The sequence below is a fragment of the Chenopodium album genome, chromosome 17 (genome assembly GCF_948465745.1).
Source record: "Chenopodium album chromosome 17, dcCheAlbu1.1, whole genome shotgun sequence".
NCBI lineage: Eukaryota > Viridiplantae > Streptophyta > Magnoliopsida > Caryophyllales > Amaranthaceae > Chenopodium > Chenopodium album.
This window is the reverse complement of record NC_137850.1, coordinates 44889349-45002417: the sequence shown is the minus strand read 5'-3', so window position 1 is coordinate 45002417 and position 113069 is coordinate 44889349. Positions and strand designations below refer to the sequence as shown.

At 33.8% G+C, this 113069-nt stretch overlaps 12 protein-coding genes and 3 pseudogenes across 15 annotated transcripts; 11 read left to right on the top strand and 4 right to left on the bottom strand.

The window, feature by feature from the left end:
• The first annotated feature begins 10061 nt into the window (after positions 1 to 10061).
• On the top strand, positions 10062 to 11315 carry LOC145589125 (protein SHI RELATED SEQUENCE 1 pseudogene; annotated as a pseudogene).
• Positions 11316 to 19159: 7844 nt separating this feature from the next.
• On the top strand, positions 19160 to 24957 carry LOC145589871 (DNA replication licensing factor MCM4-like). Of its 2 annotated transcripts, none has more exons than XM_081646565.1 (18): positions 19160 to 19278; positions 19374 to 20042; positions 20155 to 20283; positions 20381 to 20462; positions 21073 to 21205; positions 21290 to 21361; positions 21447 to 21572; positions 21659 to 21772; positions 21859 to 22071; positions 22174 to 22272; positions 22517 to 22677; positions 22993 to 23089; positions 23175 to 23336; positions 23441 to 23521; positions 23615 to 23693; positions 24283 to 24419; positions 24507 to 24537; positions 24642 to 24957. In XM_081646565.1, the coding sequence occupies exons 1-18, from the start codon at positions 19242 to 19244 to the stop codon at positions 24695 to 24697; spliced, it is 2478 nt and encodes an 825-aa protein (XP_081502691.1). In that variant the 5' UTR covers positions 19160 to 19241; the 3' UTR covers positions 24698 to 24957. The 2 variants fall into 2 exon arrangements, with proteins under 2 accessions (XP_081502691.1, XP_081502690.1); XM_081646564.1 differs by having other exon boundaries at positions 24507 to 24560.
• Positions 24958 to 25130: 173 nt separating this feature from the next.
• On the bottom strand, positions 25131 to 27170 carry LOC145589872 (pentatricopeptide repeat-containing protein At4g21065 pseudogene; annotated as a pseudogene).
• A 2210-nt stretch (positions 27171 to 29380) lies between these two features.
• LOC145589123 (uncharacterized) lies at positions 29381 to 31282 on the top strand. The gene is made up of 3 exons (XM_081645684.1): positions 29381 to 29914; positions 30004 to 30358; positions 30444 to 31282. The coding sequence occupies exons 1-3, from the start codon at positions 29381 to 29383 to the stop codon at positions 31280 to 31282; spliced, it is 1728 nt and encodes a 575-aa protein (XP_081501810.1).
• A 3697-nt stretch (positions 31283 to 34979) lies between these two features.
• Positions 34980 to 45653, top strand: LOC145589869 (V-type proton ATPase subunit a3-like). Its single transcript, XM_081646563.1, has 18 exons — positions 34980 to 35256; positions 36463 to 36507; positions 37355 to 37477; positions 37608 to 37715; positions 38091 to 38198; positions 38293 to 38466; positions 39462 to 39599; positions 40323 to 40430; positions 40583 to 40690; positions 40797 to 40945; positions 41646 to 41799; positions 42688 to 42848; positions 42947 to 43153; positions 43380 to 43563; positions 43669 to 43752; positions 43838 to 44031; positions 44766 to 44825; positions 45033 to 45653. Exons 1-18 carry the CDS (start codon positions 35122 to 35124, stop codon positions 45235 to 45237), a joined length of 2445 nt encoding a protein of 814 aa, XP_081502689.1. The 5' UTR covers positions 34980 to 35121; the 3' UTR covers positions 45238 to 45653.
• A 542-nt stretch (positions 45654 to 46195) lies between these two features.
• On the bottom strand, positions 46196 to 49271 carry LOC145588166 (putative cysteine protease RD19B). Its single transcript, XM_081644810.1, has 4 exons — positions 48809 to 49271; positions 47430 to 47549; positions 47017 to 47263; positions 46196 to 46807 (listed from the first exon to the last, which is right to left on the bottom strand). The coding sequence occupies exons 1-4, from the start codon at positions 49259 to 49261 to the stop codon at positions 46530 to 46532; spliced, it is 1098 nt and encodes a 365-aa protein (XP_081500936.1). The 5' UTR covers positions 49262 to 49271; the 3' UTR covers positions 46196 to 46529.
• A 4543-nt stretch (positions 49272 to 53814) lies between these two features.
• LOC145588165 (ABC transporter E family member 2-like) lies at positions 53815 to 59745 on the top strand. 2 transcript variants are annotated; one of them, XM_081644809.1, is made up of 13 exons: positions 53815 to 53916; positions 54887 to 55041; positions 55501 to 55586; positions 55732 to 55829; positions 55914 to 56031; positions 56114 to 56203; positions 56418 to 56722; positions 56839 to 57034; positions 57113 to 57298; positions 57467 to 57736; positions 57998 to 58243; positions 58469 to 58604; positions 59406 to 59745. In XM_081644809.1, exons 2-12 carry the CDS (start codon positions 54939 to 54941, stop codon positions 58586 to 58588), a joined length of 1818 nt encoding a protein of 605 aa, XP_081500935.1. In that variant the 5' UTR covers positions 53815 to 53916; positions 54887 to 54938; the 3' UTR covers positions 58589 to 58604; positions 59406 to 59745. The 2 variants fall into 2 exon arrangements, with proteins under 2 accessions (XP_081500935.1, XP_081500934.1); XM_081644808.1 differs by having other exon boundaries at positions 53816 to 53952.
• A 926-nt stretch (positions 59746 to 60671) lies between these two features.
• On the top strand, positions 60672 to 63065 carry LOC145588164 (purple acid phosphatase 2-like). The gene is made up of 8 exons (XM_081644807.1): positions 60672 to 60950; positions 61065 to 61265; positions 61372 to 61483; positions 61597 to 61826; positions 61936 to 62074; positions 62164 to 62384; positions 62488 to 62609; positions 62714 to 63065. The coding sequence occupies exons 1-8, from the start codon at positions 60747 to 60749 to the stop codon at positions 62904 to 62906; spliced, it is 1422 nt and encodes a 473-aa protein (XP_081500933.1). The 5' UTR covers positions 60672 to 60746; the 3' UTR covers positions 62907 to 63065.
• Positions 63066 to 64026: 961 nt separating this feature from the next.
• LOC145588163 (sugar carrier protein C-like) lies at positions 64027 to 66162 on the bottom strand (annotated as a pseudogene).
• A 2141-nt stretch (positions 66163 to 68303) lies between these two features.
• Positions 68304 to 71838, top strand: LOC145588162 (purple acid phosphatase 2-like). 2 transcript variants are annotated; one of them, XM_081644804.1, is made up of 8 exons: positions 68304 to 68668; positions 68978 to 69178; positions 69499 to 69610; positions 69764 to 69993; positions 70166 to 70328; positions 70692 to 70912; positions 71178 to 71299; positions 71402 to 71838. In XM_081644804.1, the coding sequence occupies exons 1-8, from the start codon at positions 68471 to 68473 to the stop codon at positions 71598 to 71600; spliced, it is 1446 nt and encodes a 481-aa protein (XP_081500930.1). In that variant the 5' UTR covers positions 68304 to 68470; the 3' UTR covers positions 71601 to 71838. The 2 variants fall into 2 exon arrangements, with proteins under 2 accessions (XP_081500930.1, XP_081500931.1); XM_081644805.1 differs by having other exon boundaries at positions 68306 to 68668; positions 70166 to 70304.
• Positions 71839 to 74471: 2633 nt separating this feature from the next.
• LOC145589122 (uncharacterized) lies at positions 74472 to 76131 on the bottom strand. The gene is made up of 2 exons (XM_081645683.1): positions 75414 to 76131; positions 74472 to 75244 (listed from the first exon to the last, which is right to left on the bottom strand). The coding sequence occupies exons 1-2, from the start codon at positions 76129 to 76131 to the stop codon at positions 74472 to 74474; spliced, it is 1491 nt and encodes a 496-aa protein (XP_081501809.1).
• A 2018-nt stretch (positions 76132 to 78149) lies between these two features.
• LOC145588160 (protein disulfide-isomerase SCO2-like) lies at positions 78150 to 81132 on the top strand. Its single transcript, XM_081644803.1, has 3 exons — positions 78150 to 78809; positions 79653 to 79776; positions 80903 to 81132. The coding sequence occupies exons 1-3, from the start codon at positions 78390 to 78392 to the stop codon at positions 80953 to 80955; spliced, it is 597 nt and encodes a 198-aa protein (XP_081500929.1). The 5' UTR covers positions 78150 to 78389; the 3' UTR covers positions 80956 to 81132.
• Positions 81133 to 83939: 2807 nt separating this feature from the next.
• Positions 83940 to 89027, top strand: LOC145588159 (uncharacterized). Its single transcript, XM_081644802.1, has 12 exons — positions 83940 to 84419; positions 84782 to 84891; positions 85076 to 85145; positions 85813 to 85960; positions 86041 to 86178; positions 86591 to 86730; positions 87000 to 87047; positions 87219 to 87329; positions 87419 to 87600; positions 87689 to 87810; positions 88338 to 88414; positions 88491 to 89027. The coding sequence occupies exons 1-12, from the start codon at positions 84171 to 84173 to the stop codon at positions 88599 to 88601; spliced, it is 1506 nt and encodes a 501-aa protein (XP_081500928.1). The 5' UTR covers positions 83940 to 84170; the 3' UTR covers positions 88602 to 89027.
• An 11907-nt stretch (positions 89028 to 100934) lies between these two features.
• Positions 100935 to 101990, top strand: LOC145589121 (F-box/LRR-repeat protein At3g26922-like). Its single transcript, XM_081645682.1, has one exon. The coding sequence runs from the start codon at positions 100935 to 100937 to the stop codon at positions 101988 to 101990; it is 1056 nt and encodes a 351-aa protein (XP_081501808.1).
• A 1360-nt stretch (positions 101991 to 103350) lies between these two features.
• On the top strand, positions 103351 to 104748 carry LOC145589120 (F-box/FBD/LRR-repeat protein At1g78750-like). The gene has a single exon (XM_081645681.1). It carries the CDS (start codon positions 103351 to 103353, stop codon positions 104746 to 104748), a length of 1398 nt encoding a protein of 465 aa, XP_081501807.1.
• The last annotated feature ends 8321 nt before the right edge of the window (positions 104749 to 113069 follow it).

Sequence of the window (113069 nt, the reverse complement as noted above, 5' to 3'; positions counted from 1 at the left end):
GATGATCAAATATTTGATTGAAAATAGTGTAAAAGATAAACATGTGCAACGTCTAAAAACGAGTAGATTAGTATGCTATGGGCTGCATATTGCACGAAATAGAGTAGTTAATGTTTTGCCCTTGTTTTTTTTTTTTTTTTTTTTTTTTTTTTTGACAAAATTGTTTTGCAATTTGCTCAAAGTAGGGTGGTTTCGTGAAAGGAACGAGTTGATCATTGCTTACATTAAATTCTGCAGAATATGCAAGTGTACAACATGTTGTACTTCATACGCAATTGTTATTAATTTCTCGTGTTATTATTGCTAGATTAGTGTAAAAGATTGAAGGTTCTACCATTCAAATTAAGTTACTCCGTATAAAAGGAATTAAAGGAGGAGGAACACGATTACAGCTAATGGGTATTGTACGGTAATACGAGTAAATCTCTAATCCCAATTGTATTAAGTTTAGTCGGCTTAACTAGAAATGAACAACCGGTTTTTGAAATGATCGAGAATACATCAATACAGAGAGATATGGCTCATACGAGTCCATAACGGTCAAAACTAAGATAGTTCAGGTTATTTAACTAATTTTAGTAAATACTTGCCCTTCTTACATAAAGTTAATAAACGCTATAAAATGTTAGATAAGAAAATTAAAAGTGACTACACTAGGAAAAAAAAAAACACTAATTATATTGATCGACATGTAATTTTGGCATGCATTTCCATCTTAATATTATTTTTAGGTTATATACTTCATATTAATTAGTTATTTAGTGCTGCTGGGGTGCTCGTTAGCAAGACCCATTATAATTCTATGTAACAGCTTATAGCTATGTATATATATAGCAAGTTTGATAATACAAATAACAAAATTAGAAATAATAAGCATTAATGACACTGTTAGACACATGATTACATTATTACTTTTACACTTCTATGAAGAACCATTTGAAGATAATAGTATAATATACAAGTACTTAGGGCCTGTTCTGATTTGCTGAAATGATTAGAGCTGAACTGAACTGAATTGAAGTGAATTGTTTATGAGAGAAGAAAATTAGGAATTGAATTGGAATGAAATTAAGCTGAAAAAAACAGGCCCTTAATGGAAAGAGTTACGTATAATACCGTGCATATCATGAATCTCTACCTAATGGTTAAAGTTGAGATATTGAGTGGGAATGTAATATACTTATCTCGTGGTTAATACTTCATTAATCCTCCCTTTCACCTAATTACGTCAACTATTGGCCAGTAGGAAACTTTAATTTAGTTGAGCCATCATCAAATATCTATATATGTACGTAAGTCACATTCTAAGTGATGTACAATAGATGGACACCTAACCATTATATATGAATAATATGATTACCTACCTACCTGGATACCTTGTTGCAAGTTTGATGGCCAGGGTGAACAATAATTAACCATTAAATATGATTAATATGATTAACCATATTATTGTTGTTCTAGAGTGTGATTTATATTAGCTTTATTCTTTTTGGTCATGAAATTGAGTGGTATAGTGTTTTTCCTTCTAGGGCTAAGACGTTATATGATGAAATGAAGAGCTCATCAATGACAAAATACTCTAGAAATGGAGGGGTGGAGTCATGGCATATTTCTTGCATTCGTTATAACATAAGGCGTCACTCATGTTTCCTCCTCACGACTTTACCTAGTCATGTAGTTGAAATGCCCCATATTGCCCCCTTTAAACCCCTTATAATTAGTGGCTAAAACGAGTGGTTAGACAAAATAAAATCATTGACATTTCGTGGTATGGCATATCTCATCCCACCAAATCCTTGGTGTGTGGCCTTTGGAAGAGAAAAAGTTAAATGAAAATGACCTCTTATTTTGGACTCCACATTTACTTGGAGATCTGATATGATGTTTTACACTGTTACCTTCTTAAAAACACCCTTTTGGAGATGATTTCATGGCCAACATTGATAATAATTGTATTTTGATATAAATTGTTAGTGGGTTTTTTTTTGTATGATAAGACATTTTTAGCAATATGCTAGTTAATAGTACCATGTTATAGTGTCCCAGTGGCCCATTAGCATGTGTTATTTGTCTTTTGCAATCAGCCCATTTGCTATTTGTAACTTGAATTTTAATGTTAGATTCAATTGTTGCCTGGTTCTTTTCAACAAACTTTTTCATGAACAGAGTCAACTGTTGCTGGTCAAGATTAGTCCTATTTTTTTTTTACTACGGAGTAATTGTACTGAATTTTGGCAAATTAATGAAATTGTGTTTTTGTTGCTATTTTCCAAGTAATTTTTGAAAAGGGTAAAGGCTACAAGCACTCCCAAAGCGTCGGATAAGAAAACTAAAAGTGGAAATATTAAAGTAAAATTAACATTGATTACACCGATTGACATGTGATTTTATTACACATTCCTAACTTAAATTATTTTAAGTAATATATTAATTAACTATCTAACACCCTGAGACACTAGTTAGCAAGATCTAATTAAAAAAAAAATATATATATATATATTGTGATACTAACTTAGTATTATAATTATTTTTCTTATTATAGCGCAGTCAAATGCTTTGTACCTTCCATTTAATTTTAGATGAAATTTAGTAAAATAATTTACATGGTAGCTAGGTGAAGAACTAAATGGCCATTCAAATGCACAATCTTAAGAATGTCAGTAAGGTTGTTGGTAAGGTTTCCTTCTTATGCCAAGAATGTAGAGTGGGCCGGACCAGGGCCATTAAAACCCTGTTGAACCAAGCCTCATTGTTAGTTAGTCAGTGCTTTAAACTCACCAAATTCACTGCAATCAAAATCTAGTACAGAGTAATTGTTTTTATGAGGTGACCAATTGGATTTTATTTTATTTTATTTTATTTTATTTTTTTTTAACACAGGATTAATTTGCATATATTAAAAGAGTTTAAGCTACAATGACAAGAACTAGGCCTATTAAGACCTTTACTATAACAAAGCTAAGAGCAACACTTGCTCTTATGAACAGAAGATAACAAACCAATTGAGGATTTGATAATGGATAGATATCAAGTTTATTTCCTTGATTTACATATAAGTATACAAGTGATAACCTGGTGATAAAAACGAAAATATACATTCAATAATCTACATTCTACCTAAATTGTATAATGTTTTAGGAAAAAAAAATGGATACAACATGATTTAAACATAAACTGTGTAATACATACAAATAAAGTGTTAGCTCACTTGGTAAGACTCTTACCTCAAATTCTAACGGTTTGGGGTTTGAATTTTACTAAGTGAGGGTAATTGGGGGTAAGAATTCTCTTACCACCCCTTTTAAGCCCAAGTACCTGGCTTATAAATAGTGAACCAAAAATTTGTGAGGGTCAAGGTAGGTCTAATCAGATTCTCCTTACCAATTAAAAAAAAAAAAATAAAAATTGTACTACACAATTGATGGAAAAAAAAAAGAAAAAGAACACAATCAAACTAATGTGACTATGCATTTATGTGCAATTAAAAAAAATTATGCATTTATGTGCAATAAAAATTAAATAAATTAAATAAATAAATAAATAAATAAATAAATAAATAAATAAATAAATAAATAAAAACCTTGACATATCCTTGGAAGTTTGTCAAAGAGATGAATTGAGCTTGATCGACTTTGTTATAGTGCGTTTTAGTAGTTAAAATATACATCGTACACATTTATTAATCTTAAAATGTCTTTTATTAGGATATGAAAAATTATTTGGATGAGATTCAATATCAACTTTGTAGTATAACTCTTTAGACTATAACCAATCAAGATAGTTAACATCCACAGTTGAGCAACATTATTTTCACCACATTTACTTGCGAGTTAAGAAACATAATTTTTTAGGCTTAGGAAGAGCTGCAAAACGTATTGATATAAAGTATCACCCTAAGACTTTAACCAACTATTTTGTGTTAACATCTAGTAAACATGTTGTATATACGACCCCACATATCAATTAAACATTATTACACCAATTTCATTTTTTATTTTCTTCCTTAAATGTTAAACACGGGTCTGGCCGCATCCGTCACGGGAGAGTGCAAGTCCACCACTTTACAGGACCAAAGAGGTTCCACATCAAAACCATATGGCAATGAGGGGAGTAACCCATTAGCCTTATATAGTGGTGGTAACTCTTGAAGTCTTTCAATGTGGGAGATTCCATTACTACTACACTCCCCCTTTAATCTTTCAGCGTGGGACAAGAGAATGTTCACATGTGGGTTGTTCCTAGGCTCAACATTCAATATATAGAGTCGAGCAATTTATGTTGTTTGATTAGATAACTCATTACAACTCCACGGTTTAATGGTAAAACTATACTATTCTATGTTACAACCAAAATGCACCATTGAAGTTGTCGTTAATTATAATAAATTAATAACTAATACTCTCTGTAATTCTGTAAATAAGGCAAAATTCCTTTTTTTTTTTTTTTAAAATGAAAATCTTGTAAACAAAAGTGACATGAACACATACATGACACCCTTTTTTTAACCCAAGTTTTTTGATATGATTTTCACGTTGAGGTTATTATATCGAATGATCGGTTAGTACGAGTAGTAGAATTACAAATGGTTGAATCTTCGTATACACGAAATCAGGGACAGTCCGCCGAAAGTGAACGTGTACTCGATGTACCTAGATACTGCTATTTAGGACATTTATACAACTAATTATTCCTACAAATATCTCATTAATTTTTTTTTTTTAAAGACAATATCTCATTAATTATTGGTCCTTAAGCTTATATTATCATTATTTTTGCTCCTTAAGACCATAAACAACATTTTTTTTTTTTTTTACGAATTTAAGTTGTTTTCTATATATCCAAAATACTCTTCTCTTACCCGTCAAAAAAAAAAAAAAAAAAAAAAAAAAAAAAAAAACCTTTTAGCATTACAAGTCCATGGGTAATTTTTGAGGGAAATTTATTTTTTGATATTTGTTTCATGAAATGGCAATACATAGTACGGGGTACAAAACATGCGAACAGCGAATTAGCAAGCAAGAGCGCACGTTATGTGGTGAAGTTTGTAATTTGTATACAAGTTTAATTTTATTTTTCTAAGAGTGATTACCTTACACGATGTCTAAATAAGCTAAGATCCTATAATCGATTCTCATTACCTACCCTTGTGGCACTCTAAACAAAAAAATTAAAAAAATAAAAAATAATAATAATAATAAAATAAAAAATAAAAATGCCGATACACATGAAGAATTGGTGAGAATAAAACTCCATTTTTTTTAATCATAGATTACATTGTACGAGTAGTAATTAAGTTAATTGTATTAGCAATTCATTTATATACTAATAATTTAAAGTATTATGAAGTACTGTATGCCTGTATATACTACTCCTTCCGTCCCCAAAACTTCGACCTTTTTAGCCTAATTTTAGTCCCAAAATGATCAACTCATTTACATTAAAATACCCACCAATTTACAACAATATTTGTGCAAAATTAGCTTCCCCATATAAAATATTATTTTTTCATGTATTTTTAATACTTTATCTTTCTACTTTTTTACAAATCCCATCTAAATTTATCTTTCCAATATGTTTTTATTTCTTTTTATTTAAGTTTCTTAATAACCTCGAAATCAACCCAAAAAGATCGAAGTTTTAGAGACGGAAGGAATAATGATTTAATGTCAACTAATTAAATGTCCCTTAAAAAAATAAATAAATAAATGTCTAAATGAATGGACAAGCTTAGTCAGCGACTCAGCAATATTAGAAGGTTAAGAATCAAACAATAGTTGTATTCATGCATGTTTCCGATTTTTTTTGGTAAACCACTCTAAACTTTCTGACATTCATTCTATTACTGTTAATTAAATTACGTTTATCATTTTTAGTGATGATTTAATGTATATAAAGGTGCAAACATATTTGACAAAATTGTATGGCATATGTTACCCTAGTCAGTAGGAGAAAAGCTGCTGGTTCCAAAATAAGAGACAACTTAATATTAAGAAATCAAGGACTCAAGGTATTATCTCCCATTAAAAGTGCATGAAAGTAACACTACTAGTCTAATACTATTACTAATACATCCGCGTGAAATCATAATCTACTCTTTTACATGTCTCTGTCTTTGTACCTCACAACTTTAGCCTTTTTTTTTATTTTTTATTTTTATATATATACAAATCAAGTTTATTAATATATACGACTACACTAATACACGTTGATTCTATCTACAGTGTAATTTAATTTTCTTAATTAATCATTATGTACCTTTAGTACTTTATTAATTTATTGTTTCAATGTTAAGAAAAATAAAGAATTTGGAGGCTTCGAAGAACAAGCTAAAGAAAGTGCGCAGTTTACAAGAAGTGAGTAGTAGAAAGTATATGGTTCCGTTCTTCACATGCTGTGCATCGCAGATAACTTTGTCATGGTTCAATATTATGCCAAGTGCCACCTTTTGAATGGTTGTCATTCTTAAGGTTTAGAATATTTGACTAAGTTTTTTTTTTTTTTTTTTTTTTTTTTTTTTTTTTTTTTTTTTTTTTTTTTAAATGTCAAGTTTACTTGCCAATAGAGAAAGGCATTTGAATTAAGTAAGAGATCAATGTAGTAAATCTATCAATCTCACCTCTTTTAAGCTCATGATTATTGAGTAATGTGGTAAATTTCAATGTAAAATGTCCAATTACCATTTCTTAGAAATTAAGTGTAACACGATCATTCGTTTTTCTTAGTATATGTTGGTTTGGCTCAACAAATAAAGTACTCCATATTAGTTAGTTCAAGTGCCCTTGAATATTCATTTCTTGTACATGAAGTGTACCAATTAGTTTGGTTTTTTAATTGAATATTTAGGCTATATTCTCATCAGATTATTTTCAGTTCAGTTCAGTTCACCTCCTAATTTTCTTCTCTAATAAAATATTCAGTTCAGTTCAACTCTAATAAGTTCAGTTCAGTTCATTTCAGTCAATGAGAACAGACCCTTAAATTCTTATGGAAACGCATACTTAAGGCCACAGGGTTTAGGCCATGATCAAATTTCTTATTTTGTGAAATTGAAACAAACTTTTCTATAAAATACAACTTTCTATGATTTTGTCAACCAAACAACTTCTTATGCTTCTATTCCATATATCACTTTCAACTTGAATAGCCGCAACAAAATTTAGCTCAAGGATGAAGTTTTATTACATTTGTCCTTTTTCGGTCATGGTAAGGATTATTTTTTCACCAGTCATGCTAATAATATGATCTACATGTATCTTTTTATTCCACCATATACAAGTACATAGTTCCTTGTTCCAAACACACGCACTCTAAGATCCTGTTCTCATTAGATTATTTTCAGTTCAGTTCAGTTCAGCTTTAATAAGTTCAGTTCAGTTCAATTCAGCTCTTAATTTCCTTCTCTCATAAAATATTCAGTTCAGTTCACTTCAGCTCTAATAAGTTCAATTCAGTTTATTTCAGGCAATGAGAGTATGCCCTAATTCTTCACTTACGATTTGTAACAATGATATTGAGTGAATAGGGTATACTACGTATATCATAACATTTCCCAAACGGTGTAAATTTCTAAGTGAAATAACAAATGAACATAATACAATTACTACGTAACATTTTCTAAGTTGTAAATTTCTAAGTAAAATAACAAATGAAGGAACGTTAAGAGTACGTTGATTCCTTGAGAATTAAATAAAATTTAAGTTTAGAAATTAGTCAGGAATGTTTTTTCTTTTAAAAATCCACCTCTGCAGCACGTATAGTCGTATACCCTGAATGTAGCTTAAATTAGTGGAAAATCTACTCTATACTCTAGAAATTGTTGTCGTTTTTGTTGTCTTTACCATTTTATTTTTTTTCATGTAAAGGTGGCACGATATTATTGGCTAATGGGGCCTTTGAGACCGCCTTTTTTAAGGGGAAAAAGAGATGTAGTTAAACTTAAAACTGTTAAAAGTAGAAAGGTTGAACTTGACTTGCCATTAAAACTGGTGTACCTCTTTTATCTACTTTTGTTCAGCTTAAACTATGAGCATATTTGTACTCAATTCTACTGTTCTTGCTTAGGGAATCACCCAACCAACACTTGTGGTTAGGAAGTTTTGTTATTTGTTGGAAGATATTATTCTATACGGAGTATAATTAATGGGGTTACGTTAATGAAATTCTTATCTTTATGACTTATTTGGTAAATGGAACGTATTCAGTTATAACATATGTTTAAACTTATAATTGGATATAGAAAATCTTTTGAATGTCATGTGATGTTGTATTTAAATTGAAGTTAATTAATTAATTTTAATTAGGGCAATGCTATATGCAGTCCCTATATTAGGGGTGCATATAAGCATTTAATATACTTTATTTTTTAGTTTTAAATTGGAAATTTATTAACAATTCACGAGCAAATCAGTGTAAGAAATGTTTATTTATTGTCAATTCTTTTTCTTATTAGGGCTGCATAGATTTTTTTCCTTTCAATTTATACGTTGTGTCAACTTTTGTGTTTGAAAATATGTGAAGACTCACATATAAATGAAAACTAGGGCTTACAGCTACCCATTTAAAAATCCATGATAATTCATAACACTAAAAGATTACGGTGGTCAGGGTATTGGAGTTGAGAGAGTTTCAAGCATAACTCAAATAAAATACTTAGATACGATACATTATGTACATTTTGCTTATAAGAGAACAAAATTTAATCTTATGTGCATAAAATTTGATTGATAACAAAAAAAGTACTATGTATTTGTTTGATTTGTAAGATGAGGAATAGGGTTAAACAAAAGATAGGAATGCAGTGAGGAATCTGAGGATTGTGGAGAGGAAAATGACACGAAAAAAAATAAATTCCTACCTAGTCGGCTAGTCCTAAATAGCTAAACAAACCCTGGTCAAAATGAAAAAAAAAAAAAGCACGCAAGAGAATTCAAAGTTTAATTTCAATTCTCCTCCCTTTTTAAAATCAAGGAGGAATAGGAGGGATATAACACTCATCAATAGGAATTTTTTTACCGTATCACAAGATTCTTTTCTAAAATAAACCCTCATACATACCTTCACAGGTACATCTGTAAAAATTACAACCTTTATAAATAATAAACGGTTAAATTTGTCGATTTCAAACATTCAAAAAGCTACATTATCACCACCTATCCTAACACATAGGGTAAAAACTAAATAGGGTTATTTATAATAGAGTTGGGGAAGAACAATTTCAATTTGAAACACTCACTAGCTTATTTTGTTCACCCCCTCGTCTCTACGTAGGGTCAAGCAAAAGGAAAAAAACACACAGACTTTTTCCGGAAAAACAGGACAAAACAAAACAAAGCAAAAATCATCTTAAACAAAGCAAAAAAAAAAAAAAGAAATTAAAAAGAGCAAATTAAGCCAAAAGCTAGCAACCTGAGTTTTTATGCTACTGTTCTAAAAGAGTAAGTACTATTTGTTCTGCTTCTCTTTGGAGACTGTGACTATGTTTATCTTCTTCCATTTTCTCTCTCCTCTATCTTAAAACCTTAACCATGATAATAATATTGATCATCACTTTTTATTACTATTATCATTATTATTTCAGTCACTGTTAATTTAGATTATGATTGAAATTTTGATAGATTTCCTATGTTCCCCACATAAAATAAATCCCACAATTATATCAACATACTTCAATTCTTACACAGTATAATTTAGATCAATTCAACTTTTTTTTTTTTTTTGAATAACAATTTCACCAAAGTTAAATTGAAAGAGGAAAAAAAGAAAAATAAATAAATTACCCACAAACCTTATCTTCAAAATAAGCTACAATAGTAAGTCTTAGATCTTATATTATCTCACCACTCCAATGATTCACCACGCGTTATCTGTCTCCATATTTGTGTCTGTATCCGTTGTTGTTATTATTATTATATAAAAATGCACGAATAGAATCGTGACATATATATATATATATATATATAGCTAGAATGGCGGGTTAGTTCATTCGATCGATGCTAGTAATAATAGTAGTAGTAATAGCTGCAAAGTAGAGCAAAATTTAAAGAAAAAGTAATAAATTGTGGATGATGAGATCCTCAAGTGGAGGAAGTAGTAGTACAAATACAAGTTGTCAAGATTGTGGAAACAAAGCAAAGAGAGATTGTGAACATATGAGGTGCAGAACTTGTTGTAAGAGTAGAGGTTTTCAATGTGCTACTCATGTTAAAAGCACTTGGGTTCCGGTCGCTCGAAGGCGTCAAAAACAACAACAACATCATCATCAACACGGCCGCCTCGCCTCGTCCAATACTGTGGATCATTATAATCAATACCTTCCTTTACCTCTTTCTCTTTCAAACATTCATCATCATAGCCCTACTTCTGCTGGTAATAAATTATTTTTCACATTTTTTTTTTTGTCATTTTTGAAAATTTTATTTTATTTTTTGGTTTTTTGGGAGTTTTTGTTTTTTTGGTGTGTGATATAGCTAGGTCAAGATTAGTCCTTTTCTTCAGTTTTAGCTTTTTTTTTTTATTTTTATTTTAGTAGCTTTGTAGCTATGTTATGATTCTTTACAAGAAGTACTATTCATGAGTAAACCCTAATTATTGTACCTCCTTTCTCTATCTTTCCCTTTCTTTCTTTGAAATTTCTTTTGTTCTTTTTGACAAAATTATTACACTTAATTTTATTTTATTTTTCCTTCTTTTGTAACAACGCTAAATTATTTAGATCTAGCTTCATGTTACATTTATATAGTAAGTAGTACATCTTATTATACAATTTTTGGAAGCTTATTAATTAATAAGTTGTTTTTATTCCAATTTTATTTATTCATTCACTATTCCCACAAAACCCTAATAATAATATTGAATTTTATAGATAATACTATTGTTGATTATATTTTTTTTGTTAGTTTCATGACTTAAAATTATCTAGGTTTATTTGTGGAAGTGTTTTGATTTTGTTGATAATTGTTGCAGGGCTAGAAGGGGGGAATTTTCCGGTAGAAGTGAATTCCTCGGCGACTTTTCGATGCATTCGGGTTAGCTCAGAGGATAATGTGGTGGATCAATATGCTTATCAAACCTCAATTACCATAGGAGGGCATGTTTTCAAAGGGGTACTCTATGATCAAGGCCCCACCACCGCAAGACGCGGTGGTGAGGCCTCATCAATCGCCACAAGCGATCATCTCCCGTTCAATATCACGGGTACCGCCACCTCCATGGCGGGTGGTGCAAATATATACCACCCTCCATCCCTGTATTCTGCTCCTAGCTTCAATGCTTTCTTGCCTGGTATGCAGTTCTTCCCCCATCCAAGGCCTAATTAATTAATTAAATTAGTGTAATTAAGATTAAAATTAGTCAATCTTGTTTTTTTTGTTAAATTGATTTTTCTCCTCTTGCCAAATAATTAATAACAATTAATCTTATTATATTATGTTTATGTTGTCTTTAAGCTGGAGCATATAAGACAATTTAAGGACAGATGAGAGACATTACCCAATTTGTTAATAATTCCAATGGCCAAATTATTTGATCTTGTCTATCTAATGTCTTAAACTTTATTAATTTTCAATTCTATTTAATAAAAATGTTAGTTCTCTTTTGTTGGGGATCTGTTGTATATTATGTGTGTTTATGTTTTAATTAATATGTCCTTTGAATATAATATATGATCTTGTTAGCTTTGTTGATAGATTTTGCAGTGTTTGTCTTCAGTTGTTTAATTTAATTAAGGGTGCTTTCTTTCTTGTGATGAGCTCAATGTCAATCTTTAATTTGCTAATGAATTGATTATGTTTTGTTAATCTTCTCCTAAGCATACTTTTTGCCCCTTCTTATCTGTTTCGTTGGCGGGATTAGAATAATGCAATTGTAGTTTAAATTAATTAGTACATTTATTATTGTATAATTAGATTTAGGCTTAGATTACTGGCTTTTGTTTATTTGTCCTTCATGCATGCATTTCCACCTGATCATATTGGTAAAGCAAGCATCATTTCGAAGAACCTCTTCTTTTCATACACATGTAAGAGAACAATAATCGTGCTTAATTAACTAGTACGATTTCATTTCTTAATAAGACTTAGGATATAGAGGTCTTCCTAGAAGCTAAGCTAAGGTTGTTCACCTAAGGATTTTCGAGGGTATGTCTTAGTGAGTTGTGATTATTATTGAGATTTGGAGTAATTTGTGTTTGCAATTTGCTCAACTAGGATAGAACTTGATATGATTAAGAAATAAAAGTACTTGGGTAGCTATATAATATAAAGAAGTTTTAGCTAAAATAGTCAAATGCGAATGTACATATATATAGTTAATAACCTGAGATTAGTTTTCTTTCGTGATTAGCTAATTTATTAGAAGTACTAGCTAGTGTAATCAATAATAATCATGTATAGGCTCACAAGTTCAGATTTTTGTACAAAAGAAAGAATACTACTGTTAGAATTAGACTTGTACAAGTACAAGGTAAGATTCAAGTAGATACTCATCATAATTAATCAATCCCTCCTCCATAACTTCACCTAACATCGAGAGATATTCTTCTCTAATGCTATGTCACTCAGACTCGGCTACAAATATTAAACATGGTCATGTTTAAGTCTATTTTATGAAGATGCCTAGGTTTTTTGAAATAAAGATGATCTTTTTTTTTTTTCCTTTTTACTAAGAGGCTGTCTTACAGTGTGGTTGTTTCTGAAATGCCTCCATTTTAGAATCCATGCTTATGGTTTTTTGCATAATGCATCAGTTATTTAACTAACTACTTATCTATATCACACTAGAGATCATAATCATCATTTTTCTAAGTTCTTTCTTTTATGTTAGTGTGTCTGAATCTGCCTTTCTCTTGATACACATCTAGCACCTAGAATTTAGTTCACACTTCTTTGTCATGACTTGAATTACGCTATCAATGTGACTATTAGGGGTTGTATATTATAAGGGGAGATCGGTAATATGAAACCTATCATGTTGCAAGTCTCACATAGTGTGAAGGGATGTCTCACATATTTTTGGCCATATTTGAAATAGCTCAAACATGACAAGATGAGTATTGTTTTATGTCCCCCCAACTAAGTCCTTAATTTCTTTTATGTTAGGCAACTTTCATGAAACCGGGCCATAATATAACTTTATTTAAACTACAGATGCTGAAAGTTAGCAAGGAATAATTGCATTTCTTTTAGGTATCACCCTTAAAGTTTTGGACATATTTTTGTGACTTAGCTAAAATTCTCAAAAATAAGCAAGAATAAGTGGGCATCTAGTAACTTTGTTGGGTAGTACAAAGACTTTTTAAAATAAACCCTAGATTAAGAATTCTCTTTCAATAAAGAGACTTTACATTACACTCAATTATGAAAATAAAAAGATTGATACCCTTAAGTGACACAAAATACCTTTAAAGGAATATATCCTTTGTACTTAAGATGGAAAAAATTCTTGCATTTTCGAATATCGACTCACCTAATTATTATTATTAATCTTAAGCTTACCTTAGTGACCTTTACTTGTTGATTAAAGTTTACAAATCCCTTTTCCTTATTAGGAAAAAGGTTGTGGGATCGATTGAAGAACGTCGTTATTAGTTTAATTAGATTATGGCGATTGTGGACATGATTAAGCTTTCCTAATTAGTTGTTAATTATAGATGATGATGTTTTATGATGCATTTAAAGCACCTGATCTTCGCAAAACAATGTGCTTAATGCTTTCTTAAAAGGAGGATATCACTAACTCAATGAGTTGTACTATGTCTTTTGATAGATAAATCCTCTTTTTCTTGCATTTCCACCATACTTCCTCTACTAAAGACTAAAGAGCCTTCTTGGAGCTTTCTCTTAAAAAGATGTGCATTAATGTAACTCTTCACTTTAGTTGACATTTTCTTAATCTTTGATTAATTACTCATATTATGGAATGTGGAATAAATGTATAATTGCTTTTGTTTTTAACGTTTGTTCTAGAGATTTTACACCAAAGTGTAGAATTGAGGCTCATGTCGAAAAATGATTCGTTATTTCATGCAATGTATTGATGCATTACTTTGTTGCTTCTATTCTAGGCTTTTAGTCAAGACTTTGACTATTAATTAATAAAAACTCATGTGTCTTTTGGATTGTACTTAGTTTAATATATACTTGTAGGAACATAATTTGGAAAATTCGGTTTTCCGGCCTAATAATATGATATAATTGTTTACTTAGCTAGCTAATAACCAATGTTGTTAAGTTGTAGTGAACCACATAAAAAGTTATGGTTTTACCGTACCACTTATTAAATTTTATAAAATACCAATTTCTTATGCTTACGCCTTATATATTTGTTTTTTTTTTCAATATATATTACCTCTGTTTCATATTATTTGCAACGATTTGGCATAAAATAGAGAGGAAAAATGTCTAATCGTTGCAAATAATATGAAACGGGGGTAGTATGTATTATTGTATGTATTAGTATGTATTACTTTTTAAAGTATATTATGTGTTGGCTAAGTGAAATCTGCTGTAAATAAATCTGTATTATGTTGCTATGCCACTTTCTTATACTCATAAAAAAAAAAAAAAGAAAAAGAAAGAAAAAAAAGAGCTTATTTTGGTGTTAAGCCGCAAACTAGGGGGAAAAGGCAAACAAACCTATTTATGAACACTACAACTCTACAGTACTGTATCAATTTCTCAGATTTTGATGATGAATGATGATGTTACCGGACATTAAGCTGCATACTGTTTGTTCATTGGCTCAAACATTTTGAATGTCATTCATAGGAATATTGATTTATTGGGTATTATCTACTGATTTAGTAGTTAAAATTTTGTGTTATTCTATTACACTGTGTGTTATTACGTCATGCATATAATGTAATCATATCACTTCCACATTTTATGGAATTGGTATGTGGAGTGCATGAAATCATGGGTACTGAAAATGTTGAATTGATAGAATTTTGGATGTTAGTTTGTACTAGTATAATTTTAGGTCCCTTACTCCCTTGGGTAACTTTGTGATTATTCCATGATTGCATTAATCCTATATCTTGTGGATCATTAGTACCGTATTTAAGTTATCGTGTGGCAAAGTTTTAAGAGGTACTCCGTAGTATCCATGACTTTGGGTTTAATTTGTTGCCGTTTGTAATCTTTGTATCATAGCTTGTGTAGCCAAATAGCAAATCTTGATTAGTACGGAGTAGAAGTCTTGTTATATGTAGTTTCTTAAATTGCTATATGACGGATGATTATACAATTAACGGATCATAAGAAAAAATTACAAAAAAAAAAAGCTTTTTTTTAGATGATTATTAATCCCTTCAACACATACCGTGCTCAAGTATGTAATGAGATGTAGCAAATAACTTTATGCAAGTATGGAGGGAAACTTACTTATAGATACTAATAGAGATCATAAGATAACCAATGAAGTACTAGTAAATAACTATACATGGGACAAAGGTAATGATAAAGTGTCTTATATAATCAAGCATGATTGTTATGTTAACATATGTTGTCTACTTTCCAATTTTGGATAGCAAATGGACAACTAAGGGCAAACATGTATATAGATAGGTTTTGATTCCAAAAATCAGGTATCAAAGGATTCACATTTTACGATTTTAAAGACGTCGGGTCATTACCATGTAAATTATAGGATAAAATAAGGTAATTTTTATTATGTTAGGGCTATTAACTAAAGCTACTATTAGTCTTTTAAATTTGATTAGATGGAAATACTAATAAAAACCTCTATCTAGTTTTATTTTCGGAGGAACATTCTTGTATAAGTTCACTCTTCTAATGTTAAAATCGATGGCGTATTATATAAATACTGGACCTCTATGTCTCTTCATTGTATATGTTAGTTTCAAAGGCACAAATAATGCAAAACCTCCAAAAGTACTACGGAGTACGTAGCATTGAAGCACCATTTCATCCCTATTTCTCCCCCTTTTTTGTACAAAACAAAATGTTCCTTTAACTTATAAACTTTATTAGGCTGCATTACAAAACAATTAAAAGTTTATACTCCCTCCGTCCCATAATATAATTCTTGTTTGTGTTTTTTCACGATATTTAAGAAATAGGAGGAGAAAATGGATAAAGTACATTAATAAAAGTGAAAAGTACATCATAAACAAAAGTTAGAGAGAGAGTGAAAAAAAAGTACAAGACATGTGCAAAATTTAAAGGTAAATTAGGAAGTATAATAAATAAAGTTAAATAAGTGAGGGTATAACGGTTTTTATATACTATCTAAAAATAGAAAAAGGAACAATATTTTAATTCTCCAAAATAGAAAAATAGGTACTATATTATAGGACGGTACAACATAATGCTCCATTTTTCATACGTTAAATTGACTTATTAAACATAATTGTATTAGTGTCATGGAGCATGGGACCTATTTTACATCAACTTTATTGAGCAACAAATTAAAGCGTGCAAGTATCCTTAAAACAAGGGTCTAGTTCCTGTGTTTTGAGGCAATCACTTTAATGAGAATTCTGCAAGATCAAATTATCTTCGATCAACTCGAAAATAGAGAGGCAAACAAATACTGTTATAGACTATGAAACAAAGTGCAAAAAAGCAAGGTCGTTTTAGCCCTAAATCTAAACTGTATTAAGTTAGAGAAATGAGCTGAACTGAACTAAAATAAATATATTAAAAATAATAGGGCAATAGGCTTTATTTGTTTTGATAAAGAACGTTTTATTTTTCATTGTTTGGTATCATGTAAAGGATGGAAAACAATTTCTTCATCTTTTCTTAGCGGTTTAGCAATAATAAATCATTTGCTTAGCATTCTGTCTTGTGTGTGGCTGGGCACACCATGTGACCAATTATAAAAGAACAAAATAATTCTTATAACACTAACTGAGTCACCCCTATAATATTGCCCGAGTAACCCCTGTAACACTAATACTGACCAAGTAATCTTATAACACAGACGAAGTAACCCCTTTAATACTGACCAAGTAACCCTATTACACTATAGAAGTAACCCTAATAATTGATTGGCCACACGGTGTGCATGGCCAACCACATATAAAAATTTATGTTTGCATAGAAAGTGTCAAGAGACCGCGTACCTTCAAATGAAGAAGTTATACTTCCTCCGTTTTTATTTAGTTGTAACATATCCCTTCCACACACATTTTAAAAAAAAATTTACTAGGTAATTGGATAAATTAATTTACGAAATTTTACCACCTATAAGAAGAAGGGATAAGTTGCTACGGTTTGAATTCCATAACTTAATTCATTCGTTTACTTAGTTTAATCACCTTCTCGAAATCGTAATAAAAGATATGTTGCAAGTATAAAAAAACAGAGTAAGTATATGATAAAATGGTAATTATAAGAAGTCAGGGAAAAAAGATATCTTAGCTTGAAACTATTGATGGATTGGTGCCTTAAAAATAGGGGCCAGTAAAAACAAAAGAGGAAGCAAGTGTAATTATTATGAAAATCTGTAAATTCAAAGGTTTATTCATTCTGCTGTTCAAATACAGTTGAATTCTTATTCCATGAAGGTAGGGGCCTTAACAAGGAGTTACACCAATCGATCTTCCCTAAATCTTTTCATCTTTTTCACTGCAAAATTTTTAATGAAAAGCCATGGAATGCGCAGATTGCAATTTAACAGTCATCATGATTGTGTATGTAAAGCACTAAAGCCAATGATATCAATGTTGATTTACTTGCTCAAAAAATACTATGTGGTACGAAAAATGAGACATGCAATTGTAATAAAAGGTTCCTATAAGTTAAAAATCAATTTCGATCTTAGCTATACTAATATTTGTGATGATTACCTACAAAGGTAACAATAACGAAGATGATTAAGCAAGTAAGAAAGGTTCGCCGTGGGAATAATTTGAATGTTGGGAGATACCCACTAATCCTCTAACGAACAATTTCAAAATGGATGTGGATGATGAATTAAAAGTTTTTCAATATCCTGAAGAATTGCAAAGCAAATCAGCTATACCTATAGATGTCATTTGTAGGAATGTCACATTAAACTCTTTCTTTGTAAGACGGGTGTGAAATTAGACACTATGTAATTAATGGTATTGTTGTGTTACCCAAATCATAACACTAGTCAACAATAGAAATTATGAAGAGAATGTAATACTAAAGAGGAACATAGGACATAAATACTTATATGACTTGGGGCAGGACATAAATACTTATATGACTTGGGGCATGTTCACATTTACTGAACTGAGTGAACTGAATTGAACTGAACTGAATTGAATTGATTCGAGCTGAACTGAACTAAGTTGAAATGAATATTTTATGAGAGAAGGAAATTAGGAGCTAAATTGAATTGAACTGAACTAAACTGAACTGATTGGATCTGAACTGAACTAAACTGGACTGAAATTAAGCTGAAGTGAACAGGCCCTTGGTTGATCAAACATAGTTTATAGGTTGCAAATATGAGAGCTTATCGTAACCATCAATAGAACAAAGGTTGATCAGTTTCTCTTTATAAAATAAGGAAACCCTTAATTTAGTTCCCAAGAAATAATCCGATAGTTGTGACAAGCAATAAAAAAGTCGTAACAGAGACCACAAAATCGTACGATTTATTGATCTATCTTTTGTGTTGCTTAAGATGCGGAAATTTTGCTCATATACACAAGTGAAAATTTTATTTCGCTCTTTCACTTAATTATTTAATTCAACATGTACACAATAAGCACACTCACTTACATATATGAGCACAGCAATGCAAATGAGCAAAATTAATTTCAAATGCACAAACTCGATAATTGGTTGTACTTTACAAGATACAACGAGCATAATTCACAAGAGAGACGGTAACTTAGAACAAAGTTTGAAAAAAATAAGGCATTAACCAAGCTAAAAGTCTAAAACCTAATTAACTTTTAATATTAGTCTTGACTCTTGAATGTTGGCATTTGGACCTAAAAGTTCTAAACGGCTAAATCCCTTAAAATAAACTCTAGCCCAAAAAAAAAAGGCTAAAAAGTATTATTAGCCCATCAATTTCAGTACCACAAAGCCCATACAATACAAAGCCCAAATTAACCAGCCCATAAAAATCAGCCACTCACATATTCCGATTTAACCTAAACCCACTAACCAATTCTGGCGGGAACTACACTCATTTCCCGCCAAATCAACGCCAAAAAACAACACTCTTTCACTCAATTTCCCCAATTTCTCCCAAACAAAACCCCAAAACCTCATTTTCTCTCTCCTAAACCCTCATCAATGGCGTCCGATTCTTCTCCCGGCAACATCAATGGAGGTAACCCTCTCTTTCTCTCTCCTCTTTCTCAAAAACCCATTTCATAGATTCAATTCAATTTCAATTTAACCCAATTTTTTCCACATTTTTTGCAGGTCCTTCTTCCCCAGATGATTTCGCATCTAGTCCAATCGGAAACACTTTCTCTTCTCCCGGCGACGGCGGCGGAAGCGGCGGAGGTCGGCAAACTCGCCGGAGTCAAAGACCCACTTCGTCGAACACCTCAACTCCACTTCGGTCAAGGCTAAACCCTTCAAATGAGGCTAGAACCCCTTCTTCTACTGGGTCTCGCCGAAGGGGTGGACCGCGGCGAGACCCAACTCCTTCGACACCCGTTGCCCCCACGCCGACTTCGTCGGAAGCCGGGGAGGGGTTTGATGGTGATGATGCTCCTCCAATGTATGTTTGGGGGACTAATATTAGTGTTCAAGATGTTAATGGTGCAATTCTTAGGTTTTTGAGGAATTTTAGGGATGAATCTATTGATTTTGAGAGTGGTGAGTTGGAAGGAAAGTATATGAGATCGATTCGACGAGTGATTGAGATTGAAGGTGATTGGCTTGATGTTGATGCACACCATGTGTTTGATTATGATCCTGATTTGTATAATAAGATGGTGAGGTATCCTCTTGAAGTTTTGGCGATTTTTGATATCGTTTTGATGGATATTGTTGCCAAGATTAAGCCCCTTTTTGAGAAGCATGTTCAAGCTAGGATCTTTAATCTTAAAGTTTCTAGTTGTATGAGGAATTTGAATCCCTCTGGTAAACTTTTTGTTCTCTCTAATATTAGCTGTAATTATGTTCTTTTGATGTTAGCCATTGTTTAATTGAGAATGATTGTGAAATGGGTGTATTTATTTTTGATATATGATAGATATTGAGAAGATGGTATCTTTGAAGGGGATGGTTATTAGATGCAGTTCAGTTATACCCGATATTCGAGAAGCGGTTTTCAGGTGTCTTGTATGTGGATATTTCACTGACTCCCTTGTTGTAGACCGAGGTAAATCTTCTTAATTTGCTCATTTTGTTGTATTTATGCAAGTGTTAAGTTGAGGCTTTTTTGCTGAAGTGCTTTTAATTATTTGCAACGTTAACAGGAAGAGTTAGTGAGCCTCCAGCCTGTTTTAGGGAAGAATGCAAGGCAAAGAACTCTATGTCACTTGTTCACAATAGATGCAGGTATATCAATCTAACTCTTTGCTAAACTGTGTAATGTTGCTTAGTTCTGATATTTTGTACTTCATTATATGTATAATTTCCCTAAATATAGTTCCAATGCCATTACAATGATGATTATAGAGCTTAAGGAAATGTGGTGGTTATCAGAACTAGTGTCAAAGGAGGATTTCTGTTTAGCTGTTGATGCTTGAACCTTTTTTTGCTAACCGTGTATCATATATTAAGATTTCCAACATATTCCATCCTTGAGTTTTGACCATGTCTTTCAGACAAAGTTTGAGGGTCCAATGCTATCTTGATATTTGAGTTAGACAAATGGATTAAATTCAATGTGGAAGAGCAGAGGTAGCATAGTTTTGAATCTCTTCTTTCAGGAACTCAGGAAGAATGTTGTCTTTAGTAATTAATTATGTTAAGAATGTGTTGAAGGGCATGTGAATAGATGCTCCATTATACAATTCAATTTTAGCTTAACAATAGTGTTGTGCTGGTATTTGTTTTTAAGAAAGGGTGGAAATAGAAACCAATCAGTCAAGAGTGCAGAGCTAGCTCTAGCAATTTATATAATGCATCTTCTGCTAAGACTAGGCTGACTGTGATTATCCATCAGGTTTGCTGATAAGCAGATTGTGCGGCTCCAAGAGACACCGGATGAGATTCCTGACGGAGGGACACCTCACACAGTGAGCTTGTTGTTGCACGATAAATTGGTGGATTCAGCAAAGCCAGGTGACCGGGTTGAGGTGAGCACTGAGCAGTTATATCAGTGGGTGACTTTACTTTCAAACTCTTATCACATGTTAAATTGTGGTCTTTGTGTCTTCTAGGTCACTGGAATTTACAGGGCAATGAGTGTCAGAGTTGGACCTACACAAAGAAATGTGAAGTCATTGTTCAAGGCATGTATCTAGCCCTTGCATCCTTGTATTATTTGAGACACAAAGAGGCTATCTCTTAACTTGATGGTACCTATTTTTTTGGCAGACTTATATTGATTGTCTCCACATAAAGAAAACCGACAAGTCAAGGATGCAGAATGAAGACCCCATGGAGATAGATATGGGCTCAAGCAATAACGAAGAAGATATGAATGTTGACTATCAAAAGAAGGTAACTGAAAAGTTACTGTCTCTCAAACCTCATATCAATTTCAATTTATTGGAGTTTTTTGGTTGAAATGCACTTCCTGTCTTTAGGTGGAGAAATTGAAGGAGCTGTCAAAACTGCCTGACATATACGATCGGCTAACAAGGTCATTGGCACCAAATATTTGGGAGCTTGATGATGTCAAGAAAGGCCTTCTTTGTCAGGTATACAGAATTACTCATCCAATCAAACTGAATAGTTGAATTCTTAGTGGATTGATGCTAATGCTGCTATATTTTCCAATCTGTAGCTGTTTGGTGGTAGTCACTTGAAGCTGGCAGCTGGAGCTAATTTCCGTGGTGACATCAACATTCTTCTTGTTGGTGATCCTGGAACAAGCAAGTCACAACTGCTTCAGTATATCCATAAGCTGTCTCCTCGTGGGATATATACAAGTGGTAGAGGAAGTTCAGCTGTTGGATTGACTGCTTATGTTGCCAAAGATCCTGAAACAGGGGAAACCGTAAGATAGTACTTATTTTATGATTGTTTTGAATCAGCGGTTCCATTCATTCCATACAGGTTATATAACATATACTTCATGTGATATGTTTTGTAAATTCAGGTTTTGGAGAGTGGAGCCCTTGTTCTAAGTGATAGAGGCATATGTTGCATTGATGAATTTGACAAAATGTCTGAAAGTGCACGAAGTATGTTACACGAGGTAAGAGTTCATCACCATTCATGCTGCTTTGAGATCATCTTGCAGTAGTTGGTCAATTTTACATCATGCCAAGCTTTTGATATAATCCAAAAGAAGCTCCCAGCTCAATTTTACATCATGCCAAGCTTTTGATATAATCCAAAAGAAGCTCCCAGCTCCCACATTTAGTCTTCCATTTGCATTAGTTAATTCTAGTGCGATATTGTGATCCCTAACTTTTGGTTCTGAATTCAACACAACTTAGGTGATGGAACAACAAACAGTTTCAATCGCAAAGGCTGGAATCATTGCTTCCCTTAATGCTAGAACCTCAGTACTGGCTTGTGCAAATCCCAGTGGTTCACGTTACAATCCTCGTTTGTCTGTTATTGACAACATACACCTTCCCCCTACGTTACTGTCAAGGTAATTATACATACCTGCATAACATGCATCATGTTTACTAATATAATATCAACCTTACAACTATGCTCCTATTATTCATTATTTTTTAACTACTTAAGGTGATAATACATGCAATCCTGCATACCAACTTGAGTAGATGGGCATTAACATGCCCAAATGTGGTCTATCTGCCTATCATACGTTATAGTAGTTAACTATGTTACGTTGCACTGTGAATGCTTAGAAGGTTTTCTTAAGAATAATGTAGAATCCCCATATTTTTGTGTCTCAATTCAAATTTATTTTTATTTATATATTTATTTATTATTTTTACAGGTTTGATTTGATATATTTGATACTTGACAAAGCTGATGAACAGACTGACAGGCGCCTTGCAAAGCATATAGTTGCTCTTCACTTTGAAGACCCAGAGGTATGATCAAGTTCTGTTTTTTGTTGCAAGAGAACAATCTCTTGCATTCAGCATGTGTCTGAATGTCTTCTATTACAATATGCAGAGCATACAGCAGGATTTTCTAGACCTTCAGACATTAACTACTTACGTGAGTTATGCAAGAAAAAATATTCATCCGCGGCTTTCTGATGAAGCTTCTGAAGAACTTATCCGTGGATATGTTGAGATGAGAAAGAAAGGAAACTTTCCGGGAAGTAGTAAGAAGGTATAGTAAAATCCGCTGCAGCTTTTAAAGATTCTTCCAGCTTCATGGGAGCCTAAAAGTGGTTTTATCTGATCCGTGATTTATCTAATTTCAATAATGATCAGGTTATAACTGCAACCCCTAGGCAACTTGAGAGTTTAATACGACTTGGTGAAGCATTGGCTCGGATGCGTTTTTCTGAATGGGTGAGTGAATATTAAGTCTATCATGAATGGAGAATTGGAGATAGCATGATATTAGTGGAGGGGGACTTGTATTTAATATCTTGGTACATGCAGGTTGAGAAGCAAGATGTGACTGAAGCTATTCGGCTACTAGAAGTTGCAATGCAACAATCAGCAACTGATCATTCTACAGGTAAATGCACATTCAATTGTATATTTAACTTATACAGAACAGCAAGGATGACAGCAGATACTTGTTGTCAACCGCAATATCTATCCTTTAGTTAGAGTCTAGCTTCTAAAATGCACCATTTTTCATGACTATTGATTACCAACAATACATGAGTATAAGATACTTAAATCTTCAAGTTCTTTCCTTGTAAGTTGGTATGTGTGTCATCATTGGTGGAGAAATAGACCATTTCACACATAAACCTGTTAATATCTGTTAGTTGCCTTGTTGTCCCAACTCCCAAACCTCTCTCAATTATGAACAATACATGACTATACCCAAAAGCATTGCCATTTTAAGTAGTTGCAGTATTTCTATCCTTAAGTATTTAATTTCAGATGGAGTACTTTTCTCGATCTATATCCTACAATAAATGGACTCTTGTGGCAATAGATAAAACATGAACAGCTATTGTGTTGAACTATGTATAGCAATTAATAAACTCATTTTTGTTGTTCTGTCTTAGTTCTATATTAGTTCCTATACGTTTTCCAGCATTAAATGTTGCTGTGAGTACTTGAATCTCACATTTTGGATTTCTTTCTCTCAGGAACCATAGATATGGATCTAATTACAACTGGAGTATCAGCAAGTGAAAGGATAAGACGTGAACAAGTGTTGTCTGCAACCCGCAATGTAATTATGGACAAAATGCAACTTGGCGGACCATCAATACGCACATTAGAGGTAACAAGTTATATTTTGAGTCCATGAAGAGTCTGTGTATCAAATTTGTGATGTCTGATTCTGATATTTGATATATTCACCTGGCAGCTGCTTGAAGAGCTGAAGAAGCAGAGTTCTGGTGCTGAATTCCACCTTAATGATGTAAGTTATAGCATCTATCTGTTTTTATTTGTTTGTTTATTATTTGATTGATATTGACTTGTTTGCTCTCCAATGTAACAGGTTCGGAATGCATTATCAACTCTAGCAAGCGAGGGATTTGTATCTGTTCATGGTGATAGTGTAAAGAGAATATAGAAGAGGAATGCAGCAAACCTCAGAATCAGAAGAATATTCATCAAGGAAACAGTCCAACTGTATCACCCTAAAACTTGGCATGTACAAGTTTCATGAAGTTTGGTGACAATAGTTCATTGTAAAAAGACCGCTCTGTAAGGTTCCAGCAAAATCTGTTGTAGTGTTATTATTATATGAATGCCATGATCTTAGACAATTTTTTGTGATTTGAGTTCTTCAGTTCTTGTCATTAGATAGTTGGTCCTTGTGTTAGAAATGCTGGTTGAAAGTATCAAAAGAAAAATTCCCATAAAACCTGAAAGTCGGGAACGAGCAACGGTAATAAAGAATCAAGCAGTTGGAGATATGAAACGAGAGGTGTCTTGTAAAGATTTGTTGTTTTAGTGTTTAATAGACAGGCCTGCTTTCCTGTAAATATGGTGGATTATGATGAGCTCTTTAGACTTGCCTCCACTTTGTCTCAACTTAATTACAAATTGTGTAATGCCTAACAAAGACCTAGCACGTTCATTCCATGAACAAAAAGAAGTGGAGAGGGGGTAGCTGGAGATAGGTTCACCAGTAATCTCCACAGGAGCAGACCCCATTCCTAAAATGATGGAAACGAATGCGATCCCTAACTATTATTTCCCTTTCATATACCATAGAAATCAATTTCATAAAAGAATGGCAATCTTCACAAGATCGCAAATTCTTTACGATTCTAATTTGGGAACCTGGTTTCATCTTCATCAGTCCAAAGGCAACAGCAAGTTTCTCACTATGATGAAGCAATTGTGTAGCCTTCTCTTCATCATCAACTTCTAGCATGACCTCTGAAAGTTCAGGTTTATATCCTTCTTCTCTTAACCTCTCGTATATCTCTTCCAACTTCTTATAAATATTACGTGCTTCAATGTGACTCGAATCCCCTGCAGTGAAATCATGAACACTACCATCAACCTCAATCTTACTTGAGCCTGGTGTTTTCACAAGCCCTTGTCTGCTCATTGTTTCCCTACAGATAGCCTTATCATGCCATTTTCCGGCAGAGGCGTAAATATTACTGAGAAGTACATAACTCCCACAGTCATCAAAATATACGTTCATTTCCTTTATCAAACGCTCTGCACGATCATTATCTCCATGAATTTTACACGCCCATATGACAGTTCTCCACAGCACTGCATCAGGCCGAATCAGCATCTTCCTAATAAAATCTTCAGCCTCATCCAACTGTCCTGATCGCGCATAAAGGTCCACTATACATCCATGATGTTGAAGGTTAGGTTTGATTCCATATTTCTTTTTCATGTCTTCAAAGTAACAATAAGCTTCAGTCACCCAGCCCGCGTTCCTACATGCTGCTAGCACAGCAGTCATGGTCTGCTCATCAGGCATTACACCTGATTTTTTCATTTCTTCAAAAGAATCAATAGCTTCCTTAATCATACCGTGACTAGCAAGGCCATGAATCATGGCAGTCCAAGCACACACATCCTTATCCAAAACCTTGTCGAATACTTCTCTAGCACTATCAATACACCCACATTTACAATACATATCAATCAAAGCAGTATTAACATTAGCCTTCAAACCAATCCCCTGTTCATCTACAATCCTATGAGCCCTTCTCCCAACCTTGAACGCCCCAGCCTCAGCACAACCCCTCAAAACCGACACAATAGTCGCATCATTAGGCTCCACACCACACTCCACCATCTCCTCAAACAACCTAATCGCTTCGACAGCTCTACCATTATCAACTAACCCATCAATCACAGAAGTCCAAGCAACAACATCTCTCTCATGCATATTATCAAACACCTTACGTGCACACCCCAAATCACTGCATTTCCCATACATATGAATCAAAGAATTACAAACATATTTATCAGACTCAAACCCCATTTTACAGATCAAACAATGAACCTGTTTCCCCAACTGGGTATCCCTCAATCTACCACAAGCCTTCAAAACAAAAGGGTAAGTAAATTTATCTGGTTTCGGCACGAAACCATGAGATTGATCACTATGCATTGCAAGAAAAAGAAAGATTGATTGATAAGGGTCTGAGCTTTCGCAGTAAGCTCGAATCATGGTGTTCCAGTAATAAGAATTTGGGGTTGGAAGACAATCGAGAATAAGGCGCGCATAATTGAGGTCACCTGAAGGGGAAAGAGCAGAGAAAGTGAAGAGCTTGCTGTAATTTTGATGGTGGGGTTGTGCGCCTGATTTGAGTGCTTGAGCATGGAGTTGCATAGCCTGAGACATGGTGGTTACCTCCATTGATGAATAGCTTGAAGACAAATAACTTGAGTTTTCTACAGTGAATACATCTTATCTGTAGAGTATACTCGTGGAAGGTGATGAGTTCAGTTCATTTTGGTCCCCTGTTTTGTGTTTCAAGTTTTTTTTTCAAGTCTTCATTGTGGAGAAAATCGGGTTGGCAAATTGGCATTATTGCCCCGGTGAATAAACCGGACCAAAGGGACGTGTGAAAAATACTTTTGATGCACCTTGTATCTGAGTGTATATAAATATTTTTATTTTTTGTCGGACTAAAAAGTTTGGCTTAAATGATTATATTGGGTCAGATTTGTGGCGTATCTTGTATGGTTTTCGAGTTAGATTCAAGTCAGCCTTTTAGCCTTTAGGTAAATACTCCGCTCAATCTAAATCTAGAAACATTTTTGGGAAATTCCCACTGGTACCACTAAGGAATTGACTTTTCTCAGTGGCACCACTAATTTTTTTTGACTTCTTTGTGGTACACCTCAGTTTATTACTTGTTAACTCACGTGATTAGTCCGTTAATCAATCGTTAATAACTTAGTAATTTTAGGTTAAAAGCTGAGATTAGGTTAATAAAGTAGGAAAAGACAAAAATGCCCCCTTTTAATCCTTCCCTCCATCACCCATAATTAAACCCCTTCCCCTTCCATTTATGTCGATTTGACATAAAACAAACTCTCTTTCAAATTTCATCTCTCTCTCCTCTGCTCTCTGGTGCAATCACGACGAAGTCCAAGGGTTTTGCAAGGGAAATTCGCTGATCTTTTTGGTATACACAACCATTTGAGGATAATCTTGCATAATTCAGGTACATTAGCACTACTACTGTTCATTTTTGCATGATTTGGTGAAGATGTGATGTTCTGTTTTTTCGTTTCGAATTTAGGTTAAATTCATGATGTAAATGTTCTGTATTTTTGCGAATTTAGGGTTTTTTCAGGTGTATTAAGTGCGTGATATTGTGTGTGCAATTATTTATGTAGAGTATGTATTTAATTTGGATGAAATCGCATGATCCTGTTTCATTGATTGTATGTTACTTGAATTGGAATGTAGTTGCTTATTTGATTGATTGTTGGATACCTGTTTTGGGATTTTTGTGCATGTTATAGTTAGTAGGATACCTGATTTGGAATGTATATGCATGTTGTGGTTTGTTGGATATGATTTGGAATTTATATTATGTTGTAAGTGTGTATAGTGTTTACCTTCTTTTGCAGAATGGGTGAGGTTGTGTTAAGGTTTCATTACTTTGACAAGCATGTTGATCTCAATGTTGACTTAGATAGATGTAATTTGCTTGATTTGGTTATGGAGTTTGAGGACACTGCTGCAGTAGACTCTGAGTTTCCCATAGTCAACCCATCATTTGGTTATGGTTTTAATGAAAAGAATCACCCTTTACTAGATGATGCTGATCTTTTTAAGATGATTCACACCCTAGGTGACTGTGAGGTTTATCACATTTGGGTAGGTTTTGTTAAGAAACCAACTGTTTTGAATAGAATGACCAATAGGCTAAGGATGAAGTCCAAATCTGCACAACCATTTCCTGCACCTTCCCAATCTGAACAACCCCATGTTGATCAACCTTCTCATAATGCACCCTTAAATGAACAACCCCTTGAAATTGAATCAGATCAACTTGTTCCTGAAACTGAAGCTCCCATTCCTGACCCTTCTCAAACTGATGCTCCCATTTCTGACCCTTCTGAAAATGAACCTCCCCTGTCTGACCCTTCCCAAACTGAACATCCCCTTTCTATTGAAGAGATAAACCTTAATAATGAGGCCTCTCCACCAAGGTATAATGAGGGTTATGAGTCACCCCAAGAAGAAAGAAATCAGTCTGCTGCTGAGTATACCAAGGGTAGAAAAGAGTTTGAGAAAAGTATGGAGAAGATAGAGAAGTCTAGGAAAGGCAAGGGTGCAGCAAAGGGTAAGAAGAAAGCTACCACTAAAACAGCACCAATGCAACCACCATCTCCCAAGTCTCCAAACACAGTCTTCAAGGGTTTAGCACTTAGAAGGAGTCCTAGATTTTCACCTTTGACAGTGACTGACACACCTTCTGCTTCTGCTAATGACACATCGACAAATGCTTCCCAAACAACTGTGTTTAGGAAAAAGGTACCTAGATCAACAGCTATAAGAAAGGGGTTAGGGAAAGGATCAACTGTTACTGAGAGAAGGATGCTAGGTGTTGGTGATAGAGTGAGTCAGCTAGAAGGATCAGCTTCTAGGGTTAATGCAAATATGAGTGAGGGTAGTAGTGCTGGTGAAAATGTGGGTGAGAGGCAATCAAGAAAATATGGCCCAATATACACACTTGCAGGGGCTTAGAGACTTACAACCCCATATGCAATGTGAAGTGGGCATCTCAGAAAGTCATGGAAGACATCAGGGCTAACCCAGACATTCCTGGGAAAGCACTCAATGAACTCCTTTTTCAAAGATATGGCATCTACATGAGGCAGTCAACCTTGTACAGGTTAAAGAGCTATGTCATTGAGCAGTTGTTTGGAGGGCATGATGAGTCATATAGACTACTGCCAATGTATGCTAAGATGTGCATAGAAACAAACCCAGAGACCAAGGCTTTTTGTGCATGGAATGAAACAGAGTCAATCCCTAAAGAGCTTCAATTTTCAAGGATTTTCATATCATTCACTGGACAGTGGAAAGGTCTTTTAAGGGGTGTTAGACCATTAATTGGTGTAGATGGAACCCACCTCAAGGGAAACTATGGGGGGGTATTGCTCTCTGCTGTGGGAATAGATGGAAATAATGAGATCTTCCCCATAGCATATGCTGTAGTTGGCCAAGAAGACAAGCAGTCCTGGACCTACTTCTTTTGGCATTTGCTGAACATTGTAAAAGATTCATCAAGAGAGCATTGGACCATTATTTCTGATAGGCAAAAGGCAAGTATTTGTTGTTTTTGTCAAGCTTTCACTCTCTTTTTTATTATATGCAAACATACAAATGATGACAGCCTGTAATCTTTTTTCAGGGAGTTGAACTTGCACTAGAACAAGTGTGGCCACAAGCTGACAGGAGGTTCTGCTGTAGGCATCTAAGTAGAAACTACAAGAGGCTATTTCCAGGCCCTATGATGTATGTTCTGTTCTGGAGAGCATGCAATGCTTCTTCAGCTTTCACATTCAGGAAAGCTATGGAGAAGTTGCAAAAAGCAGGAGGAGATGATGTCATGACTTGGTTTGCAGAGTTGGGTGAGAAGTCTAAGTGGAGTAAGCATGCATTTGACCCAAATGTTTGCAATGACTCCAATACATCCAATTTTGTAGAGAGCTTCAACTCTACTCTAGGGGTGAATAGGTGTAGGCCTATTTTGACTTTGCTAGAAGGTATTAACCAAGCTTTCACTGTCTTAACATTGCTATTTTATTCTGATTTTGTCTTTTTTTTTCTAAGTAAGATAATGTTGTGCAGGAATAAGGAGGGTATGTATGGTGAGAATTGCAACAAGAATGGAGAATGCAAGATCTTGGAATGATGAAGACATAACTCCAAAAGTTGTGAAGCTAGTGAAAGAAATAGGAAAAGCTAGCTCAAAATGCAGAGTATTCAAGTCCAGCCCAGGTGAATATGAAATTCATGAGGGAAGATCACAATTTCCACTCAGCTTAAACAAGAAAGTTTGTTCTTGTGGGGCATGGCAACTGACAGGTGTGCCTTGTAGGCATGCCATTAGGGCTTGCATTGATGCCAAGTTGGACCCACATGACTTTGTCAGTTCCTGGTACTCTGTCAAGACTTACAAGCAAGCTTACAGTGTCTGCATCAATCCAATTCCTGACACAGAACAATGGCCTGCAGATGAGTCAGGTAGAATCATCATGCCTCCTAAGATGAAGAGGGGAATTGGAAGACCAAGCAGGAACAGGAAGAGAGAAGAAGGTGAGGAGCAACCTGGAAAAAGGTCCAAAACAGTGAAATGCAGCAAATGTGGTTGCTTTGGGCATAATAAGACAACCTGCAAGGGAGGCTTAACAGGAAAAGAATTGAAGTCAAATGATGTTGTTGTCATCAAGAACCCTAGGGTCAGAGACCAAAGTAATGCAGCTAAGGCAGCCAAGGCAGCAAAGCAATTTGAAGCACTTGGATCTCAGTCTGCAGCAACTCAACCTTCAGCATCTCAAGCAGCAGCTTCAACCAAAATAGCTAAGGGAAAGAAGGGAAGACCCTCAGCTGAGCAACAAACAGTGCTGACAGCCTCACAGTTGCCTAGCCAACCAATCCACATGTCTCAAGGAAACTCTCAAAGCTAGCAAGTATTCTGTTTTCACTAGCAGTAGCCTATGCTTTTTTTAGTAATTTTGATAGAAAGTCAAACTTTGTAGTCAACTCTTTATTTTTTGGGTTTTTTTTGCTGAACTTACATGGTATGTTGAACAATTATGCCATTTTGTCTATATTAAGACTTGGATCTGAGTTTGACTTTAATGAATGTTGGCAAATGATGCCATTTTGCTCAGCTTGTTAATATTAGTTAAAACAGAATGCAAATTATTTTTCCATTTTCAATCATAACTAAGAAAATCACTAGTACACTTAGTCCCTGAAGTACATGGCACAATGCTCATTTCAGGCTTACAAACAACAAAATAAGATACATCACTAGAGCAATTCTAACAACCATATAAACATAGTTTGCAAACTCATATGCTTTGTCTGTGAACTCAATAAATTCCTCTCTTAATACTCTCAAATTCGATGATTCTTCATGATTGCCTATAATCTGATCTTCAGGAACCCACATGAACAAACCACAATGCCTGCACTTGTAATATGACCTCCCTGGATTCGAAATTGAGTCAGAAACCCTAATATCAGCAAGTCTTGGTGGATTACAATTGCATTGAATTCGTCTCACCCACATGGACCTCCCAAATCTGCTCCCAGAAGAGGAACCACTTCCTGCAGAACCAGCCATGTCAGACCAGCATGGACAAACAGAAACAAAAAGAAAAGGAGAAGAGGTGAGATCGAAAAAATGGAGGGGAAATTTTAGGAAAAATACAGAGGGAAAGTGGGGTTTTATAGGGAGAGACTAAGGGTTGGGAAGTTGGAGGGAAATAAAGCAAAATTAAGGGGGAAATTTTTGGAGGGAAATGATTAAAAAATGGGGGTACATAAGTCATTTCATCTATTACTAAGCCTAAAATGTCAATAAACAAAGTTATTAACGTCTGATTAACAGACTTAATCACGTCAATTATAAAGTCAAAAACTCAAGTGTATCAGCAGGAAGTCAAAAAAAAAAGGTGGTACCGCTGAGAAAAGTCAATACCTGGAGTGTATCAATGGGAATTTCCCAACATTTTTTTTATCAATTCTGTTAATTAAACGTCTTGGGATGAAATGTTAGATTTAGTTTGTCTTGGTTGGGAAACTGACTGATTAATTGCATTGGTAAAGCTGCCATTGAACGTTATTATAGAATTATGATGAGTCGATAATAGCATGTATGCAACTTTCAAACTTGCACCTTATGGCATATCAACTTTACAAATTGTGCGCTATTTAAAATTTGAGTCAAATTGTAGTTTTTTTAAACTTAATACTTCCATTACCTTGTCTGCTATCGATCTTACTGAATGGTAACAATTAATAAATAGTGTACGTACTAAATAATTGTACAAGAAAGGTACATGAGTGATCAAATTTGATGTTTTTTGAGCTTAAACTTTCACCTATAATATAAATTGGATAAAGTTTACACATAAGCTGTTTACTTTCTTCTCTCCTCCATCATATAATTGTTAAGGATGACTCGATTTTATTTTCTCCTCGGTGACCCAACTTTTTTCAAATTAGTGAAATATTTAAATAACGCAAGCAATAGCTACTACCAAATACATACTCCGTAATATTGTTATGATCTGTGTATAAATCTTGGGCACAAGACATGTACTTCCTCCGTTACGAATTACTCGCAACAATTACTAAAAATGGTCGGTACACATTACTTGCAACAAACTTTTTTCTTTTCTTTTTTAGTAAGTTTATTTGTGTGATTTTACAAAATTACCCTTACTTTTTTTTTTAACACCCTAATTAAACTACTGATTTTATCTTATTAACTTAAACCCTACATTGATTAACTTAACCATTTTCACCAAAATCATTCCCCTCCCAATAAAATTCATCGTCACCTTCAATTGCCAACCACCACCACCACCACCACCATCACCACCGCTACCACCACCACCGAATTTTTCATGTACCCGGAATTTCTCTCTCTTTCTTCACCGATCTCCCCTCAATTCGACCACAACACCTCGCCAGAAGTCACGCCGCTGTCCCCTCGCTTATCGCCGCCTCCGTTGTCTCTTAACTTCTTTCTTTTCTTGTTGTTTCGTCATTGTCGCTTTTATGGACAAATTTAACCATTAAACCTCTAGATCTAGAGTTTTGATGGTTAAATTTGACCAATTAAAGCTTTAATTGGTGATAGAGAAGGGTTTGTGGGTTCGTGGTTCGTGTTTGATTGGTGAGTTGGTGGTGCTGGGTTTGTGGGTTCGTTCGTGATTTGTGGGTTCATGGGTTCGTTCGTGGTTTGATTGGTGAGTTGGTGGTGCTGGTTTCGTTCGTGGTTTGTGGTGTTGGGTTTGTTCGTTCGTGGTTTGTGGTGCTGGGTTCGTTCGTTTGTGGTTCGTGATTTGTGGGTGGTGGTTCGAAGTTTGTGGGTGCTGGGTTTGATTCTGGTGTTACTGGGTGGTGGTACGGAGCTGGGTGGTGGAGCTGCTAGGTGGTGGTGGGGCTGCTAGGTGGTGGTGGTGGTGGTGGTTTGTGTATTCATGTTGCTGGGAGTATGAACTTTGATTTAATTTTATTTTTTTTGTTGGATTAATACTTAATTGTATACCCTTATTTTCATTAATCAAGCTTTCAATATTTTGCCTAGAAGTCTGCAAACTCCCTCTTTGTTGCAAGTAACTCGTAACGGAGGGAGTATATAACAAGCGGTTTTTGGCTAAATATATGTCTCAACTTAACATATGTAGTCATTAGTCCTTAACTTTTTTTACCTACTTCAAACAAATCCTTATGGTTATTATTCTTCTCAAAAAATTTACTAGCAAAAAAAATAAAAATGAAAATTTATGGTTATTACTCTTCTCAAAAAATTTACTAGCAAAAAAAATAAAAATAAAAATAAAAATAATAATTCATATAAGTTTTAAACAACTTCAATCAACTGAAACAAGTTCAAGTAAATTGAAATAAGTTAAGCTTAACACATCTCTAATATATTTTGGGCATAATTATACAAATTAACATGGCACCAAACATGTTGACATTTATTTAAGTGCTCAGTGGTTTAACCTAAATATAATTCCATCTTATCGTATTTCTCAAGATAACTATAAAAGTGAAGATATCTTTTATCTTTTATATTCCAAACATTGTAGCTCATGGTTAAGAAGTGGCTATTCACTAAAATCGAAATTTATTACTTCGCATAAAATTAAGATCTGATATCGAGCTAAATTTTGGATACCAAATCATCAACTCAAAACCCCAAGTCACATATAGAGATGTTAATTCGGATGTTCGGATCGAGTCTGATGAGGTCTGGTCGGGTTAATTTTTAAAGTTGAGTCATACCAAATTATTATGTCCACGTAAGTCGAATTTTGAATCGAGTCGGTTTCGAATCGGGTGTGGTGTTGACACCTCTAGTCACATAGGTAAAGATTATATGTAGTCGACAATCCTCATCAGATCAAAAAACATTTACTAGCCGCTTAACACTTCTTAATCATTGCCCATAAACATTTTACAGTGACAGTAATCCTTAATTAATGAGGGATCTAAACAAGAAGAAGGTAAAGAAACATAAAACCAGGTTATAGCTGTCAGACGAACGTGGTAGAAGATTAATCAATCGAATCATTATTATTAATATAATAAATAATATTATAATAATAAAACCACAAAAATTTCACAGTTTCTCTCTCCTGTTTCCGTGACACTGTCATCATCTCAAATCATACCCATATCATCTTAGCCAAAGACAAACAGAGGAAACATCACAAATACCAGAGAGAGGAGGAGAGAGAAAGCAATCTCATCGAGGAGAGAGAAAGTGAACGCAGCAACAATGGTGGGATGTTGTCCTCCCATGGATCTGATGCGGTCCGAAGAGATGCAATTGGTGCAGCTCATCATTCCGCTTGAGTCTTCTCATCTCACTGTCTCTTATCTCGGTGACCTCGGCCTTCTCCAATTCAAAGATGTTCGTCCTTCTTTTCAAATTCATTCATTCATTGATTTTATTGCTTAATTGTTCATCGGAATTTCTTATTATTGATTGTTTGGGTGTTGAATTTTGATTGGAAATTTGGTATCTGATTGATGATTGGATCATATTTTGTCTTTTTCTGGAATTTTGATGATTAGGGTTTTTGTGGTTATTTTGATGATCGTTTGTTGCTGCTCTGAATTTTGCTACTTTTTGTTGCGGAATTGTTTCTGGAGTTTTTATTTTTTGTGGATTGTGATGATTTTGTGATTTAAAGTTTTAACTTTTAAGTCTTTAGGTTTTTGAAGTTTTCCGAAGTCAACGGAGTGAAGCTGAGTTTGATTAATGCAATGTGTTGCGTTGATGAGATTGATACTTTGACATGGAATGATTCTTGAAAGAAAGGTTTTTTGTGTGTAAAGTTGATAACTTGTTTGCTGCGAAAGGTGCTTTGAGTGCTTTGGTATGCCGAGGTTCGAGGTTATGTGATTAGTGCTTGGTAGATGAAAGCTTTTTGAGGTGTTGTGGTGGTGAAGGGAAGAGTTTGATGTATGGTGGAGTATATGGACTGATGTGCTGGCTATTTTAAAGTATTTAGGTTTTTGATGATTTAGAAAGGCAATAGATTGAAGTTGGCTTTGACAATGCATTGTGTCGCATTGTTGAGATTTGATACTTATAATATGAATTTATCCATGAAAGAAGGATTTTTTGTAAATAGAGTAGCTTACCTGTCGGCTGCGAAGGTACTTTGGGTGCTGAGGTATGTTGAGGTTATGTGCTTGGCACTTGTGAGATGATAGCCTCTTAAGGTGTTGTAAAGCTTTTGATATTGAAGGGAAGAGTTTAATGTGTGGAGAAATTATATGGATTGATGTGCCAGTATCTTTGACCTTGTAATAATGGAAAGAGATTGTGATGTATGGTCGATGTAGTAACAGCTACTGCCTTGAACATCATGGCTTCATGGCACTTGTACACTTGAAATTAAGAGCTAATGTACCTAGCTTGTAGAAATGTGTTGGTAATAATTTTTAGGCTTGTGATGTTCGTTCAACATCATGTTTGTCTAATTGTGCTGTTTTTCTATTTGTTATTCTCTCCAAACTTTTCTGCTTTCACCTTGTTTGTAAGAGGCATCGTGTGATTGTCACTGGGTGATATATACTTTTCTGACATCCTTTTTTTTCTTTTTTCCAGTTGAATTCAGATAAGAGCCCTTTCCAGCGAACTTATGCAAATCAGGTATGTTGAAATTTTCATCACGCCATTTATTTATCTTCAATTTGGCCTCTAAGTATTCAAAATGTCTTTCTAGGCCCTACTTCGTTCATCCTTAATCATGTTGCAAACTTGCGTTGTAGTGTTTATTGGTTGAACATATCCCACTTCATCATTCACCTCAACAGATTGGATACACTTTAAATATTTGACAGCTTGCATCTGTTTAGTACTTAAATAAGTTAATCTCAGCATTACAAGTCCTCCTTGGCTCTTTATGCCTCACCAATCTCAATTTTCAGTTTGTTGACTGTGGATTTGGATCCTTTTGTTCAATGAGGCATATCAGCTGATTAGCGACTAGTCCTTGTAACATTTAATTGATGAAGGCTTACTTGTTGACCCTTTTCATACATGGACTTGTGATTACCATATTTTGACATCTTGTAGCTTAAGTAAAAGGACAGCCTCGAACTATTGGTCTATACTTCTTAAAATAATCTTAGTACAATGCATTTCCTGTGGTATTCCTTGGTTTGACTGATATTAAAGTAAAACATTCTCCTTCTAAAGTAATCCCCGAACAGAGCTTAAGACGTGATTTGTTCATAGCCTCACTTGTGCGATGCATTGAAGCTCTTTTAGCCTTACCTCTACAGTTGTAAAAATATTTGTCTTTGGTAAGGTCCAAAAGACAACTGATTGATCTAATACTTCCCAGAAAAATAATTCAAGGACGTCTAAGTGAGCAGTTGATTTTGTCCATTGTATTCAAAGTTTAAAAAATTACTAAATTAGAAAGTCTCAAGTGTGCTTTATTCAATATATTTTTTGCAATTTAGTTGACTTGGTTTTGTAATTCTCCCTGAAGATTAAAAAATGTGGAGAGATGGCACGTAGATTGCGATATTTCAGGGAACAAATGGCCAATGCTGGCATTTCAACTCCACCGAAGTCTTTCTCGACGAATGATATCAAAGTGGATGATTTGGAGGTATGTTTCTCCTTTTTCATTTTGCTTGTCATTATTCACATCCAGATTCTGTATAAATTTTGTGTTTGAAGGGAATTAAAATTAAAAATGGTTTACTGACTTAGTGACATGCGGTTTCGTGTTTATTCAGGTGAAACTTGGAGAGCTGGAAGCTGAGCTTATTGAGATGAATGCAAACAATGGAAAGTTACAGCGGACTTATAATGAACTTGTTGAGTATAAACTTGTTCTACAGAAGGTATGCTATTCATTCTTCTTTGAAGCTCTTCATTATTGAACCTGTCCATATTAGCCCCGCTTCATATTAAATATATAATCATCCAACATGGTGAAGCAGTTGAATACTAAGACTTTTTGTATTAGGGTGTTGATTTAGCTATAGCTGAACAACCTCAGGCACCCATCCCATATTCCTGTAGCTCTGAAAGAAGTAGTTGGGTGGCAAAAACTAATTTTAGTGTCTCATTCTTTCTTACATTGGAGTGCATAATCTTTAGGAATGTATTTCAAAGACCTAGTTGCAATATCAAGATACATAGTGTAATTAATTATGCATGAATTATCTCGATTGGTCAGATCATATTGAAAATGGCTTTCTTTTATTTCTCTTCAGGCCGATGAATTCTTCCATTCAGCTCAAAGAACCGCAGCTGCTCAGCAGAGAGAATTAGAAGCACAGCAAACTGAAGAGTCCTTGGACACACCTTTACTGATGGATCAAGTAAACTTGATTTGATCATCTGTTTTGATTGTATTTATCCTATTTACCTGCTTTTATTTCCTTAAGAATAATTTTTTGATGGACTTGTGTTCAGGACAAATCGGGTGATCCATCAAAGCAGGTGCAGCTGGGGTTCTTTACTGGCCTTGTACCCAGGGAGAAATCTATGCCATTTGAAAGGATCTTGTTTCGTGCTACTAGGGGCAATGTTTTCGTTAGGCAGACTACAGTAGAGAATCCAGTGATTGATCCTGCTTCTGGAGAGAAGGTTCAACTATTATCCTTTCCATGCATTATTTTTAATGCTTTGGAAGAATTTTTTTTCCTTATCAAGTTTAATTTTGAACCAGTCCTTTATCATTCACCCCTTCTTTCTTTCTTCCACGTTGCATCTTTTCAGTTCTACCTCCTAGTGTTGACAGGTGTATAAATTTGAACTTATAACCGATGTGGTTTTGGATTGAAAAGGAAATATTGTTTATGTATACATTATTTTTGTAGTTCTCTCAGCTGATGACTGGTTTTCTTGCTCATTGTTTCCTCTTAAATACCTGAGTTTTATATGCAGAGTAGTATCAAGGTTAATCCTTTGATACTCTCAATGGCCGTGGGTCATAGGTAATGTGTGCAAAGTTGCATGTATTCCCAAACTAATCTGGAATAAATTATTAAATTAACTTTTCTCTGAAGATGACTTTGTTACCTGGACTCTTCCATCTTAAATGCAGCATATAGCTTTTCAGCCAAGAGTCTGTAACCTGGTATTAGTTTAATTCCTTCATACTAGTGGCTAGGACTGTTTACTTTGCCAAACCAGTAAGTCCGGCACTGTATTTCTAGGGTGAGTGTGCTTGAATAGCAAGAGATAAAGCTTTCTGTAACATTTTAAATTTTATTTTTGTAAAGATCTTGAAGTCTTAAAATAGTAATTATCTGCGGTACCTTTTCTACTAGGATTATAATTGTATTTTATTCTTACTTATGGCTTAAAGGGCTTGATGAGGAATTTGTCAATAGTAATTTACTGAAATATATGAGAAACTGAAAAACTAGAATTACCCATTTTGTCTACAATTTACTCCAGTACTTCAGCATGTGGGTGATAGAAGGTGGATTGTATTGTAATTCAATGTCCATTGCCAAAATTTTCATGCAGTTTCTATTTGTAGGTTGGATTTTTTGTTTGTGTGGAACCATTTCAGGTTTCGACCATAGTGATTATTAGTCTGGTGCTTTTACTAATTTTTGGATTCTAATTTTCAGGTTGAGAAAAATGTCTTTGTAATATTCTATTCTGGAGAAAGAGCAAAAAACAAAATTCTTAAGATATGTGAAGCATTTGGAGCTAATCGTTATCCTTTCAGTGATGACTTTGGCAAACAAGCTCAAATGTTGAAAGAGGTGTGCTTTATGGAGTTTGTCTACCATTTACGTACTTTTTTTGCCTCTTCTCTGGTTATTTTCTTGTATCTACCTTTGATAAGATGATGAATTTTTATTACTATCCACATCCACTGCACAATTCTTCATTCTCCAGTAAAAAAAAATTAAAAAAAAAAAAAAACCTCCTGATACAGTGGAAAAATTGAAGCATGCTGAGGAAGTGGGAAGTGGACAGTTTTAATAAACATGTCATCTATTCTGCAGATCTATTATCTCTCAAATTTACAAGCTATATTTTCTTTGAAAAGTTTTTCTTAGCATCATTTATAAGCTTTGCTTGTGCCTTTTTTACTGTAAAAGTATATTCCTTGATTTGTGAACTTAACTACTTCCATTTCTTAGCAATTCCTCTCCTTTTGGTCTAATTGTTTAGCTTGACTGTCTTAATTGCTCATTTGCCTCACTGTGAATTTACATTTACATCCCCAATTTTCTCAATATTTGTGAATGTCAACAAACACAAACACCATTAAACCTAGAGATTAATGGATTACTATACCTTAAAGCAGCAGCGTTGATAAATTCACTTCCTTGGCTTCTGTTTAGTTTTCCATTGAGTAGAGTGGATATCTTTTGCTTGTACAACTTTTTCTTTTTGTGAAACTTTCTTACCTTTGACTTCAAAGCCCCTCTTTTTCCATGGAAAATGCGAAATTCTGACCTTGCATGGTTGGATTTTAGGTTTCTGGTAGACTTTCTGAGCTGAGGACTACAATTGATGCTGGACTTCTGCATCGTGGAAACTTATTGCAGACTATCGGTGATCAGTTTGAGCAATGGAACATTCTGGTCTGTTAGAAATCCTCAATTCAATTCAGCATTTTGTTTGTGTTATTAATTGAAACTTTGAAAGCGCTTAGTAAATTTTCTTGCTCAGCATTTCCAATGATTTGTGGTCAAAATTTGAAATTTTGGATTTTTTTTTCCTTCTTATTTTGAAGGTGAGAAAGGAGAAATCCATTTACCACACATTAAACATGCTCAGCATGGATGTAACGAAAAAATGTCTTGTGGCTGAAGGGTGGTGTCCAGTTTTTGCCACAAAACAGGTGAACTTCTAATATTAACTATCTGAAGTGTAAATTTTTGGTTAATTGTGCATGCAAATAGTTTTTGATGAAGCGTTGAAACTGAAGTAATGCTTTATCTATACAGATCCAGGATTTGTTGCACAGGGCAACGCTGGACTCAAATTCTCAAGTTGAAGCTATATTTCAGGTCCTATATACAAGGGAGTCACCACCAACTTATTTCAGGACAAACAAATTTACTTCTGCTTTTCAGGAGATTGTTGATTCATATGGGTAAGTTATCTTAACTTTGACGGTTAACTGTGCTGTTCTATGAATGATATGTCTTTATCACAAATATATTATCCAAGCCCGAAAGCAGCAAATAGCTATAATCAATATTGAAATTAACCTTATAATTGTAGCAAATAAACTCTATACCTTGAAACAACAGTGCCTCCAAACCCCATCTTTAACTCTGGTAAATTTCTCACGGGTTGTAAGATGACATGATAACGTACTTATGGATTTGATCTATGTTCTTGTGTACTGTAATTGCAAACAAGAGGGTAGATATCATATCCTCTCTTCTACACTGTTTTCCCTTTTTAATGTTACTCATTCCATCTTCAACTTTTCTTACCTTTTTATATTATCCTTAGCAGCATGTGTAATTTGAAGAAGACATGGTGTATGCTTGTGTGTAATTCCCGTATAAAACCTCCCCACCTCCTCCCAAAGGAGAATTTAGCTTGTATATAGTTCTCTGAGGTTTCACTTGCTACTATTTGTATGCCTTTTACATTGAATATGTTCAAATCAGTAAGAAAATGGTGCCTGCTTTGCTTTCTGAATAATTGAACTTGAGTGGCTAATGTCCTTAAAAGCTTAATCAGCTCATGAGTTTTTAAAAATTGTCGACTATATGGTGGTGCAGCTTCTTTATCTGCCCACATATGCATCATTGGTAAAGTAATTAATGTCATATCTGCAGGATTGCTCGGTATCGAGAAGCAAATCCAACTGTATACACAGTTGTTACTTTCCCATTCTTGTTTGCAGTCATGTTTGGTGATTGGGGGCATGGTTTATGTGTGTTACTTGCAACTTTATACCTGGTAGCCAGGGAGAAGAAGCTTGGGAGTCAGGTGATTCTCTTAAACTTAATGTAACAATCAAGTATCTCTGCAGTTGTTAACATGAGTTTTGTGAATTAACTTCATGCTCAAATAGTGTTTAGTCTGCTTCCTTCCTACTTTGTTTACTGACCTGAAAGTTATCTATTTATGTTTTGGGCTCGCAAATCTTCTGACATACTGCATATGCAGAATGGAGTAAAAGATTATCTAAATGAAAAAAATGGGAGAGCATTTTATTTAAAATTTGCAGCCATCTGTACAAAGCTCTTTCCAGAAGAAAGCACATGTGGAGGAGCATATGCTCACAATATTCTCCTCCTATGTCCAGGTGTAATGTAATAACATAGTTTATGACTAAATTATCATACTGGATTAGGGATCAAGAACAATAAATAATATTATGCTGAGGAAAGTCCTCACTTTCACATGTTTGAGGAACACAAATCATTTGAACTTCTGCTGGATAGGAGAACTGACACTAGAAGCTAAACCTGGAACTCGTTGCTGGACGATGCCAAACCTAGATTTTAAAGACAATGTTACAAATTAATAGAAGTTCTGTTATTCATATGAATGAACATTTTTATTTAACAGAGATATTTGCTTATAAAGCCCTTGTGCTTTAATATGATTTGATATTTGTCACCAAGATTCAAATATTACTGCGATATATTCTAGGTGTGGTGCACAAATATATACAAAGTTTATAAATTTCTCATTTTTAGAGTGCCATATATAAGCCATAAGGTGGTGTTTTCTGAAATACGGAGATTACTAAGACTGTATTCTGTTGGTCAATTCTCAATTGTTATAGATTTTGGCTTTGTAATTTTGGTCTAGGCTTGATTGTTGCTCAATATTTTATTTTATCTTATAAACATTTATTTATTTTTGCAGAAACTTGGAGACATCATGGAGATGATGTTTGGAGGTCGATATGTTATTTTGATGATGGCAATCTTTTCAATTTACACAGGCTTCATCTATAACGAATTCTTTTCAGTCCCATTTGAATTATTTGGAAAGTCAGCCTATGCATGCCGTGATCCTTCCTGCAAGTATATACAAAACTATTGCTTATTGTGGTCTTTGTTTTTTTTATTGTACTTTTCATAGTATTGTTTTGTTTATCTGTGGTTATGCAATTGCATTTCAGGGATGCAACGACTGATGGTTTGATTAAAGTGAGAGATGCATACCCGTTTGGATTAGATCCTGTATGGCATGGTTCTCGAAGCGAATTACCTTTCCTTAACTCCCTGAAGATGAAAATGTCAATTCTTCTTGGTGTTGCCCAAATGAATTTGGGGATCATGATGAGTTTCTTTAATGCTAAGTTCTTCAGAAGTTGTGTGGATATATGGTATGTATTAAAAAGTCTGACTCAGTTCTAGTGCTTATGATTTTGGACAATAAATGACAGCATTTGCAATATCACTAGGCTATCAGCTACAATGATTTTGTCCCTCTTTGCTTCTTGATTTTAGATTTATACTTAAATCTTATTCTTATAGCGAAATGCAACATGGTTTCCTGTAGCAACAGTTTTGCACTGGCTTTGCCACTGACCTTTAAATTGTTTGCTGCAGGTTCCAATTTGTTCCACAAATGATTTTTTTGAATAGCTTGTTTGGATACCTCTCCTTTCTTATTGTATTGAAGTGGTGCACTGGCTCTAAAGCTGATTTATATCACATAATGATCTACATGTTTTTGAGCCCTACTGATGAATTGGGTGAAAATCAGCTTTTCTCTGGCCAGAAGATGACTCAGGTTTTTATCTTTTTTAACACCTGTTTGAGATTAAACTTTTAATTCTCACATATTTGTATCCTTGGTTATCTTACTATTTGCACTTACTTTCTCCCTGTGTTTCAGATTGTTCTGTTGCTGCTAGCCCTTGTGGCTGTACCTTGGATGCTGCTTCCAAAGCCTTTTATCATGAAAAGCCAGCATCAAAGTGTAAATTTCTAAGACATTTGTTGAACTTATTAGTTGATCAAGTGTAGGTTGTATGCCTCATTGCCCAAATTTAACTTTCTTGCAGAGGCACCAGGGTGAGTCATACATTCCCCTTCACGCAGAAGAAAGCCTTCAAGTGGAACCTACAAACGGAGGTCATGGAGATCATGAGGAATTTGAATTCAGTGAAGTCCTGGTGCATCAGCTCATTCATACTATAGAGTTCGTGCTCGGAGCAGTTTCAAATACCGCGTCATACCTTCGTTTATGGGCGTTAAGGTATTTGTTGCTAAATGCTGCCAATCTTAAGAGACTATTAATGCTGAACAACACATAATTAGCAATCCTGCTGTTGTTAATAGTAGTATTGAGCCTGAATTATAATTGGACAATCACTGAAATAATTGGCCGGATAATTTCAATCCATCAGATGACCGGATGCTAACAATTGCATTTTGAAAACCCCTTGGTACTAGCAACACTAGGTTCATATTGCACTCAACGCATGCCTGTCTTTGTCTTTCAGAGCATATTGGTATGCACAATTTAATTTGATGCAAGAGCATCATTGAGTCTGAGTAAGATATATCGCTTACATACTACACAAAATGCGTCAAACTTAAAGGATTTTGGTAAAAAGTAATGTATAATGTATGACAAATTTAAAGCACCTTCATGATAGAATTGACCCATGAGAACACTTTTAAAGGTCTATGTACACCGTCAGGTTATCTAAAATATGGACTTTTATGATACAAGTTAATGTAGTATATTGGTTTGGCATTTAAATTCTTTAAATGACTATAAAACCTCAAATATAATCAAAACATGATTAAACAATCTATGTAAGCTAAACAAATAGAATTTTTTATAAATGTTAGAAATTAGTATTAAAGATAGTTCGACATCATGGGTATTAGTGTGGATAAATTGATGAGATAAATAATACCGTAATTTTGTCAGCAATGGCTAATGGTTTCTGTGATTTTTTTTTTTTGTTTTTTTTGATGCAGTTTGGCTCACTCAGAGTTGTCTACAGTGTTTTATGACAAGGTTTTGATGCTTGCATGGGGGTATGTCCAAACAAATTTCCTCTTTGTTGTTTGTTACATTTTGAAAAATTAGATTTTAACCTTGAGAGAATGCTAGTCTACTTCTATTAAAGGAAAGTGCAGCGTTTCCACTCATCCACTCGAATTGTGCAAATCAAAGAGGTTATGAGTTTTGTTATATGAGCAACAGCTTGGTTGAATATCCTAATTTTTTCCTTGTCATTGCAGGTACAACAATGTCATTATTCTTATAGTAGGTATTATTGTCTTCATCTTTGCTACTGTCGGTGTGTTGCTAGTTATGGAAACCCTTAGTGCATTTCTACATGCATTGCGTCTCCATTGGGTGGAATTCCAGAACAAGTTTTACTTTGGAGATGGTTACAAGTTCCTCCCCTTCTCATTTTCTTTGATTGGCGAAGAAGAAGAGTGAATGTTTCAGATATAGCTTAGCCATTTCGCTAGGAAGTTGCGAGTTGTTGATATTTGATTCCTTAATTTATCTAGCTTCCTGGAGACGGAAGTTGGGAAACGCCCCTTTGAGGGACATCTGCGAGAATTAATTTTGCACAGTGAAGAGTTTCAGACCTTCCAATTGTTTATTTGTACTTGGAAGAAATAAAAGGCCTCAGAGAGAAGTTACTGGCCATGTATCATAACAAATCAGCTGTTTGTGTGTTTATGTACAATAAGTTATTCCTTTGAACATCATTGTTCATGATGATTAAACACCAAAATGCAAGTAATTATTGTAGCTTTTATCAGAATAATGTCAAATTAGACATTTTGCGTGATCATTATCTGTTGATCTAATGACATTCTTTAGCCGAATATGGCTTTTTTTTTTCTTCTTTCATTCAGCACAATCATCTTAGGTCCTTATCCAAGGAAACACTACAATCCACTATTATTAGGCTGTTGATGCAGTTGTACGGGTTTATTTTAATCATTTCACAGTTTAAAAAATTGAACGCTTTAGTTCGGTTTCCTTTAGTTTGTCAGGGATGCGCGAAATTCGATCACAAAATTCACAACAAATTGTTTCTATACATCGTCTGGGATTTCAGGAACGTCAAATGATTGCCTCTTTAGTTATAATTCTCAAAACCAGTGTTGTCCAGTGTCCACTGCATAGATCAAGGTGGTTTTTCTCAATATGTCGCTCAAGTAGATCGTCTTTTACGGGTTTTTTAAATTATTGAACTTAAATTCGATTTATCGGACAAAACGTGTTAAGGCAGCATAATTAATTCATTAGCTTATGTAACAACAAAAACATTCTCACATGTCAAATTAATGTATGTCCCAATGTCTTATGGCTCAAAAGGTGCCAATGTGCCATACTTTAGGCCTCCTCACTAATAGACTTTATTTAGTCTAGATGGTTAAAATAGAAAAAGAGACAATTGATTTCCAAAACTATAACATATAAGCAACCAACAATTTGGAGCGATAGTCTAACTGGAGATACACTGATACAGTCATACAGTAACAGTACAGATCCTGTGATAATAGCACATACTAGAGACACTGATTTTCATTTTTATGCTCTTTCAATGTGACATCCTTCCCCTCCAAAGACTTACAACATCGTAACGATGGAAGAGAGGAAGCCTTGAATACAGAGTTTCTTGTTTCAGGCTAACTCCTTTTACATTAAATGTACAGTAATGTATGCTGGTAGCATGGGTATATGGTTACTGCAATCATAATACCCTTACTGACTTACTGAGAGGTAGCAGGAGCTGCGGCAACAGTTGAGACCAAAGTGTTGACGCCACAAAGATCATAGCCCCTACATAATCTGTAATACCCATTCTCTCCCCAGTATTCACCCCACGAGTTCTTAATGATCCAGTATGGCTTCTCTTCCTTACGCATATCAGAGTAACCAGAAGAACCAAAGCCAACCAATAGCACTCCGTGCTCTAAATCAGCTGAGCATGTCAATGGGCATGAAACTCCACCTCTGTAGCTTGACATATAACGAGCATTGATGCCCACTGCAATCAAGATGAGCTTAAATTAACTAACTGCAGATGCACTTCAGTAAACCAGAAGAAGAGAGACAAGTAGATAGGCTTCTTTTACAAACTAAAAATGAACATCAAATCGATTTGTATTTTAAATATATTCAAAAGGGTCATAAACATCCAAAAGAAAGAGCATATGCATATGGAATACCGTAAACTGATAAGATAGAAAGGCTTACCAGCAAGAGGTCCATTTTTCACAAGATTTGCAGCAATCTGGCCTTCATCAACAGGGACAACGCTGAAGTTTGCTACCTTAGCTGCTATCTTGCTCTTGTCAAATTTGCAGCGACCATTTCTAGCAGTGTATGGATAGTCCTCCTCTCGCATCAAGCCACCAGCTTTTAGAAGATATTCAAAGGCATTGTTCATCAACCCACCTTGGCAACCAAGGTCACAGTCATCTGGTTCCCCCTCTGGATCACACTATCAAATGACAACTAATTACATCAGAGAGCATTTAATATTGCAGGCCAAACATAGACTACATGAATCTCATCTTTCAATTATCTACAACTTCTTACAACAATAAGAGATGTCCCAATATATTAAAACTATATAGTGATGTTTAAAATTTTGTATTGGTGCAAACCTCACGATCACAATCCAGAAGCTGTTGCTCACTAAGGCTCTCAAGTTTCCCTGTCGCGATAAAGTGTGCACCTTCCATGGCTCCAGTGGTACTAAAGGACCAGCAGGAACCACATCCACCCTGAATATTGCACACCAAACCACCACATTAGAACACAATTGCGGTTCCGATTTAAAAATTAAGAATTATTAATTCCCATAATTGTAAGCTCAAAAGTCAAAGAATGTTAACCACAAGAATGTACAACACAGTAGCAAAGTCAAATATCAGATTAAGCATCAAATCACAAATTTAGAAAGTTCCTAGATATTTCTCAAAGTTGCAGTTACAAAATCTAACAATATATATGAAGCTTGGAAAGGCAACTTTCTACAGCAGCATTCACAGCTCAGATGCAAAGTCAAAAAAATATCCAAAGTTCCAAAAAGTTCGAAAGGAAAAAAAAAAAAAAAAAAAAAAAAAAAAAAGCCAACTGCAACAATCTTACATGCAGCCCAAAACATATCATAAAGACAACATTTTTATTACTGTATCTGATTGTTATCAAATTCGCTCCCCATTCTCAAACCGAAATACGCAAATTATACTAGCAAATTGATAGATTTTGGTCCAATTTCACAAGTTAAAAGAGGAATTGCAAAACCTCAGTAATAAGGTAACAATGACATAGCTTATAAGTAGGATCCACAAAACATAATCCAAATTCACCTGTTTCAAACAACAATCAATAGTAAGGTGTTGTTTGGTTGCACAAAAGAAATGGAGGAAATAGAAAATCATGGAAATTTATATAGTGGGGTTTTGTTTGGTTGACCACAAAACATAAATATATGGGAATTTCAAATTAATGTCCCACAAAACATGGGAATTAAATTACCAAGTGCCCCCTTAATAAGTTGAAATTTCCATGATTTGCAAATTCCTCCCTGAATAACAAACAACTTTCAACAATTCTTAGGATTTCTAATGTGGGAAGTTAATTCCCATAATTTGTCAATTCCTATAGGAAATTATTTTCCTTGTCAACCAAAAAACCCCTAAAACTACGCAGTATGAAGCTAAAGTTTGATCACTAATTCACATCTATCTTTAACTAATACTTGACATATAACCTTTTCTTGACACATTGTAGTATAACAGCTAAAATTTTAGCATATCCTAAATAAAAAATTGAAAATAATCTTTAAAAACATATCAATTTCACTTTTCCAACTATGGAGTAATATTTTTAACATAAAGTATTCTTTCGGACCAAAACTCCTCACAGGTCAACTCTGACCAACATAACACGAATATTAATTGAACAACATAACATGATCATAAAAAATTCATAAAAATAACAAAAAATAAATAAATAAATAAATAAATAAATTATAGACCTGATCTTTAGGAGGAGTAACAGCACCAAGTTTCCTCCAATCAAAATCAAGAGGAAGATCATCAGTAGGCAAAATGGGAGCCTTATTAGCATGAGAAGGATACTTCAACCCATTCTTCAAACCAAGAAACTGATTCCTAAACTCAGACTCACTCAAATCGGAAAACCGGGTCACCCCATGAACCGCACTCGGGTCAAGAGCTTGATTAACCTTAGCTTGGCGCAAGTTAGCCTTAAAGATCTCGAACCGGTAATCGTGCTCTTCTTGAGTGGCGTATGATTTTCCGAAACGTTTCTTGAAGAGAGAGAAATGGTGGTGGGGTTGTGATAAGTCTAGTGAGTTGGCATCGTCATCGACGACTTGGCGGATGAGGGAGTCGTCGGAAAATTCGCCGGAGACGGCGGTGGTGAGGATGAGGAGAGAGAAAGTGAGGAGAGAGAAAATATGAGCCATGCTTTTCACGTTTGAGTAGATGAGTGTTAGTGAGGATTGGTTGTATTTTATAGTGAGGGTGGGATAGGTTGTTGAAAAGGCAGGAGCGTGGGCGAATTGTGTTATGAAACGTGGGGAAATTGTACTGAAAATTATGCTGAGTTTTAAAATTTTTATTTTTTAATGTTCTCGTGATTATTATTATTAATGATGATTGTCTGAATTTAAAAATGGTACTGTACTAGTATTAGTAGTGATTGTCTGAAAACTGATAATTGCACAAAGCGGTGGAAAATATCATGAATTATATGTACATAATTCAATTAGGGCATAAAATAAATTTATTTGGAGATAAATGGTGTAGTTACATAAACATATTTAACCCGACCTGTTATTAACCTGACCTGAATTCAATTCGACCCGAATTTAACCCGGCTTATGACTAACTCAACTCGAAATTCAACCCGACCTGTTACAAACCCGATCCGAAATCAACCCGACTTGTTATTGACCCGACCCAAATTCAACCTGACTTGTTATTGACCCGACCCGAATTTTACATGACCTATTACTAACCCGACCTAAAATTCAACCCGATCTGTTACTAACCCGACCCGAAATCAACAAGACTTGTTATTGACCCGACCTAAATTCAACACAAATTGTTCCTTACCCGATTTTAAATCACCTTAAATTCAATTTAGACCACCTTATTATTATTATTGATCAAAGCATTTTGTTTAGGAAGACCAAGTCGGTCCAGGCCAGCGAAAGAAAGAAACATCATCCCCAATTTTAAGAGTTAAATCTAACCTAATCTAATCTAATATATTATATAAATAAAGTAGGCATTTTTCGGGGGTATTCGGCGCAATTATTTTAATGGATAATAATAAAGTAGACATTTTTCGGGAGTATTTGGCGTGCCACATAAGAAAAGGTATTATTTCGACCAATAAGAAATTAGAATTCTATTTTATTTTTAGAATTAAAAAATTCATTCGCCACCTAAGAAAAAGTGGCGAATTAGATTTGATTTATGTCCAATTTTAATGCCGCGTAGATTAAAATCCAAGTAAGCTAAGGTACTATTTTAACCAATAATCCATGAATTAAATTATTTTAATAGATGATACAAAAGATAAGGATTGAATGATTATATACAACATTGACGCATAATGATCGTACAAAAAAAGTTCTATCTTTTGATATCTATTTAGTATAGTGTTTGATAATCAATATCGTACAAAAAAAAGGTTCTATCTTTTGATATCTATTTAGTATAGTGTTTGATAATCAATATTAGGTTTTGATATAATGATCGTACAAAAAGAAAAGAAAAGGGAGTGTATAGTGTACTATACCCAATAACCTCTACCAGTATTTACTACGAGTAATAAATAGAAATAGCTATTTAGTAGTGTTTTTGATATCTATTAAGTATAGTGTTTGATAATCAATATTAGGATTCGATAATTGTAACTATAGGTTTTATTTATTGATAAGTATTTTTAATAATAATCCAATAGGATAAATTAATTTACTTATAATCATATCACAAAACATACCTATCATCATAAGTTAAATTAAAGTGACGAATTAGATTTGATATACGTCCAAGTTTAATACCACGCACATAGATCAAAATCCACGTAAGCTAATTTATAAGTGCACAAATTTATAAGATAAAATTTGATAACAGCGTTTATGATATGATTAAATTAAAATTAAAATTTAATTTAATTTAATTTAAAGCCAAATTTGTTTTACACTTTCGTCTAAAATTACAGATAAGTCAACTTTATTTAACACTTCGTCCAAAATTACAAATTCAGTTTTTCTAGAATATTGTTGTTCTAGCAATTGAGATGAAGTTGGTAATCTACTGAAATAGAAGATAAAAGGTATATATGAAGTATTTTTTTTAATTATTTTTTATTATTTTTTTTAATTATTTTTAAATTATAATATTTCTTATATATATTTTATATATATTTATTTATGTGTATCTAATAATTTTTGTAATAATTTTTTTGTTGAGTATAAATTTTATTTATATAATTTGATAAAATAATATTTATGGGTGATATATTATCCTAATATTTAATGGATGAGTTACTATATTTATGATTTAACATTTAAGTACTGAATTTAAATTATTTTTAAAAAATAAAAATTATCTTTTTAAAGAAAAAAAAAAACTAAAAATTATTTGTAGATATTAGTATGTAATTTTTTTTCTTAAAAAAAAATTGTTAGAGATTAAGAAATTACAAGAAATATTCAAAATAAATAAAATATAATAAAACCGTACATCGCATGGGCTTTTATCTTGTATAGTATATTTTTGTTGTATAGTCAAAGGAGATAATTATCTTCCTAAATTATAATGGTAAAATAAAGTCCCGTAATTTTCTGTTCACCTTTTTTCCACTTATTTCAGAATTAATAAGTTAAGGGTTAATAAGTTCTGATAAGATAAGTTTAGGAGAAATAAGTTCATATAACTTGTGAAAAGGGTTAATCAGGCTATCCAACTTTAATTTATAACTAAAATAAGTTCTAATAAGGGCTAGTAAGTTCAGATAAGTTAAGATAAGTTCAAATAAGATCAGATAAGTTCAGATAAGTAAAAATCAGGTGAATAAAACACACCCTAAGATTATTTTTATTTTTACTAACAATCAATAATCTATCTATTATATAATTTAAGAGTAAGTTAATGAGGTTTCTCCAAACCCTCAATTCTCATGCAATTTTATTATTTTTTTTTAATTTTATTATTTTTTTTGCATTATCCTCCAAATAACTTCCACATTTAAAAAAAAATAAAAACAAAAATAAATCTCCAAGTAACTTCCACTATTACTATTTTTACTAATAACACACATACTATGCATTTTACTTGAAAAAAATGAAAAACAAAAAATTACTTATTTTAATATATCAACCAATAATTTGGTTTTTAAAAACCCCAATCCCCAAAATTACAAGGAATCTATTTTAATTTTGCACATTTTTTCTTAACTTTTCCGCATAACACTTGAAAATTAATCTTAAAATTACATGTACTTCATTTAAAATAAAAAAATACAACCACCATAAGATCCACTATTTTCCATTAAAAATTCCATAATTGTTTTTCTTTTAATCACACCTTTATATCAAAATCAAATAGCATGATTTTCTGTCTGACTGGCCACACCGACCAACTGACACACACAAAACACTAACCAAGTAACCCCCTGTCAGAGTAACTTCTGACCGAGTAACCCCTGCCAGACTGAGTATTCCTCGACTAAGTAACTCCAGACTGAGTAACCCCTGACTAACTGAATATCCCTTGACTGATTAACCTCTGATTGACTGATCATGTAACCCCTAATTGACCGAATAACCCTGATCGAGTAACCCCTAACAGAGTAACCTCTGATCGACAGAGTAACCTTCGATTGAGTGACCCTTTTCCGAGTAACCCTTAACCAATTGAGTAACCCCAAAACAAATAATCTAGCCACGCGGTGTGGCCAGCTACATATGAAACTTTGTGAAACAAAAAAATGTATACATCATGTTTACTACCCATCCCAATAATTATTATTATTTTTTTTTTGGGTATTTTTTTTCAAGGAATTCATATAATTACCAACATTTCACTTTGTGTTGTTTTCTTTTGCGTATAATATAATATAGGCATTAGCACGGGTACGATATGCACATTGATTGATATTTCTAAAAAATGTTCAATAACTACCTTATTGTTATGCGCGGCAAACCACCAGTGTAGCTGCTACTTGCAAAAGAACAAAGTAACTCCAATAACACTGACGAAATAATTCTTATAACACTAACGGAATTACCTCTATAACATTAAATGGATAACCCCTATAAAACTACTAATAATAACTCATGTAATAACAATTGAACACACGGTGTGATCAACCATATATAACAGTTAGATACCATTTACTCCCTCCGTCCTATAATACTTGGAACGTTGGGATGGACACGTAGTTTAAGAAAAACATTTGTTTATTATATAAATATTCACTTTTGTATTTTTATATTACAAGAAAACAACAAATAAGGTGGGAGTGGAGTAGGTGAGGAGAGAGAAAATGTGATAAATATTTTTTTTAATTAGTGGTATCTTTCCGTATTTAGTGGCATGTCAAATATTGTGAAAGGGATAAAAATAGGAACTACGTCAATTATTATGAAATGGAGGGAGACAAATTTAGGGTTCGTTTGGCATCACTGTGGTTTTCTATTTTTTGGTTTTTTATTTTTCAAAATTATATGATATATGTCATACAATAAATTAAAAAATAGTCAAACTTATTAAAACCATGATAAATCTGAAAACTGGCAACTAAAAAGTGGAAACACCTTTTTCTTATTTCTTGTTTTTGGTTTTTTTATTTTCAAAAAAACAGAAAACTGAAAACCAAAAACGATGCCAAACAAGCCATTAACTTTCCGCATTTAGAATATATATATTTGGTGCGAATTTGAAATATATATATATTTTTTTTCACTTCTTATTACATTTTTTGTAATATTATGTAATAATAAAAAAAAAGATAAGAAACCCTCCTACGTTTCTTTTCTCCCCCTTTAGAGCTTTTTCGCGTGTTCGCTGCACGCCTCCCTCCTCCTTCTCCATTGAAACGCTTGTGAGTTTTCTGTCCTCCATTAAAGTAGCTTCTGAGGTACCTTAATTTTTTTTTTCTATTTTTTTTTGGTAATAATCTAATTTCAACTTCAGAATCAAGTGTTAATCTTCAATTTAATTGTCAGTACAGTCAATTTAGGGTTCTTTGAAGGTGGATTATTGAACAATTGGTTATAAAATCTGAACGTATGAACGATTATAAATTTCTATTTCGTTGCTAGAATATTTCTATTCATTTTCTTAATAGAGAAGAATTTGACATGATTTTTGAGCCTAATTTGATAATTGAATCAAATTTGGTTGCTAATGTTTTGTAAAATTTTGTTACATATGTCTTTAATGTTAGGATAGAACCATGAAAATGGAATTTGTTTGCTTTCTCCCTCGCTCAGCCCAGGGACGGGCTTGTCTGTACTATAAAGTGGCAAACACGGTGATCATTTTTTTTTTTTTTTTTTAAATCCTAATTGTACTTTACTATTGTGATCGTTTCGCGGAAAAAACATCGATAAAGATCTGTCTGATCACTTGTGTTGTTATTGTATTGTTTGGAGAAACTGTAGAATCTGTGGCTCCTCACTCGTTTTTCGATTACTATTGTAGTTATTATCTTTTTGTTGTTATTACTATTGTAGTTATTATCGAAAAACCAATTTATGTGATTCTTTAGATTTTTCGAATGTGTTATATTTTATATCATAATATATAGTGATGCATATTCATAACCTGTTTTAGTTGCTGTAATTAATGTTTGTTCCGTGACTAAGGATTGTTTATTAAATTGTAGCTCATTTTCTATTGACTTGGTTGTTGTGTTTTCTGGTTGACATTGAGTTACTTTTGTTTACTGTCTTGCAAAAATTAAGAGTTAAGACTATTCTTACAATTTATCTTGTGTAATTAGGAGATCCTTACACGTCTTAGTAGTAACTTCCATTACTGTCATTCACTTGTCTTGTTTAATCTCTCAGTGGCGTAGGCTTATTGGGTGGTTTTCCTTTTAGTACAACAAGAAGTAGCAGGATGTCAGAACGTCTGACACGTATTGCAATTGTGAGCTCTGATCGGTGCAAGCCGAAAAAATGCCGTCAGGAGTGCAAAAAGAGCTGTCCTGTGGTTAAGACAGGTGTGCACTTGTTTTCTGTATTATAACTTGATTTATCATTCTGGTGCAATAGTGTTACTTCGGCTTCTTCACCTGCTTTAAATATTCTGAGAGATTTGCTTAAGTCTATATTTGTTGTTGTACATAGATTTTGTGGTATATTTTTGGTGGTGATCGCTGGTTATTCTGATATTTTTTTGACTTGACAATGTTGCTTGAGGGACTTATTTACTGAACTTATCACGGGGGCAGTGGTTTTCTAAATGTTCTGCCCCTCCCCCCCCCCCCCCCCCTCCCCTGAAAGTGAGTTTGGTTCATGAGCTATGATGACGGAGAAAGGTCATGTACTTTGTGAAAGCTTATATGTAAGCAGGTCAAATGTATGTCATACTGATTGATGGATACACTTATTAATGTATAGATTTGGTATGTTATATGATCTGTAATGAAACCTTTATTACTTGTTTTCCTTCATCCCAGGGAAACTATGTATTGAGGTTTCTCCAGCAGCAAAGCTCGCATTTATATCTGAGGAGCTGTGCATTGGGTGTGGTATTTGTGTCAAGGTCAGCTATAATCTATGCTCCCTCTTACTTACCCATACATATTAAAAACATATGCTCATATTTATGTAGACCACAACCACATTGTGTGCTGCTTATTGCTTTTTTTTTTTTTTTTTTTTTGACTCTGTGTCAATCATGGATGCAGAAATGTCCCTTTGAAGCAATTCAGATCATCAATCTTCCAAAAGATTTGGACAAGGATACAACACATCGTTATGGCCCCAATACTTTCAAGCTACACAGGTTTGCTGGTTTGGGGTCCTAACATACTGATTTTATGTTCCATCTGATCTTTCAGTTTTAAACGGTGAACACATTCAATTACAGGCTACCTGTCCCCAGGCCAGGGCAGGTTCTTGGTTTAGTGGGAACAAATGGTATTGGGAAGTCAACTGCTCTCAAAGTTTTAGCTGGCAAATTGAAGCCCAATTTGGGAAGGTTCAATGTAATATGCTCAATATCACTAATTTTTGTTGATTGCTTCGTGATCTCTTCTGCCTATTCATCTGCTAGTGTTTTTTCTGCAGAATCCACCCGACTGGCAGGAAATCTTAACATACTTCCGTGGATCTGAACTGCAAAATTATTTTACGCGCATATTGGAAGATAATTTGAAGGTAGCTACTCTTTTTAGTTTTAAAGCCCTTGCTTACCTTTATTACTGAAAATGGTGACTACTAGTTTACCATTGAGTATTTTTTGTATTTTGATTTCTGTGTCTTTTTTATTTATTTTATTTTATTAATGTTTTGATGTGTTATTAGGTGTGAGCACTTCTTGTCTATTTTGTTTTGCCTCTTTTCTTTTTTAATTTTGCATATCTATGTATAGGCTATTATCAAGCCCCAGTATGTGGACCATATTCCGAAGGCAGTCCAGGGCAATGTTGGACAGGTGCTTGAGCAGAAAGATGAGAGAGATATGAAGGTTGTACTTTGTGATAATCTGGAGCTGAATAAAGTTCTGGATCGTAATGTTGGAGATCTGTCTGGTGGTGAACTGCAGAGGTTTGCTATTGCAGTTGTTGCCATACAGGCTGCTGAGATTTATATGTTTGATGAGCCTTCAAGTTATCTGGATGTGAAACAAAGGCTTAAAGCTGCTCAAGTTGTTAGATCATTGCTTAGACCCAATAGGTATCTATTCATATTTGATCTCTCTCTTACCGTATTTGTAGCCTTGTAAGGGGCCTTGTACCGGATGAACAAGTAATTGAAAAGCTCTTTTTGTGTTGTTTACTTGTGTGTTTCAGCTATGTTATTGTCGTGGAGCATGATCTTAGCGTTTTAGACTATCTTTCAGACTTCATTTGCTGCTTGTATGGTAAACCGGGTGCATATGGAGTTGTCACCCTACCATTCTCTGTTAGAGAAGGAATCAATATATTCTTGGCTGGATTTGTACCTACAGAAAATCTTCGTTTTCGGGTTGAGTCTCTTACGTTCAAGGTAATCTTTCATTTACACTACATACTTTCAGCTGCTCTTTACATACTATTATCAGTCATTTCATGTGTGATTCTTTAGGTTGCTGAGACACCTCAAGATAACGCTGAGGAAGTTGAGACATATGCTCGATACAAATACCCAACAATGACGAAAACTCAGGGTGGGTTTAAACTGCGTGTTATGGAAGGTGAATTTACTGACTCACAGATTATTGTGATGCTGGGAGAAAATGGAACGGGGAAGACAACATTTATTCGTATGCTGGTATTCTTTCTTTACATTAATTAAGAGATGAATAGTTTGAAATTGTCTTGGAAAATATTTACTCTTGGTTTTGGTTATTGGAAAAAAAAAAGAAACCATATGCTATCATGGAAATGAGACCTTTGGTGGTCTAGGATCCTTAACCCACTTTTAATTCTGAAATTTCAGGCTGGTCTACTGAAGCCTGATACTGTGGAAGGCTCTGATGTGGAAATACCTGAGTTCAATGTTTCTTACAAGCCCCAGAAGATCAGTCCAAAATTCCAACATAGTGTGAGGAGTCTATTACATCAAAAGATAAGGGATTCATATACTCACCCCCAATTTATCTCAGATGTTATGAAGCCTCTTCAGATTGAGCAGCTAATGGATCAGGAAGTTGTGAATCTATCTGGTGGAGAATTGCAGAGAGTTGCATTAGCTTTGTGCTTAGGAAAGGTAAACCTATTTGTTGGTGTGGCTCACTTGCTCTTTGTCTCTTCTGTCTTTTGCTTCTAATTTCTCGTTTCTTGGTTGATACTGTGTGATCTATGTGTGGGATATATCACGGAAACTGTTTTTTTAGTATGCAGGTTCTTTGGGCATAATAATGTCTACATGGTGAAATATTATTGAATGATTGGCTACTAATTCTTCTGTTTGGCTTTTAGTAATTGAAATGAATCTTCTTATTACATCAAGCATTTTGTACTCATGCAGCCTGCAGATATCTATTTGATCGATGAACCCAGTGCATACCTCGATTCTGAGCAGCGTATTGTTGCTTCAAAGGTGATAAAAAGATTTATTCTCCATGCCAAGAAGACTGCATTTGTTGTCGAACACGATTTTATAATGGCAACATATCTAGCGGACAGAGTGATTGTGTATGAAGGAATGCCATCTGTGGATTGTGTTGCAAATTCTCCCCAATCATTGCTGACTGGAATGAATCTTTTCTTGTCTGTAAGTATCACTCCTTTTTGCTTTATCTTGTTGAGCATTGTGGATTATTTCACAAGAATTTAAGTTTTAAATGCATTGTTAATGTTGAGGGTCATGCTCAGATGGCCTATTTTGGGAGTGTTGGGATGTAGCAAGACTTTCTGCTCGGTGTGGTTTTTTAATTTGCTTTGTTAATGCTAGTGATGCAATTTGTAATTTTTTTTTTTTTCCTGGGAATAATTGCAGCATCTGGATATCACATTCAGAAGGGATCCAACTAATTTTCGACCTAGGATTAACAAGCTAGAGTCCACTAAGGACAGGGAGCAAAAATCTGCTGGAACTTATTATTACCTGGATGATTGATTTGACTCTCACACAGGTTTGCTCTTCTGCCTTTTCTATATTTCCTTTTCTAGTAAGTCTTAGTTCTGTTGTCCAACTGTATCTCAGTGTCTGTGCTTGTCCTTGGTCTGGTTTTGGAGGCTAAACTTAGGCTCTGCTGTCTTGGTGGAATGTTCCTATGCTGTCTTTGTTTTTTTGGCAGAGTTTGTCGCTGTTTGGGGTCTCTGTAGGAGAATTATGGCAAGCTTATAGATGGAAAAGCTATTTGCAATCTGGTTTTCAACATTTTGAAAAACGTGAAGCTCTCTTAGTTTCATGATAATCTTTTTGTTTACTCTGTCCAAAGTCATGTGTTACTCCCTGTTTGTTTTTTGTTTTGTTTTTATTAAATAATGCTTTACTTTTCTGTCAAACTACTATTATATATATATATATATATATATATATATATATATATATATATATATATATATATATATATATATTTTTTTTTTTTTTTTCTTCTTTTTTTGGGGTTTGGTGGACTTGAATCACAACACAAAATATGTTTTACTTATATTATTCTGTATTACCAATATATCATGAATAATGTTAACCTGCCAATGCCGTAACTTCTGACAGATATGTATGGACAGATGTGTTCTTGAGGTCTAGACTTTTGCCTTGTATGATAGTGAATTGTAAAAAATTGCTCCCTATGCGAGATTTATATCGGCTTGAGACATTTTGCATACTCCAATAACCTTTTGCCGTTTTCCATTCTAAATGATGCCCTTTGCATTTATCTTTGATTTTGTTCCCACCAGCTGAAGTCTGTAATTTGATTGCATCTTTGCAGGAATTTTTGCCAGCAATCTCAAGGAGAAGTTGCAGCATTTGATCTGTTGCTGGCTATTGTTATATTGGAGCTGAGGGTGATGGTGATAGTTTGAATTTTGGGGTGATAGAGGGTGGCCTTCAGATTTTCCTCCTCGCATACTGATTTATTTGTTTCCGTGATCTTTTACTGTTATTTCATTAGCGTTAGATCTCTTCTGTTGTGATCAAATTTTGCACCATGTTTGGGCTAGATAAAGATTTTAGCTAGCGCGAGTGAATTTTGCCTTGGCCAATTTTGGCATTGATTTGAATCAGGATGATGTTTTCTCTTTGACGGCGTTTTTTTTTTTTTTTTTTTTTTTTGAGGCAACTCTTTGAGGGCGTTTGATTATACTGAAGTGATACAAATCAATATTGTTTTCTTGATAAAATCTAATAATGCTTGTTATTTTTTGTGCAAATCTTAGGTTATTCCCTCTCTTTTTGATGAAGCTGTTAGAGCTACACATTTCTTTAACTTGCTAAGTTGCCTCCCAGTGAAACAATTATGGCATGTTAATTTTGACTAATTTGCAATGGATAAAACTTACGAATTCTGCACCCAACCTCAATAAAATTTTGGTTCTTAATTTAGCAAAATGACAAGCACGTCTAACCAATTTTGAAGTACACTTGTGATTGCAAATTATTAGATATATGCTATATTGAGCTGCAGGAGTCATCTGCCTCTGTGATGTGCCTGTAGATTCCGTACCGTGTTCTCGGGTGCATGTAATACTACATTCGGTTCGTATTATATGCAATTTTGATGTATTATTTATGAGACATAAAAAATTCCGAAGTTGCATATAATATGAACCGGAGGTAGGAAGACAAATAACTATTGACTTAAAGGAGGCGACAGCTTACCCATATACAGTGTAAAAGGAAAACCCAAAAAAATTAATTTAAAAGGCTCTTTGATCAGAAAGATAATGTGAAATGTCCTACAAAGTACTGATACCAAACTAAGGAATTTTTTAACAATTTATTGGTGTCAGCGAAATTTAATTATTGTCACATATCCTAGTTTAACGGATGGCATCAGATGTGATTCTTCTTGGAAATTCAACTAAATAGTGTATATAACTATATACAGACAAAACTCATCTTTCTTAATGAGTATATTCTCAGCTTTTATGGATATTCCAGTTGATTTATTGGCTAATTAACAATTTCACACATAAACCTGCTCACTAGTCAAGCTTCAATAATTTTAATTTCCATTTTTTTTTAAGACAACATTTTAATTTCCATTTCATTGTTTTTAATTATACATTTTGGAAACTATATATATGTCTGCAGTGGTACCTCGAAGTTTATGCAATACAAAATGGGTGGGATGAACAGATATCCTAGTTCTTGCTCAGGGGCTCTCTTGGTTCTGGGATTAATTCTGAATGTAGCAGTGGTTAGCAATGCAGGAAAATCAAGTGCTTTCGTCAGGAAAGTCGAAAAATCTGTTGATATGCCTCTTGACAGTGATGTTTTTAGACTACCTCCAGGACATAATGCTCCTCAACAGGTACCTATCTTGATATCTTCCTACCAGCATTGAGCTCGGTGTTTTGCCTCTTGGTCAATGCTGTATTTTTTTCTCCGTTGTTGAGATTGTTTTTTCGGGTTGTTTTGTTTGAAGGTTCATATAACACAAGGAGATCATAATGGAAAGGGTGTGATTGTGTCTTGGGTTACTCCAATCGCGGCAGATTCTAGTTCAGTGGTGTATTGGACTGAAAATAGCCAACATAAGTACACGGCTGAAGGCATAGTCACCAAATACAAGTACTACAATTACACTTCTGGTTACATTCATCACTGCACCATCGAAAACTTGGAGGTTAGTTGTCTCGTCCTTGGATTGATATGTTCTTGTTCGGTCTTGTCTTTTAACTTTATAATATAACCAAGTTTTTCTTAACTTTTGTATTTATAAACATGTGCAGTACAATACCAAATATTATTACGAAGTTGGGACTGGAAAATATGCAAGGACTTTCTGGTTTGCGACTCCACCAGAAGTTGGTCCTGATGTACCATACACTTTTGGTATCATAGGCAAGAAATTGAATTCATTCTGACAAATAAAATTCCAAAAGAAGAACTAAAATGGTTTGTATAGATTTTAGAAATAGTTTGATCATTCTTTGTTGTATTGAATAATTATGCAGGAGATCTCGGCCAAACATTTGACTCAAACATGACACTTACACATTATGAGATGAATCCAACAAAAGGGAAGACCCTTCTTTTTGTTGGGGACCTATCTTATGCTGATCACTACCCATTTCATGACAATGTGAGATGGGACACTTGGGGAAGATTTGTTGAGAGGAGTGCAGCTTATCAACCATGGATCTGGACTGCCGGAAACCATGAACTTGATTATGCCCCTGAAATTGTAAGCACTCTTAACATTTTCAACTTACAAGCATGTATTGATATATAGCACTAACATGTATGTAAATTCTGATTTTTATCTGGTAATTATTTTTTTTTTTTTTCTGCAGAATGAAACAGAGCCTTTTAAGCCTTACACTCACCGATATTATGTTCCATACAAGGCCTCGGAGAGCACTTCTCCTCTATGGTATTCCATTAAGAGAGCTTCAGCATACATTATTGTCTTGTCCTCATATTCTGCATATGGTAAAGTATCAAAGCTATTATGTTGTTACCAAAAATTAGTTCCAAAAGGGAAAAAGTCCTTACTGCAATAATTGGAAATTTTGATTTAGGTAAATACACCCCTCAGTATGAATGGCTTGAGAATGAGCTTCCTAAGGTAAACAGAAGTGAGACACCTTGGTTGATCGTCTTGGTGCACTCGCCATGGTACAACAGCTACAACTACCATTATATGGAAGGGGAGACCATGAGAGTCATGTATGAGTCCTGGTTAGTGCAGTACAAAATTGACGTGGTCTTTGCTGGTCATGTGCACGCGTATGAAAGATCTGTAAGTACAGTCTTCCAAATATGCTCTAATTTTTCGCAATTAAAGCATGAACATACATACAGTCTAGCTTTATGGTCTAATTAAAATGTTTTCCATTTCACAGGAGCGAGTGTCTAATATCATGTTCAACATCACAAATAACCTATGCAACCCTGTAAAGGACCATTCTGCTCCAGTATACATAACCATTGGTGATGGAGGAAATATTGAAGGATTAGCAACCAAGTAAGATCAATTCAACTTATAACAATTCTTGGCTATAATTCTTCATATTTTTTGGTCAAGTGCTGAAAAGAAATTGAACTTATTTGGCCCTATTTTGCTTGCAGCATGACTGAACCCCAACCAAGTTGCTCAGCTTACAGAGAGGCTAGTTTTGGGCACGGAACATTTGATATAAAAAACCGAACTCATGCTCACTTCAGCTGGCACCGTAACCAAGATGGTTACTCTGTCCAAGCCGATTCCATGTGGTTACACAACAGATACTGGATGCCTGAGGACAATTCCTCTGACAATTGATGTTGATCACAACAGAAAGAGTTATTTTCTTTTCACAGAATAATCTCATTAACTTGTGTATTCCCATTTTGTATCATAGAGTAATGCTTTTTTGGTGCATACTATTCCTATGTTAATTTTACATCATTCACTAAACAAAATTGCACTTTTAAAACATAATATTACAAGTTCTGATAGCAGCAATCAGAAAAGGGTTGGTTAAGATACTGTTGTGATCCCTCATTTTATGCAATTGTAGTCTTCTTCCTTCCTTTATTATTGAGCATTTGGATGATGTAGCCTTGCTATGAATCTTCCATAATTTTGATCAATCTTTACTTTACATGAGATGACCGGGGTTGGGATTCTTGAGTACTAGGTTATTTGTTAGGTAAGCTTAAGAAGGTAGAGTGATATCAAATATGATTGTGAATGGCAATGGGAACAAGTTACTAAAGTACATTCTAAGTAATGCAACTGTTTTGGATCTGCTTTATGCTTCTATTTCTATATTAGGAATGCCTAACAATAATCAATACGAATAGAAAACAAATTATGTTCAGAAATTTTCATGCTTTCAAGGAGCTCAGTAATTTGTCAGATTAAGTTCTCCGGCAATGTGATCACTGGTTCTGCTAATAACTTCAGGAAACGTATACATCCTTGTCAAGTTGCAAACTGGTGATCCTTAACTTTTCTGTGTTTTGGTAATCTGAGCTACTTTCTTAGGGGTTCGACGTATATATATAGCTCGTGTTGTCACCAGCCAAATGGCTTAATTTAGAGTGTAAGGAAGATTTGGAGAATTGTATTGTCCAATTTCGACAAATATATGTTTTGGTGCTATTGTGAAGTTAAAGTAACAAAAAAAAAAAAAAAAAAAAAAAAAAAAAAAAAAATAATACAAAAACTGCACTTGGCAAATTTGATCAGTAGTAAACATACTTGGATATATGAATATCAGTACTTAGTAATGAATCTATTACACTACATGGACCAAAAATTTAAAATCTAATTTATTCTGCCAGTAATGAACAACAAATAAAGAAATAAGTAGCAAAGCAGTAAATATTAGCATGAATGAAGTAAATAAAAACTCTCCTGTCAGTCTAAATGTCTAATGGATACTGTTGGATAAGGTTCAATTGATGCTCTTGGGAGGCTGCCCGTTCTTGGCCATCTCAAGGTCATTATCATCATCATCAGGCAGAAAGCGGCACCAGAACCAGTGATTCTTCCACACAATGCTCATTTCTTCAATGGGTATGCCCTTGGTCTTGGATAGAAAGAAGTAGATAAACACCGACATAACAAAGATGAAGAAGGCAAAGAAGAGGAAGAGCCCGAACTTGAGGTGGCAAAGCATGGTGAGGAAGACCTGAGCCACGACAAAAGTGAAGAACATGTTGACTGATACATTGATACTTTGTGCTGCAGAACGGATTTCCAAAGGGAAGATCTCACTTGGCACGAGCCAAGGGAGTGGACCCCAGGACCAAGCAAAGGCACAGACATACAAGCATATGCAGAGCACAATCAGCATTGCATACCATTGGGGAAGTTGTGCTGCTGGGTTGCCACTCACCCCAAACTTAACTCCTATAAAGATCGCGACAACTACTTGACAAATGAACATCTGAATCCCACCTTGCAGAAAAAGGAGCCTTCTTCCCCATTTATCAACACCATAGATGGAAACAAAAGTGGCCAACACAATAAAAGCACCAGTGATAACAGCAGACATTAGCGAAGCATTGTCATGAAATCCAATAGTCTTGAAAAGGACGGGGGGCATAGAACATGATGATATTGATACCAGTTAACTACTGAAAGAAAGGAATTGCAATTGCCATTGTAAGATGAGGCCTATACTTTCTTTCAACCAGGTTTTTCCAAGGATGATCCACCTTATTCGAGGCCTTACTAGCTTCCACTAAGTCATTGAACTCCTTGTCTACTTCTTTAATTCCTCGAATCCTCCTAAGGTTCTCAATGGCCCTGTCATACATCCCTCGCTCAATCAAGGAGTTAGGAGTGTCAGGGAGAACGATGGACCCGATAATGATAATCATAGCAGGGATTGTGGCTCCTCCTAAGCTCAACCTCCAACCCCAGTCATCAATTTTTGCAAAGAAATAGTTTACAACATTGGCTACTAATATACCAATTGTGATTGAGAGTTGGAAGACAATATTCAGTGCTCCTCTGTACTTGTATGGTGCCATCTCAGCTAAGTAGAGTGGTACTGACTGTTATATGCTCATGATCACACAATGACACAAATTAAGCATAAATTAGTACTAATGTAATTATAAGATTTATTGAAGTATCATAAAAAGTATACTGTATATAATTAATTAAATTTATAAAAGACTTATAGTTCAAATACATATAATTCCTTGGAATACTCTGCAAAAGACTTAGTTGCATGTTTATCAATAATATGATCATAACATACTACACCAAATTAAAAAATACTCTGTGAAATTGTAAAATATAACAACTTTTTCAATATGATCATAACATACTACACCAAATTAAAAAATACTATGTGAAATTATAAAATATGACAACTTTTTCGTGTCATCTTAGAATAAAATAAACAAGTACTTAAGTACTCGTCTGCAGTGTCTAACTTGAGATGTGTAATTAATTAGTTTGTTAATTAAGTAATTAAATACCTGATTAGCAAATCCAACACCAAAACCGAGAAGAGCGCGACCAATAATCAACATAGCTACATTTTGTGCAAAAGCATTGATGATAGCTCCAGAACAAAAGAGAAGACCTCCAAATAGCATGGATCTTCTTCTACCCAACTTTCTTGTCACAGTTGAAGCAACCAAAGAAGCTAATAAAGCAGTTACATATAATGTTGAAGTAAATAATGTAACGGTTTCACTATTAAATAATGTAACGGTTTGTTGAAGTGTCTAGCTCTTCTTTCTTGTATACTGATGGGAAAAATTCCTTCAAAAACGACGGCATAGATGTCACACCCCCTAACAAAAATAAAACGTACACAACAACACGTTAGAAATACACGAGTAATAGTAACTTTAACCATTAGCTATTTTTCTAACACGTTTATGCAATACTTTATTTTGAGACGGATGGAGTATAAATTGTCCTGTGTATTACCTGAAATTCCTATATCGTAACCAAAAATCAAACCACCCATAGCCGCGACAATGCATGTTGCTAGCACAAAAGGTGTTGCGTTTCTGGGGTACTCTTTCTGATGTTGAGGAACAAATCCTCCTGATGGTTTTGGCATGTTGTTTTTCTGTGAGAGTGAAGAGCTAAAGTTTACAGGGAATTGAATTAAAGTAAAAATAAAGAGTGTTTTTATTAAATACTTCGTATAATAGCTAGTTTTGGATTATAAAAAAGGAGTATGATGATGTTTTTTGCAAATAAATGAATGAAGGGTGTATTTATAATACATAAAGTATGCATATTTTTGGAATTTTATTTTGGAGGAAATGTTTTTGGAAACTTGGCATACCACAACGAGGAAAGTTTACACGTACGTTAGATAGATAATCTAGACGTGGTGCATGCATCAAATATGGGAATTGTAGACGTAATTGCCATTTATTTTTTTGGGACATATTTTAGTAATTGCCATTATTACTGCTGAGGAAGATGATTGAGAAAGTGAAAAAAAAAAAAAAGGAAACAAATTTTTGTCAAGTTTCTAAAATAAATTGCATTGGAGTACACTGTAATATTGTTCATTTGTTTTTATTATACGGAGTAAAATTTCCTCTTTTTTTTTTTTGTGAGTTATCACTCTTAAATTTGACAAGAATTTATGAAAAAATATCTCATTAGAGTTATCACGTGTTTCCATTATAATGTACTTCGTATATAGTAAGTTGTTGAACATTGCTATATGCCTATATCCACCCACTAGGTAGGATTAATTTTTTTTTTTTTAAAACAAATCAATTCATTAATAAAAAGCCATTCGCCATTTACAAATGAAATCTAAATTAACAAATACATAAAATTGAATCAAACTAAGGTTTCCTTCATCAAAGCAAATATAAAGAGAAAAAGAAAAGGAAAAAACAAAAACAATAGGCAAAACAAAAGGAAAAATAGAAGATAAAGAAAAGGAAAAGAAAAAGAAAAAGAAATAAAAGAAGGAAAATGAAAAAGGAACAGAAAAACACAACTTGCACTGTGGTAGATCTCTCGCACATATCGCTGGAATATACAGCCTTTTCGGAGAGACGGTCTAATGATTTGTGGTAGCCGTAAGGATGATTTTCATCTAATTCGCTTGAACGCATTCGAAAATTTGACAACCGTTGCGATCCCGAACAAATCTTTATCAAGGAACTGACAATAGTGCAAAAGATGATTACCTTTTTGATAAACCCTAAATGCAAACAAACAACTTAACTAACAAATACTAACGACTCCACCATAGGGAGACGGGCGAATATCTATACTAGTGTATAATTATTGAAACCTAAATTGCAAAACTAAAGAATATTAAGGAAAAAGGGTCTGAAATAGTCTAATTTTCGAAGAAATTAGACTATTTCCGACCTAAGCGACCAAAATTTTGGAGAAACCCTAGAAAAGAGGAGGAGAGATACAAGTATACATATAAGTAAAGAACACAAACAATTTTTTATTTTTTTTAAAAGAACACATAAAATTATCGATAGGTAGGATTAATTTAAAATGTGGTACAAAATCAGTTTTGATTCAAAATCAAAACACCTAATTTGGGGTTCAATTTGGATATAGGTTCATAATTTTGCAGCCAAATTTATAGATATCATTGATTTCATGATTTGTGAATTGTGACTAGACTCATTTGTAATGGGCTTTACGGGCTGGCCATCTTGCATAGTTTTCTAATAGGTCCATTGTTGTTCGTTTGCTAGACTCTACACATTCCTTGAAATAGAAAATGTGAAATTAAGAAGTTCCTAATTAACTTATTTGAACATGAGAAAAAACTACTTGTATATCAAAATTGTCATGATAAAATGAAAATATGTGAATCCAACATAATTAACAACTATTAGATTCTGATTAATTTTTTTGTAGACTATCACAAAAGAGATTCAAAGGGACATTTCTTTGTTGTGAAAGTCTTGAAAACCAAATGCCGAAATCGTGGGAATAAATAAAAGAATAACAAACCAAAAAATTTGTAAGATTACAAACTTTATCAATTGATCAACTGTTGCCTTTTAGTAAAAGCAATGCAAAATACTCGTATATTTAGATAAAAACGGCCCAAACCTTATCATCCCTACGCAATCTCAAGATTCTCGTTATTCAAAGTCAAAAGTTGACTCCCATACTTTTTTTCTTTCCTAATTATATTAATCAACCAATAATCAATTACATAAATCACATATTCACATTATATGCGATTTTATACTCTTTGAATATTCTCCTATTCTTTTTGGTTTGTTATTCTTTAATTCATAAGCAATATTTTCCTATTCACAAAGAAAGCAAAAATGCTATAAATATAAGAAGAAAATAATAAAAGGGGAGGAAAATACTAAATTTTGGGGATTATTTTCTCCAAAATTTCAAATTGAATAGAAATGGCTCCATTTCAATCTTCCTCCCAATTTGGTTCAATTTTATGGGTTTTTGTTATTCTGGGTTTGATTTTAAACCAAGCTCTGATTTGTCATGGAGGAAAAACAAGCAATTTTGTCAGAAAAGTGGAAAAAACAATTGATATGCCTCTTGATAGTGATGTCTTCTCTGTTCCTCCAGGCTACAATGCTCCCCAACAGGTTTCTTTCTTTCTCTCCATTAATCATTACTCGTAGTTATAATTAAAGGCCGAGGTCATTGATGTAGACGAGATTTGATCCGAGGTCTTGTGTACCACCCCGAGTCCCTACATTCACATAATTGCTTATTTTATGGTGAAATTGATACCCATTTAGCTGTTTGTTAGTTAAATTTGATTTATAATCCAAAGTTTGCATCTTTTCACTCAAATGAATCATGGGTATAGTCTTAAGTTGGGATAGAATCATTCTTTTTTTGAATTATGAAAATTAATTGAATATATTTTGGTTTTTGTATGGTGTGTGAAGGTTCATATTACTCAAGGAGATCATCAAGGAAAAGCAATGATTGTTTCATGGGTAACAATGGAGGAACCAGGTTCAAATGAGGTGGTTTACTGGAAAAAGAATAGCGAGAAGAAGAAAACTTCAAAGGGCAAAATGTCTAAGTACAAGTATCATGATTATACTTCTGGGTATATTCATCACTGTACCCTAAAAAATTTGGAGGTTAGATTTTGAACCTATTTTTTGAATTCAGTACTTAAGTACGGAGTACTAGAAAGTGGTGTAATTATTTAATGTTTGCTTACTAATTGTAAATTAATGTTTGTTGAGTGTCTTCAATTATTAATTGTGTTACCTAATTTGCTAATCCCCCACGAACTATGGTCCGAAAGTACGAATTCGTACAATAGAACAATTTCGTGTTGCTTTTTGGTGTATGTTACCTGTTTTGTAATATCCTTGTTGTGAATTGTACATGCATTTTTATATTAGACATTGAGTATTATGGAGCATTAGCATATTGTTTTTGGAATTTTTTGCAGTATGACACTAAATATTACTATGAAGTAGGCGTTGGACAAACCCCAAGAACTTTCTGGTTCAAGACTCCACCTAAAGTTGGTCCTGATGTTCGTTACACTTTTGGTCTTATAGGTAGGGTAACTACTATTTAGATTTTCGGTATTCATGTATCTTCAAGGATAACAAATACTTCCTCGATTTTGTTTAATTGTAATACGAAGTAAGCAATATGATTGCTTTTTGTACATGATATATGTCTGAAGTTCATTATCCTGATTTTTGCAGGTGATCTTGGACAAAGTTATGATTCAAACGCGACTCTAACTCATTATGAACAAAACCCGATCAAAGGGCAAACTGTTTTGTTTGTTGGGGATCTTTCATATGCAGATAATTATCCCAATCATGATAATAACAGATGGGATTCTTGGGCTAGATTTGTTGAGAGAAGCGTCGCCTACCAGCCCTGGATTTGGACTGCAGGGAATCATGAGATTGATTTTGCTCCTGAAATTGTATATACTTTAACCTTTGTTTCCTTTAAACTTATTCTTTGGAAAACCAAGTTAAACAAATTAAGCTTCTAGAAGTCTGTTGCATCTATGTAGTTTCCATATTCTAACTTATCTTCAGTTTGCACACTGCTATTCTATACAGAATCACTTACAATCAGCTATGTTGTAACAGGGCGAAACAAAACCTTTCAAACCATTTAAGAACCGATATCCCACACCTTACAAAGCATCAAACAGTACAGCTCCGTTCTGGTACTCAATCAAGAGAGGCCCTGCTTACATAGTTGTTCTATCATCATACTCTGCATATGGTAAAGTCCTTCTGAAAGTAAAAAGTACACAAGAATGTTGGGAACTTTGACTTTTATTTACGCGATCTAGCAGCTTGAGAACTGAGAAGTTGATGAGTCTGTTTTAAGGATAGTTCTAAAATGTTTGAAGCTTATTTGTTTTGTATAATAATCATCTCAAACATGGAAACATATTGGTTGTTCTGTAAAAAAATGGGAATATAAGTTTTGTGTTATTGCTCTCGAATTTCAGACTAATGCTTGGACAGTGTCACTCTGTATTTTAAAACTTCTCAGTTCTTGCATAGTTACAATGATCATCAAATTTCAAGCATCAAGTTTCAATAGAACAACTCTCTATCGGCAGTTATACTTTCTAATTATTATAACTGTGATTGCCCTTTGCAGGAAAGTACACCCCGCAGTATAAATGGCTTGAGGAGGAGTTACCAAAGGTTAACAGGAATGAGACTCCTTGGTTAATTGTTCTGGTGCATTCTCCATGGTACAATAGCTACAATTACCATTACATGGAAGGAGAGTCGATGAGAGTCATGTATGAGCCCTGGTTTGTCCAATACAAAGTTGATATCGTCTTTGCTGGTCATGTTCATGCTTATGAGAGATCTGTAAGTTCGATATGTCTTTACTTCCCTAAGGCTTCATTTTTTAAAACTGGAAGTCCCTTATTTAAACTTACTATTGGATTAACCCTTGTCTGAATTAATTTGAACGTACCTAAACTAATTATCGATCCTTAACTCATTTTTTTTCTCTTCTGATCAGGCCTTATTTTTCCTGAATTTATTATTTAGGCAAAAGAACAAACCCAACTGATAGAAATGAATTTAGTAGTCTGCCTTTCACAATTTTAACTTCTGAAATGAAATGCAGAGACGTGTATCGAATATTGGATACACCATTGTCAATGGAGAATGCAGACCAGTTGAAGACCAATCTGCTCCTGTTTACATAACGATAGGAGATGGAGGAAATCTAGAAGGTTTAGCAACGAAGTAAGACAACTACACCAATTTATTATGTTTATGAATCAAATACCATTCCTTATTTTCTCCCCTCTTAATAGTGGCCCTAACATCTAATATATAAATCTGCAGTATGACAGAACCACAGCCATTCTACTCAGCTTTTCGAGAAGCCAGCTTCGGACATGCTATTCTTGACATTAAGAATCGGACTCATGCTTACTATAGTTGGCACCGTAACCAAGATGGTTCCTCTGTGAAAGCAGATTCAATGTGGTTTTTCAATAGATTCTGGCATCCTGTTGCCGAATCTGTTAATGCTGTTATTTGATACTAGATATTCTTCAACATACTGCAAGGTGCCTCGTTCTCTCATCAATTTCTTTTTTTTCTTTGTGTGCTTTGTTAGGTGTAATTGTATAACCTATAACGATCATAAGGCATAAGATGTATACTAATGGTAGAGTAATAAAGGTTACATAAAGCATACAGTTTTCAATTCCCCTGTATTCCCTTTAAGCTATCTAGACCTGATGTTATTAAGTCATAAGAAAACTTTCTGCCTGTTACTTGTTGATGAACAAGTAAATTCTGCTAATGGACAGAAAAGTAGCCAATGAGTTGCTCTTATATGGTAAAGGAAACCCTTGCTTTCTCTGAAATTCTAAGGAAGCAAAAATTATATTGTAATTATATTTAGCTTATGGTACCAACTGTGTCCACACCTACATGTTAGATGAAAGCAGAGTTTTTAAGGATCCAGTTAAGGCACTACAATTCTACATCATACTCGTAATTGTTCATATGGGAAAGGATTAAAGTTAATACACTTAATGCGAAGGGGTGGGGGGTTGCCACCTTGCAAGGCTGCAACTTTAGAGTTTTAGCGATAGAGAAAGTGTTTCTGGTTCTTCAAACTCTGCTGGAGGGGGTTTATTTAGATCAAAGATCTTTGCTGTATCGACAGGTAAGAGAGCTTGCACAATAATTAAATTCTTCCCATCCTTCTTTTGATCATCTACTTGGGACATACAGTGGCTTGTCTCTTCAAGAGTTTGAGATCCTTTGTGCACCATCTGTGCCAGAGAGCCTTTGGGTTTCCATACCCTTCTCTTCCTGTGCCTTTTCTTTTGAGGGATTGAGCTTTCGGTTTCTGAGCATGTCACTGAAGATAGGAGCTCAAGGTTTGAGGTTGTCAAGGGGGAAAAAGCCGGTATTTCCTGTTGCTCAGGGATATGTTTCTTGGTATGTGGTGATTTGGATTGTGTTTGATTCGGGTAAGAAGGGCATATGAATGTAGAGTTTAGTGAGCTTGACATGCTGAAAGCAGCGTTGAGGTCTTGTTAGTTGTTACACACTTTGAATAACTGGGGTAGGAAATTTTTTCATCATGTTGGTCATTCTAGGATGCAGCCATGCAGGTAATGAAGACCTACAAGATTTCTAAGAAATTTTGGTTGTCATTTGGCATATTTGGGAGTGATTTTATGTTTGTTGAATGAAGGAAAGGAGTGGTATTCGGTAACCAGAATGAGTCATGGCGGTGTAAGTGGCGCCATGGTGACTCTTGGTGGTTGTATTATTGTATGGATGATGAAATAGAAGAGGAAAATTAACAGAATTAACTTTGCAATAAAAAAAAATAACTAATAACTGTAATAATGATTGTTTCAGTTTTGTTTCACTTGGGATTGGATAGGCAATTTGGCTGTTTTGCCTATTTATAGAGCTCAATAGAGGCCATTGCCGCGTTTGCTCTCACAATCTGACATGGTAAAGTTAAGTACTTTATCTTTAAACAAGTATGGATGTCAATTAGATTAATTAGTTAAAATCTTGAGTCTTGATATCTAAAGCTCGTATTCTATTCCATCTACATACACCATCTTCGTGTTTGAACTCTTTGCATAGAGGTGGTTAGATGATGGAACGGGCTGGACCAAGGCCAAAAAATCAGCCCGTTTGGACAGGCCGGGCTGAACTTTATCAGCTCTAGGACTTTGCACCAACAAAAAAATGCTCAATAAATGATCTCACTCACTGTAGCATTAATGGAAGGAACAAGAACGAGAACAATGGCTCAGATGTTCAGCTTGACTATGGAAAAATCTCTCACTTGACTTTTGACTAAAGAACAAAAGTTTAGAGAGGAAGAAAGAAGAATATAAGACTTTGGTTGGTCATTAGGAGACATGCACTTATTTCGAGTACTTGGGTGATGATTTTTAGATTTTATACTGTCTTCTTTTGTTTTGACGGAAAATATTATTTCTAGAAATGATTTATAATGAAGAATGATTTAAAAAGCATGATCGTAAAATTAATATTTCTCTATTTTGTACGAGAGAAATATTATAGAAGAAAGAAAAATACGAGCGTAAGGGAGAAGATGGATGGGTGGGGAGAAAAGAGGTATAAGGAACAGCCGGAACGTTGTAGTCTAAATCATCTAACGAGCTCAAGAACTCTAAATTTTGGACTTTCCTATTTGTTTAATCCGTACCATTTTCGCACAAAAAGGACATCATTATCCTTAATAATGTATGGGTGATATTGTCTTAGATAACTCCTTGTTTGACTATTTTAGTATTCCTCATGTAAAAAGGGCATGTAATATCGTAGTCTATATGGTTGGTAGATGGTAGACGTATGGTAATTTGGATTACATTTGTATGGCCCGTTTCATCATGGCATCTTGTTGTTGGCGGAAATTGATTTAATTTAATATAATGTCGGAGCTTCTTTCTCTCAAAAAAAAGAAAAAAAAAAATTAAAAAAAATGTATGGCCTGGGTTATATATATTTGAAGTTGCAAAGCCAATCATTTCTTATACAACGCTCTCACATCCTCAAAAATCTTGATAATTGGTAAAGGTCCTAGAGAATGGTCATATTGATTCGCAAACTGGTATGTAAGAAATTTTATGCAAAATCAACATAACACATAAGTATGACATATAAACTTAGTAGTACAATGTAAGTAATAATTCTTTTTATTAAGAACATATATTTGAAAGCATTTTACTTTGTTACAAATATATCTCAAATTCTCAATCATAGATCAACCATACTATAAAATGCTGAATATTCTTAAGACATTCAACCTTGTACATATATTTATGTACTTTATTATATGAGTATACAAATAAACAAATCTTGTTACTTATACATTTCCATCACATGGAAATAATAATACTTTGAGTTATCTCTTGCAAACAACCCCACTTCCATTCATCCCACTACCACAGTTGATGCTAGCAAGCTCCATGGTTGGCAATAAAGTCTCTTCTTGAGCACCAACAAACCTTGAAGCCACACAATCCGTGGCGAAAATGCTACTACTAGCATACTCCCTTTCTCCTCCCATAACCGGCATTGATACACGAGTATTAACTCGACTCACGTAATCATTCGCGTAAGTTTTCCCTAGTACACCATCAACCTTTCCGGTTAATGATAGAAACTTGAACCCGAGATCAAGATGAGCAAAACGATCCTCATCGGTGATGCCGTAGTTGTGCACCCTAGAGTCTTCGTCGGTAATAGGTACAACCTTAGCCGTGACCTTGAGTTTTCCTTGGACTTGAACGATAAGTTCGTTGGTCTTACTTGTTCTTGTTATGGTGACTAAAGGAGTGGAGGTGGATGACCATTGAGAGCCTTCGGTTTCTTCTAGGTATATTGGCTCTCCGTTGAAGGCCAAGGAAAGGCGGTCATTGGCATCATCCCATACGGAGGTCTTCTTAGCGCCTAAGAAGAGACGATGGTTGTCGAAGAGGACTCCAATGGATTGAACCCATGTAAAGTCACGTCCCATGTTTGCATTTCTTTTACCAATAAAGTGTCCGTTGATGTGGAGGTTGGGGTCGGTCACTAGGCAAAAGTCTTTGTCCTTCTTTCCATGGAAGTAGAAGGTGATACCGTCTCCTCCTATGAAGCGAGGGTCTTGACATACTGCTCCTGGATAGTCACAGTCTACGTTGTACACAAACATACAATTAGTGGCTAATTTAATACGGAGTAAGAGTTAAACCAATGACAATGTAGAGTAATTAAAAATATTTCTAACATTTGGGTTCAAAATTGGTATATGCAGTGCATGTAAATGTAATATTGTTTTAATAGATTAAAAAAAAAAACTTACTGCAGACAGGCTTGCAAGTGACACAATCGACTTGACATGAAGTAGGGCAATTAGCAGGGCATACATGCTCTTGGTTATAACATTGTCCGTACTTCTTGTTGTTACATTTAGCTCTCTTTCTGTAGCCAGCATTAGAGGAAGGAGGAGAAGATGTCGAGGGAGTAGGCTTTGAAGGCGATGATGGAGTAGAAGGAGAAGGTGTTGGTGCCTTAGGAGTTGACGGTGTTGGGTAATATGATGTATGGGAGTTTTTTTGTCCTCCAGCAGATGAAGATGAAGAGGGGGAGGAAGAAGAGGAGGAAGAACCGGAAGATGCAGCAGCGGCAGCTGCAGCAGCTGCTGAGGCTGCTGATGATGCTGATGATGTTGCCGATGAAGAAGCAGATGATGCTGCGGATGATGCAGCAGATGAGGCAGCGGATGATGCTGCAGATGAAGCGGCGGATGATGCTGCAGAAGATGATCCCGAAGGTGAATGATGTTCACTTGTTGAAGTAGAAGAACAAATTGGCTTACATGAAGCACAATCTACTTCACAACTATCAGGACAAAATTTGGGACAAACATGCTCTAAGTTGTAGCACATCTTGTACTCCTTCTTATTACACGATGCTCTTGAAGGATTTTTTGCAATTCCTGGGGGAGTACTTGCTGCCTCGGCCATGATAGCCAAAAACAAAACAAACAACCCAAGATAAATCATCTTGGGCAAACCCATTTTTCTTAATTAGTTGTTTAGCACTAATGAATATTGTAAGTAATACTTATGATTAAGTTATAATTACTAATATTCAAGGGCTGATGATGATATATCCTAAAACAAACAACTGCATGCTTTTATAGAAGTGTAGGAACTAGGAAGTGTAGGAAGTCAAGCTTGATGAATTCATAATTAATATTAATTTATTATTTTCCTTAATTGTTGGGCCAAAAGTTAAATATATTCCTTGAAGAGTTGAAGTCATATTACATACACATGCAATTATCATACAAGAATAAGCTTTAAAATCAGAAAATTAAATTTCTATGTATCTGAAGTGCAAATATAAAATGGACCGACCTTTTGTTTGATTGTTAATCCATGGTGCAGCTTTTTGCATTTTACGTACATAATATTGGAATCACTTAAATATGAAGGAAGAAAAGGGGTATTTCTTTAATTTGACATTTAGCCAAAGCTTACTTGACTAATGAGAAATAGTTATATTAAATTGAAAGGATTCTTGACTATTAATGAAGTTAGTTATCAAGTTGAGGGGAAAAAAATAAAAATGTTTATATGTAACAGTGATTAGAAGATTAGCAAATGATACTTTGTCTTGCAAAAGAAAATGCTTAGTAAGCGTAATGCCTAGTTTTCGGGGTTTTGGGTGTGGAGGGGATTTAGGGATGAAGCTATTGCCTTTACCGCTATTGTACACATGGTTTCTAATAATAGTATCAAGATTGATGGGTGTGGTAACTAGGGTGTTTAATAATCTTGGATTGGGTTTGGTTCGCCCATTGGTTCAACCACTATCAACCCGTGGCCTGCATTGCATTGAAAATGACTTTCTTTTGACCCAACTTGTCATCAATGCACACCAATAATGAACTATCGATCCACACCCAACTCGTCCAATAACCAACTAAACATGAGGTTACATAAGACCCCATACTTTCACAAAGATTTCTCTATAAATTACTATAAAAACCAAAATCAACAATATAGTAGTGGTGGGTGTAACATCAATATGAACAACCCATGCATCATAGACAATGGTTGGTGGGGAGGTGTGATGACTCAATAAAGGATACCCAACACCTTAATAGGACCTAGGGATGCCAAGTTGGCTAATGAACAATCTCTTCATTTCTAGCTAGTAAAACATATTTCCAATATAATTGATCAATCTAACTGATTCTCAAGATTTCATAAATTTGTTAGTAGGTTTGTTATGATTCCAAACCAATTATTATGGTCCTAGAAGACACCATACACATCCACTCCAAATTTGAAAAAAATTCCCAAATTTGGTCTAAAAACATGGATTATGACCTTTACTATTGTAGATAGAAAATTTTATGTTTTCTGATCCTAAAAAGAAGAGTGCAGGATGTTTTCATGGATCCCACGAGGTCACTTAAGTATTTGGAATCGTTCACTTATTCTTTTAACTATCATTTTAGACACTTACAAACTCACCTTCTGTCATTGACTTAGTAATTTATCTAACTGTTTAGTGGAAATATATCATTCAAAACAACATTATATGATCCTATAATACACCTCCCACCAATCCCACCATCACTTTTGAATATTTATTATCTTATTTTTTGGACTTTTGAAGGAAAGGATTCAAGATGTTTTATTATGTACCTCAACATCAATTACATGACCTAGGATGGCCACATTGATAACTGAAACAACCCACCTTGCCTTTTAACTACCAAATTAGTTGATTATCTACTCATCATATTCAGATTACTCAAGTTCAAATAAGTTTTTATTAGAATTACTAAAGTTATAAACTTTATAAACATTATCCAAGTTCAAATCATAATTAAACAAATTTAAATAAAGTTCAATAAAGGAAAAAGTAAATCAATTAACTCAAGGTTACAGACTTTACAAATTACAATAGTACGACCCTATAGAACAGATCCTATCCTGGTAAGGACGTAAACAAAACACGATCCATAAAAACAAATCGGAATTTAATTTTATCAGCTCTCTTTCCCCACTAGACAAAATTGTATCAACCCACACTACTAGCACTTTAGCAGCGCTCATTTCCGTGTTCCCATCGACCACCACGTTGTCATTGGCGTTTTCTCTATTTCTTTTTCATCTCGTCCTCTTATCTCTCTCACTATTCCACCTTAACTACCTTCCCTAACTTCCTTCTTCTTCATCAATGGCGCCAATCCAACTACTCAAATCCCTAATTTCACTTTAATTTCTTACATCAATCTCAATTTCCCCCAAAACCAACCATGTTTTCTGCAAATCTAAGCACTTCTCCTTCCTTAATCACTCCCAAAACTTCTACTTCTACTTCAATTTCAAAACCCTACTTTCTCTCTCCTCGTTCTCTCACAATTCAATCACGTGCCCCCGATTTCTCTGCTGCTTCTTCTTCGTCTTCTTCTCCTGATTGGTTTCAATTTCCAGATATTTCTGGACCTCGGATTCCCCGAGAAAACGACGCCGTTTCAGAGGGTAGCAGCAGCAGGAGCCGAGATAGCAATGATTCTATGTTGAATGGGAAGAGAGAGAAGAAATGGTCGAGAAATAGAGAGAGTTATCTTAGGGATGATTCTGAGCCTCTTCCTCTTCCTATGACTTTTTCCGATATTACCCCTACTTCTCTTGAGGAAATCGATCGTCGTCTTCGTTGTGATCCTCAACTTGAGGTAGATTCTTGATTAATTCATAAAAAAATATCTCATTTTTAGTAAATTAATTACTGTCAATTGTATGAACATTTGGGTTTGGAGGTAAAGATTTGATATTGTGATAGTGACATTGATATTTTACTTTTGGGATATTTTTTAGGATAAAATTGATATTTTTCTATTAATTGATATTTTTTTTTAGGACTCTATGAGAGTGCGAGAAAGGGCAATGGAGACGGAATTCATCTCGTGTCTTGAATACAATCCATTCTATACTTTACTAACTAGGGTAGCTAACATCCTACACATAATGAATTAATTGAGGATTTAAACATTAATGGTTGAATACCAACTAGGCTAGCTAACTTATAATTTGAATTTCGGGTTTGAAGTGTTTAGTTTATTTTCTTGATATTTTTAGGGGTCCCTCCTATACATGTAATTTTTTAAGGCATGATTGTAGATTTGTAGTGCACCTAATATGATTTAGTGGGGCATTTGGAGCCTTGGTGGATATCAATGTGACATTGTAACTTGGCATTAGTACACTCTATGCTTTTGATTATTTTTAGATGGAGTTAATAGATATGGTGTATTGATGGAATATGTGTTGATTACCGAAGGTACATGTGGAAATGATATATGGGAAGATAATGGGATTAGTTTTGTAAATATGTTATATTGTGACAAAAGCTAATCTTGGTCTTTCTATGTATTTTATTGGAAGATATAGCAAGCATTGTTATTTGGAGTTGAATTGCACATTGTAAACCAATTGACTTATTGGCCTCATGAACAAGCAAATTTGGAGTTTTCCATCTTATATGTTCTCTTGTCTAATTCTTGTTTTGGGGACTTTAGGATTGTAAAGTGCCTGTTTTTGAGTGGGTGGGGAAGTGTCGAAGTTGCCAAGGATCAGGGTATGTCAACTACTACAACAAACGAGGGAAGACTACTTGCAAATGCATACCATGTATGGGAGTTGGTAAGATTCTGGAATTGTTCTGTCTTTTAGCTTAATAATTCTGAAAAGTTATTCTTTCCGAGGGAAGTTTAGTCATGGCAATATGTATGAATTTCTATTCACCGAGTTTTATGTATTGTTTAGATGGATGAGTGGCAATGTTCCTAGATATGGATTAATTAATAAAATATAAACAATGTATGTTTGGCTTTGTATGTGGCCTCTCTTGATAGGTTAAGAATAGTAACGAAACAGGAGCTTTTCTTTGAAGATCAAAGCTTCATATCAAGAAAAGTGTATTGACTGTATACAGATAAAAGGATATACATAAGTTTGAAGTTTCTCTTGTCCCTAACAAATTATGAAGAACTGTATGTCATGCAATGCTTTTTAAGATATATGTTCATAACTGTATGTCATGCAATGCTTTTTAAGATATATGTTCATAACTGTGTGTCTGAATAGCTTTCCATGAGACTGCTTTCTTTTGACCTAGGAAGTATAGAAACTTCTGGGGTATAAGGTTTCCTATTCCCAAAAGCTCATTTGTTTCCGTGCTGATGAAGTCCAAAATTGGCTGAGAGCTTGGGACTTAAGGCTTTCTAGTTTCTGAATGTTTTCATATCTGTGCTACATAGCTCTTTATAAATTGTTTATATTCATTTTTGCATTCTATGACAAGTAGTCAAATGCGGAAGATTTGTGTTTAATGCTCATAATTGTAATATGACTACTTTACTGCAGAATTCCTGCGGTCATTCCTTTTAGTTCCTATTATTATCTTCATTCTTCCTCTTCACAATGCCACCACAATTCCAATCTCTTCTCAATTCCCTCTGGGACTCTCATTGGCACTTTGCAGGTTGTCCATCCTCCACCCAGGTGTAAGGTGTAATTTACTATGAGTAATTTTTACACTTGGGTGTTGGATGGAATTTGTGGTGGCATTGTGAGTTTCTGGCATCTTAAATTTGTCATTGGGTAATACATAGGTTATAGCTTCTCTCTGTATCATCTCTTCTAATTTCGAATAACTTGGTTTGCTATAATCTTCTGTTACTGGTGTATAGTTGAACATGTGTATTGCTTTAGTGGAAGGTAAATAGACATCTTGTAACTCATTCTGTATATCAATTCTTGGCTGCAGGATATGTTCAAAAGATATCAGCCCGGAAGGAGTTTGAATCGATGGAGGATTGAAAACCACCTTGATCTCAGTAGAAACTTGTTAGTTCTTCTAGCTTCAATGTGTATGTACATTCAATATTATTCTGATGAGATATGTTCCCATACCCTTACTTATCAGAACAGATTTACAGAAAAAAAGAACTTTTATGAATTTTGTTATGGAATCAATCATGAAAATTTTCTAGCATCTGATCTTACTATTCTGGAAATATTAATTATATTTGTTCCTAATCTTTAAATTGGAATGCAACCTGGGATAAAACACATATATGACCTCATGCAACTCACGTCTACAGGATTATGTACTCTTCATTTTGAATAGAAGTGTATTTTATTGCCATTCCTGTTAATTATTCTTTGTAAGCAAACAGAATGTAAGTGGCGATTTCGTTGAATTTGCCTCTGAAGAGATGGTCACAAATGCCTGTTATTGTCATTTCTACAGCTCTTCCTCTTGCTGTTTACTCAGTCTTCAGTTTGTATTGCTGGATTGTTCTTTGATGCGTTCATAATTCAATCCTATCTGACATTGGAGACTAAAGCTCAAACAAAATCAGTATATACTATATAGCTGCTTTCAAAGGCTGATTGATGGTTAAAATTTTTTATGTTTATGTTGATCCACAACATCATACATTTACCTCTTCAACATGTCCGTTCTTTCTCTTCCCCCTTTTGGGAGAAAGTAACTGGTAATTCAAGGAAGCAGTATTTTGGCTGTCTCATCTAGTCATCTCCAGACCAGGGTGTGGTTTGGGGAAGTCTATATGAATTTCACTTTGTATTTGTACTTGTTACACTTCAGTTATCAAGAAGATTGACACTTTGACATGTATACAAATATCAATGGCCAATTCCATTGTAATAGTTGCTGCTGCAGGTGCTGCCGTTGTCTCCATGATGTTACTGATATTGCTGCTGCTTCTGCCACGACCATTTGCTCTATCTGTAATGTTTCATCTGATAGAATATGACTTATATGAGCAGTAGCAGGTTTTGAAAGCTAGTACCTTTGATTTTTTGAAGGCTTGAAAGGCAACAAGAGAATGTGGAAAGACTCTTTTGGATAATTACCTTAAGAATGTCGAGCATAATATCCCAAGCCTTAATCTAATGTCTGCGTGTTTCTTTAATCTTCTTTTATTTTCCTTTAAAAAAGGTTTTTTTTTTTTTTTTTTTTTTTTTAAGTGGCACGGAGTCAAATATTTTAAACTGTAAGATGAGATAAATGTAAATGTTAATCTCAGAGATTAACTTGGTAGGATTGAGAAGTACTATAGAGTATTATGATTATGTACCGTATTCTTATTGTGAAAAAAGAGCTATGAATTTTGTATTTTACATACAGTATATTTTTGGTTACAAATTTATACTCAAATTTATTATCATTGTCAGTCAATCGCAAGACTCACAACTAAGCATTGTAAATTTTAACAATAGATAATACTTACGAAGTACTAAGTATAAGTTTCTTAAAGAAGTTCTTCAATTACAATTTGTGAAGATTATAATACAAATAGAATTTACTCTCAAAACCTAATTGATAAGTATATACCAAATAATATACTCATAGTCGATCTGGTTTTACTTTTTAACTTTTTTTTTTATGCATTTAAAAAGTTAATGTTCAAAGAATACAGTGAAAATCTTTGTAAAAACACAAACAAGGACCTCTTTGTAGTCATAGAGGTAGCAAGACTTTGCCAATAGCGTTGGGCACGGGCTGGGTTGATAGGTATAGTGGTCTAGCAAGTTGAGCCTAGAATGCTTCAAAGCAAAGTTGTGATGTCTCCTGCACATGCTACTCAACCATAGAGGTTTACCTAAAGGCTAAAAGTTCACGATTTAGCTTGTGTTGTGTCAACGTACCTCCTAAAGAAGTTTTACAATTTCTCCATATTTGATTTTGGTTTTATATCAGCAAACCGGTTGTCGTGCACGAGCTAGCGTTTGCGGTGAATATAAATCCATGTATATTACACTAGGTTAAATCCCGTGCCATGCACGTTCATAATTAAAATTTACAATAAATAATGGTGTTAATTCAACGATAATTTATCCAAAAAAATTATTTGGAATAAAATAACTTGAATTTTAATTAGTTTATACCAATACTAAATGCGTAAAGGTTATTGAATTGGATTGTTTAAATAAATAAATATAGTAATAAAAACTTAGAAGCTATAAGGTTTTATAATAAGAAAATTAAAATACTAGCTTAGGTTAGTACCCATATACGAACTCATATACATTTGTCCTTAAATTGTTGACACACTTTAATCGACATAATATGAAAATTTAGTTGAGTTCATTTTACTTTAGGATAATTAGTATTCAATAATCAACTTTTTAAATATATCTTTAGTGAGTAGTAGGGGTTTTTATTTTTTAAATAATGACATAAATGTTTAGAATAATTAAATAATTTTCCAATTAGATATGTTGTGTACAAAGTATACTATAACAAACTTATTTTGTTCTTATAAATGTTACGTATACTTTTAAGATTAATACAAAGTATGCTATCAAAATGATTTTTCTTTTTTTAATTAAAATAAATTTTATTATCAAATGATAAAAGTTGGTGAAAAAAAATTGATATTGATATATTATAACAATTTTGGAAAAGAATATATTCCAATACATTATTTTTAATCAATGTTAGTACTATTGTAACTAAAAGTTTCCTAGTATATAAAATATATGTAAAATTTTTTTTTTGAATTTAATTGGATTAAATTAAATATGTTGTCAAAAAACTAAAAAGGAAAGGAAAAAAAAGACGGGAAAATTTTTAACTATGAAATGACAAATGTCATTCCTAATTTCGCCTTTAGTATAGATTTATTAATAATTGATGGCTCATCAGTGTCTCTCATGTGATCCCGGCACAATGCCGAGTTGGGCCAAATTTGTGATGATCGTCGTGACAACCTGGCGCGTACCCACTCTATATGCCAGTATCTAAGTAATTCGCCACGTGGATAATATTAGTACTCACACCACCATTTTCGAAAACAACAACAATTGAAGTTTTTCCAGAAGAGAGAGAAACAAATCAATCATAGTTTCTGCAACTCAACAACTCTTCCAAACCAAATCACATAATTTTAGTGCGTATTTCAAGCAAAATTTCTCAAATCATTCAACTGTAAAAACCCTAAATTCATCACCAATCATCACCTTCTTCATCAGATGAAGAACTTTTTTCCAGAGAATTCCTAACAATGGCTGCCCAGGCAAATGAACCACAACAAGTTGAACAAAGTCAGAAGAGAGAGAAAGAAGCGAAGAACATTCCCGAAGCTCACGAAGGAGAAGAGAGGAGAGAGAATGAGGTGAAGAATGAAGAATTAGATCCAGAGTTGTTTAGCTGTTTGCTTCAACCGATTGCCGCTGATTCCGATCTTGATTACATTGGAATTCGTCGCCTTCTTCTTCATCGCAAAGCTCAATCCGGTGCTCATCGAAGAATTGTATGATTTTCTCCTTTCAATTGGGTTCAATTTTTCAATAATTTGTGCAATTTTTCATTTGATTTGAAATTTTCGATTATTGAATTAAATTGCTTTGTTAGAGACATGGTTTTTGGTGTTTGATTTGTGATCTAGGTCAATTTTATAATTGTTTACTTGAGCGCAATTAGAGTTGATGCTTCTCTTCTATGTTTATACATTTAGTTAAGTTCAACCTGCTATTTAAATGTATGCTGTTCAGGTTTTAGCAATGCTACAGTTTTCATGACGAAATAGCGCGATATTATGGAAATTATATGTTGTATTGTGGCTAATTTGCTTGTATTAATTTCTATATGTTTGTTTTTGTATTTGCATTGTAGGAATGGAGATGTAATGGTAAAGGTTATGTAGCATATCGAAATTTTATCAATCGACCACGGAATTGGGAGAGCCTCCTTTTGCAAAGCCAATCAAGCACTCCTAATCAAAGGTTGTTGAATTTTAGCTTTGTTTAAGTTAGAATACTGGCCTTAATCTGCTCTCCAAACCCCACTGTTTTTTCCTTAGATTGCAAACAAGTAGAGCATGCCATGGTCTGATTTACTAGTTTCAAATTTAAAGTCATGTTTCCACACAATTCTGACATCAGGTTCATTTACTGGTTGATGCATCAGTGGACGATGGGTTGCATCTCCAGGTCCACTCTCTCTTCTGTTGGAGGTGGAGAGCATGAACTCAAGCAGGGTATGTGAAATTGTGAATGTTATCTCCCCTTTTTCTTTCGTTATTTTTGCCTTCATTACGGTATGGCTTTCTGAAACTTGTGAGACACCGATCCTAAATTCCCATTATTTTTATACGTAACTCTTTCTGTGTTGGAAAAAAAGCACTACACACTTCTGCTGTGGGACATCATATATTTGTTTGGAAAAGGGAAGTAAGGAAAAACTTTGCACTTCTTGTTATTCCTCGAGAACCTGTATTAGGTAATCATTAAACTCTTTAGTACCTTCAAAATTTTCCCTGTGCCTCTATAAAGTCTCCCTCTTGAAGAAGATAAGGCAATTGTGCAGAGCTTTATCATGAAATAACAGAAAGATTATTACTGCTAAGTCTTAACTTGATGCACAATAACAGGCTGCCAGGCTGGCACTTAGTGCTTCAAAATATAAAAGAGACACTTTATTCTATTTTAGTCAAATTAATGCCATAGCCAGAGAAGAGTATAATATCTTTAATCCATTATATATAGACAATAGTAATCAATCATACATCTTTCCAATTGTAGGCAGAACACATCTGGGATAAACCATGCTCCCAGACGCAAACATTGTGACATTAATGCTAGAAATTGAGCTTTTTTCCATTGTGATTCACATTTTTTAAAGTTGATTCTTTCTTGCTATTTCAGGGCCTACACGGTAGCAGCCAAGCTAGAAATAGTTTCAGCTCCAGTACTAGTGACAATGATAATCGCTCTGACCAATCACGAAGGAAAGCTGAACCTGCTTATTCTTTTGTAGGAATGCACTGTATCTTTGATCAGTGCAAAGTTGCAGGTGATCATTGCTCTTTTGTTCTGTAGAGGAGTCTTGTATAGTAAAGGAATGGAATTCTTGCTTATTGGTCTTATATGCAGTTACTGTTCTAAAGTTCGGGCACATGAGTTCTGATTTGCTAGCATATGGAGCAGGCGATGGATCTCTGACAGTTTGCTCTGTTTCAGACCCTCCTTCAGTTACAAAACAACTGATAGGGCATACCAAAGATGTCACAGGTTAAGTGAACTGGTACTGGTTCTCCAGTCTTAAACTTGTTTTTTTCTGCACTGAGTAAACTTTATTTTTCCTCCCCTTCCTATTTTCCCCAAATTTTCTCCGAGTAGACTTGGTCTCTTAGAACTGAACAGTTTGTATAGCCTATGAAATATGTGAAGGGTGGAAATTTTTCTGTGGAGTGTGGATAGATTTGCAGTTAGTTTTCTTCCAGTGTTGATGCTTGATGTTGAAATACCGCGTAAATTGTTCTACTTACCAACGGTTGAATTTGTTTGAATAGAAGAGTATGTCCTGAGCAAGCACTTTGTGTAGGTAGAGCTACATATGTAGGCAATGGATAAGTGGTTCAAATAATTTCTTGAAACTAAAGTAGTTTGCCAAACTGAGATAAACAATTGTTCTTTTGTCCAGATTTTGACTTCACAGCCAACAACCAATACATTGCGTCAACATCACTTGATAAATCCGTGAGAGCGTGGGACCTATCTAAAGGTGTATGCATTCGGGTTATTTATGGGGTCTCAGTGCAATGGTGTATACGTTTTCACCCTGTAAGTGCTTCCATTTAATGTATATATGATTATTATCTAGTTCTTGGGTAACATTATTCCTTTGCATCTAATCCTTTATTCTAAGCATGCTCACTGAAATGGCATGGTAGTTTATTTTCCTTCTATTGCCCTTTCGTGTGTTTCACAGTGGTATACTGATATGTGCTGCTATGGTGATTGAATATGTTGCTTACAAACCCTGGCTGTATATTCTTTCAACAATTATTATTTTGTTGGTTTCTTTTCATATCAGATGTTCCTTGATGCAGGTGAACAATAACTTTCTTTCAGTGGGGAATGCAAACAGGGAAATTAATGTGAGTTCTGTTATGTTACCTGTACACCCGAAATATGTGTAAAACAATGGCTCCTTTTGCTGTTCCCTAGTTTGACTCACTGAATTCAATACCTTCCTTTTGTGATGAGCATGTTATTAAGCATCCTGCATTTTTTGATATCTATCTTATGGCTGTTGTATGCTGTTGCAGGTCTACAATTTCAGTACTGGTAGATTGATGCATAAGCATGTTCTTGATGATGAGGTTACTGCAATGGACCATGATCATACTGGTCAGCTGCTTTTTTGTGGTGATGCGCAGGTAGTTCTTACACAGAAGTTGCTATTGCTGTTCCTAGGAGTAATCCTTGTCTCTTTCATGAATGTAGTTCAGCTGGATGATGTTTGCAGGGATTTATATATACTGTAGGTATGGACTCTCGGACTGGAGCTTTATCTCGTTTACATCGAAATCGGAATGGAAGCAAGAGGAAGTCCCCAGTCACAGTTGTAAAGTATCGAACCTTTTCTTTGTTGGCACGTGGTCCAGTTTTGCTGACTTGCACTCAGGATGGAAGTTTGGCATTCTTCAGGTTTGGAGAACAATTGTTTAATCAATTGTACTAATTAATTAAGTTATAAAAGTAGTATGTTGTAGAGATGATGATGGCTCTTCTGTAGTGTTGCCCTGGAGGTAAAAGGCTATTTGACAGTTCGCTGCTCTCTCAAATTGACCCCTCGAGTGCATAGAATTCGAGCTTCCTTCTGCCCTTTACTATCCCTTGAGAAGGGAGAATACATAGGTTTGTTTTGGCTTCTTGTCTCCTTTTTTTGTTTTTCTTTGCATGGTATTTTGGCTTTTGTAGCTCAAGTTCCTTTTATGTCCTTTGTGGTGTCTATCTGTTGCTCAAGCACAAAATTTATGCATCTACCCTTCGTGCTCATTTGAAAATGTGTTATCTCTAATAAGTTTGTCGTTAGGCTGATGGTTATTCTTGTTCATCCTCATCACAACTAGATAGACTTTACCTAGAGTCCTAGACTAAGGATGGGTCATTTTTATAATCTTTAATGAGAACCCCTTTTTTAAGGCGATATTTTGTACTGTCTTTGAACTTGAAATGTTAAGAATTTTTTCAGATTGATACTACACTGAAATACTTAGTCCAGTTAACATCGGATTTTCTCTGTGGTAATGTAACCTCTGGACTCTGGAGTATAGCAAATTTCTTCTGTTATATCTTATATGTCTATGTTGCTTTGCCATGGCATTTTAGTGCTGCCTTTTATTAGTTATCTGATCTGCTGACACCTCCATTTTTCGATGAAGTTGCTGGAAGTGAGGACTCAAATGTATACTTCTATGACTTGACTCGACCAAGGCATACTTGCGTAAACAAGCTGCAGGTAAATTAAATTCTTTTCATATTTACCATAAAAATATCCAATTCCATTATACTCAGGGAACCATTTGCCAATACAGGGTCATAGCTCATCAGTAATAGGTATCACATGGAATCATGGAGAGAACTTGCTAGCTTCATCTGATGCTAGTGGTACAGTTATAGTATGGAAGAGAGCTAAAACAAGTTAGTACTCTTTTTGGTTGCAAGCTTAGCATTCTGAGGAACATTCACTGTAATGTGCATGTTCATAGAGGATCGCCGCCAATTCTGAAATGGGCAATCCTGAATTCCTGATTGCTTGATTTGAGTCTTAAGAGATCAGAGTTGTCACATTGTCTTGTAATATTATTGAGCTGGAAATCGAGGCTTTCATACATACCAGTTTTGCGTCATACCATCATTTAGTTTTTTCCATTCACACAAAGGCAATATAGCTTGATGCACAATGTATCTATTTTTCTTGTTATGGACCTCACACAATGATTTCATGAGACAAGTTAGTAAATATGACCCAATAGTTGTGTTATTGGTATGATGCAGATCTGAGTTTTGATTGTAAATTTGTAATGGATTTGATTGTTTTGCAAAAATGAATATTTTCCCAGTTTTGGGGTTGTTTTCTTTCCAAAATGGTTTACTAGCAAGTTTCTCCTGGAAATGGATCATTTTGTCTGTGGAGACATATATATATATATATATATATATATATATATATATATATATATATATATATATATATATATATATATATATATATACACACGGTAAGATACGGTGGTGCCCTTCTTACCACAGGAGGGATGGGGTGAGCATCGAACCTAGGTCATTCCTGGGGGAGATGAGGGACAAACTGTCCCTCCACTCCATGTTCCTCGTCTATAGAGATCATTTTGTCTTATCATTTTAATTTCGATATGGCTCTTGAGAAATCCTTGTGAATATGAGATACAATTATATGGTGAATATTACAAGGATTTGGGAGTGGAGGGATGGTTAGTCCCTCCATATCCCCCCCACCCCTCAGTGACGAGGGTTTGATCTTCATCCCCCTACTGTGATAGAAAGGGACTCTCCATATCTTATAGTTTTTTTAAAAAATGAAGTGAATAGTACTAACAATTACCAAAAAAAAGAGAAAAAAGTTACAAAAAGGTATATACTCACGTTACAAAAAGGTATATACTCACGTTACTAATTTATTATAATTACATAAGTTAGCTAGAGTAGAATTTATAAATAGTGTCATCCACAACTCTTTCAAGATGGTATCTAGAGTTGGTGGTGTCTAGGGGTCTGCTGTTGCACGTTGCACCGTTTGCCATAAGTCGAAATATTTAACTATTACGAGTAGTTACATGTAGTGCTACTAGGGTGCACTCAAACCATAATTTGTGATGTTGGGTCACTTGGGTGCCCCCAATAGTGTAGTTTATCAGTTCATTTGGCTGCTGCAAAGTGCAAACAAAATAAACTAAGCTCGAGTACTCAAACATCATCAATCAATCAATAACTTAATACTAAAAGTGAAACCAGTGATGACACATGTCATTCACCGGTTAAAAATTTTCTCTTCATTTTTTCTTTCCTTTTTATTTTTTTTATTTTTTATTTTGTCAATTCTTCATGAAAATTATTTATTGCCTATAATATTCACCCAATGAAATATTCTTATATGTATATATATTTTATACAGTATTAAGTAATTTTTGTAATATTCTCCAAGATTTCTACAATATTCTCATGCTAAGATTTCTACAATATTCTCATGCTAAGATTTCTATAATAATCTCATGCTAATATTATAATTTGGGAAAGCCTTACTTTTATATTAATCTTATGCTAATATTTTTTTTATATTAGTATTTGATGTTTCATTATTTTCCTCACCTACTTGTATATTATAATAAAAACATATGACTTACTCATTTTTAGGAATTTGTTTTTTACATATAGAAAACTAAAGTTAAATAAACTAAACTTGTATAAACCAATATGTATATCAAACTACGTCAACAAAATAAGGACAAGATAGGGTATATAGCATGGGTTCTAAATAATCAATAGACCCTAATTTTTTTTCGTATTTATAAAGTCTAACACATCAATAGCCTTAGAAATTTACATGCATCATTGTCAAAAAAAAAATGTCAATATAGCTATTGTTTTTTAAGTTTATAAATGTAATTCTTTGTTTATATATAATTGTTAAATTAATGTTATAATTTGTTAAATAATTTTATAAATTGTTAAATTAATGTTATAATTTGTTAAATAATTTTATAAAATCCGTGCATTATACGGGACTTTAACTAGTGAACTAATAAAGTAAGATAAAGATTCACATTGTTAAGTAAGACCTTAGTCAAACTCAATGTCAACACCATTGAAGAAGATTTAGCTCAAACTCATTAACAATGTCAATGAATTTCTCGAAGATGAAGAAGACAGATTAAGCAATCTCCCAGATAATCTCCTTATCACCATTCTCTCTCTCCTTCCCATCGCAACCACCTCCGTCTTATCCCACCGTTGGCGCCATCTCTGGACCAACTTCACCCATCACTCCTTCCCATCACAGTACAAACGTCGACCTTCATTCGACAATTTCCAAACTAGCATTAATCTCATACTTTCCAGATTTCTTCCCCCAAAATTCATACCCTTTCCCTCTCAATCCCTTCCCCTTCCCCCCTTTTGATGATCATTTCCTTTTTCCCTGGATTTCCCAGATTTGCCCTCTCAATCCTCTGGTTTTAGAGGTATCCTGTATCTCTGATCACCCTTTTCAAATCCCTAATTTTGTTTTTCAAACTCAATCAATTGAGCAGCTTCAGCTTGATTTTAAGTTTAGATTTGATGGTAATTCGTCGATTAATCTTCCTAATTTGAAGAAGCTTTGGTTGCGTGTAGATGAATCACAACTTGATTTTATGGGTACCCTTTTTAAGTCGATTCCTAATTTGGAATATTTGTCTTTGGAGTTGAATTTTGGAGAGGATTCTTATGTTGTTGATATTTTACTACCCAATTTGTTATACTTGTATTTGAAGTTTGACACAGACGATTGCAAATTTGTGATTGACACACCTAAGCTTGAGGAATATCATTTTCATGGTTATTATGTTTTCTGTGACTTTGTTAGCAAGATGAGTATGTTACAAATAGCAGAAGTTATCTTATTTGTTGATGAGAGATGTCTTGCCCAACTACAAGGGATTTCTTGTGTTAGGTCTTTGACTATATATTATAATGGATCTTCTTACCTCAATTACTTAAATGCTATTGATATGCCAGTCTTTAGTAATGTCGTTCGTCTTCGCTTGGTTTGTATCTTTATGGATCAACATCACCAGTTACCTAGCTTTTTGTTGTTGGCTAATCTTAAGGAGATAGAGTTATCATCATTACGAGTACAACGTAAGATTGAGCTTGAGTTGGAGTTTATGGAATTCATTCTGAGTAATGCAACTGTTTTGGAGTAGCTTCGCGTTTCAGTTGAGGAGCAATGTGCTCCTGAAGTAGATGGACTAACCTCTGAATTCGACTTCTGTAAGGAGCTTTTCCTTCTTTCACGGAGTTCATTGAATTGTCGGATTGAGTTCTCTGGTGAACACATCGTAGCTTCAAGCAATAGACTTCAGACATTGTGTACTTGCTTATCACTATGTATGCCACAGCTAAAATCAGGTACACTTCTACTTGCTATTGTGATAAACTAGGCTTCATTTTCTCGCAAAACTTGGTAATTTTATTTCTTCGTTCATGTATGTGAATGTTTTGGTTCAGGCTATCTTGATTAATATTCGTATTTAGCTTTGATGCTATACATCTGCACTCATATGTTTTTTCTATTTGGCATTGATCACAGTCGCTAGTCAACACTCATACAATTTGTTTTATTTCAGAAGATTTGTAAGTAGATCTAGGGAAGGGTTAATGACGAATTTATTTTCCCTTGTTAGCCTTGGAAAGCCCGTTTGAAAATTAGTACCTTTAAAATAAGAATATTGAGGGATGCAAAGGCACAATTGAACTTATTAGGATTTTCATGCTTTACCTTTTTATGTGCTTTTTAATATTGGAGTGGCTTTCAAAATCCATAACCTTTTGGTCAAATCTTTACTTGTTTCATTTGTAGGTTCTGCTCGTTTTTATGAGAATGGCAGGGGCATAGCTGAATAGGGAGCAGGGCTTTAGTCCTGCATTTATATTTTGTATGCTTGCTAGTGGTAAGATATATTCTGTGTATATAGCTTGCAACGTGTTTGTAATTTCATATCTTGTTTTGCTTGCTTTTTTTTTTTTTAGTAATGATCTATAGGGTGTATTTTGTTTACCTTTTGCTGTCCTGTGACAATCTCGTCTATTCTCATGGCTCCTCTATCCTCTGATTTGGAGTATGTTGAGGTTCTAAGTGTTGCCCCAACAACTTTTCCTTTAATGCTCTGTCATAGTTTCATGTATGCATATGGTTTTGTCTAGGCCCTAATAATGATAGTTTATACTTCCATTTGCTGCAAAACATCTGCATTTGATTTTATTTTTTTCCTGCGTTTATGGGAGGGTCATTCTGTGAAAAGAAATTCATAGCTGTAGAGTTTAAGAGGATTCGGAGGATTGTATTGTTAAAAGTTTGGGAAATTTTGGAGGGTTACATTGAAAGTTTGGGATAATTTGGAGGATTATATAGATTAAACATCTCAAGTAGATTGCATTGATTGATACTGTTTGGTGGAGTTTTTATAGAGGGTATGTAAATGTGCTGACATGAGCTACGGTTTATCAGTCTGTCTATTATTGTAGGCATGTACCATAGTTGTATTTATTAAGGGTGTTAACTCTGATTTTTTTGGTGATTATGGTGATCTATAGTAAAAGATACGGAGTATTTAACAAGTAGTCATATACGAAGTACTATATTTCCTGAATAAAGTAGATAAATAAATAAAGCTAGCATGGATCTCTATTTAACAAGACAGTAAAGTATAAATTGCTTGAAGATATTTGTACCTTAATATAAGTAGGAAATGAATTGGATTAATTGTCACACCTGAAGCTTTCAGTGTACATGCACTGATGCACCTGGACTTCCTATTATGAGAAGGGCAGGGGCACAAGTTTCTGGCATTATGTGCATGTACTCTATCATCTTGCAAGAGCTACAATGTCTGTATGTTGATTCCAATGTTTGCTTAGCATAATCGCACAAATTGAAGCTTTCCTGCGATTACTTTTTCTTCCTTTTTAGGCTTCTATTTCTTTCTTTGTTTATTCTTTCCTCCTTTCTGTTTCTGTTTTCTTTAATCAATAACTTGTCATGCTCTAGTTTCCCTTTATGGCCCCAATCGTGAAAATTTAGGATGCATTCCCTTTTTCTGAACGAGATGATAAACTTATTTCTATCATATTTCCGTGAATTTTATTAGTAAGTGCAACACACTGAACTTTTTATTGGTTGAAACACTTGAAACAGACAAGTGTACTTGTTTTCCACGTTTCTGGAGAAGAGAACCTAGAAGAATCACAGAGGACTGATCAAAAAGCAAAAACTCAGGTTATTTAGGAAGCTTGACAAAGGATGAGGAATCAGAAAGTGTTCAATTCTTGGATAAAAGTATCTTTTCAACCACTGTTTGTGCGTTGATAACTGCTTTAGACAATAAGGATGATGTACACTTTAATTAAAGTAGTATTAGCTGCAGGATTTAACCTTCCCAGGGTCATCTTACACGTCCTGCATTCGTGCCTGTATCATTTTTATTGTCGAGTCTTATCATTTTGTACAAAAGTTCTATTGAAGCTTGGCGTTGTTGTAAACTTGTAATCCATATTATTGCAACATTTGCAAGGGCCCGATCATTTATTTATGTCACATACATAACTCTATTTTTAATGTGTTTGTTTGCTTTGGTGTTGCCGCCATCAGGGATTTGCGGCGGGTGATTTAAATTGGTGCTGTTTAATGACTGGATCAATGTTGCACAGAGATGGGGATATTATCACAATTATAGCTGAGAATTAAATTCATGTATTGTTCTAATCGATCGCATTCGATTAGACTTTAAACCTCTTTACCATACTTTTTTTTTTTTTTCGTTTGTTTGTTTGTTTGGTACGGAGTAAAGGATATGAAGGTAATCCCTTTGAGTAATAAGGAAGAGTGAAGAGAAATTTTTCTTTTGCCATAAAAAGGTATTATATTGTAAAATAATAAAAAGAGAATTCTGAAATGATTTAAAAAAAAAAAAAAAAAAAAAAAACGAAGTATGAATACTGTAAGAAAATCTTCAAGCTACATACTTGAAGAGTGTAGGGTCCTTCTGTCTAGATACATAGCCGAAGAATGACACCACTTTATGAATGGGAAAGTTCATGTATTACAAAGAACATAATATGACCATTTCTTGATTAAGTGGATGTGGTTACTGGTTAGGTACATTTTCCATCTTTGTGTGGAAGATTGTAGGATCCTTATGGACATTTATAATTTATAAATAGGGTAACCTTTTAAGGGTTTGGCTATTCAATCCACAACAAACATTAGGAGAGCCTCTTCGACAGATAGAAAGTCACTATTAAAGTGAGAAAATTATAAGCAAGTGTTCAACAATTGATTGTGAGACATCTATTTTATTTGGTGAAGTAATCTTAATCCTAGATTCGGAACTAGTTATATGACCCGATGGTTCCATACTCGAAACCAATCCTCAAAGAAGGAAGATGATTAGGTAGTTTTGAATGAAGTTTTGAGAAATTAATATTAAAAAATGAGATCTTTATAGAATTATATTAACTTTTTAAAAAATTGAGAGTAAATTGATTGAATTGAGGGGAAAAAAATATTTAGCGAATTTGAATGAAAAATTGAGAAATTAATATTAAAAAAATTGATAAAAATAATACCTTTATTGTTCCCTATCAATAATTTTTATTCGAAATTAATTTTTTTTTACTGAATTGAAATTATTTTTTACTGAAATTATAATATTTTTTACAAAATTATATTTGAATAAGATGCTTATTTGGAATTATTGAGGTTGAACAAATATAGTATGATGAGGGTTTCGTTGTTATAGAAATTCTTGAGGAGCGTATTCCATAATATAAGAATGGATGATGGGGAATGATCACGAGTAGAATAATTAGCTTATGAGATTTTGAAATAGGAAATTTCATGAAATAAAAGGTATAGATAATATCTTTGGTGTCACTAACTGTGGTCGGTGATAAATCATATAGATTTCAAAAGCCTCATAAATTTTTATTTATTATTTTGAATGGAAATAAATCTATGCCAGTTGCCGATAAAAGAGATACTGGCATAATATGAAATCTGCTTAACTTAGATTGTTTAATATCACAAAAATAATAGGTAAACCATGGAATTTATTTATTGCTATTGACATAGAAGCCATATCAATTATTTCACTTACAATCGACATAAAAACTTTCCTATTCTTTCGCTATTGTTAGTTAAAACCAGTATTTTATCGCTATTACTCCACTGCAACTATAACTGATAATTGTATGTCGTTACTCCACCACAACTAATTAATATCGTTCACCTATAAAGAAAAGCAATACATAGTTTATCAATGCTAATACTACCTATAAGTTATGATCTTTACAACATTTTTAGTTTTGCAAAAATAATACATTTTTAAGTAATATAAGTTTTCATACCCTAACTTTTACCATTGACGTAATATCCATAATTTTCACAATTGATGTAAAAAGCATAAATCTCCTACTCAGTCATTTTATTTTTTAATGCAACTTGTATATTGTTACTCCTTTTACCTCCGGTGTGGTAATACTGTATGCCTATATAAAGAAAAGCAATATATTAATCCTTTCGTTTAAATTTGATATTATTATATTGCAATTTTATAGCTAGATAGTCAAACTTTGTAAAAATTTTGACCAAAAACACACATTAATTTATGTAAAAAGTATTGTCAAAACTTTTAAATTTTCGTTAATATATAATTTTGACCAAAAACACACATTAACTTTGGTTAAATGTGCGTCTTAAAAATCATGTAAAGTGAAAATGAGAATATCAAATTGAAAGAGAAGGAGTATTTATCAATGATAATATACGCTATGAAATATGCTCCTTTTTAGTTTTACAAAAATAATACTTCGAGCTTTGTATATGCTATATGAAACTCCGTATCCTATTCATCATCATCGACGTAAAAACCATACTCTTCACCATTAACGTAAATAATAAACATAAACCTCCTACTCCTTCGCCGTTCGTTGTTAGACCCAGGAGTACGCTGTTGTTCCTCCACCACCGGTACCGGTACCGTGTTCTTACACTCTCAAAAAAATTAAAAAAAAAAAAAAAATCCCAACGTACACCTGTACCTTATGAAACTCATGACATCTCAGGCCTAGAAGTTTCAACTGCTATTCTCCCCGCCCAAACTTGTTCCTATCCAATCCAATCCAATCCAATCCAATAATCTCAGCTATTTAATCTCACTTTTATAACCCTAAATCGTAGGGTTTGCTGTCTTTAATCTCTCTATCTGATGGAGCCTGCTCAGATGAGAATTTGTGATGGCGGCCGCAACCCCAAAAAAAAACCACCACAATCACCACCACCACTAGATAGACTCAGTGACCTCCCTGATTGTCTTCTTGTACACATCCTCAATGAACTCCCGATCGAGAACGCTGTCGCCACCTCGATCCTATCCAGTCGTTGGCTCAACCTCTGGACTCACATAACTAAAATCACTTTTCCACCTTATAATCCCAACTTCCACCACTTTCATTACTTCTACACCACCCTTAATCACATTTTTTCCCAACTCGTTTCCCGGAAAATCGATACATTTCACATTGATTTCGATTTCTACCGGTCTTTCAACCTGCTGGATGAAGGCGACATAGCAGCTGACAAGGAGTACCACAGTTTCCTGCTCCCTTTGCTCGAACATGTCTGTAGCCGAAACCCCGAGATGATCAAGGTAGACTTCCGTACCTATTCTTGGAAATCCACCAATGTATTTAATATGGCTACTTGTGTTTTTAACTGTGAATCGCTGGTTAGCCTGAGATTATATCTTGATTTTGAGTTTGATGATTTACCTGCTGATATGTTACCGCTAATTAATCTGCCTAATTTGAAGAAGCTATGTATGAATCTGCGCGATCTGAACCGTGTTTTGATGGGTGTGCTGTTTAAGTGTCTTCCCCTATTGGAAGAATTAAAGTTGATTCTGGAGTTGATTGAGCCTGATCACTTAATTAATATATCCGCCCCTAATTTGAGGCGGTTATCTATAAAGTTAGATGAAAATGAAGAGGATGTTCTGACTGAGAATTGCAAGTTTGTAATTGATGCCCCTAATTTTCAAACCTTAGCAATAGAAGGTATTTTGGCATTTTATGAATTTGTTAGTATTCCATCTGGATTAAGTGATGTGACAATTTCGATCGAAGAGAGTTGTTTTAATGATAGCCAACTCCATACTTATACTAGACAAGTAATGGGGTTGCTTAGAGGGATTTATTGTGCTAAAACCATTGTCTTGGACGAATGTGGTTGTCATCTTGTGTATTGCATTTATATGTTAGAAAAAATTACTCTGGATATATGGAATTCGCCCGCCAATTTTCCATAATTTGCGCGATCTTAGCTTTATTATCAAATTCGAGGGGAATAGATTTCCGAGCTATCTCTTAGCCAACCTTAGGAAGCTAGTGATAGAGGGTGTCGAGTGCTACGACCTTGAGATCAAGTTGGTCGAGTACATCTTAACTCATGCTCCGGTGATGGAGCAGATACAATTATCGGTTTATCCAGATGACAGTGCTAGTGAATCAGTAATCCATGTGGATATATTTGCGGAAGAGTATGAATACTGTCAGAAAATGTTCAAGCTTCCAAAGAGGTCGCCGGTTTGTATGATTGATTTCTACGGTCAGGTGATCGAGACTTCAAGTGAAGACGTAAAAGAGGATGGTGAACTTTCCTATACATTCGTGGTATGAATGGTCGATCCAATTGTTTGTGTGATTGATGAATTAAAGTATACATTTTGTTTACTGTTATAGGCTTAAAGAACAGGAAAATTCTATAATGTATACTCTTTATCTGTAGGTCTTATTATGTTATGTTGTTGGCTTTAGCCCTTTAATAAAATTTGTATGGTTTATGTTGTTGCCAATTGAATGAGTTATAATATTGGGAGATTTTTGTTGAATTATGCAGTTGATATGTGTTGGAGTACAAGATTGCAATTTTGATAGGAATTTACACAATTTTATGTATATGCTGGTTATTGATCATGTTAGGGGTTTGAGTCAAGTGTCACTTCTTCTAGATATATGTGGAATAGAAAATTTGCATTTTGGCTAATTTATGACAAGTATAACTAATAGTATATTGTCGCGAATTTATCATAATTAATATTGGGAGATTTGGTGAATCGATTGTACGGTATAGTTAATACTATATTGTCGAGACGGGTATAATATTAATTAATTAAACTCTATAATTAATATTGATCATGTAAAAGGTTCAAGTCAAATGTGTCACTTTTTTTGAACAAGAATAACTTAAAGTTTCAAAACTTTAATATCTAATAAACAAATGTATACATGATATATAACTTTTATATCTTTGGTTGATCCAACTAACATAGGTGTATTATTGTGCTGCTTGATAATATTGGGTAATTATACATAATTAATAAATATTGGGTAATAGATCAATCTTCCTCAATTTCGACTAAAATAATAAAATGCAAAATGTATAATTTCAATACGGAGTATTAGATAAATTTGCCCCAGCTCAGTTTTTAAGAGCATGGATTATAATGAAATTTTCATCATACGCCTAAATGTACCATGAGCATGGTACACCCGGCCAAAATACATGAGTTATAAAAACGCGGAAAGAACATTGTATACAAATACATAGTACACAAGCAAAAAAAAAAAATCAAAACAATTCTCCTCTTTATTTAAAAGATTGATTTGTTATTTTTATTGCTTGATTCATTATTTACATTCCATATTACTTTTGATAAACAAAATTTCATTTCTTTTGTTAAGAGAAAGAAATTGGGTTTATAGAGAGAGAAACTATGGTAAATTTTGAATTTCAAAGTAATTTAATGTTATTTTGGAGTTGATTTTATCGTTTTGATGAATCATTTAATTGAAAGATCGATGTAATTGACAAATTTGTTGTTGAGAGAAAAGGTATTTTCAAATATTTTTTGTTATCAATTTTTTTACAAGTCTGATCAATGTGTTCTTTGAGTCTAAACTATATGTTCTTTACAATACAAACAATGTTCTTTAAGGTAATATTTATTAATTATGTTCTTTGGTTATAATACAAAATATGTTTTTTGGGTATAATAATACAAATTATGTTCTTTTTACTTATATAATATGTTCTTATATTTTGAATTTCGAATTTTTTAAATTTAAGAAAGAAATTTTGAATTGTAGTTGTGTAAAAATTAATTTTAGATAGAGAAATTTTTGATAGCTGAATATATATTTTCTGATTCAAATGTAATATTTTGAAATGATTTGACATTAAATTATTGGTAAAATTCAATTCATATTATTATTTTTTTTAAGGTAAGAAGAAAGACCCTACTGAGCCGGCACCTCTCACAGATTTAGCCAGCCCAGCTCCACAGGTCATCGCTTGAGAGTAGAGGGGGGAGGTAAAGGAATCCCCCTACTCCCAAGCCTTTTGTAGTTGGTGGGGCTTGAACTCGTGAGCTCATGGTCACAAGGTGAGTTCCATACCAACTCCACCAAGCTTTGCTTGGTTCTCAATTCATAATTATGCTTTACCTTTTTGATAATAAGTATCTCATAATGTATTGTGTTCTTTATATATCAGTGATATGTTCTTTTATAAATTCATGATGTTCTTTATAATTATTTGTAATGTTCTTTCCGCTTTAATTTGGGTGTACCATGTGTATGGTACACCCGGGTGTACAAACCACTAATTGGATTATAATGTGATAATTATGTGTCAAAATAAATAATGTGTTAATTTTTTCGATACACTTTATAACCTTTAGCATCATTCGATTTTTTATCCCTTAATCACCAAACATGGCTAACGCCTAACAGTGCACCCCTTCCCATATACAATTGAACCAAATTAAACACTCCATTAATGAGGGATGGTTAGAGCTTTCCTTCCAATTCCAGGAGATCTTAGGATCAATTTTCATCCCCGCCCTTGTGGCTCTCTAAACACCAAAATAAATAAATAAATAAATAAAATAAAATAAAATAAATAAATAAATAAATTCCATTTCGACTAGAAATCAAATTCCTGACCATCCCTCATATTCTCCCTCCATTGTCCATTCACTATTACTTTCCTTCCTCTCAAATCCTCTTTCATCCAATTCAATTATCTTTAATTACACCACACCATAATTAATCATGTTTCTCCGATAAATCAAAATTTAATTCAATCCCTTTTAATCTTCAATTTAGGGTTTTGATCCATCATATTCATGGAAGAAGACAGAATAAGCGACCTCCCAGATAGTCTCCTCATCATCATACTCTCTTTCCTCCCTATCAATACTGCTGCCTCTACCTCCGTCTTATCCCGCCGTTGGCAATACCTTTGGACTCACATTACCCACTTCTCCCTCGAAACCACATTTGATGATCTCCCTACTTTCATAACATCAGTTGATCACATTCTCTCCAAGCTCACCTCCCCAAAAATCCACTCTTTTAACCTTCAATTTTCTCTCCGTCAATCAACCGAATCATCAACGCAAGTATCCTCTTGCTTTGTTCCTTGGCTTCATCAAATTTGTCTTCGTGATCCAAAAATAATTAATGTAGGATTTCATCATTCTCATGGATTTTATTCATCTCTTTTGTTTCACATACCTACTTGTGTGTTTGAAACTCGGTCGCTAATAGAATTAGACTTGTATTTGCCTGGATATATCGAGTTTAAGGCGCCTACTACTTTTATTAATCTGCCTAATTTGAAGAAGCTCTCGTTATTTGTATGTGATTCATATTGTTATTTGATTGATACACTTATAAAGTCTTTGCCGTTGTTGGAAGATTTGAAGTTGTGTATGAATTTAACCGTAGATGTTCATTGTTTTGCTATATCTGCGTCTAATTTGAAGAATTTGTTTATAGGAATGAATGATTGGGGATCCAAAGTTTGTCGATTTGTGATTGATGCTGCGAAGCTGGAGCACTGTGAATTTCATGGGTATTTAGCGTTTTATGAATTTGTTACAACTCCAATTGATTTACAAATGGTGCTAATTTCAGTTGAGGACCCAAGTGATGATGAAAAGGATGATGATTTTGATATGGATTACGAGTATTATAGTTTAATTCTCGGGCTTCTTCAAGGGATTTCTTGTGTTAGGTCCCTTGTTTTTATTAGTTATGGTGCTGATATATTGAGTTATCTTAATGGTTTGGATGGGATCGACGTGCCCATCTTTAGTAATTTAATTGATCTTAGCTTTTACAGTGACACTCGGCCTTATGAAGGACCAATTACCAAGTTGTTGCTTAGGCAACTTTAAGAGGCTACAATCATGTATGATCTGATGGACCACGACGACATTGAGATCAAATTCCTACGTAGTACAACACATTTCAAGTTCTGATTTGAGGAATGGTTTGCTTCAATTTGTACTTTGATATAAAATTGTCAACTTTTATATGACACTTGTGTAATCTAAGTTCTCAAACACTTAACACTGATTAATTTATTGTCTTATTTGTGTATATTATATGATCTGGGGAAAAAAATGATCTGGTTTAGTCCGTTGTGATAATTTTTCCTAATTTCATATGTAGCTTTTATCAAGTTTTCTTTGCATCATTAAAACAATTTTGTAAACAGTTTTTATAATTTTCTTGAAATTGCCCTGTATAAAAGCCTAATAGGTGAGTTTGATCCCTTTAAGACTAGTTTACCTTTTCCTCTATTCCATTCAGGTGCAGAATGTCGTCTCTACAATTCACTCAATTATTTATGATTGCCCGCGTAAATGCTTTGTGCAGATACTATTGTTTCACATTAACAGATTGAGTTAAGCGCACACCTTACTTGCTTGCTCTGGATTCATACAGTGCGTATAAGAAACTGTACAAATTCTTAAATAGATCTGGTTCACACTAATTTATTGTGAACCTCCAACATTAGAGACAATATGATTGTTTTATTAATAAAAAAAAAAAGTCACTAAATTAATATAAAGGTTATTATGTTGAAAAAAAAGTTAGTGTGACATTATAAAAGTTATAAGAGGTTAATTTTTTTAATGAAATTTTTAATATAATGGTCAATATGAATAATAAAGATCGCTATGTTAAAATTAGGTCACTATTCAACATAATGTCGTACTTTAAGTTCATAATAACATTAAAGGTCACACAAGTTTTTATAAACGTGACTATGTTAAAAATAAGGTTACCATATTAAAATTAGGGGTCATTATGTTGAATATAATGTCAGTTACGTGGGTATAAACCTTAGGTCCCACATTAATATTATTGTGGACCAAGTCCACACAAGATTTTCTGAAGAAACTGTTGTGATTTTTCAGTATTTTTTAAACTTAGAGTTGAAAATTTAGATATTATTTGGTCTTATTTCTGTAACTCTGTATATTAAGACTTAAAAGCCTAAGAACGCCTCGCCTTCTTCCGTTGCACCCTTGGTTTATTATAATTTTCCTATATTAAATTTATTGGCACGCCTAAAATTTTATCTTTTTTAAGTTAAATAGTTTAATCGAATAAAACTCTTAAACCGTATTTATCTTTTCTTTGAAAAAAATTAACTTTTTTATCCTTATATTCTCCTCTATATATATTTGACTACTAATTATATGACTTGAATAAAAAAAATTGGATTGAAGCCTCACTAAAATCAAGATGAACAGCCACACTATCAATGACAGATTAAGCTCGCTTCCTGATTCTCTTCTAATCACCATACTATCTCTTCTTCCAATCAATTCCGCCGCTGCCACCTCCGTCTTATCCCACCGTTGGCGCCGCCTCTGGACACACATCACCCACTTTTCCTTTGAACCATGGAAAGATTGGAGATACGATCATAATTTCCGGGATTCTATGAACACCATCAATCATATCCTCTTCCAACTCACCTCCTCCAAACTCCACACTTTTCACCTTAATATTCCTAACCCTTACAGTTACACCTTTTTCCCCGATCAAGAAACCGACACGGTGTTAAGGGAAGGACTTGCGTGCTTTGTTCCCTTGATTCATCTAGTCTGCCAACGTAACCCCGAGGTCATCACGGTATTTTTTCATAACTCATATCCAATTCAATTACATTATCTGCCACCTGTTCAATTTCTTCAAACTAAATCACTTGTAACCTTGGAATTATATGCAAATATTGAGCTTAAGTTTCCTGATAATCTGGCTGTTAATCTTCCTAATTTAAAGAGGCTTCATATGAATTTGTATGACTCGCAACGCAATGTTATGGCTACGCTTTTTAGGTCTTGCCCACTATTGGAGGATTTATACTTGGGTCTACATTTAAATAAATATTTACACTTTATTGATATATTTGCGCCGAATTTGAAGGACTTGTATATAGATATGGATAAATCCTCGAGTTTGATTCTTAACAGCAAGTTTGTGATTGATGCCCCTAAACTCGAACAATTCACGGTTGTAGGATTTCTAGCGATTTATGACTTTGTTACAATTCCTAGTAATTTAGAACAAGTCACAGTTGCTTTGCAGAAAATGGATGATACTTTGATTGATAATGAAGTTTTTCTGAATGAGAGACTAGTGCTATTTCGAGGGATTTCTTGTGTTCGGACTCTTATATTAACAGGTGACTGTGGTGTTACTCTCTTAAATTTTCTTAATAAGGTTGATCTGCCAATCTATCTTAATCTGGTCAATTTACGTTTCGACTGTGTCGACCAATCTCATCAAATGAATTTCGTTCATATTGGGAGACCTCAATTACCTTCTAGTTGGTTGGCTAAGCTCAAAGAAATAGAGGTCTCAGTAAAGATGTTGAATGTTGTGTTCAACATGAACTTTCTTGATGACATATTAAGATTCGCAACAGCTTTGGAGCAGCTTCATGTTTTTCTTCATCACATAAGTAAGCTTGGCCATAACCCAAATCAACTATGGGAAGAATACATGTTTTGTAGAGGGCTTTTTCAGTCTCCAAAGAGTTCGCCGAGTTGCCAGATTGAGTTTAATGGTAACATGATTACTGCTTCAAGTTATGATTACAGTCATGGTGTGCTACCATGTCAAATACTCGAATAGTATATCTGTAAATTGAAGCTCAGCTAATGTGGCTTGCCCCAACCTTTGATATTATTAGGTACTGCAGTTTTTCTTTTCTTTTCTTTTTCTTTTTTTTTTTTTTTTTTAATGGCCTTGGTTAATGCAAGGGTAGTCAAGGAAGTTTCACATTGCTTTTATAGGAAAAAAGTCAATGTTCACGCAAGTTTTTCGCTTAAATTAACTATTAATGTCGGGATTATATGTTTTAATTTATTTTTTGTTTTTTTTTTCAATCGGAATTGAGGAAGATTGATCTATAACCCAATAAATTAACAATCATATACAATTACCCAAAATACACCTATGTTGGATCAACCAAAGAGTAAAAGTTATATACACTCTAAACATCTACATTTGTTTAGATAAAGTGACAAACTTGACTCAAACCTTTAACATGATAGATAACCAGGATAGAGCATAAACTCTATAAAACCATGTAAAAATATACATATCAAAACATGCAATGTGACATTTAACAACCGTACAATTCACCAGATCTCCCAATATTAATTATGAGGAATTCGCGACAATATAGTACTAAACCAGTCATCAATTAACCAAAATGTAAAAGTTTTATACCATTTAGATCTATCAAAAGTGACTCTTGAATTAAGCCTCTAACATGATCAATAACCAGCAAATATAGCATAGCTGTATATATAAAACTGTGTAAATACCTATCAAAATTGCAATCTTGTAAAATATTCCACTGCATAATTCAACAAATCTCCCAATATTATATAACTCATTCAATTTGCAACAACATAAATCATTCAAATTTTATTAAAGGGCTAAAAAGCCAACAACAACATAACATAATAAGACCTACAGATAGAGTATACAATATAGATTTTTTCTGCTCTTTCAGCCTATAGCAGTAAACAAATTAAAATGTATACTTTAATTCATCAGTCATAAAATCATACAAACAATTGGATCGACCATTCATTTCACCAACCTATAGTTAAGATCACCATTCTCTTGTAAGTCTCCACTTGAAGCATCCATCACCTGACCGTAGAATGCCATCAGACAAACTGGTGAAATCTTTGGAAGCTTGAACATTTTCTTACAGTATTCAAGCTCTTTCACAAGTATCTTTGCACTGTTATATGAATTAACCGATAAATGTACCTGCTCCATCACCGGAGCATTACTTAAGATGTACTCGACCAACTTGATCTCAAAGTCGTGGCACTCGAGATCCTCTATCTCTAGCTTCCTCAGGTTGGCTAAGAAGCAGCTCGGAAATCTTTCCCCCTCGAATTTGACAACAAACCTAAGATTGCGCAACCTATGGAAGATTGGCGGGCGAATTCCATCCAGAGTAATTTCTTCTAACATATGAATGCAATACAGAAGATGAGAACCACATTCGACCAAGACAATGGTCCTAGCACAAGAAATCCCTCGAAGCAACCCCATTACTTGTCTAGTATAAGTATCAAATTGGCTATCATTAAAACAACTCTCTTCTATCGAAATCATCACATCACTTAATCTAGTAGGAATACTAACAAATTCATAAAATGCCAAAAATCCTACTATTGTTAAGATTCGCAAATTAGGGGCATCAATTACAAACTTGCAATTCTCAGTAAGAACATGCCTTTCATTTTCATCTAACTTTATAGATAACCGCCTCAAATTAGGGGCGGATATATAAATTAAATGATCAGGCTCAATCAACTCCAGAATCAACTTTAACTCTTCCAATAGGGGACAACACTTAAACAGCACATCCATCAAAACACGGTTTTGATCGCGCAGCCTCATACATAGCTTCTTCAAATGAGGCAGATTAATGAGCGATGACATATCAGCAGGTAAGTCATCAAACTCAAAATCAAGATATAATTTCAGGCATACCAGCGATTTACAATTAAAAACACAAGTAGCCATATTAAATACATTGATGGATTTCCAAGAATAGGTACGGAAGTCTACCTGATCATCTCGGCGTTTCGGCTACAGACATGTTCGAGCCAAGGGAGCAGGAAACTGTGGTACTCCTCGTCAGCTGCTACTTCGTCTTCTTCCTGGTTGTGATGCGGGTGGAAATTGAATTGCAGGTGAAATGTATCGATTTTCGGGGAAACGAGTTGGGAGATGACGTGATCAAGGGTGTAGTAGAAGTAATGAAACTGGCGGAAGTTGGGATTACGAGGTGGAAGAGAGATTTGGGTGATGTGAGTCCAGAGGTTGAGCCAACGACTGGAAAACAGAGAGGTGGCGACAGCGTTCTCGATGGGGAGTTTATTGAGGATGTGTACTAGAAGACAATCAGGGAGGTCGCTGAGTCTATCTAGTCGTGGTTTTTTTTTGGGGGGGTTGCGGCGGCCATTACTAATTCTCTTCTGAGAAGGATCCAACAGATAGAGAGATTATTAGACAGGAAACCTACGATTTAGGGTTATGACAGTGGGACTAAATAGCTGAGATTATTGGATTGGATAGGATAGGATAGGATCGGATCGGATAGGAACAAGTTTGGGAGGGAAGGATAGCAGTTGAAACTTCTAAGCCTGAAATGTCATGAGGTACAGCTGTACGTAAGGTTTTTTTTTTTTCTTTTTTTTTTTTGGAGTATAGGAACACGGTACCGATACCGGTGGTGGAGGAACAACGGCGAAGGATCGGAGTAGGAGGTTTATGTTTTTTTACGTCGATGGTGGATAGTATGGTTTTTACGTCGATGGTAGAGAGTATGGTTTTTACGTTGATGGGGATGAATAGGATACGACGTATGAAGTTCGAAGTATTATTTTGGTAAAGCTAAGAAAGGAGCATATTTCATAGCGTATATTATCACTGATAAAGACTCCAGCCTTTGTTTCAATTTGATAGTCTCATTTTAATTTTGTATAATTTTTAAAATGTATGTTTGACCATCAATAACTTAAAATATATATTAACAAAAATTATAAAAATATGATATTATAAAACTACGCATCGAGATAAATTCAACCATATATCATATAGACTATACTTTTTACATATATATTAATGTTAGTTTTTGGTAAATTTTTGTAAAAGCTTGACTAGCTATAAAATTGCAAAAAAAGGAGTATCAAATTTAAACAAATGGTTAATGTATTGCTTTTCTTTATATAGACATACAATATCATACCGGTAGTAAAGGAGTAATGACATACAAGTTGCATTAAAAGATAAAATGATAGCTGACTAAGGGCGTATTCGGCGCTAGTATTTGAGTAGCTTTCAGGTAGCTTTTAGTGGTTTAACTTAGTCAAACCACTACTTAATAAAAAAACGTGAGTGTTTGGCAAAATAGTGGTTAAGGTAGCTTTTAGTGGTGAAGGTAGCTTTTATGAAAAGTTAAAAATATTAGCTTTTGAAAGTAGAGGTAGCTTTTGAGATAGCTGTTGAAAATTTAATCTATAGTTTTAAATACAAAAACAGTTGGATGGATTTTTACGTTGATGGTGAAGATTAGGCTTATTACGTCAATGGTAACAATATGAAAAGTTTTATTTATCATTTTTGCAAAGCTAAAAATGTAACAAAATCCTAACTTATATTAGCATTGATAAGCAATGTATTGCTTTTAATTTCTTTATAGTCCAACAATATTATTGGTTGTGGTGGAGTAACGAAATAAAATTATGGCCATAGTGGAAGAATAGCGATTGGTTTAACAATAGCTTAGCGAAGAAGTAGGAAATGTTTTTTTTCTATTTTTTTATATATGTCTATGGTAAGTGAAAAATATGATATGGTTTTCACGTCAATAGCAAAGAACATAACTCATGGTTGACGTTTAATTTTCATAACATGTATTTTCTTTATTGGCTAAATTACACTAGTCTATTCTCTTTTCTCGAATACTAGCATTTTATTTCCATTCAAAATACAGAATAATTAATAAAAGTTGCAAATTTATTCTATCATTTGGTATTTAAAAAGACCAAAATGATATTGTTACCATCGACCGCAATTTCCTTCAATGAATAGAGACAATAAAGAATTCTCATATATATACCTTTAATTTCATGGATGGAATCTCCTACTTCGAGATCTTATAATCTAAGCATCATATTCATAATCATTTCTCCTAGCTTATCCATTCTTATATCATGGAAGACGCTCCTTATCAACTTCCAACTCAATATTGACGATACGGTGAGCAATAATAGGGAAGCCCCAATAGCATTCTTAATTCATCAAATACCAAAGTTTTTACTTTATTCAAATAATATTTTGTAAAATATTATAATTTCAGTAAAAAATAATTTCAATTCTATAAAAATAGGTAAATATCGAATAATAATTATTTAATAATGGCAAAGATGAAGAGGAGAGAATAAGGCCAAAAAAAAAAAAAAAAAATTTTCAATATTAATTTCTCAAGTTTTCATTCAAATTCGCTAAACATATATTTTTTTTCAATTCAATTACTCCTATTTACATTTTTTTTTTCCCAACCCTCTCAAAGTTTACATTTTGCTATCATATTTTTGAAATTAATACAATGCTACAAAGATCTCATTTATCATATTCGGATTTAGGAGTATAAGAATACTTCACCATAAAAAATAGATGAAAAACTCTCACAATGAATTATTGAACACTTTGTTATAATTTTCTCTCTTTAATAGTGACTTTTTTTCTCTCTAATTGATACTCTCACAATGTTTGTTGTGGATTGAATTGCCAAACTCTTAAAAGGTTCCCCTATTTAGGTCTTATTCACTTCATCTTATTTTTTCTAAACTAAAATTATTTTTACTAAACTTAAATTATTTTTATTGAACTTAAATTATTTTTACTGAACTTAAATTATATTTGCTGAACTTAAATTATTTTTACTGAATTAAAATTATTTTTGCTGAATTGAAATTATTTTTACTGATTTTCTATTATATTTCTTCTTTAAAGATACTGATTTTTTACTGAACTGAACTGAAATTACTTTTACTGAACTGAACTTATTTTTAATGAAATGAAATTATTTTTATTGAACATAAATTATTTTTACTAAATTGAAATTCTTTTTACTTAATATTTTTTTTAAGGTGAAGTGAAATGGGCCTTATAGATGTCCACAAAAATAGATTCTTCCACACAAAGATCAAAAAATGTACTTAACCACATTCACGTACTTAATCAAGAAATGTTCATTTTTTTTTAGACAAGAAATGGTCATATTATGTTCATTGTAATACATGAACTTTTTTTTTTTTTGAAACAAATCAATTCATTAATAAAAAGTCATCCGACATTTACAAATGAAATCTAAATTAACAAATACATAAAATTGAATCAAACTTAGATTTCCTTCATCAAAGCTACCATCGCTGAAAAGATCTTGCAATGTGGTACATCTCTCGCACACATCACTGGAATATACAGCCTTTTCGGAGACACGGTCTAACGATTTGTTGTAGCCACAAGGATGATTTTCATCTGATTCGCTTGAACGCATTCGAAAACTTGACAACCGTTGCGATCCCGAACAAATCTTTATCAAGGAATTGACAATAGGGAAAAAGATGATTACCTTTTTATAAACCCTTACACACAAATAAACCCTAAACACAAACAAACAACTAAGGGTCCGTTTGTCATCGCTGTGGTTTTCTGTTTTTTGGTTTTTTGTTTTTTAAAAGTATATTACATATGTTACATAATGGATCAAAAAAATTTAGACTTATTAAAATCATGATAATTTTGAAACTGACAACAAAAAAGTGAAAACACCTTTTTCTTGTTTCCTGTTTTTGGTTTTTAGTTTTCAAAAAAACAGAAAACTGAAAACCAAAAATGATGCCAAACAAGCCCTAAACTAACAAAAACTAAAGACTCCATCATAGGGAGACGGGCGAATATCTACACTAGTGTAAATTTATTGAAACCTAAATTGCAAAATTAAAGAATATTAAGGAAAAAGGGTCTGAAATAGTCTAATTTCCGAAGAAATTAGACTATTTTCGGCCTAAACGACCAAGTTTTTGGAGAAACCCTTATAATACATGAACTTTCTTATTCGTGAAGTGGTGCCATTCACTCCCCCCTCCTCTTTTTATTTTTTTATTTTTTTGAAAATCCCATTATTAAGGATAGAGTCCCAACGTTAACATGTGAAAATTCATCAATTTAGGAGGATTCATAACTGGAATACTTTTAAATTAAATATAAACATACTAGTCTAGTAGTCTGGTGCAATTTGAGTTGTACAAAGGAGTATGAAATTCTATTTATTAAAAGTAATATAGAATGCAAATAATAAATCAATCATTAATCAAAGAGTATAAATAACAAATCATTTCCTTAAACAAAGGAGGCAATTCTTTTGGAATTTTTCGCTCGTATACTTTATATTTGTACACAATGTTCTTTTCGCGTTTTTTATTATCCTTGTATTTTGACGGGAGTGTACCATGCTCGTGATACACCCAGATGTATGATGAAATTTTCACTATTGTAGCACACATTTGAAGAATCCAATGATATAAAGAAACGCAAAATATATAAGGTGAATGGGAGTTTTGTCTTCCACCTGTTTTCTTTGGTTATGTATCTTGATAGATGAAATTCTAAAGTGGTCATTTGAAATATGACTAGTATAATATTTTAATAACTATTATGCTCCGTTGTTTATATTTGACGTATCTTTCTCTCAAGTAATTAATTATATTACTTGATTTTTGATATAAAATATTATTATTAATATTTTTTAATTTATCAAAATTTTAGTTTTATTTATGTAATTTTTATTTTCATTTTATAGTTTCTTGATAACTATATATTTTATGTTGGATTAAAATTTTCAAAAATTATATTTGCATTTTAGATAGTAGTAAACTAATTAATGAAAATTTTGTCAAAAACTACCAATTAAAGCGCGTTGGTTTTGAAAACCACTACTTATTAAATTTTTTTTTTAAAAGAACTACCACAAATTGTAAAAAGTTTAAGAAGCACTACCATTCTAATAATTCCAACTAGAATATTCAGCATATAGGTTCCATTTTTTACCTTTACCTCATAAAATAACCATCTAAATTGGCTAAATTACCAATCATAAAGGTTAAAAGTGGTAAAAAGTGAGACCCAAATGTCTGAGATTCTAGCCAAAATTATTAGAGTGGTAGTGCTACTTAAACTTTTTACAACTTTGTGGTAGTTCTTTAAAAAAAAATAAAAAAATAAAAAATTAATAGGTAGTTATTTTCAAAATAAGTGCTTTAATTGGTAGTTGTTGACAAAATTTACTAAACTAATTGTGTCAATTTTATAATGAAAAAAATGAATTGCTCATATTTTTTTTATCAAAAATAATATGGTAGTCAATTAGTCATATTTCAAACGATCATTGTTGACATTGTAGAAGGGAAGGAAAATGAGTTAGTCTTAAGTACTCCTGGAGTACCATAAGCATGGTACTCTTTGGGTACCATACTACCATGCTCTATATGTTATTATGTCAAAACCATGTGTTATTTTACAAAAAGTATTAGAGCTCTTTTAATAAAACCTTTTATTATATATGTTATGAAAATCTTGCTAATTTTATAGTTTAGAGATGTGTTTGGTGCTAATTTTTTTTATATATATATTCACGCATTTTTTTTATTATACTCCCACCGTTCTTTTATTAGAGTTCCATTTCTAATATTTATTACTCACATAATAAAGAAAAATGAGACTCTGATCTAATAAAAGGAGGGAGGGAGTATCTTAATGTTAATTTGTTTGGATATGTATGTGTTATTTTAAATTTTAACCTTGTGTTATTTCAATAATATAATTTTACTAATCCTACAAATTGAGTAATTTTTATACGAGTCCCTTTGTTATCTAGTTTAAACATTTGTGTCATTTTGGATTAAACTATAATATTATTTTGCTAAACTATAATGTTATTTTGCTTAAATAATATTGTGTTATTTATTATATTAGCTTTTTGTTATTTTGTTTAAACATTGTATTATTTTGATTTTAATCATATGATCTTTCTAAGTATGTGGTTATTTTGCTTAAACTTGATGTTATTTTTTTAAAATATAACTTATTTTATTATATTAATTAAATATTCTCTTATTTTACCAAAAACTTGTGTTATTTTATTTAAAACTTATGTTACAAGTTGTAGCTAAATAAATATAGAGAACAAAATCGAAAGAATAATGAAGGCAAGAAAAGAAAAGAAATGGAACCAAAATTTAGTAGAGATGAATATGATGAACATAACATATAATATTATGTAATAAAAAATTTCAATCAAATAACATATAATTTAAAGAATAATAACATACAAAACATATGATATTATGTAA

Bases quoted from the DNA above. Each gene is read 5' to 3' on its own strand.
- LOC145589871 (XM_081646564.1), top strand. From the start codon at position 19,242: ATGGCGTCCGATTCTTCTCCCGGCAACATCAATGGAG. The intron at 21,206-21,289 runs GTGAGCACTGAG...TGTGTCTTCTAG, and splicing joins AGCCAGGTGACCGGGTTGAG to GTCACTGGAATTTACAGGGC. The intron at 23,090-23,174 runs GTATGATCAAGT...TACAATATGCAG, and splicing joins TTCACTTTGAAGACCCAGAG to AGCATACAGCAGGATTTTCT.
- LOC145589123 (XM_081645684.1), top strand. From the start codon at position 29,381: ATGGAAGACATCAGGGCTAACCCAGACATTCCTGGGAAAGCACTCAAT. The intron at 29,915-30,003 runs GCAAGTATTTGT...ATCTTTTTTCAG, and splicing joins TTATTTCTGATAGGCAAAAG to GGAGTTGAACTTGCACTAGA. The intron at 30,359-30,443 runs GTATTAACCAAG...AATGTTGTGCAG, and splicing joins TATTTTGACTTTGCTAGAAG to GAATAAGGAGGGTATGTATG.
- LOC145589869 (XM_081646563.1), top strand. From the start codon at position 35,122: ATGGTGGGATGTTGTCCTCCCATGGATCTGATGCGGTCCGAAGAGATG. The intron at 38,467-39,461 runs GTTCAACTATTA...TCTAATTTTCAG, and splicing joins ATCCTGCTTCTGGAGAGAAG to GTTGAGAAAAATGTCTTTGT. The intron at 40,431-40,582 runs GTCTGTTAGAAA...CTTATTTTGAAG, and splicing joins TTGAGCAATGGAACATTCTG to GTGAGAAAGGAGAAATCCAT.
- LOC145588166 (XM_081644810.1), bottom strand. From the start codon at position 49,261: ATGGCTCATATTTTCTCTCTCCTCACTTTCTCTCTCCTCATCCTCACC. The intron at 47,264-47,429 runs GTTTGCACCAAT...GTCATTTGATAG, and splicing joins TTCTGGATTGTGATCGTGAG to TGTGATCCAGAGGGGGAACC. The intron at 46,808-47,016 runs GTAAGCCTTTCT...TCTTGATTGCAG, and splicing joins GAAAAATGGACCTCTTGCTG to TGGGCATCAATGCTCGTTAT.
- LOC145588165 (XM_081644809.1), top strand. From the start codon at position 54,939: ATGTCAGAACGTCTGACACGTATTGCAATTGTGAGCTCTGATCGGTGC. The intron at 56,723-56,838 runs GTATCTATTCAT...TGTGTGTTTCAG, and splicing joins TCATTGCTTAGACCCAATAG to CTATGTTATTGTCGTGGAGC. The intron at 57,035-57,112 runs GTAATCTTTCAT...GTGATTCTTTAG, and splicing joins TTGAGTCTCTTACGTTCAAG to GTTGCTGAGACACCTCAAGA.
- LOC145588164 (XM_081644807.1), top strand. From the start codon at position 60,747: ATGCAATACAAAATGGGTGGGATGAACAGATATCCTAGTTCTTGCTCA. The intron at 60,951-61,064 runs GTACCTATCTTG...TTTTGTTTGAAG, and splicing joins GACATAATGCTCCTCAACAG to GTTCATATAACACAAGGAGA. The intron at 61,266-61,371 runs GTTAGTTGTCTC...AAACATGTGCAG, and splicing joins GCACCATCGAAAACTTGGAG to TACAATACCAAATATTATTA.
- LOC145588162 (XM_081644804.1), top strand. From the start codon at position 68,471: ATGGCTCCATTTCAATCTTCCTCCCAATTTGGTTCAATTTTATGGGTT. The intron at 68,669-68,977 runs GTTTCTTTCTTT...TGGTGTGTGAAG, and splicing joins GCTACAATGCTCCCCAACAG to GTTCATATTACTCAAGGAGA. The intron at 69,611-69,763 runs GTAGGGTAACTA...TGATTTTTGCAG, and splicing joins TTACACTTTTGGTCTTATAG to GTGATCTTGGACAAAGTTAT.
- LOC145589122 (XM_081645683.1), bottom strand. From the start codon at position 76,131: ATGGGTTTGCCCAAGATGATTTATCTTGGGTTGTTTGTTTTGTTTTTG. The intron at 75,245-75,413 runs GTAAGTTTTTTT...TGTACAACGTAG, and splicing joins CACTTGCAAGCCTGTCTGCA to ACTGTGACTATCCAGGAGCA.
- LOC145588160 (XM_081644803.1), top strand. From the start codon at position 78,390: ATGTTTTCTGCAAATCTAAGCACTTCTCCTTCCTTAATCACTCCCAAA. The intron at 78,810-79,652 runs GTAGATTCTTGA...TGGGGACTTTAG, and splicing joins GTTGTGATCCTCAACTTGAG to GATTGTAAAGTGCCTGTTTT. The intron at 79,777-80,902 runs GTAAGATTCTGG...TCTTGGCTGCAG, and splicing joins CATACCATGTATGGGAGTTG to GATATGTTCAAAAGATATCA.
- LOC145588159 (XM_081644802.1), top strand. From the start codon at position 84,171: ATGGCTGCCCAGGCAAATGAACCACAACAAGTTGAACAAAGTCAGAAG. The intron at 84,420-84,781 runs GTATGATTTTCT...TTTGCATTGTAG, and splicing joins CCGGTGCTCATCGAAGAATT to GAATGGAGATGTAATGGTAA. The intron at 88,415-88,490 runs GTAAATTAAATT...TTGCCAATACAG, and splicing joins CTTGCGTAAACAAGCTGCAG to GGTCATAGCTCATCAGTAAT.
- LOC145589121 (XM_081645682.1), top strand. From the start codon at position 100,935: ATGGAAGAAGACAGAATAAGCGACCTCCCAGATAGTCTCCTCATCATC.
- LOC145589120 (XM_081645681.1), top strand. From the start codon at position 103,351: ATGAACAGCCACACTATCAATGACAGATTAAGCTCGCTTCCTGATTCT.